At 42.0% G+C, this 142500-nt stretch overlaps 8 protein-coding genes across 12 annotated transcripts; 5 read left to right on the top strand and 3 right to left on the bottom strand.

The window, feature by feature from the left end:
• Positions 1-14682: 14682 nt before the first annotated feature.
• On the top strand, positions 14683-36894 carry LOC121329575 (CD81 antigen-like). The gene is made up of 8 exons (XM_041275222.1): positions 14683-14965; positions 22762-22876; positions 30608-30705; positions 31298-31372; positions 31515-31637; positions 31945-32043; positions 32305-32388; positions 32670-36894. The coding sequence occupies exons 1-8, from the start codon at positions 14900-14902 to the stop codon at positions 32730-32732; spliced, it is 723 nt and encodes a 240-aa protein (XP_041131156.1). The 5' UTR covers positions 14683-14899; the 3' UTR covers positions 32733-36894.
• A 7116-nt stretch (positions 36895-44010) lies between these two features.
• LOC121329888 (plakophilin-3-like) lies at positions 44011-65327 on the top strand. 2 transcript variants are annotated; one of them, XM_041275875.1, is made up of 14 exons: positions 44011-44123; positions 49329-49521; positions 54918-55009; positions 55868-56607; positions 56944-57067; positions 57329-57533; positions 57890-58052; positions 58667-58784; positions 59217-59381; positions 59771-59953; positions 60286-60439; positions 60555-60747; positions 61034-61121; positions 62752-65327. In XM_041275875.1, exons 1-14 carry the CDS (start codon positions 44121-44123, stop codon positions 62791-62793), a joined length of 2463 nt encoding a protein of 820 aa, XP_041131809.1. In that variant the 5' UTR covers positions 44011-44120; the 3' UTR covers positions 62794-65327. The 2 variants fall into 2 exon arrangements, with proteins under 2 accessions (XP_041131809.1, XP_041131808.1); XM_041275874.1 differs by lacking the exon at positions 44011-44123 and having other exon boundaries at positions 48990-49521.
• Positions 65328-67780: 2453 nt separating this feature from the next.
• Positions 67781-78557, bottom strand: LOC121330405 (single Ig IL-1-related receptor-like). Its single transcript, XM_041276904.1, has 10 exons — positions 78294-78557; positions 72886-73215; positions 72287-72494; positions 71590-71720; positions 71273-71413; positions 70742-70885; positions 70378-70480; positions 69869-70019; positions 69256-69430; positions 67781-68641 (listed from the first exon to the last, which is right to left on the bottom strand). Exons 1-10 carry the CDS (start codon positions 78370-78372, stop codon positions 68457-68459), a joined length of 1647 nt encoding a protein of 548 aa, XP_041132838.1. The 5' UTR covers positions 78373-78557; the 3' UTR covers positions 67781-68456.
• Positions 78558-79304: 747 nt separating this feature from the next.
• Positions 79305-93879, bottom strand: LOC121329517 (anoctamin-9-like). The gene is made up of 24 exons (XM_041275110.1): positions 93700-93879; positions 89810-89884; positions 89455-89565; positions 88798-88925; positions 88545-88594; positions 87978-88036; positions 87618-87697; positions 87243-87377; positions 86515-86608; positions 86247-86307; positions 85822-85904; positions 85472-85576; positions 85133-85297; positions 84546-84582; positions 84001-84112; positions 83850-83907; positions 83455-83552; positions 82768-82913; positions 82081-82233; positions 81438-81582; positions 80847-80966; positions 80581-80674; positions 80129-80241; positions 79305-79905 (listed from the first exon to the last, which is right to left on the bottom strand). Exons 1-24 carry the CDS (start codon positions 93718-93720, stop codon positions 79875-79877), a joined length of 2274 nt encoding a protein of 757 aa, XP_041131044.1. The 5' UTR covers positions 93721-93879; the 3' UTR covers positions 79305-79874.
• A 957-nt stretch (positions 93880-94836) lies between these two features.
• Positions 94837-98301, bottom strand: tssc4 (tumor suppressing subtransferable candidate 4). 4 transcript variants are annotated; one of them, XM_041276889.1, is made up of 4 exons: positions 98046-98301; positions 97222-97360; positions 96977-97049; positions 94837-96628 (listed from the first exon to the last, which is right to left on the bottom strand). In XM_041276889.1, the coding sequence occupies exon 4, from the start codon at positions 96550-96552 to the stop codon at positions 95635-95637; it is 918 nt and encodes a 305-aa protein (XP_041132823.1). In that variant the 5' UTR covers positions 96553-96628; positions 96977-97049; positions 97222-97360; positions 98046-98301; the 3' UTR covers positions 94837-95634. The 4 variants fall into 4 exon arrangements, with proteins under 4 accessions (XP_041132823.1, XP_041132820.1, XP_041132821.1 ...); XM_041276886.1 differs by having other exon boundaries at positions 97239-97360; XM_041276887.1 differs by lacking the exon at positions 98046-98301 and adding an exon at positions 97965-97989 and having other exon boundaries at positions 97239-97360.
• A 4754-nt stretch (positions 98302-103055) lies between these two features.
• On the top strand, positions 103056-127346 carry LOC121329606 (anoctamin-5-like). Its single transcript, XM_041275271.1, has 20 exons — positions 103056-103279; positions 108571-108641; positions 114616-114729; positions 115302-115370; positions 115961-116245; positions 116439-116552; positions 116959-117074; positions 118858-118992; positions 119114-119219; positions 119486-119546; positions 119681-119838; positions 121662-121736; positions 122659-122881; positions 123587-123756; positions 124314-124411; positions 124526-124656; positions 125171-125376; positions 125600-125802; positions 126167-126272; positions 126378-127346. The coding sequence occupies exons 1-20, from the start codon at positions 103189-103191 to the stop codon at positions 126576-126578; spliced, it is 2733 nt and encodes a 910-aa protein (XP_041131205.1). The 5' UTR covers positions 103056-103188; the 3' UTR covers positions 126579-127346.
• A 4467-nt stretch (positions 127347-131813) lies between these two features.
• On the top strand, positions 131814-132815 carry LOC121330083 (P2Y purinoceptor 1-like). Its single transcript, XM_041276350.1, has one exon. The coding sequence runs from the start codon at positions 131814-131816 to the stop codon at positions 132813-132815; it is 1002 nt and encodes a 333-aa protein (XP_041132284.1).
• Positions 132816-133925: 1110 nt separating this feature from the next.
• LOC121330427 (transmembrane 7 superfamily member 3-like) lies at positions 133926-141463 on the top strand. Its single transcript, XM_041276952.1, has 12 exons — positions 133926-134104; positions 134487-134644; positions 135295-135439; positions 135734-135854; positions 136352-136523; positions 137255-137435; positions 138020-138106; positions 138217-138297; positions 139159-139311; positions 139985-140082; positions 140217-140379; positions 140883-141463. The coding sequence occupies exons 1-12, from the start codon at positions 133990-133992 to the stop codon at positions 141065-141067; spliced, it is 1659 nt and encodes a 552-aa protein (XP_041132886.1). The 5' UTR covers positions 133926-133989; the 3' UTR covers positions 141068-141463.
• Positions 141464-142500: the final 1037 nt, after the last annotated feature.

Below are 142500 nucleotides of genomic sequence, written 5' to 3'. Positions count from 1 at the left end.
ACTACTACTACTACTACTACTACTACTAACTAATAATAATAATAATAATATATTTGCTTTATCGACCTTATACTGATCTGGTCTCTCGCATCTTCCAAACGAGAGAGGACTACATTCCCATGTACAGGGTCTCCTTCAAGTCGAGACCCCCCCCCCCCCCCCCCCCCCCCCCTCCGGTAGAACACGTAATTGGTGGTATTCTGCAGTGAAAAGAAAGAAACGCAACATGCAACGCCAAGTCTGGATTAGAATGACTGCAATTCCCCTGTTAGGAACAGCCAGTTCGTCATGGTAAACACCGCATTGGACATGCCTCTCTTTATTCACAGTAGATATAAATCTAGCAACATAACGCCGTGACTGGGCAGTACAGACAACCCCTACTACACATCTAAATAACACTGAATTTATTGCGCAATGTAATTCTTAAACACAGTGGAATATTTTGTCATGCGATGTTATTTATGTAATTTCTATTTTCGCGCGTTTTAAGTTGTTGTTGCCATAGCATTTTCCATGTTTGGTTCAATAGGCTTATCTATATGCTTTGTTCTTCAGCCAGCAACAGTAATCTATTTTATTATACGGTTGGATTTACATTTTAAAGGAATAGCTAACAGTTTTATGAAGTGCTTGTATTACTGTCAGTAATGGCAGTTATTTTGGGGAGGTGGGGATAGGGTTAATAAACATTTTGTTGTGTCTAATTAACTTTTTTTTTTTTAAATGTTACTGTTTTTATGACTGCGTTATTTTCAGTAACGGCTCTATAATTCATGTCAGCAGTATGAACACACGGTAAAGCATATAGGCAAGCATTGTAAAGACAGTTCTGGAAAGGTAGGGCCAAGCATATTTAAAACATGGCAGTTTGATAAATGCATAGTATAACCGCTAGAAAAGCACACGAGTCCTCTTCAAGTATTTGTTTTAAAGCAAATGCAGAAACGCAAGCCTGGCAATGTAAGCACAGCTGCCAATAAACCGCGCCTTCGTTGCTTTTGCAGATGCTTGGCGTGGCGGTGACGCTTGCTTCGCTGGGGATAACAACTTCTCTGCGCAGCGTTTCACAGCGCAGCCGAGTGGACGAGCCAAACACTGCAGGAACCTTGAAGGTAGTTATTGAAACAGTAGTAATTTTACTGTCCTCCCCGTCACCCTGCACACTGTGCCCAGCACATCCCAGCTCCCTGCAGTCAGGGTTCAGAAAAGCTACCTTGCTTAAAAACACCATAAGTTATATTGCTACGAATCAAGTAAAGGGATTGACCAGTAAGGACCAGTGATTGATCTGGGCGTAATATTTAGATTTTCTTTTTTTTTCTGCATTCTATTAATAGACACATAGATGCATAATGCATTTTATTGTACTGCCTTTGAATTTAATGAAAACATAATTCCTCAGTTTTCCCCTTAATAGTTCCTTGAGTTTAAAGGTGCTACAGGAAGCGGATTAACATATTTAAGTCACTACCCTGGTTAAGGGAAAATGTAGCCTTAAGTGTTATAGCTAAACTCATTAATTTAGTATTAGGTCCTCTGCTATTCCTAATCTACATTAATGATTTAGATTCTGGTATAGTAAGCAAACTTGTTAAATTTGCAGACGACACAAAAGTAGGAGGAGTGGCAAACACTGTTGCAGCAGCAAAGGTCATTCAAAATGATCTAGACAAGATTCAGAACTGGGCAGACACATGGCAAATGACATTTAATAGAGAAAAGTGTAAGGTACTGCACGCAGGAAATAAAAATGTACATTATAAATATCATATGGGAGATATTGAAATTGGAGAAGGAATCTATGAAAAAGACCTAGGAGTTTTTGTTGACTTAGAAATGTCTTCATCTAGGCAATGTGGGGAAGCTATAAAAAAGGCTAACAAGATGCTCGGATACATTGTGAAAAGTGTTGAATTTAAATCAAGGGAAGTAATGTTAAAACTGTACAATGCACTTGTAAGACCTCATCTTGAATATTGTGTGCAGTTCTGGTCACCTCGCTATAAAAAAGATATTGCTGCTCTAGAAAGAGTGCAAAGAAGAGCGACCAGAATTATTCCGGGCTTAAAAGGCATGTCATATGCAGACAGGCTAAAAGAATTGAATCTGTTCAGTCTTGAACAAAGAAGACTACGTGGCGACCTAATTCAAGCATTCAAAATTCTAAAAGGTATTGACAGTGTCGACCCAAGGGACTTTTTCAGCCTGAAAAAAGAAACAAGGACCAGGGGTCACAAATGGAGTTTAGAAAAAGGGGCATTCAGAACAGAAAATAGGAGACACTTTTTTACACAGAGAATTGTGAGGGTCTGGAATCAACTCCCCAGTAATGTTGTTGAAGCTGACACCCTGGGATCCTTCAAGAAGCTGCTTGATGAGATTTTGGGATCAATAAGCTACTAACAACCAAACGAGCAAAATGGGCCGAATGGCCTCCTCTCGTTTGTAAACTTTCTTATGTTCTTATGTTATAATTAAGGTGCTTCATGCAGCCAGCCACAAACCCATGTATTAGCATTCTAGTACCGACTCACTAGCACGACCTTCAGGTGAGAAAAGGTACTACTAGCAACAGTGTATGCTTCTGAAGAAGCATTGCCCCTGACAGTGTGGCAGTTTATGGTTTTCTGAACGGGGTGTGACGTTGCAGACCTGGTGATCTGGCAGCAATGATAGACCACACAGGCACTGGCTTGTTACCTGAACAGGGAGAAATAGAAGACGCAGGACAGGAAATAGAAGACGCAGGACAACTCATGCTAAGAGGGACACAGAGAGCTGTTTCCTCTAGTGCTGTACACTGCGCCAAGTCTAATTCTTCTCATTGTGTTTAATGTAGTGCTGTACACTGCACTGAGTCTAATTCTTATCATTGTGTTTCCTTCAGTGCTATACACTGTGCTGAGTCTAATTCTTCTCATTGTGTTTCCTTCAGTGCTGTACACTGCGCTGAGTCTAATTCTTCTCATTGTGTTTCCTTCAGTGCTGTACACTGTGCTGAGTCTAATTCTTATCATTTTGTTTCCTTCAGTGCTGTACACTGTGCTGAGTCTAATTCTTCTCATTGTGTTTCCTTCAGTGCTGTACACTGTGCTGAGTCTAACTCTTATCATTGTGTTTCCTTCAGTGCTGTACACTGTGCTGAGTCTAACTCTTCTCATTGTGTTTCCTTCAGTGCTGTACACTGCGCTGAGTCTAATTCTTCTCATTGTGTTTCCTTCAGTGCTGTACACTGCGCTGAGTCTAATTCTTCTCATTGTGTTTCCTTTAGTGCTGTACACTGCGCTGAGTCTAATTCTTCTCATTGTGTTTCCTTCAGTGTACACTGTGCTGAGTCTCTTCTCAGTGCTAGTGCTGTACACTGTGCTGAGTCTAATTCTTCTCATTGTGTTTCCTTCAGTGCTGTACACTGTGCTGAGTCTAATTCTTCTCATTGTGTTTCCTTCAGTGCTGTACACTGTGCTGAGTCTAATTCTTCTCATTGTGTTTCCTTCAGTGCTGTACACTGCGCTGAGTCTAATTCTTCTCATTGTGTTTCCTTTAGTGCTGTACACTGCGCTGAGTCTAATTCTTCTCATTGTGTTTCCTTTAGTGCTGTACACTGCGCTGAGTCTAATTCTTCTCATTGTGTTTCCTTCAGTGCTGTACACTGTGCTGAGTCTAATTCTTCTCATTGTGTTTAATGTAGTGCTATACACTGTGCTGAGTCTAACTCTTCTCATTGTGTTTCCTTCAGTGCTGTACACTGTGCTGAGTCTAACTCTTCTCATTGTGTTTCCTCTTCTCATTGCTGTTTCTTCTCAGTGCTTCAGTGCTGTACACTGCGCTGAGTCTAATTCTTCTCATTGCTGTTTACTGCGCTGAGTCTAATTCTTCTCATTGTGTTTCCTTCACTGCTGTACACTGCGCTGAGTCTGAGTGCTGTACACTGCGCTGAGTCTAATTCTTCTCATTGTGTTTCCTTCAGTGCTGTACACTTGCTGAGTCTAATTCTTCTCATTGTGTTTCCTTCAGTGCTGTACACTGCGCTGAGTCTAATTCTTCTCATTGTGTTTCCTTCAGTGCTGTACACTGCGCTGAGTCTAATTCTTCTCATTGTGTTTCCTTCAGTGCTGTACACTGCGCTGAGTCTAATTCTTCTCATTGTGTTTCCTTCAGTGCTGTATACTGCGCTGAGTCTAATTCTTCTCATTGTGTTTCCTTCATTGCTGTATACTGCGCTGTCTCTCACTGCTTTTCCAGTAGCTGCAGGAGTGCTGTGTGCGTCGGAGCTGATCAGAGAGTCTGAGAAGCTGCTGGCTGCAGCGAGTATCCCCCCCTTACTGTAAGGGTGGTCAAAGCCAGGCTTGACGCAAAAGTGACCCCTTAGCTCTTTGAGCCCCTTGCTCGCCGAGTCGAAATACATCAGGAAGCCAGTCCACAACAACTCAATGTTCTGTAAGAAAATCTAACAAGGGTCCCCTTAACCCCACCCCCAAACACCCATGCGCTGCATTCAGCAATGTTGTATTGGCTTTGTCCTGTTAGATATTCTAGCCTGTCAGATAAGCTGTCCGCTCAGTCCCAGCCCTTTGTGCATTTAAACTGTGTCAGAGAGCTCCCTGTGGTGAAAGTGCATTTCACAGTTACGCCACTAGGTGGGGCTGTGTTATCACTAACTAGACCCTATTCACTGAGCTGTAAAACTCATGAAGAAAAATAAAACGATTCTGTTTTGAATATTTATTTACAGATTGAAAGCACTGAACTATTGTAGATTGTTGTTGGCATTCTTAAGGTTCATACATACAGTGTTTATTTTTCATGAAATCAGACTTGTTTTAATAAGGGTTACCAGTTTGGGGACTAGACTCAATAGGAGCCCTGCTGGGGTTGTGCTGCATTCTCAGGTGGTGTAGCATTGAACCTCATGCAAACTCAGTGGACCCGCGCTGCTTTATCTGGACAAGAGGGCAAAAAAAGTTTAAAGAAAAAGTAAACCAAAATATTGTCTGACACTACATAATATCAAAAAATCTGTCTTCCAGTTTCCCAGACTGTGAGAACCAACGCTCCACCATTTACGAGACGCGCAAGTAAATTTGATTAAATGTTTTTTTTTTTTTAAATAAAACAGCAAATCAACTGGTAAAAATGAAACAGACCACCACGAAACATATGATTACCTGATAACTTTCTGACAATATTGCAGTACAGTATCTGTATGGGATCAGTCACCCATCAATCCGAGCAAGTGGAAGGGCAGAATGAATGGGGTGCTGTATAATTTCACAACGTGACCCGGGTGTAAAGGCTCTCCAGTCGTGAATACTGACTTCCCAGCAGGAGTGGTTGAAGTGCTCTGCACCGTACTTGAGTCTTTTAAATAACCCCTCCTCCCCTGCAGTCCCTGCAGGGCTGTTACTGTGAGAGTGAGTGAGCCAGTCCACAGTGGAACATTAGCTGTAATATGTTCTCTAGTGCTTTCAGCTCTGCTTTATCTATTATTTAGAGAGCAGCCCCAGCTCTGTAATAAGAAATCCATTCTGTATTAATGGAGCCCCCCCCCCCCAGGGTAGAAGTTTGCTGCCCCTGCCAGGCCTCGCATGATGATGCTTATTTGACCCTGTGTGCATTTTCATAATCGTGTGAGAAACCAGGCTTTTCTGGGTTACATCACAACTTTCTTCCTGCGTATTTTTGTGAAATGGTTTCCATGTGTTTTTACCATTATTATCAGGTTCTGTTCTGCAACTTGCTGCTGATAAAAAGGAGCTTGAGAGACCCTAAAAACCTCTACCTCTCCCTCACTCCCCCTCTCTCACCCTCTTCCCTCCCCTTCTCTCTCCCTCTCCCCCTCTCCCCCTTTCTTTCCCCCTCTCCCTCTGTCCCTCACTCTCTCTCTCCCCCTCTTGCTCTCTCTCCCTCCCTTTCTCTCCCCCTCTCTCCCTTCCTCTTTCTCTCCCCCTCTCCCTCTCCCTCACTCCCTCACTCTCTCTCTCCCTCATTCCCTTTCTCTCTCCCTCTCCCCCTTCTCTCTCCCTCCCTCTCTCACTCCCCCGCTCCCTCCTCTTTCTCTCTTTTGCAGGGGTTCCTCATCCTGGCTCTTCTGTTCTGTCCAGCTGGGATACTGGAGGTTCATGCGAGCAGGCAAGGTCAGTACCACACTAAACACCTTTCACCTTTTTGCCTCCTCACTTAAATCCAAGACAAGGACATAACTGTTATGCACGATCATCTTTAGAAGGAACAAAACCACACCTTTTACAATAGCAGTCAGATAGGGATAAGTGAAAGCAGTTACCCTGTCATGATAAACTAACATGGCCTTGCAAATTGCTAGTCTGCGTCCCATCAGTCCAGCATGGAGGCGTGTGCGTCATGGTGTGAGCTTGGCGGGAGTCGGAGGCTATAGCCTTGAGGATCTCCCCTGGATTGAGGAGAGCATGAGGGAAAAGGACTTTTCCATCTGGTTAACAGGCATCCAATTAATCTGGAGTGGAGAATCCGAATAGTGCCCTCTGCTTCACTGCCAATGGCTGCTTGGAATTGAATTAAAAAGTAGGCGGGCAGGTTTGCATAATGTCTCCAGAACACTGACCAGCCACGCCTGTGACCTGGGCTTCAAACAGTGCCTGCCACTTCAGCCACCTGCATCCACCTGGTGGCGCTGTCCGTTACACTTTTATGGCTTCCGATGGATGAATAAAACATATTAGCATGCAATATACTGTATATTAACTATGCCTTAAATGCAGAATGTATTGCGCTTCCGATGGACAGGGCCGTTAGGAAGATATAAAATGTTTCTGAGCAGCCAGATCCCTTCCATGCCAGTGATTTATAGCTCTCAAGCCGTTATGTCACAATGAATATTTCAACAGGCTGAAGTGCAATGCACTGGGGAGCCAGCCTAGCTTTCTGTAATGCAGAACTCAATTACAGAGAGCTGAAGAATGACAGCACTCTAATTTATAGACACGCCACTTTCACTGCTAATGCAGCTTTGTTAGTGTTCATTTCACCACCATTAGAAGAATTAAAAACCTCCTTCGTTTTGGGATTCCAATGCACTGCAGGTTCCCCAAACAACAGGTTAACGTAATCAGCATCTGCTATAGAGGAAGGGGGAACTGAATGGTATAGCGGTGTATCTACAGATATGGATAGGGAGAACGCCAGCACCCCTGCATCTTGGAGAAATAGTGCAATCCAAAATGTCTGCCGCAGTGATAGTGTAGGATAGCGGAGCGTGCCATTTAGTTTACGGGTGCACTCTTTGTGTATCTCTCCTACAGATGTCTCCTTCTAGGGCTGAGCTTTAACCATAGCTGTATAACTATAAAGAAACCGAACGGCTTCATGTGTCAAGTTGAAGTGCCCTGTTGGGATACAGAATGCTATGAGATTCTTAAACAGAGCCCCCAAGCCTATTTATTGCACGCTAATTAGCATCCCTAAATCCAGCAGAAACACAATGGAAATAGCTCTGCAGTAGAATAGGAGTTTGAGCTTTAGGACCACAGCATTAATTTCACTGAAATAAACTCCTGGGTTTTTAAAACTCTTGAGAATTAAGGCTTTGTTTTCAATGTTGTAATCCAAGGGGCTGCAGTGGAAAAGAAGCTGTCACAAGCACTCTCCCTCTCCAGCACAAGATTCACAGCGCCAGCAGAGTCAGACTATTTCTCTGTAAGGTGGAATCCTGAAAAAGGGGTAGATCTCAGAACTTGGCTGATAGATCTCACAACTTTGTCATGTTGGATCTTAAAGGTGATTCTGCCTCAACAATGTGCCTATAGTGATTGGGATTGGGGTGAAACTGAATTACAGGAACGCTAGAGAAAGAGATATGATTGATGTTTAGGACTCTGGGGGAAGGAAGGTGAATTAACACTAAACTCTGGAAGGCTAATGAAGACAGTGTGAGATTATACACAGACCCTACCTCCTCCACTGTGTTACCAGCTCAGCCCATTCCTCAGCTAGCTTGTCATCCCTTCATGTATTCATAGGGCGCTGTCTCGAAATGTTTCTCTGCTTATGTGTTTGGTTTTGGCTCAGATTGGCTGCAGCAGTGTTTTTTTTTTTATATATATTTTAATATACAGTTTATTGTTGTTATTATCTTATTCTACTTCTCTCTCTTTTCAGCTGTTATTAAAAACAGTACCGTTGCTAAGCTTTTGTTTTTATAGTTTCATCTGCATACTTTATTATAGAGGAAGTTAAACTGTTGCATCATTCACAAATGCTTCACAAGCTCTAGGGCATTGTAATAGATTAAATAGGGTTAAAATAAAGAAGGTTTCATTATTTTACTGTTCTACCCTCATTTAAAGCATACCATTGTTGGAAAATGTTGTAAAGCAGAGTGGTAAAAACAATGTTGAGTGTTAAAAGCATTTCAAATACTGTACACATAAAGCTCTTTAAAAGGGAGCTTTTCTGCGTGGATTGATCCTGACTCTCTCCCCTCCCACAGCTAGAGGGCGATGTGATGGTTGTCTATGATTCTCTCAATCTCCTGAAGAATCAGCCAGACTCCGCTGGGCAGCACCTGACAACATTCCGCACTGCGGTGAGCTCCGGCGCTCTGACGCTGCCTGTCCTTGTGTCCGTCTGTCTGTCCGTCTGTCTCTGTGCACCAAAGAGAAAGACAGGCAGGTCAGATTGGAAACAGGTGTGATTGACTCAGATCCAGCTAACAGCACATGTTTAGACAAAATTGACAATTTTTGACCCTGCCTACTTCCGTTATGATCGTGTCGAGTCTTGCGCATCCCTCCTTATTACCTCCATAAGTCTCACTATGAGGGAACTAAATGCGAGGCACTACTGTAGCACAGAGCCCTTTCCCTCCATTGATTAATGAACCAACCAGACTGCCTATCTGATGCCTGTGGGCATTCCAGTGCTTCTCTATAGCCGCTTCACTCCTGGTCTGAGTGTGAGTAACCCCACACTGCGCTCTGTCTTGTGTTTTCCAGTTTTCGTGCTGTGGGAAGTGCTCCCATTCTGCTCGTACTGGCACAGTGGAGAGCATCACATGCCCGGCCAGACTGAGAGTCACAGGGCAGGTAGCTTCTCTTTACACGACAGGAATCAATGCTTACCCACACCCTCTGCTTTCCTCCCCCTAAACCTGGCTGCTACCTATTGGAAAATCATGTGATATGTGATGCACTGTACAGAACGAATTACCTCATGAAAAAAAGACATCCTCTGAAGCATTTTTTGATTTTTGATTTTTTAATTTTTTTTTTGTAGTGCTTCTTCTTACCTTTTGGTTAAGTGTTTATGGATCAGACACTGTACAAAGCAATTTTAATGTGGAGTGGGCTATTTAAACCTCGCTGACACTATTTGAATGCAATGTTGTGCCGCTTTCTCAGTTTCAGCTCTGTCTTTGATATAAAGCTGTAATCCTGTACGTTCCCTCTGGACTCTCGTAAAAAAAAAAAAAAAAAAAAAAAAAAAAAAAACACAGCGAAGTGTAACAAAGCATAGCAAAAGCACGGTAAACTCTAGAAAGGTACGGTAAAGCATGTTAAAAAGGCTTGGCAAACCATGATGAACGAGTATAACCATGGGAAAAGCATGGGGGAAGCTGCAAATTTACTGTGAGCCTTTTGTAAGGCATTGTAAACCCTCTGCTCTGCTCTTGTACCCTGCTCCAATCACTGTGTATCAAAGAGGTGTATACACATTATCCAGGCACTCAGCAATATATCATCTTTGGGAGACCTGATCCCACAGATGGATAGACCTCCCTTCAGTTGAGTGTTGTTGGCTTTAAAGCCTGGTACTCCCCAGGGAAGACTTAGAGAGTTTGAATGGCTTTTATAATCAGTGCAGGGGGGAGGAAAAAACAAGAAGAAAGCTTACTGGCTGATGTTCTAACATGGAAATGTTGTGTTTACTGAAGTGCCCCTAAATCTAAAGCAGCTTACAACTCTACTCTTTCCACTGTATAGCTGATCAATTCTTATTGGTAGTAAAGCAAAATGAATACACAGATTCAGTAGAGGTGTATATGTGTCTACCACTGTTTAGGTAATTCAAATGGTTTGCAGTCACATTGAAACGATCAGATCAGATCATCAATCTGTGGAATAATGTACGTTAACAAACTGAATTACACATCGCTTTGCAGGCTTCCTTATACCGACAACACTTTAAAAAATTAGACTTTTTTTTTCGAAATCTAACATGAAACACTTTACTACTAATGGCTTCTGGTAGACTCCTGCGGTATCATTTTGTAGTTTGTTTGATTACAAGATGTTAAATAAAAGATTTAAATTATGTTCATGTAGGTTTTTTTTTTTTTTTTTTTTTTGTCTTTTAGTCATAGCTGTAATACGCAGAGCTATTGTTGAGGTATACCCTGGGTCAGACATGTTTAACTATCCGAAATCTTTTACAAAGCTGAACTAGAGGAGTTGAAAAGTTTATCAAAGAATTTCTCGGGGTTCTCTGAGGGTGTGCCCGTGAGGTTTCTAGCGGTGGTCTCCTCAGGGCTGCCTGCTTGCAGTGTCTGCTTTCCTGCAGAAGCACGTGGACTGGCTCTGGACTCTGTTTCTTCTCACGATGGCAGCCGTGGTGAGCTTGGGGTTAAACACAGCATTCCTTTGCATGCAGCCTGGAATCCCTCTCCTTTCGGTTCATTGCTGGAGTTTTAAAGGGACACATTTTGTCTCGTTTCCATTGGTCTCTAAAACCAGAATATAACTTGTAAAGCACAGAGAGGTATGGTAAAGCACAGGCAAGCATTGTAAAGCACAGAGAGGTATGGTAAAGCATAAGAAAGCATTGTAAAGCACAGATAGATATGGTAAAGCATAGGGAAGTATTGTAAAGCACAGAGAGGCATGGTAAAGCATAGGGAAGCATTGTAAAACATAGAGGTCTGGCAAAGCATAGGGAAGCATTGTAAAGCACAGAGAGGTCTGGTAAAGCATAGGGAAGCATTGTACAGCACATGGTAAATGCAAAATTACCATGAAAATATATTAAAACCTTTAAGGGTTATAACTTTCTCCTCTACCGCCATGGTAGTACACTTACAGTAACTGACAGTCCTCCATTCTGCCTTCATAAAAAAGCATGAATCCCCAGTGCTGAAAAGGCTCTAATAAAATGCAGGGGCAGCATATAGATTTCTGACAAGTCTCACATTGTGTGTTTGGAGTTATGGATGAATTTAAATAATATGGCTTCAAATTCTAATAAATTATTCGGCACCCAATTTTTTGTGCATTTCCGTTCGCAATTAATGTTCAGGGAGGTGAGTAAAGCATATTAATACCAATAGGAATGATTATAATGAAGTCCAAAATGAATTATGCAGCGAAATAAATGAGTGTTTGAAGTTGGATATGTTTGAACATCAAGGTTTTGCCTGGGTGTTTAAAAAAAAAAAAAAAAAAACGGTTTCATTGTCATTCTCGGCAGGCTTACAGAAGTTGAATGTGGCAGATCTCTCTCTCCTGAACAGAAACACATACATACATTACACCCAGCCTGGTCAAACATATTGCAGTAGAAAATATTTTGGGCGCATGTTGAGTTTAAAGATTTTTTCAAACTACAATTGAAACAGGATGTGAGCTGGGCATGACTCGATGACCTTGCAAACTGCAAGCAGGTGTCTTACCACAGTGCAAAAGAGACTGGCTCCTCTGCATGCATCTTATTAGAACATTGAACCTCCTTCTTGCACAGCACTGCCCACAAGAATATCAAGGTAGTTTTCCCCCCTATTGTCCTGTAGATCACATTCAGATCCCTGTGCGTCTCTCCAGGTGAATGGGATGATCCTGACCTCCTTCTTCTACTTCTCGATCCACCTGGGAGACTCCAGGGAGAGGAATGGGGAAGAACACCCTGGCACGGTGCTAGAGAGGAGATTCCCAGCTTTCTGGGAAGGATCAAATAATGATACTAACCTGGGAACTCTTAATCCCTAAGCATTTGTGTTATTAGTCAACAGATTATCCTTTTTAAAAGTTTTGCACAGTAATAAAACAGAGTGAAAGCATGTGTAAAGAATAGCATGGTAAGGTTAAGCATATTAATAAACATGCCAAAAAGCAATGAGGACAACTGCAAAAATCCTGGGATACTCAAATGTGATCTGAAAGGGCTTTGGGAGCCCTGGAGTGTGACACAGACAAGACGAGTGCATTTTGAACAAGCTAACGTACTGGAAAACACTGGATAATTATACATTTGGTAAATTCCTTAGTTATGTATGAAAGCCTCTGAGTTTTGTTTGCTTCTGCCGGTGTGTTATATTTCTCAACCCGAATGAATTATTCATCTTTTTATATTGGAATTGTTTTCCCATGTTAATTATATAATCAAACAAGACCGGTAGACAGAAAAGATACACAGGTTATTATTTTCTCAAATGGGTTGTTATTGTGTTGCTGAAACGTTGCATTGTTAAAGTCTGCATTCTTCAAACAGAGACTCTATGCTGCAGTTCTGGGATTCGGTTTGCTTTCTAAAGCTGGTATAATTGCACACAGCGGGTTACTGTTTTTTTCTTCTTATGCACAAACCAATGGATTATATCTAATAAACTCAAAAACACCCAAAAGGAAAATAAAAAAAAATACAAAAAAACTCTTATCAAGCTTCCAAGTGCAGTTCTATTTTCAGTCCTTCAAAGACAGTAACCTTTCTTATTTCTGTAACCTTGGTATCTTTAAAACATCAGAAGAATGAAAAATAACAAGTAGTTTATGTTTCTATAGAGATAAGCGTCAGTGTTTCTGTCTGCCAGCTGTTTCTCCTTCCTAACCTCCAGCGCTGTGCTCTCTGCAAGCTGCAGGCATTTAGTGTTGCAGAACATTTGCATGTACTGTCCCTCACCCACGTGCACCACGGTGAAAGCACAGCAAGTGTGTAAAAAGCATAGTGAAAGAAAGTTAAAGCACAGGAAAGCATTGAGAATAGTGAGGTATAGTAAAGCATGTTAATAAACATGGCAAACCAGGGTAAACTGGGAAAACCGAAAAAAAAATTCCATGCAAAAGTACAGTGGTAAACTTTTCTAAGGGCTAAGTTGGATTCCATTTCATTTCATTATGATGGGTGTTCCGTTTATGTATCCCAGCATTCTGAATGCAGTCTTCTGTAACTCATGCCCCCATTAAACCCTATGTAACGTTGCTAAATTGTGTCCTGCCCTTTGTATTTCATTATGTTTAACACATTATATAGTCTATGTAAAAGAAGTTATCCTAAATGTTTTTTTTTTTACAATCAAAAAAAGGACGATCAAAACTGAACTGGGTGTACACACCCGCCAGCACTACTTCAACCTCTACTGAACCATTTCAACCGAAAAAGTTTTTTTTTGTCCTCATCTGTGTTCGATCCTGGATCAACGCATGTAAGACGCATTGATTTTACAGTATGTGGAATAAACTGATTCTATCTCCAGCATGTTACAACAGCAAGATGACTTGCATGAGGGTACTGTAGACAGGTACTTATTAAAGCTGATTAAAGGTACTTACTCTAGGTTCTTGTTTGCATTGAGCACCATGACAAATGACATCAATCTGAGTGTGTCAGGGACCTGTAATCACGATGACTTCATCCTCAACACAACTGAGCTTGTTCTCCCAAACATACAACGTACAGTACAGCTGCTATCTGAACAATGGAACCTCAAGCCTTGTTCTGATGGGGATGCGTTTTATTATAGAGCGATGCAACAAAACAAACAAATCCCAAAAAAAATATCATGTACACACAATGGTTATACGGGGGGGGGGGGGGGGGGGGGGGGGGGGGGGGGGGGGGGGGGGGGTGTTACAAAGAGCCCTGTTTCCCACTGTGTTGTAGTGGTAAAGCACAAGAAATGATGGTGTAATCACACATGCAATAACGCCCCTTCCATCTGCTCCATGTGTCCTTCCGTTAAGTTTATTTTCACATTGCAAGTCCCTTAACCTGGGATGTACCATTTCATTTCGGGGGGGGGGGTTCAGTATAACTTAATAAAGTGGAAAGAACAGGAAACTTCTTTCCATCCCTGCACACGCACAACCCTAACCCTCGCCCTCCCTCCCCTCCCTAATGAAAGGCTTTTTATTAAGATTGGAGAGGGTAGTTCAATCACCATGACCACCCAACCCCCTTCACCAGGCATCTCAACCCCCCAACTCTGATCAGTGGTGAGGGCACCCTGGAAGGCCCTGGAGAGCAGTGCAGCTCAGCAGAGATATCAATTCATTTGAATACACACAATCTCACCCGAGCCTGCTTCGCGAACGACTTAACAAATAATATGCATCAAACATTTCTATTCATGAGCGCTGATCCCTTGTATTAGAGTTACCATCAAAGCAAGCCCGGGGATATTGGGGTTTACAATAGGGTACAAATACAAAACTGAGAAAGTCACTGGCTCCCAGTCCCTCAGCTCTAACCACTAGAACACACAAAGAGCAAAAGTATTTATTAAACTAATTAGGAAAACTTTTTTTTTTTATTATTTTTTTATTTTACGAGGCATATATTTACATCTCGTCTTGAGGGGAGGAGGTGGTGTATTTTCTGCTAAAAATAATTGGATTTGCCATTTTCACATCTGGGTAACTGCATTTCCCGGAAACCATGTGCCTTCCATTGCGAGGGGCGGGGATTTTTCGTAGCCTTCACTGTACATTAAAAAGCCTCTTACTCACATCAACGCCTCGGTTTGAGTTATACTTCTGAAAGAGAGAGAGAGAAATTGGGTTTTGCCTCGCTTTGCCTTCTTCCTCCCGTCTCAGTTCTTGTTTGAGTCTAGCACAGATTGGACAATAGTGTTTCACTTCCCTCGTCTTAGAAGGAGCAGTTAGTTCATCTTTGCATGTTTTCTTCGCAAGCGTAAAATAAAAGAACCGAATAGAAAATGGGAGTGGAAGGTTGCACCAAATGTATCAAATACCTGCTTTTCATCTTTAATTTCATTTTCTGGGTGAGTTTGCCTTTTTTTTAAAAAAAAATCTTCAATCATGTGCTGGGGGGGGGGGACAGACATGTTTTTCCCAACGTGACCTCGTTGGGAAAATCAATGAAAATAGTGCTCCATAATGCGTGTGCTGCGCTGTTATTAAATCGAGTTATACTTCTGAATCGATACGGAAAACATAACGGGAACTTGCTTTAATTCTAATCGGCGGTAGAGCTGCCGGTGCATGGTTGCAAATTAACAGTTTGTCAGATGAAAATGAGAATTTTAGGGAGCGGATAGCGGATATATATATATATTTTTTTTATTCTCGGTTAGTTGTGTTTCTTTGTATTTGCAGCTAATTTGCCTGCTTCAGTAAATAGAAAAAGAAGCGACGTGTTTATTTCCAGGCGAAGTGCTGTGCCCTTGGCTCTCGCACGCCAGTTTGCTCTGTTTTTTGTGTTATTGGATACGCGACGCGATGTGGGGTTTTTGTGTACGTTGTTTTAATAATTGCCATGCAGCGTCCCATGGGCTGAACACGACAGCCTAATTTATAACCACTGCGCTATGAAATAAATTTGTCACGTCACGTGAGTTTTTCTTCGAATGCACTTTTGAGGTTTTCTTTAATCCGAGGTTTCCTTATGCATGGTTAATGCACCACAGTGCCGAAAGAATTACCAAACAGCCAGTGCAAAGAAAAACAGTCTATACTTTTCATTTGCCTATTGCAAAGACCAGAATAACCCATCTAGAATAGCGGCTAATCGTCTCTGCTCAATAAGGGTCATCACTACAGCGGGTTTATGTAGTTTCTGTTAAGGCTCAGAAGATAAGTTTGTTTGCCGTATGATGAAGCAGGGCTGGGTGGGGATATTAATTTTTTCTTGGTGCTTTTTGAAAGCGTGCATATAGGTATTGATTTGAATAAAGGGTTACAGGTACTGTGGTCTTCATGATGTGTCACTGGAAAATTATTAATTCCTCCCTTGTAGTTTTTTGGTCTTGTCTTGGTGGGGGGCAGGACGGGATTTTGTGTGTCGTTTTGTTCTTGTGTTGTTTTTTTGTTTTTTTTTATTAAAACAGAGCCACTTTGATTAATTGATATGTCACTGGGGCGGGACAAAAAATAAATTAAAACACACGTGATACTGTAGCAAACACGTATGTGTAAATAGAAAGCGTCTCGGGGGAATATTTGAGATGTTTAAAACTGGACGCAAGTAATATATAAAGTATGCAGGGCCCTCATGAGTAAGATGGAGTCAGGAGATCAGACGGGCAGGCTGAATTCTCTTGTGTAACAAACTACTTGCAAACTTAAACATTATTTATTTCAGAGGTCGGCACAGGCACCGAAAAGCCTGGTTTTTAAATTACCCGACAATACCCGGGTCTCTTTTTACTACCCGGATTTCAAATGTATTAATTTGAGAAGTTAAAGGAACTGGAAAATATGACAATACAGTTCCTAGCGCGGGTCTATGTCTGGCGTAATAAACAATGTTAAAACAAGCTTTTGCATTACGCCTTTTCTTAACTAACAGGATAGCGATGTTTTAGAGAAAACAGTCCGAACACAGCGAGCGGCTGGTACACCTCAATATTAACTGAGGAGACTAGTCTCAACTAAATCAGAAACAAGCATAACTGGGCTCTACAATGCGAATCCTAAAAATGTGCCACTAGACATTCCTAAAGGTTAACTATGAAAATTAAACGTGATTTTTTTTTTTTTTTTTTAAGCTGACAGTATAAAACTTTTTTTTTTTAAACCACTGATCATAAATCTCATGGCTCACTCGTAATGTACTCTGGGAATGTAGTTTATTGGTGTCCACTGCCCACTGTTAATCCCATATTAAAAACTACAAATCCCATACCCCACCAATTTCACGGATTTATCGGTGCGATGGCATCTCGTTTCTAGACCGTTTGAAAACTTTTCAAACCAAGATGAAGAAAATTAACAAATTACTATTATGTGATTGGAGAAGTGCAAAACAAAACTGCGATTAACGAAATTCAGATATATCGGCGACCAGAAATGGGCAATTGTTATTGTTAAATGTAAACAAAGGTGAAAAAACAAAAAAACATTCTTTAGTATTTCGCCATATGTCTGGAAGCTCTATCATTGTGCTCTGCAAAACTTACTTACAGAGATAATGTTGCAAAATACAGCTTAGGGATCGGGGGAGGGGGTCAGAGTCAGGTTCAACACATTGGAATGTGTCCAGGGCACCACCTCTGTTCTTGAGAACAGAGCACTAGGATCCTCTATTGAGATCCCCAGAACAGGCATCTCTATTTAACAACCTGGTGACGCCACAGTGCCGCAGTATCAGCGATTCTCTCTCCAGTCCTCAAGGGCAATCCCAGCGCATGTCTTTATTCTGATAATGTTGTAAATAGTTGTGTTGATCCTTTTGAAGGACCTGTTAAAATGGCTTGGGATGAAGAGACCTGGACTGGAAATGAGGACCACTGTCCTTTACTGGCTGACATCTTCCCAGTAACCCCGCAACACTCCTTACTGGTGACCTCAAGGGTCCATTACAGGTTATCCATTCTAGTACTGATTGCTCAGGCAAACTCATACTAAATGAGGTGGTATGGCTTGACTCTGGGATATCCCACATTGGTAAAGCTTGCACATGCCTCCTAAATATCTGAGGGCATTGACATGCAGGGACCCAAGCTGCCAGCTATCCCAGCCAGAGTCTGTTTGGGTAGTCCCATGATGGGGACAGGGATCCAGTTCATTAAAAAAAAAAAAAACATTCATAAATGTGCAGTAAATAACTGTGACTCTGAGCTGTGTTCTGATAATTCGTCTCTGGCTTTTGAGACCAAGACATGTTCCAAATATTAGATGCCCAATTGTGCCTGTTCCTGTGGTGGTGTGTGTGTTTTGGAAGGTAACGTGATCCCTAATGCCTATGATCCTGAGCTGCACACTATAGTTCTAAATATAAAATCCTGAAACTGTATAGCAGGCACACACGTTGAGGTTATTTATACATTGCATATATTTAGAAAACGATTTGAGTGTGACCAGCCAATCGGCTTCCAGATCTAGCAGGCTTCTATTTTGCATAGATGCCCTCTGGAACGTTGAAGTGCTTCACTGTAAATTATATTTTAAAATCAATCCGCGCACAAATACCGGCTTTTCCCCTTAAAATTCTAAGATGCAACTAATCTGATAACATAAAAAACTACTTAAACATACTTTCTGATGCTGGTCTAGAGACGAGGGAAATCATGTCTGTGATAGGACATTGTAACGAAGGCTCAATTCGCAGCTACTGGACAGCAAATCAACAGGGAAGACACGATTGGTCCACAATTCTGTCATCGGCTGGATCCAAACAACACCTTCCTCCAAAAATAGCCGGTCAAACTCCCAACCCGGTTTGAGTTCTTTCAGCACCAGCCAGTCCACTCCCTGCCTGCTTGAATGACACCCCGCCTCCAACAACACGTTTCGAGTCTGACTACACGGACTACTCAACAGTTGTACATCTCCAGATAAATTATAAGAAAGAGTAAGACCCCAATAAATATGTTAGTAATAATAATAATAATAATAGTTTTCTCTACATGCATTCTATTTCTAATTATGTTGGACTATTTTCCTCAGCGGAGTGTTAACTGGCAAAATGTCAGAAGTTCAAAGTAAATATAGGTTTTAAAGTTTTTTTTTTTTTTTTTTTTTTTTTTTTAAAAGTTTTTTTTTTTTTTTTTTTTTTTTTTTTTTAAGAGAAAATAAAGAAATCGTTTTCAATGCCCATCCTCTGACGATACATATTTAAGCGATAGAGTGCGTCGATGCAGGCTCTACCATGTGGTAGATGACATTGACTTTCGCTGGAGCCCTCGCCTTCGGCTCGGGACGCATAACTCCAGTCGCGGTCATCTACCACACGGTAGAGGCTGCATCGACACACTCTATCGCTTAAATATATATCTCCAGAGGATGGGCTAGGTGCAGGCTGATCCATCTGAAATTATACTCTGCACTGTTCTGCTTGCTGCAAGTGTATTTTTTACTAAAATAGATTCTGTCATGGGGTCTGCATTTAAAAAAAAAAAAAAAAAAAAAAAAAAACGAAACGAAACGCCAGTGTAACACTTGAGCACGTGAACTGTTGCTCTGGGGGGGGGGGGGGGGGGTGTGGGTGGAGAGCGCAGCGAGCTCTGATGCATTCCAATTATACTCATGCACTGTCCAGCTTGCTGCAGGCTGTATGTTTTTAGCAGCTCACTAAATTAGATCTCTGTCTATGGGTCTGCATTTAAAAAAAAAAAAAAAAAAAAAACGAAACTCCAGTGTAAAGCAGCCGTGAACTGTGCAAGGGGGGGGGGGGGGGGGGGGGGGGGTAGAGAGCGCTGTGCATTCCAGGTGCCATGCATGTACAGCGGAAAGGCTGTGGTGTGGTTAGATTCACCCCTACGTAATAACAGATTTCAAATAAAAGATGAGCTGTTTGCAGTGTTGATGCCGTGGGTACAGAGTCATTTTGGGAGCAGAGTTCATGGATGATGCCGTGGTGGAAATATTGAGTAAGCAATAGGTCAGCAGTGGGGCATAGTTGATTTCTATAGCTGGAAGAGAGTAAGGAACGCCATGGTCTATCTGTACCGGGCATTTCTATTACCCTTTATAACAGGCTGTGACATTTCCCCCAGAGCGTGCGGCTGCAAGTATTTTCTTTGGTTTCTGTGTTTAAGATGCAGCTTGTTTTCGTTCTGGCTGACGGCATCTCGGAAATAATGTGGCTCGGTCGCAAGAACAGAGCTGTGATGAAAATGAACACACCTGTTCAGACAGCACCTGTAAACCTCAACTCTCGACTACACTGGACTATATGGCACACGATTGTTCCAGTACTTGCACTGAAGTGATCCACACTTAGCTGTATTCTATTACTGCTCTCAATTATAACTATTTTCTGTATCTTGTATTTGATTTTACTCTTAAAGGTAACCGTATTCATGTTTTTTATAGTTGCACGTATTTTGAAATCGTTCTTCTCCATTTACTGTACTTACTAATTTCCTTTAAGAGCAAATAGTCTTATGTCCAAATATTTTGGATAAGGGCTTTTACTAAGAAATACATATTAATAAAAAAAAAAAAAAACCACCAAAAGTAATACTAAAAGAACAACTGGCTATATTGAAAGCAATCTGTAACACCAGCGGGCTACAGAGGGGCTGCTTTACATGGTGCAGTGACATTCTGCTTGGGTGTGGTCTGTACGCTGGCCTGCGAGTCTGGGTGACAGCTGAGCTGAGGGAGGGAGAGAGGGGGAGGAGGAGGAGGTGCCAAAATCAGAGAATGTTGGAAGGGTTGATGGCGATACGGCAGGATGGCTTAGTCAGCTGAGGTTTTCATGTTATGGAATTCCAGTGATACCCCCCCCCCCCCCCCCCCCCCCCCCCCCCCCCCTCCCCCCCCCCCCCCCCCCCCCCCCCCCCCCCCCCCCCCCCCCCCCCCCCCCCCCTGGTTTTGCAGTTTAGTGCAGCCTTAATTTTGCCAACAAACAACCATGTTCTAAAGAAAGGCCAATGCTGTATTTCTGGGGTGACAATTGTAACATTATTAAAACTAGCAGGATACAGCTTGCAGTAGCTGCAGGATGGAAAGGTTGGCTAAGGTCTTAAGTCATAAGTGGGTATAAAAAGCGAAGCGTTGGTCAGTGCTGTAGTGTGTGAGAAAGGCTGCACTAGCTTCTGTCTCTGTGCAGTTGCTAAGTGGCATCTCCCTTCAGCAGCAACAATATTTATCTCGTTGCTTAGTAACTGACTACCTCACTGCTGGAATTTCCTAAGTAGACCAATTTGCAGCCGCACACAAGGATAGAATGAGTAACAGGAAAGTTAGCAATGCCGAGGGAACTCTTGGTCTCTCTGGTCTTTTGTGTAAATGGCAAATACAATTCTACGCCCCTCCGCACATTCTTTCTTCCTTTCACTCGCTGCCACACATGCAGGGGTGTTTCACATCCTCTCTCACACAGATCTGATGAGACTTTCTGTAATGGTCGGTGTGTTTTTTTTACTTGCTGCGAATTGGATGATTCACAAGGGGGAGAATGCAGTAAAAGGTGAACTGACCCTGGCAGTCTGCCCTCATGCCATTCTTTGTCTTGGTTTTGAGTGTGGCTCTGGGTGTGATGTTTAGCCTCCAGGGGATATTGGTACATACCGCAAAACAAATACTTCAGTCTCTGGGAGGAGTGAGTCTCTCATGGTGCCTTCATCCAGTGCCATTGTCTGCCCCTCGCCTTTCATTAAAATAAACAACTGCAAACTAGGCCTTCTGGTCCATTCTTATTTTCCTAAGAGCCTCTTAAAATACAGAATGCCTGTCAACAGTGTGCGCACAGTGCCTTTGGGAGGTTTGGCATGTAGGGACTCTGCTACAAACGCACAGAGACAGCTCCTTACTCCCGCGCTGCTATGCAGGTGCTATCACTGTCCATGGGGCCCCCCCCCCCCCCACACTCCTTTGTTGCCGTGGTTTGTTAAACACTAAAGGCTTACAGCAGCATTCCTGTGCACAAGCAGACACTAAAGGAATGCCTGCCCCTCTCAATCACTGTCGCTCTAAAGCCAGCTACTGCGATTGAAGGACAGTCTGTTGCAGAACAATGTAGCTGTTGTATTGATGAGACTGACTTCAGCACTGTCTTTTGTTCCGTTTAGAACCCCAGAGCATTCGTAAGGAAAAAAACAATACAGGCATGTACAGTGCACTGACATAATCTGATCCTAAATTCAGCATTGTCTGTTAGTCGGTCTGTTAGATTGTCGGTCAGCTAGTCACTGGTCTATGACATGCTCTTACGTTTGCTATTAATAATGTATCATAAACGTCTCAGAATTTTACTGGCTACCAGACATAAAGCAGCAACTCTGCCGCTGCCTGTACTTGTTTTAATTACAATAGTAGAGTCTTCAGTTCATGCGAGTGTCTGTACATTTACATCAGAGGTGTCGCATTGCGTTATGCGGCTGTTGTCTTGCCGTTTCTAAATATTAACGGTTTTTATGCTGTGATATTTTTCAAGCTCTCTCTTTACACATCTGTGATTTTTACAAAACTATGAACCACGGGTAGGTTGTTCTAGGTCGTATTTCTTACATTCACTCGTGTTGCAGGGGGGACAGGTTAGTGGTTACACTCTGGTGTACCAGCTGCTCTGAGAGTAGTTTGGGAGGCCACTGGAGACATTTTAAGATTCTTGTAGAAACCTGTGCTGTTGAATTAGAGTTTCTTAACCTAGCACTGTTGAGTGTGTTTTAATCGTTATGGAGACAGCTCCTGATTTTAAAATCCTAGCATACCAGTCGCTGTGATGCGAGGGCTAAAAGAGAAATGCAAAGTGAGTCAACACAAGAGACAAGAATGCATTCGTTAAGAGCACGGAGATGTTTTTTCAGACCTATTGACTGAGTTTCACCACCATGTTGTGATCAGTATACATGCTTGGTTTACCGCTTTCTGGTCTGTGCTGAATCCTGTGGGTTTTAAGGCTGGACTGATCCTATTTTGCTCGCTTAGATTGTGAAACTCAAATAAGCAACAGCTGCGTAAACTGAACACAATTACAATGTGACTTCTATTCATCGCTTATTGCTTAGTTTAAGGCCTAAGGGTCACACCTACATGGATTTCCCTGCAGTTTTGATGCAAAAAAAGGAGGGGGGGAGGGGGGGGGTTGGGAGCTTGTGTAATTCCAATTAAATAGTGTGCACGTTCGGATGTGTGGATACTGACCGTTGTTTTTCCGGATGGTGTTTAGCTGGCTGGAGGAGTGATCCTTGGAGTGTCCCTGTGGCTCCGACATGAGCCCCAGACAAGTGAGCTGATGGGATTACAGCTGGATGGCGAGCAGCCCCCCAGCACCTTCTATGTCTGTAAGTAGTGTCCTTTGCATGCATGGCCTTAGAGAAGTCTACCATAGTGAAAACACAGCAAAGTGTAATGAAGCATAGTGAAGGCATGGCAAAGCATAGGTAAGCATTGTAAAGAATAGCGATGTATGCTAATGCATATTAATAAACATGACAAACCAGGGTAAACTATAGTAAATGGACAATATAACCTTGTGGAAAACTACAAAAATACTTTGCAAACAAATACCATGGTAAACTTTTCTAAGAGTTACTGTTCTGTGCAGAGAGTCAATCAAACCCTATTCATTTTCTTTATGCAAAGCAAATGCCAGAAGGTTTATTGCAGGTATTTTGATCTGCTCACTCGATTCTAAGTGCTTGCAAATGAAGGAAATGATCTGAATCTAAAGGTCAGCATGCAAGCCAGCGCTGGGCTGCAAATGCCAGAGCAATGCAAACCCAATTATAATATATATGTACATGGATATATACATAGATGTATGCAGGCTGCAGGTGATTTGCAGAAGCAACACTGTGCTCTCTGCAGCATTGCACAGGATATGTCTGTTGGAGATCTTCAGTTCAAGTTGCAATTTTTTTTTTTTTTTTTGGCCTGGCTGATTCTTTGCTAAGCAATGGGGAGGTTCAAAACAGTAATGGCTTTACTACCATTTTTAACATGGGATTAGAGGTCAAAATCCCTATAAAATATATTGTGCCTCCTTCAAAGCAGGTAAGTGAAGTTTGCTGTGGTTTACAAGGTGCCTAGCGATGAACCATAGAAAAGGGTGGTGAAGCACAGAGAGGTATTGCATAAACATCACAGATCCACAGCCTGCAAAAAGTAACAGAGTGGCTCTTCTGAGTCTCTCCCTCCCTCTCCATTTTTATTTCCAGTGCTTCTATTGCTCCTTCCTTGGCCACAATCTGCTGAGAAATGTTTTACAGGAAATGGAACAGAAACTGGCCTGTTAAAGCATGCAGAGCCGAACTAGAAACTGTTAGTCAGTTTTCCAAGAATTCAGTTCAAACCACAAGCTGGTGTTTTGAAAGTGTTTTTTTTTTTTATTAGGGTGATTAACAGTGTGGTTCTTGCCTGTGTGTGTGTTTTGTTGTCTCTGCTGTCCTCTGTCCAAACGCTTTGGATTACGAGGGGAACGCTGTCTGAGATGGCTGTTTTGAAGCATCTCTGTTTGGCTCTGCTGGTGTCTCTGTTAAACGCTCACTGCAGCGCTCCGCTGAAATGGAGTCCTGGTATTAACCCTTTTTAGTATGCCTGCCTGTAAAGTAATACATCTCTTCATTGGTCATGCCAGTTTGTGATCGATATTATATCAAACATTTTATATTGAGAAATGACTAACTTGATCACAGATCAATATATTTTTAAATACAGAGCGTCTTACGAATGCTAATTTTGTTTAATGAACTAGTAAACATAATTGCAGTTTGTGAATCCGTCTGATTTCTGCATTCAGTTTCCTACGGCATGCATTATTTTGATGACAGAAACGCTGACATGCTGGCCCAGTACATGTGAGAAGGGTCCCCAGCAATGAGAAACGCAGGGACCCTGCAGAGCTGTGCAGCTGTGTTCAAGGAAGAAAGGTTTTCTTGTTGCAGACAGGGCTGATCCTCGGCAGCAGCTGTGCTTATTTCAGACACTCGGTTTTAGTTCATAGGGGTGAGTTCATGACCTCTGGGCAGTATGGGGGCGTGACTGAGGGGCAGAGTTGTTCAGCAGCGGTGGGGCTGGAACTCTGAGAAACACTATTTCTCAACTCTTTTTTTTTTTTTTTTTTTTTTTTTTTTTTTTTTTTAAAGCAATGACTTTTTGTGGGAGACGAGCCTTTTCAAATTCTTAGATAAGCTTCAAGTGTTTTATGTTTTTATTATAAAAAGTAGTACAAAATAAATAAGGGAACCATTCAAATAAGGGGTACATTCGATGCCAGTTATGTATTCATTCGCACCAGTAGCCTCTTTTATTAGCAGTACTTATATTTGTAAATATAGTGATAGTTCCCAAATGGTCCTGGCTGTGCCCTACAGTCTTTTCCTTCCAGTTCAAATTCATATCTGTAAACTTTCATAGCATTAACATTCTGTCCTCTATGTATGCTCTGGTCCCTGCGGTTTGATAATATATTTTGTCATGCTCAGGGTTCCAGCTGCAACAGAAGGCTGCAGGTTATCTGTTGGGATGAGCTGCTGTCCCAGGGCAAGGCAATGTTGCAAAAACAACAAAAAATAAATAAGTTTTAAAATTGTTTACTGTGCACCTTCCTTTGTTTGCCCGTCATTAACCAATGGTACAGTATGTCTCTCTTGTGGCTTGGTGCTTGGAGGTGCACAGTAAAGAGAATGGTAGCATTATGATAATCATTTTCTCGCAGGACGAGATTAGACAGAATTCAGCTGAATTGGGACAGAACGGGCCAGCTGACGCTGACCAAGTTTGTGAATGGGTTGTAGGCATGTGGCGACAACCAGAATGCGGAAGGAACCCTTATCGGGGATGCTGTCAAGGCTGAAAGAACAATAAATCCTTGTTTGAAAATGACCTCCAGCCTTCCTGTTCAGACCCATTTACACAGTCTTCCCTCTCTATTGTTCCTTCTTCTTTTTTTTTTTTTAGTCCTGACAACGGGTTTCCATTTATTTAAAATCTTTTTTTTCAACCTGCCATCCTCTCTGACCGGGTTTGAGGAAGTAACCGAAAACATCCAAATAGCGGCAAGGGAAGCAGGAAGCAGAATTCATTGGCAGTCTTTCACAGGATTTATATAAATCAAGAGTCGGACTCTCGGTTTTAGTTTTTCTTTGTTTATTTCGGCTAACTTGCTGAACTTGCTGGTCATGCAGCAATGGAAAGTGTGTCGCTTTCTTTTCATTCTGGAAAAGATGAGCAGTGGAAATTGTAGATGCGAGACCACCTCTGAGTGCAAGAGGAGGAGGAGGAGGGGTGGAAATTCACGTCAGCTTACTAAGATGGGTCTTGCATAATAGCTGGAAAAAAAAACTGGCGCATTGCTCATGTAATCATCCCAAAACATGTCTGTCTATTTATTTTCCATGAACATAATGCTTATCAGTATATAATCTGGTCGAGGGAGGGTGAACAGAAATGCAGCAGTAAAACATAAGTTCTGGAACGGAATGAAGTCCAGCAGGAAAAGCATTAATCGATTACGATGGCAACAGACTCCTTAATAGACGGAGGCACACAGGCGTTTAATTACCCTGCTCCAGATTCCTGCCTAAATAGAAGGGCTGATCGAGGTCAATGTGAAAGTGATACACAGTCTACTCAACAGAAGTGGCCTTTTAAAAGAGCATCTTTCTGATTTTTGAAAGACTGATACAAAACAGAATCAATTCCACCAACCGACTTTCCCAGCGCAGATATGAATGGATAAATTCATTTCCCACTGGGACGCCAGCAGTAGAGGAGAACGCTGTAGTGGGATTGTGGGAATGCTTTGGGCTGCTCAACATTCAGTTTACCTGTTGAAGCCTCAGACATGGGCTTTTGGATTGATTTTGTAATTTAATTAAGTGTACCTAACTAGTAAGAATAGTGGAATAATGATTTTAACAATGGTGTTAACAACAAATGCGATTTTTAATTATAACCCAAACGAATTTAGTATCGGTTTTGCATTGACAAATAACTACGTCCTTGCTGGTACAGTGTTCTCTTGCCTGACCTATTGATTTGCCTGCATATTGAGGTTCATTATGTCTCCTTAGTTTATAAAGGCTGTTATGGGAAGTATGTGCTTCCGTTCTGAACTTCAGTTCACTTTAGCTGGCCAGACATGATGATGTGATTTAGGAGTACTAAAAGAAACTAAATTCAGTAAACTCAGTGTTGGTGCCCAGGGATAAAGGAATCGTTTGCTCTGAGAATCTGACCTGCTGTGGCCAGTGCAGAAAGGCACAGCGTTTGATTTTTGTCGAGGTGTTTCTCTGCTCTCTTGACATTACACAGCTGTGTGCAAGGTCTGGCCAAGGGGCGAGGCCAGGAGCCTGGAAACATTGCAAAATAGTTTCCATCTGTAGTAACTTCCTCCCCAAGCTGCGTCTGCTTCCATTTCAAAGACGCAGTGACTCACTTTTTAAACACATAATAAAACTCTGTGTCTTCGTTCTTCCGAACACAGAAATAGATGGGCAGGCTTGCAGGGTTTTACTGCTGTGTAAAAGAGAGAAATGAGCAATTCAATCTGTTGCATTTAACTAACAGGCTTTATTTCCCAGAGCCAGAATCTGTCCAGGCGATTTGAAAATGATGGGTGGGGTTGTGTCTTTCTTATAAATAAATATTTCTTTATTGAGAAAGCAAACATGTTTACCTTCACTGCTGCACTTCATTGCAATATTAAAATGTTTTTTTTTCTTTTGTTGGTAATAACAATTTTGGATTCCTTTGCAGGCGAATGAGAAATATATACAGTTCATTGCACTGTTTGCAACACAGCCTGCAACAGAACATGTGTCTCGTAAACTTGGGTCCAGACACTGATGCTGACTGAGCAAGAGGCTCGATGAAGCAGTGACTGGAAGGAGCCGCCTCCGTCCCTGCCTCGCCCTTTCCCCCTCCCCTGGAGCGTGTGGTTTTCCCATTAGCGCTGCGATGTGCATTGCAGGCCCATCTGTTTCTGTTTAGAGGGCTGTGGTGGGGCTCCTGCCGCCACCACCACATACCTTACAGAGATTTTTGTTGTAGAGTGGGACGGTGGGGGTGTAAACCATTTCCGAAGACAAAAAAACACTGTGTGAAGTTGATAATGCCAAGTGCAAAAAAAAGTCCTTGAACAGGCGTGTAAGTAGACTATGGATAAATATTTCTAATGATGCATGACTTGGTAGGGGTTTTAAAATCAATGTTTTTCTTATAATAATAATAATACCCATGCTATTTTGCTAATGTTTTATTTTCCGGTGCAAAAGGGTCATTGTGGGTACCGTGTTTCTTTTAACTCCTATAGGGAAGTAGTTAAAACTTCAAGACTAGACTTTTTGCTCCACAAGGTAAATAAAAGTTAAAACCAATAGGAAATGTTAGCAAAGCCATTCTGCATTGATCCTCCTTCATTTTCTTGCCCATGGATTCCCCCCCCACACGACAGCATTTGTCCCAGAGACAGCAGATATGACATCATGCCCCACTCTTCAGCCCTTCAGGATTGGCCACGCCCCCGAGCCAATGAGAGACTGGCCCTTCCTTAGAGCGGCACTCCTGTATGCTTCACACGACAGATTAATAAATGTCACACTGATGGATGGCGCCGTGCTGGAAGAAAGGGATCTGCCTCCAAATTGGATTCGTGGTTTCACTGCTGCAGAGCCGCAATTAAGAAAATCGCTCCATGATTCGGTTAACGTCGCCCGATGGATTTTTAAATGAATCGGGTTTTTTTTTGTGACATGAAGGAAATCCATTCTCCCAGTTAATGGAATGAGGCGGGCTTGACCCACACTTGAGTGCTTGAGTGCAGGGTTTAAGAAATCTGTACAGCTACCATATCATTTTTCCTTTTTTTTATTTTTTTATAAATTATTCAAAAACACTACCACCTGAATTAAACATTTGAAATAATTGTTACAAAATTGTTTATTGAAGGGTAGTGATTGTAAGATGACGATTCAGCCCCTCTCCGGGAATCGGTTTTATTTTAGTCTCAGGAGAGTTCTGATTTTCAAGGTTGGTCTGGTCACTAGACATTCCACTCTGTTGGAGAGTCCTCTTCAGTGAGCTGTAGGTGTTTGGGAATTTTCCAGGGAGCAGCCGAGGGCAGACCACAGCGTTCACAGAAGCTCGAGGGGAGTGCCAAGGAATTTCCTGTCCCGGGGGCCCGAAAAGACAAAAAAAAAAAAATGAAAAACTTTGAATCTCAAAGCTAAAAGCATATATATATATATATATATATATATATATATATATATATATATATATATATATATATATATATATATATATACACACACACACACACACTTGGAGAGACTGGAACAACTTTATATAAAATAATTCAGAACCACCTTTCATTAATTAGAAATAAAAAAAAAAAAAAAAAAATTAATGAACCAATAGTACAGCACTTCACCAGTCAAGGACGTGACATAAATGATGTAAAGTTTGTAGTATTAGAACAGCTAAAATTAGACAATGCGGCCGATAGAAGAATAAAAGAAAGTAAATGGATAAATAGACTGAACATGATTATGCCAGCGGGACTCAACAGAAAAGAATTAATTCTAAAAGTTAAATAAACAAAATAAATTCAAAAGTTGTGCATGTTGATGCACTGGGGAGGCAGATCCTCAGAGCCAGCATTGCATAATAATATAAATATGTTTATATAAAGTAATGTTCATTAGAATTAATATAGATTTAAAGATATAAGTAAAAATGATGTCACAATATATAGAACACCATTACAACATGTAAGAATAAATCATGGATTTGAATATAAACAATAACGCCATCAAACACATATAAATAAATACCTCCAATGTTTTGATTCAAACACATGCTCCCTTGAGAGATAGATGTACAATTTATCAAAACGTTGGGCAGCTGGATCTTTGAGCTAATATATATATACAATCTCTCTCTCTCTCTCTCTCATATATATATATATATATATATATATATATATATATATATATATATATAAAAATGTGTGTGTAGCTTGAGATTAAAGGGTTCTCTCATCATGTTGCCATTGTGAGTTTAAGGTGGTGATGCATCTAACTGGTTCTTACACTGAGCCAGTTAGAGTGATCCTAATTCTAAACTCCCACCGACAGACTGCTCGTCTGGGGAGGGTCGCGAGAATGGGACCTTCCGCCTACTTCACTGCCTGGCAACAATTTGTTGCATTAGTAGAACTGAATAAGAAAAGGAAAAAAAAAAAACCACCAACACACAGAGAGAGAGAGAACTCTGTGCTAGAGATTCAGCCCCCCCTTTCTCTTATCCCTTCATCCCACTCCATTTATCACTGTCACGCACACCCCGGTGCTGTGCTGCCATGGTTATCAGAGTGCGCTCGTCAAGAAAAAAGTTTTTTCAGTGTTTTTCTCAAAGGGCAAGTCAAATCTAACTTTTCAGATTGCTTCGTAAGGGCTACAAGGGGGAAAATTTTTAATAGTGCTACCTTTTAAAGTGCACGGTGCCTTTTTTAATCCCGTGCCCTAATAAGGAATATTGATTGGAATCTGCAGAGTGGAATGTTTGCAGTGAGGGAGTGTGGAAACAGAGCAGAACCTTGGCTCATCTTCCTTATGATGACACGCCTCCCCCAAGCCTGCCCCCATCTCTCTGCTCTGGTTTCAAGCCCCTCCCATCTCCCTGTCTCCCAGCTGCTAAAATGGAGGCTAGAGTTTGAGGAATCTCTGATGGTCAGACATGTTGTTACTCCCCTCTGTATTTTTACTGCAGCAAGCTCACTGCAAATGCTGCAAAAGTGTTCTGTGGTAGAATAGTAAACTGCAGAATGAGCTTGTTGAATGAACTGCAGTTTCAGAATGATTTACACAAATGAATGCACTGGCCAAAAGGTTTCTGGTTGTTTTTTCTGTGATTTTGTCTGTGCGGTTTTGGATACATTTATAAAATAGTTTTACTATCCTCTTTCACCTCGAGGTAGATAGTTAACTGCCCCTAAAGCTCTTTATTTAAGTGCACCACGTTGATTCTCTCTCTCTCTCTCTCTCTCAATTTCTCTCTGTCCCCCCCAGGTGTGTATATTCTGATCACTGTGGGTGCTGTAATGATGTTCGTTGGGTTCCTTGGTTGCTATGGCGCCATCCAGGAATCGCAGTGCCTGCTGGGAACGGTAAGAGGCCTCCACTGTGTAACAGACTGGAGTACAGTAGTTGATTGACATTAGGGCTGTGCTGATGCTGTTAAGTATTATTTATTGGCAGATATTCAAGAAATCCTTTCATTTTTAATGTGTTGATTTCAAGAGAGAAGCTGTCCTTCCATCACCTTTTACTTAGAGTACAGTCACTGGCAGTTAACTTCAGCGCAGAGCATTTAACAATGCGGGTGTCTGCCCCCCCCCCCCTTCCTTCCCCTAAGAAAACAACTGTTTACCGTCATTGTGAGAGTTGCAGTTGCAAACCACTTCAAACTGTCATCCACACTGCCTCAGGCTGTGTTGTCAGAGACAGTTTTCAGTCCAGTACCTAGAAACGACTCTGTCACGCTATTGGTACTGCTTTGTCATGTTGGAAACTGTCCCATTGTTTTTTTTTTTTCTTTCACTGAATCTATATTCCTTGTTCTACTTCATATTATCTGTAAACCAAGCTTTTATCTGCAGTGCAATGTTTTTCATGGCATTAATTAGTGCTGTCTCTCTGCTGTGCTTTGTTTGCCATTCCATTTCCGAGAAATAAAGGTTTGTTTCTTGTTGCTTGCAGTTCTTTGCCTGCCTGGTGATCTTGTTTGCCTGTGAGGTGGGTGCTGGAGTCTGGGGCTTCATGCATAAGGACCAGGTAATGTTTTTCTCTCCAAATAGCAGGATGCCAGTGTGTGGCCCTGCAGCATGCACCAACAATATTCACAGCTGTCGCAGGGTAAGTTCACATTGCTGGCTGACTTTTTTTTTTTTTTTTTTTTTTTAAATTGCATTTCTAGGTCACTCAGGAAATGAAGACGTTCTACGACAATGCTTACAGCTCGGCCACTTTGGCATCATTGATACCCAGTAATGAGAGAAAGGAGAAAGCAGAGGGTGTTCTGAAGGTCTTCCACGAAACGGTAACTGAGATTCTGCACTGAAACATACCCTACGAAACAAGGTGTTCCCCCTTCATAAGGCAGCCCTTTAAACGGCTGAACCTGTTACAGTGCAGCTTAGGTGTGGCTCCCATTTTCCCCATAATACCATTCTACCAGCACTCTCCATCTGGTTATCAGGTGGGACACAAAACAGCCCTTGTAGCTCTGGGTCCCTGCTGTAGCATTATAATGGGGAGGTGCTGTATGTACAGATGAAGTCCCAATCAATTTAGAGGGAATGGTACATCCACCACTGTTGTAACTTGTATTTTTTTTTTCCTTCCAGTTGCAATGCTGTGGTACTAATAAAGCGTCGCAACTCGTCTTGATGCCGAGGGGACTGTGTCCCAAGTCGGAATCGTTTCTGGAGAAGATCACACAGACCGTAAGTCTTCTAGAGCAGGGAGACGCTCAACCCTTCTGCCAGTGTGAAATTTCACTGCTTCGATTACGGGCAAATGTAACCTGACCTGGCCTCAAAACAGGAGCAGCAGCAATTCAGTGAAGAAATGTTGATTTAGAATAAATCAAATTACATATATACAGCTTGTGTTCTGTCACAGAAAACTCTATTTGGTATTAATAGGGTTAAACACAAGAATAAGACGTGGCTGATGTTGTTTGTATTCCTCTCTTCATTGTACAGAGCTGTCACGGTCGTATTGATGAGCTCTTCACCACCAAGCTCTACCTAATCGGGACTGTTGCCTTGGCTGTGGCAGTTATCATAGTAAGTATGCATGCTGATAAACTTTTGTAAGGGTGCTGACGACAGGGCAGTAGAGGGATGGAAAGACGACTCCTATTGCATAGCAGTTTCACTCATTCTAGGTTTACTGCGAGCGTGATTACACACGGTTGCTAGACAACAAGCTCAGCTGTGTCTCTTTCAACTCATAGTAATAACCGGGGGTGGATCAAACTGCTATGCAGTGGGAGTCTTCTTTCCATCCCTGCCCTACTGCTTTTCTACTAAAGCTGGGCTCACTGTCTCCATTTTTATGTTTTCAGATCTTCGAGATGATTTTCAGCATGATCCTGTGCTGTGCAGTCCGGAACAGCTCTGTCTACTAAAGCTGGAGAAGACTGGCGGCTGTCCTTCCCTATATGCCATAGAACGACCTAAGAAAAGTCTTTTGTGTGTTTTCGTTTTGTTTTGTTTTGGAAAACAGTTAGCCGCTTGCTCCTTATTTTGCAGTCTTGCTAATTATCCCAAATCCAAAGTGACTTTGTAGCCTCTCTCGTGTCACCAGTTGGGTATTGCTCAATGCAGGAGTCCCAAGAGACCCACAGTATGACCTCTTATATTCATTTATATTTCTTTTATAGTTTTGGTATTTTTTAAAAATCTGTAATTGCTTGTTTTGGGTTTTAAAAGTGATTTGATTTGGGGGTTTAAAACTGGTTTTAAGAATGCATTAGTTTGGCTTACCAGAATGGTTAAGACTGAGTAATGCATCACAAGGTTAGGTAACCCACACTGAATCCATGCTGTGTATCATGGTACATTAATCACATTTCTAAACCCCCATTAAGGGTATCTGTCTGTAGAATGCGCTGCCTGGTCATCTGGGGACTTGGTGAAGTATCCCCACGTCCATTAGGAATGAGGAAACTGAATTTCCCCCCTTGCTGAAGATGGTCCAGGTTGAGCTGATGCAATGCTGCCCTGCTTCTTAGTTCTGGTCCTGGATCCTTGCCTCTGCTTCATGCATTCTATTGTTCTGTATTAAACCTAATCTACAGAACCACTATAGCAATGGTGGGCTTATAGAAGCAGCAATACTGCTGCTGTTAGGCATTCTTAAAGAAATTGAGCAAGGCATGTGGGATTCAAGTGGTCAGCGTGTGTGTGTGTGTGTGTTTGTGAAGGAAATGAGGATGTACAGTCAGGCAAGCTTTTATGGTCACCTGGGGTTTCTGAGGATCCTGCGCCAACAAAACATGGGCTTATAGAAAGCTGCTGTAAGTGTGAAACTTTGTAATAGAAGCATAGCTAATGGATAGTGTTGCTCCCAAAAAAAAGGATGCTTGCTACAGTCATGCTGCCTAGTGTATCTGTGTGCAACTGGCAGAGACTGTGTTTTTAAATACATATTACAGTATCAAAAATAGACACCAGCAGTGTTGTTTTGAACCCCTAGGTGGTGCTATAGTACCGTATCACTTTTATACAGAAGCGCACCCTGGTGGATTGGGACAACATTGCAGCTTTTTGTTGTGTGTGCATCTGAAATACAGAAAAAAAAAAAAAAGCTAAACAAAATAATTGCAAATCTGTTGGTCTTGTGGCTCTTACATTCATTTATGGCAAGCCTGGCTCGTTAACACATAGAATCTATGCATATTAAAAACTGTAACTTCTATAAACCTATATCAAATTGTAATGTAAAAAATGTACGCTGTGGTTTTTTTTTTTTTTTTTTTTTGTAGAAGAACTTTTTCCTGGTATGGTGTTATTACAAAAAATAAAATAAAGGAGCATGGATTTTAGTCGGGTTGGAATGATTCTGAATTCAAATTCCCTTTATTCTTGCCATGACTGCACTGTGGGTGTATCAGTGCTTGAACCCCAGTCTGCACTGCAGCCCTGAACTCTAACCACTGAGCTACTCGCACTCTGCCCTGTATGAAACCGCTGGCTTCCCACTTCAGCTTGATGGTCGCAGTATGTCCAAGACGGAACTTTGCAACCCCACTCTATCTAACCCCTAGTCTACAGAAAGCAGCCCTTTTCTACTATAGCCCTTTCTAGTGAAATATATTGATGGCTTCTTGCAGGTGTCAGGGTTTTACCTTGTTCCAATTCTTTTTACTATTTCTACTCTCGCACAGATATCCAACATGTGCTCTAAAACACAAATGTAAAAAAAATAAATGATTAACTACAGTGATCTTCAGAACAAACCCAATCTGCCATCTAAAAACCAAGTTCCTGGATTTTATCGCTTTTGTTTATTTTCCACATTTAGGATTAAATGTATTTTACAAATAATGCATGCCAGTGATTTGCTTTTTTTTTCAGTTATATTCTATGTACTGTGCACATGGCCTTCTTAATGTTTCGTTACGAATGCAGGGGTTCTTGATAAAGTTTAACACATGTTGCTCTGCCTGCCCGCGCAATCCTTTAAATAGCTAGGAGATATACCTCCAAAATAAATTGGAGTGTTGACTTCAAGCTGTTTTTGCAGCTTGTTCTACTGCCTTTTTGATCGTTATAGACACTCGTTTTAAATGTTTCTAAAACTCCAGTTTTTAATGGACAGAGGCTCTAGAGGCAAAACATCCTGTTAATTTTACAAAACTAGAACCAAACACATTGGCGATATGTCAACTTTTACTGTGTTTTTAACCCATTATTTTGCTTTAGCAAGCAAGCCATGTTCAAAACCCATCTGGGTACACGTGACCTTGTGGTCTTCTTGTGTGCTGTCTTTGCTGCAAACACCCTGGCTGGAGCTGATTTTGTTAATGTAGAAAATAAAATGACTGTTCGTTCTAACTATTTCAAAACAACTGGCATATATTGGAAAAACTTAGATCTGTTCAGTATATGTTGATCTATAGATTTCATATATTTAAAATAGAAGTATGTATTATAAAGCTATATATTTTAAATGTATAGTGTCATTTTTAATATATCATTAGTTGATTATTTTTTACTTTATGTGAAATTGTTATTTTAAACATTTTAGTTCATATTCAGTTGCATTGTTAAGGAACGTAAAATACACTTTCCAGAGAGGTGACCTCCGTTGGGAGCAGATATTTTTGAAAGTGACTTGAGCCCCAGCATTGTGTGAGTAATACGTCTCCGTACTGCAGTGGATAAGGAGGGAGCTGGTCTGGCATCGCAACCAATCGCAGAATGTTTTAGGCGTTTCAGATTTTAAGAAATTGTCAACGTTTCTGTAGTTGTTTTAAAAAATGAATCCATAACATTTTTGGCCATGTTAGCAATGTCCCCTTTTTCCCCAGAAAAAATAAAGGCCACTGCATAGGGTATTCCTTTCATCATTTACCTTGCATAACCTAGAAGAGATGTTTGCACGCAGATTACACCCTGCGTAATTGTAATAATCTGATGAGAAGAGTCAAGACCAAGCGAAAAGTACTTCGCAGTCCAAGCTGCTAATGACATCTGCTTAAGTGTAACACCTAAGAATGGTGTTTAGAGACACAGGTGATCCAGCGGCAAGCACACAGTGAGTAATATGGGAAACGAAAGTTAATGAATTCAGCACTGTGATGTGGAGATCTGAGGAAGGGGGATACTGTGTGTAAATGCAGCACGGTTTTTTTTTTTTTTTTTTTTTTAATCAACCTATTACGGTTTCAAATGTAATGCTCGGCGATCCACTTCGTTTTAGATGGTCATTTTTATTTGTGTTGCTCGCGACGAGATTTTTAGCACCAGTGGGTTACGATCATGTGTAACTGAGTGCAACTCTTTCATGGCTTGCCTGCGTGTCCGATTTTGAGTTGACATGAGAAAATCTGAAACCATCTGACACTGCTCGACGTTGATCATTTCCCAGTGTTATCAGTGATGGTGCCTTTCGTTTTAAAGTGGGTGTCAAATTCCGAATGTGTCTTGGTCTTGAGGAGGGGGACTGGATGGTGGGGAGAATTTGGGATGAGAAATCTACACGGGGAACCCACAGCAACACTCAAAGTAGGAATCTGAAAGGTGCATATTATGCCAGCCCTTGAAACCTGTGTAACAGCAATCAGCCCTGATGCACTGCAATTAAAACCCGATCTTTATAAACGCAGATCATGCCATTCATTTACTGACTGACATGCTCTCTGCAGTTTCTTTAACTTGTACAGCACCAGATAGCATTTCCAAAAAAAAAAAACGCATTTGCTATGTGCTTCTTCAGAACTGCCAAATTATCTTCAAATGCTCTCGTGTCAATGCCAAAGTCCATTCCGAAGGGATTTGTTCAAATATTGGACCTAAAATTCGACACTCCCCCTCCCCAAGGTAGACTGACGTTTGTCGGGCCCCCTGCTGTCCAGTCTGTCTCTCGCACTGGCCCCTTTCTGTCCTGGACTGCCCTGTCAGGGGCTTATCATTTGACAGTCAGTCAGTATCATTCCTGTATAGAGCATGTGCCTGTTGCTGGTGACTGACTATCGTACACATTTGTATACCTTCGTGCTTTTCTTTCTTCAGTGCGAATACAGTATGTAATAAAATAAAGAATAAATAACACTTGGCAAAGAACTGTCATGTATGTATCTTTGTGTCTGGATGAAAAAAACAAGTTTCTCTTTTCTTAGTGTTATTGTCCTTTGTAGTCATGCTGACCCCTGTACAGCATTGTAAAGCTCAGAGAGATACGGTTATAATAATAAAAACCATGGCAAATGCATTATACAACCATGGAAATAACATGAGCGGAAAAATGCTAAATTCTGTTTAAATTTACTATGGACAACGTTTATAAGGGAAATCCCCATAACAGCCTTTAAAAAAGTACAAAACAAAACCAAAAAACAAAGCCAATTGTGATAAAGATATCAGATGTTTTTTTGACATGCACTGCAAACATGAAATAATTGGGACACTGGAAAAATTACAACATTTAGCAATTACAACATTTGGGCACTCGGTGGTGCTGTGTGCTACGTTCCAATCGCACAAGCTCTTCTTGCTGTGAGTTGATTCCTCTCTTCCCAGCTTGCGTGCAGTGAATTATAAACTCCTTCCCCCGCACAGTAACAGAGCTGCTTGTGGTGTCAGGATCTGCACTTGGTGTGGGAGGAATTTGGAAATGTTTGTATAAACTCTGTACTGTGGGAATCTGGTGAGAGAATGAGCTGTCAATCTGTGTCTTTTGTGTACTTCAGAGGAATTAAAAGGGCTGTTACCAAGGCTTTAAAACGAAATGTTTAAGAAAAGCGTTACGTGAAAATGGTTTTACAAGGTCGCGTTCAGAGGCAGGTTCATCTCACTTCTAAACAGTAGAGCATGTGTTAATAGTGAAGGCGGTAAGACTTTTGGAACAGGTGAGGCTCCAGAAATTCATTACCGAGGGGTAACGCTTTCCTGTTTTAAAATCCAGAATTCAGAAAGACAGATAGTTTGCCATGCTCTCAGTGTGCTGTATTACACTTTGTTATACGTGAACTACTGGGATAACTTGTACAAAAGCACAGCAGTCAACAGCCTCCCTCCTTTACTCCTGGATTTCATGTCCCCTACACAGTAGTTCATGTTTGGTTATCACAAAATACCCAGTAATCCACTCCACAGCACCATAGGGCAGTAATATTAAAATGGCAATGCAAATTGTATGTTCTTCCAAATTCCCATAAAGAGTCACTCCAGAATTGTGCTGGCCTTGTCAGATTGCACACCTCGCTGTGATTAAACATTTTAGGAATCCAGGAAGGTTCAGTGAACTTTGCCTGTTTGGGTGTGTGTCTATCTGAGAAGCCATGCCATTACTAGAATCAGGCACACTCCCCCTTTCAGAAACTGAGCTTCGAAAAAGATAGCAAACCTGCACGAAAATGAATCGTGTGGGTGTCCCAGGAACTTGGAAGACACAAATTATTTTGAATACTGTTTAATCATATACAGGTATGGCCAAAAAATGTGCATTACCTAGAATTTTAGGATTATTTCGTCAATGTCCATAATTTCAAACTTGTCATATCGTGCAGTACGCGTTATTGATCAAGCAGTGTCGCTATTGGATGTGCACGTGGTCTTTTGGAAGGATATAAAAAAAGCCCCTTGTAACTCGCTCACTCTCTCTCTCTCTCACCTCTGCACAAGCCGAAGACAGCACAGCTATAGTGTGAAGACCCAAGTGGACTTCAATGTGTAATAGTTAAATCTGATTAACACATACCTTTGTCCGGAGTCCCGTGTTCCGGAGCGGTAGCTGGATTTCCAGAACCTGCAATGGCAAAATGGAGAGCCTACAGAGACCAGACAGAACAAAGATGGCCTGAGCAAACTAACTGGCAGTTTGCCACCAGGTCACAGGACGTGACAAAACCAAAACACATGAAACAGTGCAAAGTGAAGCAGTTAAACACGACAGAATATATGACTCCTTCAATATGTATTATTCAGTGCTAATGAAGCCTATTCAGATTACATTCTGAAATTAAAACAACAGATTTTGAAGCGTTTTGATATATTAAGACTTTTACACTATTTTAGAGGTGTGAAACTGACGTAGCTTCATACAGGTCGGTTTATGGTGCATCTCTCGATTTATATCTGTCCTATCCTTCTAATCCTAGACTTTACCCAATGCCAGTTTCGGATTATATACCGCCACGAATTCGAGGGGAATGGCAGATGTAAAATGGCTTTTAATTCGATAAGTTATTAAATGTACTGTTTTCTTTGAATTCATTGGTAAACATTTTGAAACACTTACTAAACAACGCGGTTTCTTTTGACTCGGATGGCCTTCCATTGTAAAATAACCAGCCATTACATCGGTAGTACTGTAAAATGACCAGCCCCTACGTGGAAAATGTGTAATTAATTCATATTTATTTAGAACATAACGTTTTTTATGTATTTTGATTGGTCCAAATCAATACGCCTACTAAATATTTAATATAATGCGTTTTTGACCTGCCTTCCATAAATGCATTTCAAACCGTAGGATTTGCCTACTTTCCTGAAACAGACGCTGTGTTTAAATACTCTCATATTTCCCCAAAACAAAACGCACCAAAGAAAGATGTACTGTATGCATGAAAGGCAAACACGACAAGCTTTTTTTTTCGCAAAGCACTCCCTGGTCCACCTGTTTATTGGAGCCTGTGTGTGTCTTCTCTGCCCCTGAGGTCTGTTGAAATGTGCAGCATATGTAAATAAAGCAGGGTGTGGAATGCCTTGTTATCGTAACACACCTTAGCTGCCTTCAGCAGAGCAGTGCGAACGGATAGAAACAGCAACACACGCCCACAATTGCGCAATACACGCCACACAAAGGACGCAGTCACAAAGATAAAAAGGCTGAAGGTGCGGATATTAAACCAGAGTGATTAAGAAGGGTTTTTTTTTTTTTGTTTCGTTAATAGTTAGTTAACCTATTTAAAAACTAATTTAAAAAGGGAAAGTGTAAACTGAAGTGTAACTATTCGTTCCCTGCTCTGGGATTACACTGTGTAACACAATTTTTGTTCCTGGGTAGTAAGTGTTATTTCCTAATTGGTTATGCCTCAAAAGTATAGAAAATGGCTATTTTTCCCCACAAACTTTGCTTTTGTGACCAGGACAGTGATATTTCAAAATATCACTATTTCCAATGGGAAAATGGGCAAATGTGTGTCTTTTCGTTCACATAAAGTCAGAAAAAAAGAACATATGAATCCAAATTAACATGTATTTATACAAAAGTAATACAAAGATGACTACAAAAGATTTAGAAGTGAGTAGTTTTTCGAGATTTACAATTATACTGTATAATTTTATTTTATTTTTTTGTTACACAGTGTTATCTATTCCAAGTCAATTCATGTGGTTGCAATTCACTGCTGCCCATTTCTGATTCACCTTGGAATGTGTCCAACTTGAGTCTTGAGGCTTGCTTTAGTTTGCATACCGGTACAGGCCCTGCCTGTGGAACAATGCAACAGCTGAAGTCATTGGACTAGATTCACAACACTATGTGCTCCAAATAGTCAATAGCACTAAAATGCACCCAATGAAGTTTCAAAGTAAAATAAAAAAAAAAAAAAAAACAAAGACCATTTAATTTGGAAGCTGCCTAGCAATAGACTCCAACATTCAATGTGGAGGTGTGATCCTGGCCATGGGATCTAGACTGAGGCTGGCCTGGGTGTGTGCAGAGAGTGACAGGGTGATTAATACACAGGGACACGCGCAGGTCGGAGTGCCTTTGTGTCGGGGTCACACTGACACATTCTCCACAGCGATTTGGTTTCATGCTGTTTTGATTGTGTTTGAACAGCCCCCTGAGACCATTGTGATGAGTTGCTGGGTGTGGTTTTGAGCCCCACTATTTGTATTTTGTTAATTTTTCCATTCCTGTTACTCAGCTAACTGTCGACTCCCAGACTGATCTCAACTTACCTTTACATTCAGCAATAAACTAAAGAGCCCAACAGCCACTGCATGATGCTTTTCATAACCTGCACACTCAACTGATTGTTAGTGCTTGAATATAAAGCATGCCATTTTAACATTGTGAACATTTTAACAAGATGAATAAATGCTTGAGTGACACACCTTGACTGGAAGGAATGTGCTGTGTCCAAGTACCACTGCTAACTGCCAGAAAACGCTCTCTCTCTCTCTCTCTCTCTCTCTCTCTCTCTCTCTCTCTCTCTCTCTCTCTCTCTCTCTCTCTCTCACACACACACACACACACACACACACACACACACACACACACACACACACACACACACACACAAGCACACACTTACCTATGCTGTACAATTTTCTACTCTGCTTTATTACACTTTGCTATGCTTTTACTATGGGAAACATTTCAGCTTTATGGCCTCTTGATGATTTAGAAGCAGATATTATGTCACGTGTCAAGTGCTGACACAGTTGACAACTGCCTATAACAATCTATTACTTATGAGTGAAAACAAAACACATTTTATACTGGAGAGTATACCTGCTACAGTACGCTTTCTGTGCTGAAGACCCTGGAAACTGGTTTGAAGGTAGGGTTGCCAGCTGTCCTCATTTCTCTGAATCGTACTGGTTTTGAGAAAGGTGTCCTGGTATTTCAATAGGATGACATTAATGCAATAGACATACAACTTTGAATTGGTTGTCAGCATTATAATAGTAATACTATTGTTACCTGCTGGATTTCTAGAGAGTTTAAACTTTTAACAACGGCCCTTGTGTTCAGATGTCCTCAGAGGTGGCAGCCCTATTTGAAGGTTGGTCAGTTCCGGAGGGCTCTGAGAGTAATCTGATCCAGTGTTACAGCAAGTGGAAGTGAAACGAAGTCTACAGAGAACTTCACAGCTCCTAGTGGAATGCCCTTGCACCTCCTCACGACAATGCCCACGTTCCCGGGCCCTCATGCAATGTTGCCAAAACAGCGATGTGACTGTTTAGCACCTCACAGTACAAGATTGCATGGAAATATTTTCTTCACTCGAAGCCATGGTTTTGCTATGGGGTTGCCTCTATTATCCCAATATAAACGCCCGCACCCGAGATTCAAAACACAGCCAGTATTATTTTGCATCAGAATATGTGTTAGAATATGTTTTACCATTCATTATGCTTTATTACACTTCCCTATACTTCTATTGGTGGTGCTTTTTGTGAGAGTTATAGCAAAGTTCCAGGTTTTGGTTTTTTTTTTTGTTTGTTTTTTTGTAATACCTTCTATATGTGTACAATGGAAACAATACCTTTTGAAGCTTCAAAGCTAGTGGATATAATGAGGCATATTTTCAAAGTGTCTTGTCTTTAATTAACGCCTAACAGGTAAAATACATGTTCACTTTACAAAAACTAGCTGAGTGATATATTTCCAGTTCTTATAAGCACTGTCTGCCTGTTTTGTTATTCATGTTGATTTGTGTCTCCTTTAAAAAAAAGAAAAAAAAAAAAAAGAAAAAAAAAAATATTTAAGGCATGTAGGAAATGCTTTGAAAATAAGGCCTCGTATATCTAACAATACTGCAGTGTAGACCTGCAGAATTCCTCTTACTTCAACCTGGGACAAACAACACTGATTTTAAATGCCTTTTTTTTGGAAGCAAGAGGGAACACACAGTGCGTGTGGCAACAGCAACACTCATTTCTCTTAAGGTGGTCTGGCTAGTTTAAAAAGTTTTAAGCTGCATGCACAGACACACATACATACAGATAGACACACAGAGACAAACACACAGACACACACACAGGCACCGACACACACACACAGCTTGTGTTTGAGCATGTCGGGAGAACCCTAAGCGCTGGGTATGAGCAACTTTCCTCTTTCCATTCAAATCGTGACGATGTGACCTTTGAACTCTCCCAGCCTCACCCACCCTCCCAGATCAGCTAAAGGTGAGTATCTGTGCTCGAGGCATGAATCCAAAGCACCTGCAAGGTTTCATTCTTTAAAAACACTTCTGAGAAAGAAAGCATGAAGCAGGCCGCTAGCGAGGAAACGTCTTTCTACCTGTTTCACAAAACAAGATGCCAACACAGAGTGAGACAGTTTGGAGAAAACTAGCCAAGCTAGATGATTACAAGATCAAAGTTTTCTTTTTTTTTTCAATTCACTTTCCTCTATAATTCAATTGAATTTAGCAGACTGCTATGCGGTTGGCAAAACTGGCCCCAATATAAGGTAAAAATAGCAACATTTAAAAACGCTAACTGCATACTGATAACTTGATTATCGTTCATAACTATTAATCACTTGAAAGTGCTAAACTGAAGACACTTAAAAAGTCGAGGGAGTCTCTGAGTGGCTCATCCAGTTAAAGCGCAGGATGAGTCACACAGCTTGGACGGTTCATGTCCAGGCTGTGCAAAGAGGCCAAACTCCTCATCAGCGAACTCTACTGGCCAGGCACAGGGCTGATCTCTGTTCTCCAGGATCGGTAGCCCGCCCACCTCTGCTCTACAGCAATTCTGCCTTTAGGCTTGTGAGATCTCAGCGGTGAGTCGCTGTGGTGAAGAAAAAATAAAAATAATTGGAAATTCCAAATAGGGGGAAAAATAATAAGTGGTCACTCTAAATTAATGTCGAAAACGTTTGCCGTGGAATTTATTAAGCTTCTTTTGGTAGGAGTGTCCAAGCTTTTTTTTTTTTTTTTTTCCAATTGGGATTTATAAATAACTTCAAATGAAACATGCCTTTTGTTTTAACTAAACAGTGATTACAAAAAAGAAAAGAAAGGTCTTATTCTTCATATTTGTTACAAACTTGGCCTCAGTGATCACATTTCCCTCAATTATAAAACCCCTTGCTGAATCATCACATTGAGCCAGTGCCCTGTTGACTGTGTATGGTTGCCCTACATGATATGCTTTGTCCATCCTTGTGACTCTTCACATTCAAAATAATGGTTAAACATTTGAAATTCTCTCGAGCAGCGATCCAAACCAGCATGTGACTGTGGTCTTGAAGCACCTACTCCCTCATAATCCCTGACTCCAGTATGTTTCCGAGCTCCAGAGAAACAAGCTACCAAATACAGAATGACAATTAAAAAAACCTTATCTTTTGTCAGAGGGTAACTCCCAAAAAAAGAATGGCTGTGAATATCATCCCCACCCCCAAGGTCTATGGGAACACCTCCTTAGACATCACTTTACCATGGCATTGAAGGTGCTGCTCATGACTGAAGCTGTTTAAGGGTGTGGATCCCAGCGTTTAAATCTGTTCCCACAGCTGTGAAGCTGATCAAACCAGACAAACCAAGGAAGCATAACTAACCGCTCTGCTGGACCTTGTCTTTTGCAGTCAGCTTGCATTTATGGTAATAATAACTTTTATATGTAACTCTTTCTCTCTCTCTCTCTCTCTCTCTCACGCTTATTGTTCCTCGCTATCTTTTTTATGTTCATTTAGGTCATTTTAAAAGGGGAAGCTAATAATAATAGAATAATTGAATATCTTTAAATATATACTGCACAGAATCCTTATCGCTGTAAAAAAAGCAAATAGTATTATATAAAAATAAGTGGTTTTTATAGCTGTAATTCTATCTTATGGATCTGATGGAGATTCATAATTCACTCTGATCTCAGTGTTTCTGGAACCAAGCGTTAAATTATTCTCAGTGTGGCCAAACAAGACAAAGTGAGGGACCATTATTCTGAGTCACCTCGGAGAATGCTGCCTAGCACCCCTGTAGCTTATAGCAGGGACCAGGAGTAGAATCTCGCCATGGGAGTAGAGATAGCTATCCTGTCCACAATCTGTTAGCTGGAAATGCAGCATTGATTTTGTTTGGCGAACGAATGTGGATTTCTGTTTGCCTTTTACGCACATGATAACTCAGTTACAATCCTGCAGGTAAGATGTTTTTTTTTTTTTCTGTATTGCCAAAATAAATTACCTACAATGTTGGTTACAACGAGTGTGCTGTTTACAGTGTGTGGAACATTTGCAGGTATCATTTCTAGTCCCCCATTCATTGCAAAACTCAGCTCACTAGGACACAGTAAATGGCTGGTGTATTAAAATTACTCTGGTATTGCAATGGCTTTGGAGATCGATCGACACAATCAGATTAGGAGAGGTTTCGTTGTGAATGATGGGCGATGCTAATGTGCAAGCACCTCTCCGTACAAATAAGAATGATAACTCTGTTCACTGCCTTAAATAGTTGCATTATTTATTACAAACTTTGTGTTTGTTCCATGTTCAGGTTCAATATATTATTAAATTATTTAGTGTGCTCATTATTGAGAGTGAGACTGCTCTGAATATTTTTTTTCTCTCCTCTGAGTTTGCATGCATTCTGTAAGGCAGTTACAGCACTCTGACCTTCTCCCCTATCAAAACCCACTGCAGTTAAACTGAACTGAAACCGGTGCCCACTAGACTAGCCTGGAGTTCAAACCTAGCGCGACTTCAAAGGAGCTGCTCAGTTAAACAAGTGTAGCAGGAGGATGGGTGTCACATTATGGAAATTGTGATCATTCTTTCTTCAAACTGCTTTTGACGTGTGTGCATTGCAAGCTCTGAAAATCCAAGATCTCACTGTGGGATTCAGTTTAATCTTTTATTTGTACAAACACAGTGTTTGCAAGTCTTCTTCAATACAGTGGCAACACAGGCATAAATAAAAAAATATCAGCAAGTCAATGCTACACATTTACTTTTTTACTAAACTTTATGACTGTATTCCTAGGTGTTCTAACTTACTGTTTTGCTGAGTTCTTTATTTGAACCTCAAAAACAAAACAGCCAGGGAGTCTGTGGGAGCCTGTTTATGCCACTGGGAGATAAGAATATCATTATACTGCTCATTCCGATTAGTTAGATGTAGAACAGGGACTTTAGGATCCCCAAAACTCTATCATTGAGGAAGGCTCCAATTGAAACGCTTGTCTGCTTGGCTTAGTTTGTTATATATTTTATTTTACCCCTTTTAAACATTTTACCATGGTTAATTTGCACAGCATTTCTGTAATTTTTCTTCCTCGTGTTTATACTATGCATTTAAAGTGCTTAACCTTGTTTTTAACAACCCTTTCCCATATTTTATCTGGGATTTCCCAAGCTTTTTGTTTTTGCTTTATGAGTTAGGGCTCATTAGAGTCAGTTTTCTTAAGAAGACCGGTGAAAATGTCACGTTAAACTGAACAGTCAAACACAAAAGCACATTGTGTTCTGTGCACTCTGACTCAAGCTGATTGGACACAAGCCTTTGTGAGGCAGCCAGAAAGCTTATTAGGAGGGTGGGGATTAAAGACCGGTCTTGACATCCACTTCATGATTTTTCGTTTGTTGTTTTGCTTAGGAACAGCCTCTTACGATATTTACAAATCATGCAAATGATGTGCCTGAGGCATTGTGATTTCACAGGTTAAGTAAAAAAAAAAAAAAAACCTGCTCAATCAGTCATTCTCCCAGTAGCTGTCTTGAGTGACAGGATATGAATAATGCTTGCATACTTATGCATCATGCTCTATTGTGCCAAAGAGTCGTTCACAGGTACAACGAATGTTGCAGGACTGCAGGCAGCCAGTCGGTGCAGTGAGTCACTGAGCTTGGTACCAATTGACAAGAGCCCCCGGGTGAATTGCATCGAAGAGCATGAGTGAGGCCTGCTGACCATCACCTGGAGGCGATTCTCTGAACCACCCTTGCTTTACCCTCTCATCTCTTCAGCTCCTGGAAAGATGAAATGTCTCCCATTTGAAATAAATTGCTAGCTGAGCAATGGCACATTCCCGTCTGTAAAACACAATACCATCTCCTTCCAGTATCAAACTGGGGCCAATTCCATGATCATTCTGCAATCCAATCTGCAACCGGACAAAGGTCAAATATAGACTATTTACATCCAAGCTTCTAATGGGTCTGGTCTCAATCTGCTGCAGATGGAAATGGACAGGACTGGTTTCAGATCACTTTTTGTCCAGTGGCAGGTGGTAACAAGGCATTACTAGTCAGTTAGCTGAAGAATTTTTATACCAGATGGTTTGCTGAAATGCAATGTCTCTCACTCAATGGATGCCCTCTCTGAATACTTTGGCATGCAAATAAGAACATAAGAACATAAGAAAGTCTACAAACAAGAGGCCATTTGGCCCATCTTGCTCGTTTGGTTGTTAGTAGCTTATTGATCCCAGAATCTCATCAAGCAGCTTCTTGAAGGATCCCAGGGTGTCAGCTTCAACAACATTACTGGGGAGTTGATTCCAGACCCTCACAATTCTCTGTGTGAAAAAGTGCCTCCTATTTTCTGTTCTGAATGTCCCTTTGTCTAATCTCCTTTTGTGACCCCTGGTCCTTGTTTCTTTTTTCAGGCTGAAAAAGTCCCTTGGATCGACACTGTCATTACCTTTTAGAATTTTGAATGCTTGAATTAGGTCGCCACGTAATCTTCTTTGTTCAAGACTGAACAGATTCAGTTCTTTTAGCCTGTCTGCAAATGACATGCCTTTTAAGCCCGGAATAATTCTGGTCGCTCTTCTTTGCACTCTTTCTAGAGCAGCAATATCTTCTTCATAGCGAGGTGACCAGAACTGCACACAATATTCAAGATGAGGTCTTACTAGTGCATTGTACAGTTTTAACATTACTTCCCTTGATTTAAATTCAACACTTTTCACAATGTATCCGAGCATCTTGTTAGCCTTTTTTATAGCTTCCCCACATTGTCTAGATGAAGACATTTCTGAGTCAACAAAAACTCCTAGGTCTTTTTCATAGATTCCTTCTCCAATTTCAGTATCTCCCATATGATATTTATAATGTACATTTTTATTTCCTGCGTGCAGTGCCTTACACTTTTCTCTATTAAATGTCATTTGCCATGTGTCTGCCCAGTTCTGAATCTTGTCTAGATCATTTTGAATGACCTTTGCTGCTGCAACAGTGTTTGCCACTCCTCCTACTTTTGTGTCATCTGCAAATTTAACAAGTTTGCTTACTATACCAGAATCTAAATCATTAATGTAGATTAGGAATAGCAGAGGACCTAATACTGATCCCTGTGGTACACTGCTGGTTACCACACTCCATTCTGAGGTTTTTCCTCTAATCAGTACTTTTTGTTTTCTACATGTTGACCTCTCCCTAATCCATGTACATGTGTTTCCTTGAATCCCAACTGCGTTCAGTTTGAGAATTAATCTTTTGTTCAAGACTGAACAGATTCAATTCTGAACTGAACAGATTCAATTAATCTTTTGTTCAAGACTGAACAGATTCAATTATTTTATAACAGTACAGGGCAGACAGTAGACAAACAGCAGAGTGGATTTTAAAAAGGCTTGTTTGGAACACAGTGGAATAGATGGGAGAAGTTCCAGAGGGGTGCTAAATAAATGTGGTCTTGGTGTTTACAGATTTGGGGGCTGGCATAAGAGGTAGTTGGGATTGCATTATTGTATTATTTACTGCCCTGTGTCATGGCTAGATTTAGATGATACCTATGCTGAAGTGTGTTTCTTTTGAACCTAAAACTGTGAAAACCCGTAATAATTACAAATAATTAGACTTCCACAAAAATTGGTATTTCTGTTGTTTTATTTCACAGGCCTTCAAAATGCGTCGGGTTTGCATATCCTACACGTCTTATTCCATTACCGTCATTCCCTTCCGAGTACAGGCAGTAGCCCACAACAGGGTATTTATAGCTGCTGTTGGAAACATTACATTCTTAATATTTCCAAAAATATATATTTTATAAACTGACTGCTGTGCTACTGCTTCCAGTCAACCCCGTAAAGCCAGTTCCTTGACATTGCAGTTTGTTGCACTTCTAATGTATGTGGGAGAAGCAAACTTCGTAGCTACTTTTCTTAAATTAAAAAACAGTCCCTAGCTTTGTATAAAATAAAAGATACAGAATACAAACAAAAAAATAATACAATAATGTGCTAAGCGTTTTTGACAGCATGCGTGCGTATTATAATACCAGACTACTCATGTTCAAGTTTTTTTTTTTTTTTTTAATATATTTAAAATGGCTTTATATATTGAAAAAATTCTGTAAGTAACCTGAGCTGTTCACCTTAAGAAACGTGTGTGCAACAGAGCGCTACAGCAGGGGCGGGGGGGGGGGAAGGTTCCTTATCTCCCTGGTGATTCACCTGTTTAAGGTTGTCCAGTAAAATGACATCACCGGAGCTCCGCCTCATTTCAGACCAGTGCTCTCAGTGAATATCAGGGTGTGTTGTTCAGTCAGATCAAGGTGTCCACGAAGTACAGCAATTATTGGACAACAATAGCAACAACAACAAAAAAAGTCTTCAGATCGCAGAAATAGAAACAAACGACAGCTTCTGATGACTATTGACACTGCAGATATAACTTTGTTTAAACTTGAATTGTGCGAGAGAGGTGACGGGTTCGGGACCCTGCTTATGAGCTATTTTTGTGGTTAAGAATTTCTGTCTTTGTTCTTTAAGAATTGGACTTCGGTTTTGGGTTTCTGTTGTACAAACGATATCCAGCTATCATGAGTGCCGTGCATGAAGGCGTATTTTTGTCTGCTCTCCAGCCCAATACTCCTGTATCAAGCTATGCACTGCCCTCTGAGATCCATCTTGGACATGGGGCCAGCGGCTACGACCAGATCTCAAAAAGCCAGCGTGTGCAGGATCAAGTGCGAATGCGGATGATCCAGAACAAAACGGGAGGCTTGGCCACCGTCCCCAGGGCTAATGGCAGTATCCAAAACAGCGCGTCCTCAGGTAAGAGTTTGTGCCTACCATGTGCGTTATTGCTTCACACAATTCCTATTTCTTCTTCTTCTTCGTATCATTATTATTATTATTATTATTATTATTATTATTATTATTATTATTATTATTATTACAGTGAAAAGAAAACTATGTATGCAATCTTATTCGTATACCTTCGTTTGATTCGGAGCTATCTGAATAGTAAACAATAAGTTTTTATTACAGTTTATTACAGTTTTTATGATGATCTGTTATTATGTTCAGCGCTTTGGTATGTGGACATAGTAAAGTAACGAACTGAAAAGTAGTTTCCATTTTTACCAGTGCGGTTCGTATTGAATGTGACTGTTGCCGTTACCTCTGTCCGCAGTTCTAAATCAGAGTAGTTGTGAGAACTCAGTAAGAATGGATCCCTTGAAAGTAAGATTCCCATTACTAGCAGTTTCAAGGGCGCTGTAACTAGGGGTGCGGCAGCACTTTAAAATGTGTTCCAGTGCCACTGAGCAGTTTGTGAGCTTGGTCACACCTGTATTTAAGTGCTTAAACCATGCAGAGAAACCTGGAACAGTTCCTCTTTGCAACGCGGATATTATCAACTTGTAAAAAGTGATGAGTTGGATAAGAGACAGGACTTGAGAGAAAGAGAGCGACAGCGCACAAGATTATCTGTGATGATACAGTGTGAAGCTACACAAACTAGACAGACCCTGCAGGCTCTCGAAAAAGAATCCTCCCCGGAAGCTGCCATATCCTTGACACATCCTACAATCCATTCTGACCGTGTCTACAAAGCTGTTCCAACCTTCAGCGCACAACTAAAAGACGGCTGTATCCGAGCTCTTGTTAATTGCTGGTTTTGCAGGTTGTTAAACTGGATAACTCCAGTAGACCACGCCTCATTGCAATATTTGAAAGTATGCAAGATGCAGAAGATTTTCCAACTAACAGCAGTAACACTCTGCAGTGTACAGTATTTGATTAGCTTGTTCGCTTGCTCCACAAGAGTAAAGCAAGCACAATAATGTAAATTAGCTTAATAAGGGATGCAGGGTAAGATTATTTATTATTCCCTTCTTGGGATGCATGTCCCTGTCGTATGGGGGGGGTTCTGATTTTCATTATGCCACTAGCTATAAGTGGCAGGGAATATGTTATTAACACTTGTTTAGTTTGCTAAAATCAATTTAACAAATATCTAATTTATTCAAATAGAATAGCAAAAGGCTAGTCTATGCTGATCAGTCCATAAGGTACAAATATTTGCCTAGGAAAGTAGATATGAGCAGGTACAATCAGTCTATGCGATGCAGTAGTCTTTAAGGTCACAGCAACAAGGGAACAGAAGTGTAAAGTCAAGCAACACAGCAGTGCCCACAGTCATTAACCAGCTGCTGTGCAGTGCCGTGGCTGCGGTGCCATCCTAGGCATTGCTGTTATTGTCATTGTATTGCCAGCATTACACAGTAAGAGCCTAATTAGCAAGGTTTCCCTGCTTTTGACCCAGCAGTTTCAGAACCACCGCTTGGGTCTCCTGAGTAGCTCAATGTGTGTGGGATCTGGTCTCTGATATCTTGCGTCAGTAGACAATGTTTAGTTTTTCTCAAAGACAACTACATCAGAAGGTGTTGTTGGTGTACATGTTCCAGGGCACTAGGGTGCCTTATCTCTTATTCTCACAGCCTAAATAACAACAAATGCGCGATTGGAAGACGCCATTATGTCATGTGGGCAGGGTATATGTTCTTCATGCCTTCGAGAAAGCAACATCATTAAACTGCCTGGCCCAATGCGGTGACTGTGTTTTAGCTCTTCTTATGCTCATGTGGGCTGTGTTCATTTAACAGCTTCTCTCACTCCCCTATCGTACTGGAAACCATTGCAGCTTCCATGCATTATTGTAAGCACAGTGATTAGCAAGCCCAGTCTCGCTGCACTCATACGCCACAGCCATTTTGCATAAGATTTGTTGAGTTCAGTTTGAGGATGTGAAATGTGAAATAAAAAGCAGAAGATCCCTGGGTTGTCAGTGTGAAGTAAGGCTTTGCGGATGTGAGAGAGAAAAGAGAATTTCCCCACTTGTGGTTGTTGTTATAAAAAAACTCAACCCTGCAGAAAATGACCCACTGTTTCAGATGAGTTCACTACACCTGATTATTTAGCTGTAAACTTGAATGGCTTTCACCTGCAGGGGGGGGGGGGGGGGGGGGGGGGGCTATGCTCTTAATGTTAAGAAACAAGACCTGCCGAGCACATGTGTGAAGGGCTGTTTTACTGTGTTTGCAACTTAGCATAAAGTTACATTCCAAAAGCTGGGACTCACATGAGTTGTGTAAAGAATGGTTTGTTTTTATGAATACAGTAAGGTTTTATAATCATTAAATCATTCTAGACTGGTTTAAAATGGAACACCAGCCTGGGGAAGTGACGTAACTTTTCTTTTATTATTTTGAAAAAATGACTTCCAAGTAAAATAACTCTTAAGCTCTTGCGATTTCCATACAAACTGAGCCAATACCTATGGTTTATTTAACACAGCCTTTGTACACATAATCCTAGTTGTTTTGTTTTCGTTCTAAAGCTCAAGGGTAAAATTCAACAATTATAACAAGATCTGCCTGTTAGTAATACCATGGCACATCAGGCAGGGGGATGAGAGATATACACAAGCCTAGTTACTCAGATGAAAGGCTATGACAGAAGAATAGTAGAGTATCTGTTAACTAGTAAAGGAAATGTTCAGTTTGTGCCTTTACATTGTTAGAATAAGCTGCATTTTAAATAGTCTTTCTTTATTTGTACTCAGTAGTAACTATAAGTCTGTTTTTAGTTCAGTTATTATTGTTATTATTATTATTAAGAAGAATGATCTTAATATAAACATTTCTTTAAAATAAAAACATATAAACAATATGATCACTGTCTGTATATTTTGCAATCTAACCTGCAATCTGCATAAAGAATAATTTTGGAAAGGGTAAATATGATCTCTGCCTACAGATGAATTCATCTGTGGGGTGTGGGGTGGCCCACACCCAGGGTGTAGGGGGGGTGGTCTTCTTGAGGGAGGGGGTGTGGCAGGGTGTAGGGGGGGTGGTCTTCTTGAGGGAGGGGGTGTGGCAGGGTGTAGGGGGGGTGGTTTTCCCTGGGAGTGTCCCTTGCTCCCCCTGTAATACCTGTTTGTCCTCCTGCCCCAGGTGCTGTGCAGTCCCGCTGTAACTTTCCTACCCCTGCATGTTTTAGAACAAATCAAAACCTCACCTTGTACAAAAATCTGCCTGCTTATTTTCTGGGGGCTTACCAGCTGGTTTGGGCGGGACAGGGATGCCAAAGACGGGGGTCCCATTCTGTCAGTAGTAAGGATAGTGTGGCCACATCTTCGTAGCTGTTTAAAAAATAAATCAACAAAATGGCTGTTCTAGTAAGCTTTTGTCTGTTCCCCTGGGACGACACACAAACATACAAAAAAATTCACTTTTTCGCACAACCTTTAAACCATGCTGTCAGTGATGGATTGTGCCTGAAAACAACCTGCTCTGAAAGGCAATGCTGCATCGGTTTAATGACCTCTTATTGCAGAGCGGACCGGGCAGCACATCCTGAAGCAATGGGGTTAGAGAAATTCAGGACTTGCACCAGTCAGCATTGCAAGTGGTTATGGGCTGATTATTAACACACTTCCCAATACTGCTGTCATTATTCTGTCTCTCCAAGGTTTTTCACAGAGCCTCTTATAACCTGTAAGTAAGTTCACTGTCTGCAACTGTCTGTTCAGTGGATGATTGTTGGACAATCTGTAGTTTCAAGTAGATGCAAGTAAAGTCAAAATGCAACAAACTGATGTGGTGTTTCAATCATGCGACACATTTAATGAGCAGAGAACTACTGAGGCTGTCAGCTTTTTTGTAAATGAAATGGCTTATTTTTCATTGTTGATATCAGTGGCTCTATAACTCGCAGGTTTGTGGTTTGGCTTGTCTCTGTGCTATACACTGGTAAAACAATAGCATGGTGGAAGCACAGGCAAGCAGGAAAAATCCTGGACAACTGCAGAATCACTGTGCAAATGTTTTTCACACGCTGTACTCCCTTCTTGTTGCTGGGGGCGGTCTGATCTTTTTCTATCCAGGCAGGAGCAGATTCAACCTGGCAAACAAAGAACGAAATGAACACTCCACAATTCCACACCAAAGGCATCTATATTGAGATCTTCCAATTGGACATTTACTCCCAATTAACATCCCTTCCCCATAGTTCGTTTTTAATGTTGATTAAGAAAAATCTGCTAATCTGTTTTATTGCACAATGGTTTCTCTGCTTGTAAAGGTCTTTATCATAGTTTTCAATGAGCACCTTGTACAGGGTTTATTAATTTCAGAAACAAATCCTTCTGTTGTGGTTTGAAGTCGAAACGCACTGGATTTTATATTCTTGCTTACTGATTTTTGTCAGATATCACAAGCTAAGAAAGCTACATCAGGCCTTGCCTGGTCTGTAGAGAGACAGCAGACCTGTGAGACCTCCATATCCAAGCTACATTCCTATGCAGGTCAAACATTCCTGCCTGGGACATTCACGCATTGATATAGGCAGAGGCCAGCACAGCAGTGTTTATTTATCTTTGTCTGAAGTTGAACTTTAAAAAAAAATGTATAGATCAATGTATTGAACTTAGAAATCTTAGCGATCTGAGTAATATGCAAAACACATAACAAGTACAGTATACGACCGATTGTGTGATTCACACACCTCGCAAGCCAGACCTCGCAGAAGGCAGGAGAAGCCATTCTTTATTTGTGGAGAGATCAGGGGAGCACACTTATAATTGTACTGTAAGTGAAAGACAAAAAAGGAGACTACAGTATGTAACAAAAGATGTAATAGTATTTAATTGCTAGGGGTTCTCCCCATTCTCCCCTGAGGCTGCATGAGAGGCACATTCTCAGTAAAGTTAGATGTCTTCCGAACGTTCACAGGCTAAAATTGATTTGTAGGGATTTGTACATTTTAAAGCAGGGGAAAAGTACATTTAGTGCAGTTGCAAGCTCAACCAACTGAAAACTGAAACCTGCATGGTCTTTTCTCTGCAAAAAAAACAAAACAAAAAAACAAGTTACAACTTTTATGTTTGATTAAATCAGTGAAATGGATTACCAAAAACTGTTCAGTTAGCATTAAGAAGAAACCCTATCAGTTTTTATAATATTATTTTCATTGCTTACTGTAGCTGAATTGCTGCCCCTTAAACACAATGCCAGACGGTCATTTTCACTAACTCTTGGACAGCAGTTGACCAGACACAGAGGTCTCCTTTCTTGTGATGTGGTTTACAGACTGCTGATCTCTGTGAATGCTGACTGTCTCTTTCCAGCTCAATCTGCAACACTCTGCTCTCTCTCTCCACACAGAATACCGAATGTCTTCCGGAATGAAGTACGCCACAGTAAACCCTGGATTCAGCTCCAAGTCTCACATGTACTCCATGGAGAGGAAAGTCGCAGTGAGTATAAAATGAATCTCATTTGTTGTTGTGTGCATGGTTCAACGCCTCTGGAGTTCCAAAATATTTCTAAATGGAAAGATGTTGCCCTTACCTTAAGGTTTTGTTGTTGGCACGGATGTTGCCGTGTTGTATTTAGTGGGGCAGCAGCCATTTCAGTAAGCTTGTCGTACAATAAAAAGGAGCGCTTTTGGCATTGCTTTTATCACGTGCATGCATAATGTAATAATGCAAGTTTATAATAAGAGGACATTCCCAGGTGTTTTATTCAGACATGCACAACTAGTTTACATGTCTGGCCACAGGGCCAGAGTTTGAATAGAAGGGTTTCTAAAACATTAGACGGTTGGTACAGATGGTGTCTATACATAATAATGCACAAACAGTGTAATAAGGCATTTTTAATCCAATTGTTAAAATGTATCCTGCATTATCCATTATCCACTTTAATGCTTGCATTTCAGAACTGTAGTAGAGCAATGCCACCAATATGTGAGAACACTGTAGTTCTAAGTGATGCTTAGTGCTACTGGTTTATTGGTTTATTTTAATTATTGGTGATCTGGACCAACCTTACCTACGTAGAAACTAGATTGTATATAATGCAAAATAGCAAAGAACACAGTAACATTGTAACTTTGTAACTGTATGCTTTTGAGACTTAATATCCTACATATGGTTATTGCACCTTACTGTTTGGAGGGATAGTTACCCTGATCAGTGCCAGTGATGTATATAACATCGTTAAGGTTCAAACTCTTAAGAAACATAGACAAAGAAAGAATGACCAGCTCGCTAGCTGGGGTGTTGGAAGTTGCTGTGTGGATCCTGTTTGAGGATGTGTGATGTGCTTTGCAGGGGCCGCCTGTGTCTCAGTACGGCACAGCCAGGGCTGGTGGCTGGAGCTCACGCTCGGCTGTGGAAATTGGTCCCAACAGGCAGATGAGCCTGGGAGGGAGAGGAGGAGGAGGGGGCAGCAGCGTCTACACTCGAGGGAGGGATGACATGGGCTACAACTACCAGTCCAGCCAGTCCACCATTCGCAGCATGAGCAGGACCCAGCAAGACGTTGACGTCATGTCCATGCGCTCCATGCAAGTGAACAACTCGCCAGCCCAGGCCCAGCCTTGGGTGGACGACGGGGAGGGCAGCATGATCTCCGACCACTACGCGGGAGGAGACGGCTACGATTACTCCCAGGTCCGGATGGTGTCCAGGAACGCCGGGGGCAGCGCAATGGGCACCATGAGGAGGACGCTAAGCGGGAACCTGGCCAGCAGGAGTGGGGACTGGCAGGAGGAGGATCAGCTGTACCTGAACAACGTGAAGCCCCGAGGTCCAGCCATGCGCACACTGAGCCGTCTGAACCAGAGCTCTAGCCGGCAAAACAGAATGAGCATGGGCTCCATTTCCGGGAGCAGCACCATACAGCAGCAGAAAATGGGTGGGGGAAACTACACCCAGTGCTCAAACGGGTCCTATGGCAGTCTGCCGATTACCAGGGCCATGTCCACCGTGAGTCTGAAGAGCATGACAAAGGGAGTGGACACCTTCGATGGGCAGGAGCACATCAGTGTTGGAAGGAAAATAAGTGGTGGGTGAGTGTCACGTTCTTTTTCTTGTTCTTTTTTTTCTTTTTTTTCGTGCTTGAGGATTGGGTTGGCTGAGATCCCTGCCTGTAGACAACGCACCAGATCATGCATTTTCAGGCTTTTCTGCAAAGCTGCAAGGCTGGTAGACAGCTGCTCTGGGGACCCCGTAGCATAATTACCTATTCCTTTCCCAGATTTACTGCACAGAAGGGTAAAGTATGGTGATGTAAGATTGATTATAATATCTCTCCCTCCCTCTCTCTCTCTCTCTCTCTCTCTCTCTCTCTCTCTCTCTCTCTCTCTCTCTCTCTCTCTCTCTCTCTCTCTATCTCTCTCTCTCAGGTTCAGTGATATTGACATGCACTCTGCTGTTGAATACCTCGCTGCTTCTGACCCAGCACTGCAAGTTTTGGGAGCTGCATACATCCAGCATGAATGTTATAACAGCACTGATGCCAAAAATCAGGTATTGGGATGAGTGGGAAATGCTTAGTTCAACTGTTGTGTAATGAAACACTTGTCCCTCCACCCCCTCAAATAAAACCACACAAGTTAGAGACTCTTTTGAAGCATCAGTTATTAGATAGATTATGTTTCTTCTAGATTTAAGCTTCAGTAGAACTGAGAGAGCAGTTTCAGGTTGATGTTTCTCATTTCCATGGTCGTGTTGTCTTGGCACACAGAAATGGCCCCTGTGTGAATGCAGTGTGTGTGTTTATGTGTGCAGGCACGCTCCCTGAAGGCAATCCCACGACTGGTGAGGCTGTTCAACTACCCGAACCAGGAGGTGCAGCGCTACGCCACGGGGGCCATGCGCAACCTCATCTACGACAACATGCAGAACAAGACAGCGCTCATCGAGGAGGGCGGCATCCCACAGCTCATAGAGGCCCTGCGTGAGCCCGACGACGAACTGCGCAAGAACATCACGGGTAACTGGCAAACACAGCCACACCCACACCCGACAGACACCCACACCCCACAGACACTCACACCCACACCCACACCCCATGGACACCCACACCCACACCCCACAGACACCCACATTCACACCCCACAGACACTGAGGCTGTTCGGTTTCCAGTAGCAGTGCAGCTCGGATTGCCTCTGAGTCCTGAGACGGGCATGTGTGCGTTTGCTTATTCAAGGTGCCTCTGTGTGTCTGCTGTGGTGGTGCAGACCTATTGCTGTGTGAGCTGCCTGTGCTGTCACTGCTGCCCTGTTTTCCTTGGCAGTGTGTCCATGGAGCTCTGTTGAGCCACCTGTATTGACCTGTTTGTTTTCACAGGGATCCTCTGGAATCTGTCCTCCAAGGACAATCTGAAGGACAAGCTGGCCAGCGAGACCCTGTCTGAGCTGACAGAACGCATTCTGGTGCCCCTTTCTCAGTCCGACATTCAGCAGAGTGCCTCTGAGTCTGAGATCTTCTACAACACCACCGGCTACCTCAGGTAGTCCCTCGTGCTGCATATCATCTGGAACCTCTCAATGTTTCACTGGTCCCTGATAACAGTGTCCCCTTAGTAAAATCATAGCAAAGTGACATACAGCACAGTGAAAGCATAGTACATTACACTGTGTCTCTAATCAATCAATCAATCTTTCTTTTATATAGAGCCTTTCATAGTGGACCACCATCACAAAGCGCTTTACAAGATGCAGCAAGAAAATCCATAATACTTTAAATACAAAGAAATGCATAATACATGATATACAGTAAAAAACAAAGCATAAGATATTAAATACAGTGGAAAGTGCATAGTACATGATCGTAGCATAATACATGCTAGTAAATACATTACAATGTTATCATGCATAGTTACAATGTACTTAATTTGTACATCTTGTTGCACGATATAACCCTAACCTTAATCCTAATCCTGTTCTTAACCCTAACCTTTTTCTGATATAATTGTGTACTTACATATATTGTGCAAAAAAAATGTCTTTACCTCTTATTTTTTCATAATTATAGCATCAGACGTCATCCTTCTAATGTTCCTGTGGGTCCTCTGGTTTGAAGCGCTGGATGCTAACTGTGGTGTCCCCATCTTTCTCCCCTCAGAAACTTGAGCTCAGTGAACGAGAAGGTTCGCCAGCAGATGCGGGAGTGCAGGGGGCTGGTGGACTCCCTGGTCAGCTACATCCAGCGCTCTGTGGAGACTGGCAAGACAGAGGACAAGGTGAGGTTTGGGGTGGTGGAGTGGGTGTCAGCTCCTTCAAAGAAACTTTAGGAACACGTACAGCGGCACTATTCTCAGAAAAACATTTCTGTGCACTTTTTTGTTCTTTGGTGAATCCTCTTCAGATGTTAATGATTTGCTGTCAGCTGTAATAATAATACACAAAGCTTGAAGTTACAGTACCAAGTTAATCATCTTTTGTTCCTAGAAAAAACATTGATATTAGAAAATAACCAAGAAGCATTTTGAAAGTGAATTATTTGAATGTTGTGCTGCCATAGGCGCTATAATGGTGCTCTTGATGGCTTCACCATTAAATCTTTAGTTTTCCTTGTAACATTAAAACTGCTTTAGTCTGGGTGGTGAAGCTTTACAGTGTTGATCTAGCATGTGATTAGAGGCCCCCCTCTGTCTCTCTCTCTCTCCGGTCAGGGCGTGGAGAATGCGGTGTGCACCCTGCGCAATCTCTCTTTTCAGCTCTACACAGAGATCCCACCCTCTGCGTCCATGCGGCTGGAGGGGCCGCACCGCGGACAGGACAAGGGGCAGGGTGACGTCATCGGCTGTTTCAACCCCCAGAGCAAAAAAACCAAAAAGGTAATCGACACCATGCTGCCTGGCCCCTTAGAACAGTTTACCACTGTGTTTTTTGCACAGGCTATACTGTAGTTTATCCTGGTTTTATAATATGCTTTGCCATACCTATGTGTGCTTTACAATGCTTGCCCATTCTTTACCATGCTTTCACTGTGCTTTATTACACTTTGCTGTGCTTTAACTATGGGAGACTCCTGTATGATGGGGCGTGGGACAGGACTGCAACCACAGGCTGGAAAGGACTGAACTTGGCAACTTTATAAACTATTGGTTTTCTTTTAGCGGTTCCAGGTCATTTTTGATGATGAAGCCGATGCAAAATATCTAAAGGGGTACTGAATGGGTTTTAAACATGTAATCTGACCCCTCTGTGGCTTCTCTCCCTTCAGAAGCAGATCAATGATCAGCTGACGTTCTCCGAGGTGGCCAAGGACCCCAAGGGCATGGAGTGGTTGTGGCACCCCCAAATCGTGGGCGTGTACAACAGAGTCCTGCAGCGCTGTGAGATCAACAGCAGCACGCGCGAGGCAGCTACCGGGGCACTGCAGAACATCACGGCTGGGGACAAGAGGGTATGAGAGCGGGGCGGGGCTGTCCGTGTGTGTCACTGTGCTTGTGTGTCTGTACCTGTGTGTGTGTCACTGTCAGTGTCTGAGTCTGTGTGTGCTTAGGTGTATGGCTGTGTGTGTGTGTGTGTGTCTGTTTTTTATGCATCTGCAACCTATATTGTATGGATCGGTGGTTCCATACAGGATGATGGCTAGTGAGAAACGGACCTTAAAAAAACCCAATGATGGCAAACATAGTAATGCTAAAGAAATGTATGTCGTTATACTGTTATAATAATATTACAGTAATATCAGCTCTAACAATAGAAGTAACACTGTGTGTATTGTTTTGCTAGTGGGCTGCTGTGCTGAGTCGGGTAGCCCTGGAACAGGAAAGGATCTTGCCGACCATCCTGGACAATCTGAGAACGAACAACGACCAGGAGCTGCGCTCGCTGACCGGCTTCTTGCGCAACCTGTCCCGCTACGCCCGCAACAAAGACGACATGGGTGAGTCCGAAACCAGGGGAATGACCAGCTTCGGGATCTACCAACCCCACCCAAAAAAATAGCACATACAACTACATTTTTTTTGTGTTTTAATTTTTTTTTGTCTCCTCCCTAGCAACGAAGGTAGTGAACAACTTGCTGCTCAAGCTGCCTAGCGACAGCAGCCAGACGGAACCCTCCAGTGATGTCATCATCAACATCTGCGCCGTTCTCAATAACCTGGTGATGGGGAGCTCAGTGGCGGCCCGGGACATTGCCTTCTTCGACGGACTTCAGAAACTTGTGCCGATCAAGAACAACCGGAACAGGTGCGACAAAGCAACTTCTGATTCCACAAGCACTCCAGCACACATTGGGCAGAAAGCACAGGGCAGCCTCACTGGGCTAGCTTCATTACAGATACTAGCGCCGCCTTCCGTGCTACTGTCCAAAAGATTTTGGGAATCAGTTCAACCAAATTCAAATACTAGACATGGAACCAAAACAAATGTTTTTGGCTATGTAGACTTTTGGAGACCTGCACTTTTTGAGACAATAGCTCCTGTTGACCGTGTTGAGTTTAAACTCCTTTTATTTTACTCTCTTGTCTCTCAGTGCCTCCAGAGAGAAGGCAGCTAAGGCAGCCGCGACTGTCCTGGGAAACATGTACCACTACAACAAACTGCACCGCAACTACAAATTGGTAAGCAGGCTCCCTCCCTCCTTCTTCCAGTGTCCCTCCCTCCCTCCCTCTTCCACTGTCCCTCCCTCCCTCTTCCGCTGTCGATCTCTTTGTCCATGCTCTCATTTTCAAGTGTCTTCTATTTATCCGGGGACTCAGATGTTTTGTTTGAGCTGGAAAATTTAGGTAAGATTTAAAACCAAGGTTTTGCAGCAGAGAATCATTACTGAATGCACCTAATCAATGTATTTAAATTGGATTTGTAAGCACCCATCATCTACAGGTTGTCAGAAGTCATTGATCTCGCCAAAGAATTTAGGGGAGAATTGGTCACTTGTGCATGTTTGTGCAGAAACAAGCTTTTCGGTTTTGCTTTCCCTCCTTTAACGCTGGTTTCAGCCTTTACTCTTTGCACTTGCTTTTCTTTGTCTGCCTTGATTTTAACTGCTTTCAGTAGTGCAGCAGATCCTTTACATTCCCCTTCTCAAACAGTGTGTGTGTCTCTGTTCCCTCCTCTCTCTCTCTCTCTCTCTCTCTCTCTCTCTCTCTCTCTCTCTCTCTCTCTCTCTCTCTCTCTCTCTCTCTCTCTCTCTCACCGAGTGTTGCTCCTCATTCATCGCTCCACATTCATCATTGGGCACCCCCCCAGGCCTCCCTCTGTCTGTCTGTTTCATGTTTCTGCACTTCTGCCAAAAAACGGCAGACTAAATGGATCTCTAAGATCTTGGAGCCCTGGAAAAGCTGAAAGGTCTCCCGAGTGCAGGTTTTGTGTCACCCTCCCTCGGTATGGGGGGGGGGGGTTTAGATCCTACTTCTTCACCTAGTTGCGTGCATCTATAACTCTGTGTAGAATAGGTCTTACTACCTTCGGGTCAAAACTTGTAAAGGCTTCACTCGGCTTAGTTACTTCCACATTGTTACATCCAGCGTGTCAGTGAGTGTCTAGTCAGTGCGTTTGTGCAGGGGGAGCGCTGTGTAATATCTCATGCACAGTGTGGCCCCGCGGTAAAAGGCTCGGTTGCCGTGGAGATGAGGCCTTGCCCAAGCTTAGGGCTTTGTTTCCAATTGTGTGAATGGAATTTTCAGGAGGCAGGGTGAACCCGGCCCTCAGGGCTCAGTCTCACCAGGGGATTGGAATTAGGAAGGGATTGGAATCGCACCCCTTCTCCCTGCCCCACCTCTCTGTCTCTCCCTCCCTTTCTCCCCTTCTCTCCGTCTTGCTCCCTCCACCCCCCCTCCCTCTCTCTGCCACCTCTGTGTTGCGGTTTCTCTCAGGGCTAAGGCTTGCTGCCAAAGAATCATTTGATTAGCAGAGCGAGTTTCAACAACAACAAAACATGCCTCAGCTGCGTCTCAAAGGGTTTTGTAGATGTTTTGAAATGTTGAAAAAGGAGAGAGGCATTTTTTGGTTGTTAAAATTGACAGGGCGTTTCCCTAAAGCGCATCTGGGAAAATGGTTATCAGTTTGTCGTCTTTCTTTCCCCCCAGACTTCAAAAAGTTTTCTAGATAAGTAATAAAAAAGAGAGCAACAGCATATTTTACTAATAAACCTGGTTCTCTGCTACACAATTCAAGAGCCCGTGTTGCTACATGCACACATGCTACACATCCCTTCCTTTACTTACACTAATGTTTCCTTTTGTTTTACAGAAAGGATTTAGGAAAGAAGATTTTGTCGATACCAGCATCTGAGTTTTTTTTCCTCTTATTTTGTTACTTTTTGTGCTCTGACTACTGGGTGACAAAAGACTTTTTTTTTTTTTTTCATATAAAAAGCTTGCACTCCAATCCTTCTCCTCTTTTATAAGAAAAATAAAATGAAAAGAAAAAAGAAAAACAGAAAACTGCCTCTAACGGTTTCTAATGTATATAGAACGCTTTGTGTGTGATCTGTGGAGAACCAGCACAATGCACTGTACTTCTACATGAGAAACACCAGCGTAGTTTCAACTAAGACTTCTGCAAGCACTGGAAAAACCAGCTTCCGAGACCCCAGCACAGCTCCAAAACAGCCGCTAAAGATTCAGCACCAGCATCTATCGCCCAGTCAAGCCCCAACAAGGTTACGCATTCATAGTTTGTCTGAATTAAGTTTTATTATTGCAGTATGGCTAATATTTCATTCCATTTAACACCTCCTATTCACTTTGTTTTCTTTCGTTGGAATGTTTAAATTTAGACATGGTGCACTGAGTGGCAGAATGTTGTAACTGAGGAGGATCTTAAAGGGGAAGTCAAATAAGAATCTGATAACAATTTGTGAAACTTGATCACTATCAGTTACATGTGTCGCTGTGTTCTATTACACATTAGGTAGGCAGGCAGGTTTTAGAGAATAAAAACCTGTATTCTATAAAAATTGATATAATGCAGATATAATGTATACAAAAGCTTTAATTTAGGTTCAGTGGTACCCATAGACCAGGATGTATAGATCACAAGAACAATGGACAAGAACTTTCAGGACAGACTTTTTGTATGACTGAGTGCTGACCGATCAGGAATAAATTCAAACATCCTTCCCAGATTGTAAAACTATTTCATTGGGGGGTGGGGGTGGGGGTTGTATTCTTTTGTATCGTGTATATTCAAATGTTTTGATTAAGATAATGTATAATATGGTTGGGGTGCCTTATATCACTAGAGAATTAGTACCTTAACACTTAAATCAATTGTCAGGATTTCAAGAGCAATTACAAATAACATTGTATTCAACCCTAGCATTTATTGATTGTGAATAGGCTTTGCAAAGTGTGTGTTGCAAATGTACAGAATCCCCTGAGGGATTTGAGAATCAAACAGGTGCTTCATTTGAATTCCCATTCTCAAAACTTTAAGAATTTTTTTTAATAAATGTTTTTTTGTCAACATTCTCCGAGTGCTTCGAAATTTGAGAATGAACTTCTAACCTTCCCCTAAACAGCTGAAAAGTGTTTAACGAATTGCAAACTTGTTTTGATCGCTTAAAACTGGTCCTTAAAAAAAAAAAAAAGTTCCTTCTCGAGACATTCCTTAAGTGTTTGTGAATTGGTTCAACTAAGTCACATTCACACAGCCTTGTTTTAATTAAATAAATAGTTTGATGTTCATGAGCATGTTCGAGGCTCCTGTTGACTCATTAGCAACAATCTGGGAAAGTTTTATGAAAATCAAATTTGATGTAATCAAAACACTTAAAAGAAAAAGGGGCTGAATTCTCAGAGCTGTTGACTCCAAATCGTCATTCACTATTTTATTTTCAAAGATGAGAAATGCACCCAATAGAGTTACCAAACCAGATCACAAATAAGACTTTTAACTTCAGAACTTGTAAGTTGTTTCTTGTTCATTTTGTGACAATTTGGAGTAAATATCTTCGAGAATCCATCTCAGAGCTCAAAGCTTTGTGAGTTGGGCCCACGAGCACTTAAAATGAAGTCTTGCTTGTGTTCCGCTCAGCAGAATAATTCGTTTGCAATATTAAATTGATTATGTTTTATTCTTGTATATATTGAGCAGGTAGTTGACTGGTTTAGATTGGTCCTTCTCCCTCTCTTGGGTGGGACTCTTCTGGAGGTATGAGAACTTAATCCCGAATTCACTATGCTCTCAGGAGCACTGTGGGTACACCCCAGTGTACTGTTTGGGACAGCTGTAGGTTTGTACTACTGAAACCGGTATTTTACAAGAAGATGATTCTGTCTTAATTAAAACGTTGTTTCTTTTACTGGCACCAATATTGAACATTTTATGAACGTTTGAATGCTTGGTATAATTAACTCCTGCATTTCTAGTGGCATAACCCAATGTACAGTGACTAATAGACGCATTATTACAGTAAAGTCACTATGTAACTCCCTGTATACTGTGTGTGTTATTGGCAAGGCCCTTTGTGATTTCACTGTAATTAATGCCATTTGAAGTGGTGTCACAAAACTGGCTGCTAACACATACATACCTCACAGGTCAAACCAGGAACTCAATGGAAGAGACAATATTTAAACTGAAGTGCCTTTATATTATAATGCCCTTTTTCATGCTGTTATTCGACAGTGTGTGGATTGCATGAATTGCCCTTTAAATGTATTCAGAGAGTCCTCTGTGTGCTGTATAACTCTCATAGCTGTTTGCATTGTTCACATAAAACTGCAGCGTTTCGGCAGTGTGTGTTGAGTACCACGCTAACAATGGAAAGAGTGCTATGTTGCTTGATCTGTACTGCTTTCAATAAATGGGCTTGGAGGAGATCTTTTCTGTTTCGAGTCGAATGTTCATTTATGCAAAAGAGTTTTACGCAGGAGCTGGACAAAAAAATAGAAACAGTTGAGCTGGGGTTTCTGTTAGGGTTTGGGATTGGGCTGGGGTTAGGATTTGGGATGGGGTTAGGGTTTGGGTTTGGGTTAAAGTTTGTGTTTGGGCTGGTGTTTGTGGTAGGGTTTGGACTGGGGTTTGAGTTAAGGTTTGGATTTGGGCTGGGGTTTAGGGTTTGGGTTAGGGTTCTGGATCTGCTTCCTGTCGTGACTGAAAGGCACTTTTAACAGTGAGATGATGCAATAGTTTGTAATTTCTTGTAGTTAACATATCCTTATAGTCTATATTAAACACGAGGAGTCCAGATCTGTAAAGCAGAAGGTAGGGTAATACCTCCTAAAACTAGTTGCAATGCAACAATATTGAGAGAGATCCAGGGTCAGAGTCCAGCTCCCCGGTGAGTCAGGCCTGCGCAGAATAGTTTGCCTCTCTGCAGGAGATGTGCACTGCCTGTTCTGTACACTGACCGTATCATTCCATTCACTCCTGGGTGTGTCTGGCTTGATTGTATTGATAGAGACAGCAGTAAAACTGCCACTATCTAGACTTGGGTTTTATAACCAAGCATATCCCAGAAGCTCCCTTTGGAACATGCAATGTTCACATGCACAGGTGTCTCTAGCTATGCTATTTGTTAAGACTATACTTGCATAACTACAGGACACTAAATGGCACTCCATTTAGACATGCTGGAGGCAGCTTTGGAACTTGAATGACAACCTTTTCAACTAAAGGAAGAAGTGAATGCTTGTCTTTTTTTTTTTTTATTGCATAGTATCAACATGTTCTCCTACTGTGGGATATGCTCAAAACTGGTTCTGTGCACTTTGTGATCGCTGGAGTTCTCCTTGTCGAGACCTTACTTAAAAGGACAACCTCCATCCCGTGAAGTGAGTCTGTAATGCACGGAGCACTTTGTGATGTTGTCTGAAAGCACATTGTGTTATCTCCGTCAATTAATCACAAGTTCTCTGAGGAATGTGAGCAGGATTTTTGACTTGCACTCACAGGCCTGAGTCTGAGGTCTGGTTTCGTGTTAATAATCCATTTGTGTTTTAACAAAGCAAACAAGGCTGAGCAAGGTCAGCTGCCAGACTGCAAACACATCAGCTGTGTTCCCCCTTAACAGGTCTGCCGCTATCTGGAAGAGACAGCTAACTGATCCATTCATTGGAGCTCAGATTAGATGTTAGGCAGTATATACAGTTATATATATATATATATATATATATATATATATATATATTTATTTATTGCTAGAGATTTTATGGTTGGATGTTTGAAGTTATGGATGACATGTTTTTTTTTTTTTATTACCCAATCTTTATTTTGTAGCGCGGGCCTCCGTTGTAGTAGCGTCCCCACATATCTCAGATCAACCGCGAGAACAAACTCTTAGCCCCATGCAAGAACACTTCCAGCCAACACCTGGGATCTTAAACTCCGTACTAATGAATGCAGCTCTTAAATCACATCCACCTGCGCCAGAGCAAGAGAAGCACCTCATTGCAAACCCTTTGACTGTGACACGGCCAACGCAGCCAAAGAACCTGACTTGAGTGACCGCTCCTCCTGGGACAAAAACTGACAGTTACACAGGGGCTTCAATAGCCACAGCCACTGGCATTCACCCCCTTGGCTAGTACCTTTCCTGATGCGTCCTATAGCAAATTGCAAACAACTTCTTTAAAAGGACATTTTCTGTTGCTCAAAAAGTGTCCAAATACAGTATGTAGAAAGACCCTAACCGATTTTATTAGCAATAGCAATACTGTGGTTTGGGATATGCAGATATAATTCAAAGAGCTCCAGTCAGAGGTAGCTGCTGCTTGTGTTATATTTCAAACTCACTGTTATTGGCTGAGTAGGGCCTACAGCAGCACTACCAGGATGCAGGATATTTACAGACATAAAACAAGCAAACAAAAGACAAGCAATGAATTGAATACGATCAGAGGGGTGCCTGTGACAATATTACTAAAGCAAATGAAATCAAAGGTGGTGGGTGAGAGCTTGCTGTTTGGTGTTGTGTTTTTATTTCCCAGAACACAGAGCAACATTGAATCCTGAGTGCATTCTCACATCGCCATCTGCTGGCTGATTAGAGCCATTACTACTACTAATAATCTAATCTATTCCTGCAAGAGGCAAAATTATATTAAGGACAATAATAACTTTTTACAATTCTAATGTGGTGTTTGCATCTGTATCTTTTACAGCCGAGACCAAGATAAGATGATATAAATGCCTAATAGAATACATAGGGATCCAATGTCTGGTTGCCCACACATTAACCTTTTGCCCACATACAACACCACCTCCCCAAATACCACCCTAATGAACAAAACCAAACTGGTGTTTAAACAAAAGGATGGCAACTCGCACACTCTTAATTATAAAGATGATTTTATTTTATAAACTAGGCTTTTATTTTTGTTGTTGTTGTGTACATGGTTTACATAAGTGTAGGCACTTTTCATGGAAGTTTTAAGAAAAACAAACATAAAATATAATGGAAATAAAAAGAGAAAGTAGATTGGAATGTTTATGCCATGTTAGGTCTATTAATAAGTGTACTGATTTTAGGATGCAATTAACTGGTTTAAAATAAAGATAATTTTTCAATTTCATCAACATATTACAAGAGGTTACTATTATTATTATTATTATTATTATTATTATTATTAATAATTTGTTCTAGTAGTATTTAACAGTAATCCCTTAAGTCTCCTCAAATATTTAAAAGTTTTACACACATTCATGATTAGAAGCTTCGCTCAATCCTCTGCAGATTTGTGCCCTGCTTGCTGTATTATGACTACCATCTCTTGTGTCATAGGAAAGCAGGAATGCTGCATCAGATACTTGTGGGGGTGTGGGGAAAAAGTTTTTGTGCAAAGCCTAGCGTAACAATCCTTCCTTTCCAAGAACAAATCTGGCTGCAAATTCGGCCACAGGAATAAACACAGGAGCCTCTGGGCTGCTAAGAAGAGAAGGGCAGGTGTAGACCCCTGACATGCCAGCGTGAGGGTTCAGTAGAGCCTTCTCTCTCTCAGAAACACATGCTAGACGTCCTCATCGGTCACCAGGCAGTAGAAGTCTGTGCGCGCCGCGTAGCTGCGGGAGCCCAGGTCGGAGATGTCGATTTCACTGGGTTTCAGCTCAGCCGTCGGGGTGGCAGAGGGGAGGTCGGTACAGGGGAGGGCAGATACTCTAGGCGGGGGTCCTTTATAAATAGGCACTCGAATGCCTGGAGACCAAGACAAAAACAATCACAGTTATTACAGCTTCCTTAAAGGCATTGTTCTCAAACAGGTTGGTGTAAAAATCACTCACATCCAGCGCATCAAGTCTTCTTTCAGCATTGCTCGTGCTATTATTGTTAACAATGAGAAAGACACGCCTGTGTTGTACATAAACAGAGGCTTAACAAAGCACGTATGGCCCTGTAAGCACAGGCCATGAGTATGTAACACAGAGCACTGGTTAACTTGCTGTTAATGAGTGATCCATTGCACTGGTATGCAGGCAATGTTTAACTGAATGTTTGTGAAAAGGGCTTTCAGAAATTGGTCTGGGCTCTTATAAATGTTTATCAAAGTATATTATCAAGCTTCCCATTCTTACAGTGTATATTTACTAAGATTTTTAGAATACTTTACCATTCATATCTGTGATTTAGTGTACCCATGTGTAACAGAGTGGAGGCTGGGCATGAACACAGCACTGCCCGCTGCACAAGCCTGTCCATTGATTTTACGCTGTGTTTCTGGTGCGCTTTCCTATGCTTTGCTATACTGATCCCTTGATTAGGGGAGCCGTGTCTCAAGGCTGCACTCCCGGACCGCTGGTGCCCTCACTCACCCAGGTCTCCCTCTGGGTCAGGGTCCGCCCTACAGTCCAGGTAATCGGGGTCCAGGGTCAGCATGGGGTCCTTGTCGTCCTGCAGCAGGGTCTGGGGGTCGGCCATGGTGCTGCTGTAGGTCACACTGCGGGGCATCACCAGGACCAGCTCCTTCCAGAACTCCGAGGAGGGGGTCTGCGGGAGGCAGGGTTTGGGATGACATGCTAGACAGCGGCAGGGGTGTAGTCAAGCTGGAACGCCGTTTCGTTACTATTTTCTATGGGAAGCAATGGTGTAGTCGAACCCGCATAATAGGCAAGCAAAGTTACATGACCCACATCTCCCATTCAGTCAGTAGTTCTCTTGATGCAATAAACTACTTCTTTAAATAAGCTAAAAATGCTGATGAGGACGACAGCAACAGTGCATCGATTATGACTGTGGACACAAACACAAACAAAGCCACTGACACACAGACACGTAAATTAAGTAACACACCTCTCTGGGCTTTACAGTGCTTACCAATGCTTTACCATCATTTCACAGCACTTATACTACACTTTGCTATGCTCTGACTGTGTACGAGTATCACAGGAGCCCTGTGATTGAGAGCGAGCCCCTGGCTCTTCCTACCATGGACTTGGAGTTCCACAGCAGCAGAGTGACGTCTCTCTTGTGCTCCTTCAGCAGCAGGGCGGCAGGGTGACTCATCTCTCTGTACTGACTCTCATACATGATGAAAATGGGCTTGTGACTCAGCTCCAAGAGACGCCAAAAGCCTTCCCTAGGATTGAGGGAAGAAAAACATTTCATGAAATTATCCACTTTTCACCACTGAAAGGGTAAGTATTGATAGAGATGGAAGGGCGATCACTAGGTTAAACACCAGCCCAGGGTTAAAACTGAACAGCATTCCTAAAAGCAGAAACATCTTTAGGGCCATTCCACACATGATATTGTTAATTAATTAACGCTTAAGGCCTGGCTGGTAAGCAGTTGAATTAATCCAGTCAAGTCATTTAAGGCATGGCATGCTTTTACTATGCTTTACTACACTTTGCAATGCTCTGCCCCACGGCATGCAGCAGTATACCCTTGCAGTGGCAGTATTGATGACCTTCTCTCCGGTTCCCCTCTCTTACCTGAAGTTGTTTGCGCACCAGTCCTGCTCCAGGTAAGACTTGGACAGAACCACAATCAGGCGCCGGCAGCGGCTCACGTTCATCAGGAGCTCGGCGGAGGGTTCTGTGAAGGGAGAGGAAGACACGGCGTGTCAGCTGAGCGTCTCCAAAATGTTCTGTCTTTGGGACTAAATATATTAATATCATAGCATCTTGATTAGATTTTTCAGATAAAGCTTATATAAATTAGCTAATCCTATAACTGGTTAACACCATTTCAGTAGCATGGTTAACTAAAGACTGTGTAAATATATTGTGGTCAACTGTTATAAGGGTAATCGGTCCCGCGTCGTCCCGCCCCCCGTCCCCCAGTGACAGCGGTTACCTGAGGCAGGCAGAATGTCTGTATCGTTCAGGTGCAGCTTGTAGCTGTACCTGTTCTCCAGGTGAGGCTTTAGGATGAAGTTCACAAACTTCCTGTCATGAGCCGTGTTCACGTAGGAGACATAGGCATCATAGAGCTTTCCATCTAAAGAAAAAGGGGATGAAAACAGCAAGAATCGTGACATTATGAAATGAAAGAAGGCAGCATTTGCATTGTTATACTGTGAGTCAACAACAGCACAGCACACAAAGTGTGATGGAACAGAGCTCCAATACATTCAATGTTCGTTTGTTTTAATGGTTTTTATATGATATACTGCTTAAGAGGAGGCTGAAAATGTGTCGAAAGCTTTAGTGAACATGTTTTCAGTTGAAATGGTTATAGATTCATTTGCATTACACTTCCCCTTTAACAATGGTAGAAAAAAACAGAAGCGACAATAAAGAGAAAAAGCTACCAGGTGGCATAAAAACCCCTTCTTACTAATAAAACAATTGCATTTAGTTTTTTCTTTCAGAGAACTGTTCTTACCATACATTTCATAGTCTCCATATGTGTTTCTGTACCAGAGCTTCACATCCAGCCTGCACTTCACCCACAACAGCACTGCCAGCACAAGGATCAGCACCACAACGAAGGCAGCTATCACTCCAGCAATGTGGCTTGCGATCCCTATTGGCAGACACAAAGAGTTAGCCTTAGCCTTCGTACATAGAGATCAATAAAGGAGAACAGAATAGTCCAAATAAACTGGAACACTAGAAATCTAACAGGACCTAAAGGGGTGAGAATGAGACAGGTGCAGCGATGGGATCAATATTTCCAAAAAGGAGCCTCCCTCCCCCTACCTGGTCTGTGCAGGGTGAAGCCAGCTGTGGCATTTCTCACCAGGCAGGAGTAGTGCCCGTAGTTGCTGTACTGAGTGACGTTCACCTGAAGCAGGCTGCTCAGAAACTTCTCGGAGGCGTCATTGTTGAACCTGTGGATCAAACCAAACCATACGGGTGGTACCGAAACCTGGCCTCTAATAAGTTTATACCCCTCCCCTGCCATGGTCTTATCTCAGCCCTTAACTGCAGCTGCTTACAACTCACTGTGTCAATCACCACCTGCAGCACCAGAGCAGTCAGGAGTTAATCATACTCTATCAGCAACAGCTGGTTTCCGAGGCAACCGCACTGCTGTGCAGCTGGTCTCTCAATGCTTACCTGAAACCTAATAGGACCTGCCTTTAATTACTTACACACAGAGCTCATCTGTAAAGCAGTCAGTTCTGTGTCTGGCAAATAACCCAGTGCCTCAAATAACTGGTTTGTGGTTTAGTTTGAGCATTTTTTTTTTCTTGTTGACTTAAAAACCAGTACGTAAATCCTATTGTCTAGGTTATACTGTGCATTTACCATGGTTACCGTGGTTACCATTATTAATGTGCTTGGCTATACCTCTATGGGCTTTACCATGCTTTCACTTCGCTTTATTACACTTTGCTTTGTTGATATTAGATTTTATAAGGGAAAGAATACTAGTTGCCCCCCACAAACGTACCAGTCCAGTTCGCTGCTTGTGTCCTGGCTGCCTCTGGGGATCTGCTGGCCATCCTTTAGCCACTGAACGATGGAGGCACAAGCGTTGTATCTCTGGTCATAGGAGATCCGAACCGTACAGTTCAGGAGGAGCTGATCTCCCAGCTGGGGCTCCAGAACCTGTTCTCCTGCAGGAGACAGAAACTCAGGGGCCCGTCTGCAAGGGCTGTCTGTGTGGGAGACACGGGGAACACTAAAGATGTAAACTGCAGTTTCACCAAACCCATATACGAAATTTCAGGGATGCAAAGAGAATTCTCATACATATCAGCACTGACTCAAGGGTTCTGATAAACATGCATGCATGCAAACACACACACACACACACACAAACACACACACACACACACACACACACACACACACACACACACACACACACACACACACACACACACACACACACACACACACACACACACACACACACACACACACACACACACACACACACACACACACACCATGAGAGCCAGCATCTCACACCCACACACACACACACACACACACACACACACACACACACACACAATCTTGTGCAATCCGAGCCTAAGCTCTTACCTGCCATGCTGAGCCTCACAGTGAAAGATGCATTCTGCTCCCCGCTCAGGTACAGAGTGCAGGTGTAGTTTCCGGTGTCGCCTGCCTCCAGGGTCTGGAACGTCAGGAATGCTGTGCCGTCGGGCTGCACAGTGCTGCTGACACGGGCGCTCTTGTCAGAGGTTAGCGCTTGGCAGTTCTTCCTCCACAGCAGCTGGGAGCTGTGGGCCTCCTGAAGAAGGAGAAGCCGGCTGGCCTTGTCTAGAGGGCAGAAGAGCTGGCGAGGGGCAGGCTGCTGTTCCACCCAGGAGACGTGGTCAAAGAAGCGGTCTGGGTCCACGCAAGATGCAGCTGTAAAAAGTTACACATATGTAAATCAAGGATTAATTAAGGATGGATTCTATTGATGATAAAAACACCCCTCAGATGTTTAAAAAATTGACATTAGTGATTAATGGCTGCTATGTCTTTGTTTTTTCTGTGCTGTACCGTGTAGTGTATAGCATGTAACACCTAATCCAATTTTGAGTTTCCTGAGAAACCCTGTAAAAGGATAACACAGACATAAAGGGCTTTAACTCTTTCAGTCCTGGAGTTCTTAAAGTACTGACGGGACTTTAAAGTCTCAGCTACCAAAATATTTTGTCCTGTTCTCAGCCACATGCAATAAAGGAGTTTCCTTTTTAATTGTCTAACTTCATTTTGAATTTTTCAGCTCAGCAAAAATAATTCAGGACTGAAAGGGTTAAAGACTATTCACTTTCAATTTGCATTACCCACTGTGGCTTATAGCCTATAACCGGGTTAGAGTTTTTACACAGGCAGGCAAAAGATACACCTGCTGCCACCAGAATTTAAAAAGGACTTCTATTCAGCAAACTTGTAATCATTATTATAAACCAAACTTGGAGAAATCCCACAAGATCTTTATCATCCAAAAAAAAGTAAAACAGCCTTTTCTATCATGGAAGACTTTATGCTCGTAACAACAGTCAGCTAAGACAGTAATGCAATGCAAAGGGCGTGTAAGCAAAGGAAATCCCTATTTTAAAATAACAATGCTGTGCACAAGGAAATCTCTACATGCATCCCTTGATCCCTGCATGTTTTAAACTGTTGTTTTAAAGTGGGTTGGAAACACAAAGCCAAACCCGTTTTCTCAAAGAATGCTGCCACTATGCAGAGAGAAAGGTCACAGAAGGGAGGCCTATAAAGAATAATTCATTTCAAGTCTGATCTCTCGCTCGTGGCTGATCAAGCCCACTTGTATATAAACGCGTCCCACACCCACTGCTGCTGCAATGCAGTCCCATCTCACTTTGGTCCGTTTCAATCACTGCCCTCCAATGAAAGCCAACTGTGTCTGTTTACCCAGCAAATGAGATAGCTCTGTTACATAAATATGAAAGCGCAAGCTATAGATATCTATAAAGCCATTTACAAATGAGGGTTCATTCTGTTTATTAGCAGACTTTAGAAAGCATTAATAATAACATTTATAATGCACTTGAATAATTTGTCCTTAATAACCTCATTTATAAATGGCTTTATAGATATCTACAGCTTGCTCTTTTATATGTATGTAGCATCTATTAATCAGTAATAAATGATTAATAAAATGTTTATTAGTGGACTTTGTAAAGCATTAATAATGGCACTAACAAGGTGCTTTATAAACATGGATAACCTGTTTGTTCATAGTTTATATTCATCATCTATAAAGGGTTTATTATTGGACCTTATTATACAGTGCTACTGATGTAATAAGCCTTAGCGACCCTACTGTAGTTAGTCAATGTGATTTCCAACAATACAGTTCAACACACTTACCAACTGCAATGGGAATGTTAGTGGGCGTACATTGTTACAAATAATGATTTACCAAAACACAAACCAATAGTTTACTGAACACCCTGCTCGTATTGGGAATAGAGTATTATTATTGCAGGCTGGTTAAGCTTATGTGTTCTCTTCAGAGGAGCTGGCGGGGTTCATGAAGTATTAGCTGCACAGAACAAAACACAGCAGCAGCTAATCATGTTTGCTGTATTAATTCTAACAACTAATAACATTAATAAAATAATCTAAACCGTGCAAACTCTGCAACCTGGTCAAAACAATAGAAAGTACAGTCCACCATTACAGTGTTATTTTTTTACACTGCTCATCTGTTGTGCTTAATCTCCTGATTCTCTTCCTTAAATGTCTGCAGTTTAACACAAAATCAAAATGCAAAAATGAACACTAATTACAAGTGAGTGGGGGTTGAACCTGCTACTTCGATTCTGCCTCAGGGGTGCTGACGTGCTGTTCTGAAGATTAAATACTACTAAATCGCATTGGATTGCACTTGGTTAAAATATTCGATTGAAACTTAAAAATACACAAACCACACATTGCGCTCACCTTTTTAACTAGACGCTATTAGAATATAAGAACATAAGAAAGTTTACAAACGAGAGGAGGCCATTCAGCCCATCTTGCTCGTTTGGTTGCTAGTAGCTTATTGATCCCAGAATCTCATAAAGCAGCTTCTTGAAGGATCCCTGGGTGTCAGCTTCATCAATATTACTGGGGAGTTGATTCCAGACCCTCACAATTCTCTGTGTGAAAAAGTGCCTCCTATTTTCTGTTCTGAATGCCCCTTTGTCTAATCTCCATTTGTGACCCCTGGTCCTTGTTTCTTTTTTCAGGCTGAAAAAGTCCCTTGGGTCGACATTGTCAATACCTTTTAGAATTTTGAATGCTTGAATTAGGTCGCCACGTAGTCTTCTTTGTTCAAGACTGAACAGATTCAATTATTTTAGCCTGTCTGCATATGACATGCCTTTTAAGCCCGGAATAATTCTGGTCACTCTTCTTTGCACTCTTTCTAGAGCAGCAATATCTTCTTCATAGCGAGGTGACCAGAACTGCACACAATATTCATGACGAGGTCTTACTAGTGCATTGTACTGTTTTAACATTACTTCCCTTGATTTAAATTCAACACTTTTCACAATGCATCTGAGTATCTTGTTAGCCTTTTTTATAGCTTCCCCACATTGTCTAGATGAAGACATTTCTGAGTCAACAAAAACTCCTAGGTCTTTTTCATAGATTCCTTCTCCAATTTCAGTATCTCCCATATGATATTTATAATGTACATTTTTATTTCCTGTGTGCAGTACCTTACACTTTTCTCTATTAAATGTAATTTGCCATGTGTCTGCCCAGTTTTGAATCTTGACTAGATCATTTTGAATGACCTTTGCTGCTGCAACAGTGTTTGCCACTCTGCAAATTTAACAAGTTTGCTTACTATACCAGAATCTAAATCATTAATGTAGATTAGGAATAGCAGAGGACCTAATACTGATCCCTGTGGTACACTGCTGGTTACCACACTCCATTCTGAGGTTTTTCCTCTAATCAGTACTTTCTGTTTTCTACATGTTAACCACTCCCTAATCCATGTACATGTGTTTCCGTGAATCCCAACTGCGTTCAGTTTGAGAATTAATCTTTTGTGCGGGACTTTGTCAAAAACTTTCTGGAAATCTAAATAAACCATGTCATATGCTTTGCAATTATCCATTATCGATGTTGCATCCTCAAAAAAAATCAATATTCTAAAGCAACATCTAATTTCACAGACTGTTGCCAAGGAAATGACGTGAGGTTTACTGGGAGCAGTCTATATGATGAACAATATGGAATTCCAATAAACTGTTTTTCTGTACCTCAATTCCAGACTTGTGCTCACTCTGGTGTCAACTGCAAGACAATGCCGCAACTTTTGCATGCGTTCATGCACGCAGCATTTGTTTGCAGTGTAAACATTCAAAACCCTTGCACTGCCTAGCACCTACACTACCCTGCAGTCACACTGTGGAAAAATGGAAGCTCTGTGCTGTATCATTCTCCCCAGATGTAATACTGTAGTTCCCTTTCTTGATAAAATTCAAGAGCTGAGATAGTCTCACCAGACTGCAGCAAAGAGAAGTAAATTTAGAGCTGGGGAGTAGGTTTTTAAACTTCTTTGTTAAAATGTTCTGCAAATCAGAACTCGCCCTCCCACCTCCAGAACACGGAATTCGAATAAAAACATCACAATGGCGTCTAACAGCTATTGAGAAAAAAACAAGCAGTGTTTGTAGCTTGTGAGACGGTGGGTTTTTTTTGTTGAAGATTTCAAAGGAGAAAAAAAAAAAAAAAAACAACAACCAATCCCAGAACTGTATTCGAGAATTGTTATCACACGTTCTGTGGAATTCCTAAGTAAAGTTTACGTCTGGGCTCGATCAGTGTAATAAACTGCAATCGCGATTAAATGGTTGATTTATTAAAAAGACATCCTGCAGAGCCAAATGCAAGGTGTAAGGTGCAAGGTGCAAGGTGTAAGGTGGAACTGGGTCTGAGTGCAGCTTGGTAGAATACAAGAGGGTTGGGCAACAAATCTTTCACTAACTTTGCTATCTGGTTACAAAATAGAGGATTGGCTTGAGATACAACATTGAAATGCTGTCGACTTCAGCCAGTATACCACAGAGCTGGGCATCACATTAGTGTTGTAGTGTGTTTACAGTTGTTCAACATGTAGATGCAAGACTGGTGGCGCTGCTGAAATACAATAAAACGCATTCATGTAAGAGAAGCTTGGAACAGGAATCGAGCAGCTTGTAGGAAATGCTGAAAAAGCAAGTGTTACAGTGTTTTGAATTCCAACGTTCACCATAGAGGTATGGTAAAGCATATTAAAAGAAAATGGCAAAGCATGGTAAACGATGGTAAATGCACAGTATAGTATAACCATGGGAATATCATTGCAAGATTCCTGTGCATTACTGTGAAGTAAACTTTTATAAAAGGAATCTTTTGAAAGCGATACTCCCCGGTGCTCAGCATTCTCATACCATGTGCTGGCAGAGCAGAGCCCCGGGGTGAGGTTATATACTGGAGGACTGCTGGCAAAGGTCACACATAGCAATGCTGAACTATGTGTCCACCCCCGCCCGGCCCTCCATTACTGCTGATTCCGCTCTAGATGTTCAGAAATGACAACACGGCAGTCGTTTTAGAACTAATAATAATAATAATAACTTGCTTGTTTATTTGAGTACCTCCTGTTGTGTCTGTACTAAGTCTGGGTTTATACTGTACAGTATTACTAAGGGTTTTTCTTGAATACCAGATGTAGTTCATCTAGATTTAAATCGGCAACGATGAAAAAATAAGATCTTACTTTAATTGTATCTGTATTAATGAGAATAATATAACTGTAGTCCACGACTCGAGATTTACAGTGCTGTACCTACTCCAGACATGCTGTTGGCAAGCAACGAACACTTGTACAACAGTCGAGAAGTTTCTGAATAGTATTTCAAAAGCAGTGAACAACAGAATCAAATCCAGAATTTCCATACCCCAGCGCTTCCGGGGAAACCTACCTGCTGATATTTTGACAGTCACCGCGACCCAAGCAGCCACTGCGAGAAGCACCAGGGAAGTCGTGTGGTTCGGTCCCATTCTAGAGTTCGGCGAAACCACGTTTGCTGTTTATTCATATTATCGCGCTAGACCTCGCATTGAGTTTTCAGCGGATTCGATTTAACCTGGACTCGAACCCAGCCTGTACTCGCTACAACACGACGAGCTCCATTTGTTGTAAACCTGCAGCCTCGGTTTTATTTGCTTGTCGGGTTATGAAGCGCACTGTTGCGTGTGTGTTCAGCGTCACGTGACTTCGCAGAAGCACCTGGCCGTACAGCGCTCTGCTCACCTGTACTGCTATTGCACTGTCTAAACACCTTTTGAATGGGAAATAACTCTTTTTTTTTGCATTCACTTTCGTTGCTCCGAAAATCCCAGTAGCACAGTAGGGCCTACAACCAGTTTCTATACATGCACGTAGCCAATGCTGCATTTTCACGCTGTTATTTACAGGTAGGAGACAGGTGTCTGCTTACGTTACTGTTACATTACAGCACAGGAAACAGGTAGCTCTCACACGCATTAAGTTTGCTACTGTAAGTTTTGCACATGATGAAATATAAGAACCAATGTAATTGGCAGCGCCCTGTAATATTCGAATGCAGTCGAGTTTTACTGCAAGCGGAATCTCGCTCACCTAATCGTACCGACTTGTTTTAATCACACAGCAGGCACAGTGTCTTTGTTCTTCTAAATTACGCGACATTGTTTTCAATGCTGTTGGCTATAAATTAAAATGTCTGCATCGCTGAAAAACCCTTTGGATTACGGTTTAATTAGCTGAACACGTACCGGCAATGGCACATATTCACCTCGAAGTGTTTGATTTCTTTGATTCTATTTTTTCCCCCCAAACCAATATTACAAATTATTGAAATATGGAAATTACACTAGAGATAGGTTAACAATCTACAATAGAAAAACACATAAATAAATAAAACAAACATACTGTACACACACACACCGAGTTAGTTCATAAATATATATAAAACATATTTAATGTCATCTTACATTAAAACTTCAGATTCATGGCATTTGTACCACAGCACAAGCACCTGCCTTTTCTACAGTAATCACTTAACTTCATGCGTGCCATTCTGGTTTGCTAGGGTATTTATTTGTGGTTAATTGAAATATACTGGTATTGTATATAATTTAAGTGGATGGCTGGTTTGTGAATCCAGGTAACCCTCTATCTGTATAGGGAACAAAACAAAGATTCTTAACCCTTCTTCAACCAATCAATTAATACAAACCACTATCCTCAATTGTTTTAAAATCAATACATTACACAATACAATATGTAATAGAATTAAGTTGTGTCTACTATATTGTAATTACACAATACAATATGCTGTACATTTACTTTTTTTTTTACACATCCACACAATGGATTCCAGAAGTATTAATACAATTACATACATTTGTATGCATGCTTTACAGTTTGAAAAATGTGTAAAATATTAATAATAAAAAAGGTAAAATGATCAAGTTCACAGTTTTCTGTCTGCGAAAGTACAGTTTTTTTTGTTCATTCTTCATATTTCTGCGGTTTGATTCTCCATTTTCCTGAAAGAGATGAAGGTAAAGATGAATCCCCATGGTATGAAATACACTGCAGTGGGTGCGGACTGTAGGGTTAATTTCCTAAATGCTGAACCTTTAAACATGGGAACGTGTATCACAATGTGAAGACACATGTACGACATTCATTTCTGAACTAGACTCTTCTGCATAGCAATTAAGACACTTGCAAGCAGTTCGCACCCAGCCTCTGCCCTGTTACACGTACATGAGCTCGCTCTTCAATCTTTCAAATTTCCGATCCAGATTCTCATTTTTCACTGCCAGCGGGACATCTGGTACAAACCAGGCAGCGATGAACTTGATCACGACTGCGACGTGCTGCGAGGGAGACAGGAGAGCACAGAGTCAACTCAGCAGAGCATAACCTTCAAGCTAAAAGTAGAGTCGTCAATCTAGAGGAATAAATTTAACATTCTACCAGATTCCTAAGGAAACTGAGGTTATTATTATTATTATTATTATTATTATTATTATTATTATTATTATTGCTGCATGCAAACTTTTTTTTTCCCCCTAAAATGTGTTACCAGTTTTATAATGAATCAGTAAAGATCCGACACCAGAACAGTAGTTTAAATCATCATATTTTCAAATAAATCAATAAATAAATGGATAATATAATTTATAATTGAAGACTGTGAACGCTGGGCACTTTACCTCAAACAGTAAAACAAAGGCAAAGCGCACAGCAAATATGAGCCAGAACTGAGACGTGTAGGCATAGTCATCATCATTGCGGTAATCCTTGTACCTGGAAACCAAACACAGTCAATCAATCAAAGACACTGAGATCAGCTTGCCTCGGTGACCATGACAATTCACTGTAACTTAGAGCTCCCACAATATCTACATGGTAACTTTAAGTACTCTGCTCAGAACTCTATTTTTTCACACAACGGCAGTGAATTTCCTGCCCTGCTTACTTGCACTGGGTCACATTGTTGCCGTTGAAGATGAGCTGGCCTGGCTCAAAGTCCCTCCGGATGTTGTGATCCTTCATATAGACGGTGGACAGGCTGTTGTTAATGTACCCTGACATGCAGCTGCAGAGAGGAAGGGAAAGACATGGTCCTGGGTTACTGGGGAGGGGACGGGGGATGGGGGCACACATTGCATGGCAATTCTACTCTGAAGTTTTAAACATCACTGTGCCATGTTTAAAATACAGGTTCTGCCCAGAAGGTGTTACATGGAGGGTGCTGCTATGCACTTGCTGAACTGCTTTCAAGTCACATACAAGAGTATCGGATTATAATGCTTTCAGTTCTCAGGGTGCACCAACCCTCTGCATGAAGATTTATCTTTGCAATTCCTGACAAAGAACCTTCCTAAGAACCTGCTAATATAAAGAAGCATCTCTGTTAGTCACACAAGTTATCAAACTGCATCCTTCTCCATAGCACTTAACAGTACTTAAGTGGAACCTTATACAAAACACATACTGTACTAATCTTCTTACTTTACCCAGCCATGACTACTGAAAGAAGCAGGGATGCCGTGCACAGCTGCCTTACTCAATGTCCACGGCTCCTTTAGCACATGGCCCATAGAAGTACTTGTAGACCAGGCGGGGGATGAAATCCGACGTGACTCCGATCACCAGCCCGTTGGCGATCACTGCCAGCACCCCAATCCCTTGCAGCACCTGCAGCCAAATCCCTGCAACAACCCACCCCCACGAGACAGGCTTAGCCAGGACTGCGCTAGAGAAGGGCAACCATTCATGTGCAACTAATGTTGGTGTGCAAGAAAATAAATGCACACAGTATGTAAACTATATGCATTATTTTTAAATTATTTAATTTTGTCAGTCTACAGCTCGTCTATCCCCTTATGTCATGTTATAAATTTATATATTTATAATATATATATATATATATATATATATATATATATATATTTTTTTTTTTTTTTTTTAAAGGCTTTGTGTGACTTCTATGGAGTTTGAAAAACTGCCCTGCCACAACTTTAGCAAATAAATCAATAATAATAATAATAATAAAAAACACTTTTACATTATAAAATAGATAACATGTGTAACATGGTGCAATTTTGCATGGAGTGACTGAAGGGGATATTGTGCAGGGGAGCCATGTGACAATGCTGTTATACTGATTGTAAAAAATGTGGGCGCTACTCAAACCCTGCTGCCCTCACCAATGTCGTTGGTCTTCTTGCAAAACATCCTTCTCTCCAGGCTGACCATTTTGATGGCGTCCAGTCTGATCTCAAAGAAGTTGTTGATCAGAGCCAGCAAAGGGGCCAGAGGGAAGGCAGCCACAAATATAGTGGTAAAGCTGTACTGGATCACTGCAATACAAACAGCCCAGTGGCAAAATTTACATTGCAGTCTGGCGAATAGGACCGTTGAGAATATCAATGCAAAATAAACTGGAATTCACAAGCCTGTACGATGAATAATAATACTGCTGGTGCCCAACAGATGTAAAGATGAGCAAAAGTACTGTTTTCATGTCACACAGCAATTCATTTTTGTCATTTTCTGTTTATAAATGACACTAATCAATGTCCTAATACCATATCTAGCCGAAGTTATTATACAATAATACTGTATCTGCTGGTGCATGTATTTCAGATATTTGGCAAATTCCCCCAGACAAAATACAATAACAACACAGCAATAATACAGCACCTTCCAGGACAAGCACCTGACAAATCGTGGATCAATACGCACATGAAATGTTGGCAGGGAGTTCCCAAGGCTAGGGGCTGCATAATAATAATAATCATAATAATAATAATAATAATAATCAGGGAGATATGGAGAGACATGGAGACTTTGGCGTCTTCCCTTCCTGTTCTGTGCTCTGATGAAGAACCTACTCATTTCCAGGAACTCATTGAACAGGCTGAAGGAGTTGACTTCGTTCATGTTGTAGTTATGCACCCAGCAGTCCCGGATGCAGTTCGACTCGTTGTCCCCCTTGTGACTCTTGTCCTGCAGATTGTGTATTTTGTAACTCACCCAGCTGCAGAGCGAGAGAGGAGAGCAGACAGGGATACAGCTTCCACAGTAACAATGTCAACAATCAACTGACCTTTAATACCTGGATGCCATCCAGTGCTTGCAGTGCTTGTGTGTGTGCGTGTGTGTGTGTGTGTGTGGTGTGTCGGCTGGGCAAGAGAACTGCAATATGAAGCTGAACGGTTCAAATTGTGTAAAATCTCTTGAGCAATAAGAGACACCTAAATTACTATATTAGAAATTAATACTGCTACATAAATGAAACATGAAAATAGTGTTCATTTTTTATGTATTATGTTATAGTGTCCCTTGTAGAGAGTGACATTTTTTGTGACAAATCCGTCATTGTAACTGGCTGGTTTCTTCTACATGATTTACTGTATAATGGGTTGAATATCCATTAATCATTAACAAACAAAATAAAAAACAAATGCACTTTCAACTCATATCAGTACCACCTAGTGGTCAGGATACCAAACTACAGAATCAAAAGCCTTGTAAGTGACCACAGTAAAGTTTTAGATGGGAAAACCACACTGACTTACGGGGACATGAACTCGACCACGTTGCTGAGAGTCTGCTTGAGAATCATGATGACGGCCATTTGGATGAACAGGTCTGTGATGCAGCCGCTGGGGTGGCACTGCCAGGAGCGAAACAGAAAGAAACAACGCGTTTCAACATGTATTCCAGCATGGCGCAGTGGGTAAAAACAAAACCAGCCATTCAAGATGTTCTGGACCTACTGGATTACAACATGTGCACAAAAAACTGCAGCACTAAAAGCATACTGTGCATTCGTACAGTACTTAAAAAGCTTGTTTTTTCATCATCACCATCGTTAGGACTCATTTTTACATTGTTTCTTGTGCTCAGGTGTGTGTGATGGAAACCATTGTAAGCTTCAAGCTGTTAATCTGATTGGATGAAAACTACTCACCTCCTCCAGTCTCCACATCCCGGCTATTCTGACGTAGCCCCCTGGACGCCCATTAATCCTGACAAAGAAAAGGACATGAAGCCATTACTAGAATTATTGGTAATGACTGTGTATATCTGTATAAAACCACAGTCGTCTGCAGCAGTCTTGCCTCCCCAGGAAGAAGGCCACGTAGATGAGTGAGGAGAAGAGGGTGAGGAACTGGAAGGTGAACATCTTGACAGTGAAGTTCCTCTCCCTGCCTGTGTCCGACCGCACGTTTTCTGCAAACACAGACCAGGGAATTATACAAGCATTCAGCTTCTGGCTTATCAAGCCCAACCCAGCAAGGGTATTCTGCACAGCCCTGCATGTCGTTTTCTAGTTTAATCAAGATTGTAGAGTTTCTTGCTCCCATGCAAAAAGCACTGAGTAGTACTACATTTAAAAAGTTCCCGTGTCCAGTAATAAGGAAATATCTATTATTATATATGACAAACATGGTTATGCAAACAAAATCTGCTTGTCAGTGAAATAAAATCTACCGTGGCTGAGCTCTTTGCTGGTGCTTCATTCATGATTACCATGGATTACCAGTTATACTGAGCTATACTAGGGAATGCTATTCCAGCTTCTAACCAGCAGGGGGTGTTGTTGTATACATCAGAATTCCAAAACAAGACATATTACTAGAGCTATGTGTTAAAAATAACATACCTAAATCACAGAGAAATAAGGCCACTTTTCTATTGACCTAGAAAAAAAATTAGAAATGCATGTTATTCAGTTAATTTTTGTCTTGCACTTGAATTCATATATATTGAAGCTGACATCCTTCAAGAAGCTGCTTGATGAGATTCTGGGATCAGTAACCTATTAACAACCAGACACAGGACTACACCCCAGTCCATTTTAGAAGTGAGTAGTTTTTCGAGATTTACAATTATACTGTAAAATACAGAAATACTACTCACTTCTAAATCTTATGTAGTCATCTTTGTATTACTTTAGTATAAATACATGTTAATTTGGATTCATATGTTGTTTTTTTCTGACTTTATGTGAACGAAAAGACACACATTTGCCCATTTTCCCATTGGAAATAGTGATATTTTGAAATATCACTGTCCTGGTCACAAAAGCAAAGTTTGTGGGGAATAATAGCCATTTTCTATACTTTTGAGGCATAAGCAATTAGGAAATAACACTTACTACCCAGGAACAAAAATTGTGTTACATAGTGTAATAATAGCTCAAGTTATAAAAGTGAGTGAGTGTGTTTTTGTTGCCCTTTGGCGGCTCACCTTGTTCATGATAGTGATGGTCAGGTAGTGCAGCACTGCTCCCATCATGACTGCTATGGTGTTGGCGTGGTCGCTCAGCAGCTGCCACGTACTCTCAGACAGGAACACCGTCGCAATGACCCGGAACACCACGAGCGCCTGGGCCAGCCCGATGATCAGTGCGATCTGCGGGCAGCACAGACAACGCTGCAGCAAGAACACTTACATACGCTCTCTGACCTATTACCCCAGTTTTTAAGGTCACTACAGCCAGCATTAAGATTAGATTGTGGATTCATGATGTGTAATTATTAGAGGGCTGATCTGCACTGCACCCCAAGGACCCTAGCACTCACTCACCATGAAACACACCAGAACCATGACCAGGATGCTGCGCAGGTACGAGTGCTGGTACCGATCTTGAGTGCAGTCTGGGTCATTGATCAGATCCAGAGCAAGCTCCTCCTAGGGCAGGGAGAGAGAGGGGGAGAGGGAGAGATGGTGAGCTATACTGCAAAGTGCAGTAAAGCACTGGGGAAGCACAGGCGAGCTTGATAAAGACAGCGGTGGTACGTTATGGCAAATGCACTCTGTAGTACAAGTGTGGGACAATCACTATAAGCTAAAATACTGTGTGTAAGATTACAATGGCGAGCTTGATAAGCTTCACGGCTTCTGAAGCACATCTGAAAAGGCCACCGAGCCGCTACCTCGTTCTCGTCCCAGTTGTTCAGCTTCCACCTGCAGACCTCCCGAGCGCGATGCCTCTTCCAGATCTCCAGGAACCACGTGGCTGGAAACGATAAAAGCCAGCTGGACATGAGCCTCCCCCTGCCTCGAACCCACAGCCCTGCCCCTGGGAGACAGCCGCTCCAGAGCACGCCACCCTAGCTCAGCTCTCAGTATTTCAGGGGACCTCCCTCAGTGTGACACTCTGAACCCACACAGAACGGTTTCATCTTTTGAGACAGCCCAGTAAATACAGCAGTAGTCTTGCTGGCTGGAGACCAGTTGGCAACAACCCATTGAAAGCCGAACCTAACGCCTGTTGCTGGTTCTCTGTGAAGTGAGCAGCTCTGACACTGGGTCTCTAAACTGCACAGTATTAAAGAGCTCCAAGCATAGGGATACTCACCCCACAAGGCCATGAACATAGAGAAGAACACTGTGCCCTCATTGTCAAACAAATGGGTGACCTGCAAGGAGACAAGAAACAAGAAGAGCAACAGCAAGTTAGCCAGCTTTTCTTGAAGGCAAGTGTGACACATCAGTAAATTCCAAGGAATGGGAATTGAAATTTGAATTGGAATTGATTTTAAAAATGAATTAGAATTTAACTTGCAGGAATGCTGCAATGCAAATGAGAGGCGAGAAAATGACGCTGATTTTAACGACGGGTTTACCTTGGCGTAGGTGCAGGTTTCAGAAAGCTGCCACATGGGACACTTGTCACACAGCGGGCACATTATAGTGGAGTTCCCTTCACAGACCTCTTTACTGTAAGCAGACAGAGAAACACCCGTATTCAAATTCCTGTGATCGCTGGTTGATGTATGCAGTTTAAAAAGTGCCCTGCATGCTTTTTAAAAGAGGCTCCTGAAAACTTTATGGTATTATGTGTTTTATATACTTGACATTTCCCCTAAATATTGAAAGACAAGGTTATCATCTGACTCCATGTACACTAGGACAGTACAAGACAGTTCGGGCTTTTCAACTCACACCCCTTTGCATTCTGGTAAGTGTAGTCCTGCTGTGACGTACCAGAATGCATTGTGACATGCGCTGAAAAGTTCCTAACTGTCCTACTGTACATGGAGTCCTATAGTAACCCTACTGTAAGGGTAATTCTAATACACGTGCATGCTCTGCTCCCATTGCTTTATATAACTTAGAATTGCATTGCAGGGCTGAATTAACAATACGCATTTGGCAGCATGTAAACCCAAGTTATTTCAGTTTACAACAAGCAGGCTCAAAAGAAACTATGGCAGGAAAAAATGACAATTTGCATGTGTGTCAACTCGTCTGTAGTAGGAATTATGACTTTGTAAAGCAGCATTTCTTAATTAAGGCTTTGTTTTTTTGCAATAACAGTCCATTTCATTTCTTATATAGTTAATTCACATACATAAGTGGGTTGCTTTCAAAGAATGCCAGTCCGTAGAGGAATACTATGACCCCGATGACAGCCGCTGGTACGAGCATGTAAGTGTACCAGCCCAGCCACAGGAAATACAGGGCCACCTTCTCCCCAAAATACATCCTGAAAAACCAAACAAGACATTGGTTATTAATCACATAGCCAAGAGATTCGTATCCCCAGTCTTCTTGTTCTTGCTGTCACATTTTGCTCAAATGGTTTTTGGATGACCCTGGTGAAAAAAGGCACAATGCAGCGATGGAAAGCTGCCACCATTTAAAAAACACTAATTGTCTCTATTCTTGTGACTGTTCTCCCCGTTTTGTTCGGAGTTGTATCTAACGTTCTGTATTGCAGTCTTACCTGACTTCGTTAATGGGCTGTTCTTTGAAGACGGCTGTCCAGCGAGCCCACTTCTTGATAAGGTTCTTCTGTTCCCTCTCCTGCAATAAACAAAACATGCAGTTCTAGAACAGGAAGGGACCCGGGTCACAATCCCACGTAGTGTGCAACCACGTACCTGGGTCATACCTGGGTTAACCCAGGTCCTGACCTGGGTAGAGAATGCCAGTGTGAAAGGGGCTTTAGTGAAAGGTCTTTGACAAACGTTCTCACTAGGAGTCTTTCTCTAAATCTTCAAAGACATACAAATTGTGTAGAAAATGGTAAAACTGACAAAACAAAACAAGAACAGACATCAGTGGAGTAGCAGTAATGCTTTACCTCATGCAGAGGAAACACGGCTTCAAAGACTTTCTCCTTCAGTAATGCATGCAGTTTCTCTAAGGGAATGAAAGGAGAGGGGTGCTTAGTAGGTATTATTGTAAAGCACTCAGTCATACTCAATCAATATTGAATGCCAGCGTGTATTAATTTAGAAGGTTTCTTCTCCTGCACCGAAAACAAGCAACTGATGCAGGTTTTACAGCAGCAAGGACAATGTGTTGCAAGAAAGCAGCTGTCCAACTGGTAATACCCTCATAAAAGCTTACCATAGCAAAAACAACGTTTAATAAAAGCACAGTGAAAGCACGGTAAAGCAAACAAAGGGAAAGCATGGTAAAGCAATACAAAACTATGGTAAATGCATAGTACAGCCATGGGAAAAGTATAGGAAAGGTGCAAAATCACTGAGCTAATTTATTGCGGTAAACTTTTGTAAGGGATAAAAAAAAAAAAACACTCATCTGTGGCATGGCAATGTGAATGGCTCTTACTGTAAGGTTCACAGCCAATTGCAAACCCGTGTAGACTTCCAGTAGCCAATCAGACTGCAGAGCAATTACTCACCTCCGTTTCTGATGAAAGTGTTGTCCAGCATAAACTTGACGATCCGAATTCTGGAATACAAGATTGGTTGGGAAGATTAGCGCAGCGCAAAGCTGCAGTGGCACTATACTAAACTCAACTCAACTTAACCACAGTGCAAAAGAGCCTGGCTCGTGGTTCTAAAGCTTTTAACCTCCTCTCATCTCGTGACAGGGGACAGACTCTGTAACGGGAGTGCATCAAACAGCACCGCCCGTCATGCACACTGTCTTACTTGGTGGGTGTTGATACCATCCCTTCCTCGGAACAGTTGTCAGGATTCTTCAAGAGATGGGCATACTTTGAAAATATCTCCTGTGGGGCAAGGATGCCAAAATACACTTTATTCTTCTCCCTGAGTTTCTAAAAAATCACAAACACAAAGACATTTAAAACCATTTCGACCACAATTGGAAAATCTAACAGCAAACACATAATATTTTTTGTTGTTACAAAACTGTAGCTTTCATCTGGGCCTGGAGCAGTTACTGACAGTACTTTTTGCTGAAGAGGTTTGCTAGAGCCATGTACAACCGTACATTTTAGAGGCATGTTTTCCTTTCAGATATGTGGTGCCATCGTTATCCTTGAGCAAACCCCATAGGTCTCCACTCCAGATTTAAAAGGTAAAATGAGATCATTTACTACTGGAGGTTTAATTGGGTTCAAGTGAATACTTTAGAACAGGGCTGAAACAAAGCCCAAGAGTGGAAGGGCCACTCCTGCCGCAGGAAATGGGCAGAGCAGTGGAAAACTGGGCAAAGCAGAGGAGCCAGGGTGCGTCAGGGCAACATGTGCTGAGGGATAACGAAACACAGAACCTTTCATAACAGCCAGCTCTGCAATATAAAACACAGCATGAAGCAGCCAGGCCAGGGCCACAGCAGCTCACCTGGGTCCGATAGCCTTTATTCTCCAGAGCTTTGATAAAAGCCTTCTGTTTCCGGTCTTGCTCTGTGCCATCCGCCCACTCTTTACCCACCAGCACGTAGTCATATTTACTCTAGGATTGAAGAAATAAAATGAACGCACTTTCCTTAGTCTTGTGTTGCTGGAGGGCTTGATGAAGAGGTTTTGAGTCCAAAATCTATATTTATTTATTAATATAAAACCAGTTTTATACGTTATGTCAAATGATCTGGTAATATGTTGCTTGTCAGTAATTTTAATCTATGACTTTTGAGCCCCTCGGTCAAATCAATCAATAATCAATCAATCATCAGTAAATCAATAAATAATGCTCATACACATGGAATCAAAGGATTGTGGTCTGTCTCTGTGGTGTGGTCTGGATCTATTTTTGGCACCAGCTCAATGTTTTCCTGAAAATAAAAAACAAAACACAATAAATAATAAATCTCATAAAACAAAAATGAGTTCAAAACCACAAGGATACTAGAGCACACAAACCAATAGCTTTCAACCTGTTATTAATGTTCAACAACTAAAAATAAACCACTTCACAGTATCTGACGTAGAAATGACTTGTTAGTTTGGTGGTTAAGTAAAGGTGCAAAAGGATTGGGTTAGCATGCAAGACAATGGGAATTGTTTTTTTTAATCTCTTTTGGAATACTTCCAATTGAAACCTGCCCGAGGAATGAGACTCTGCATGCCCGATGGTGAAGCCATTATTATCCCACAGACACACACAGTGCACTCACAGCAGAAGATCAAGTGGAATTCATTGTGCATTACAGGCTGGGCCGTCATAGAGAATCTTTTTACAGAGAGTATTGCTTTTGGTTTCTAGTAGCATTGCTTCTGCTTATTGCAGAGTAGGTGAGAAGGATTCCCTTGTCCTGCCCTGCCCTAAATCCATAATGAAATAAAAGCTCATAGCTATACTTTTATAATGACAATGGGAGCCACTGTAATTATTAAAACTAGTACCTTGTTTAAATGTGTTACTAGAATGAGAAGACTCCAACTTTATATTTTTCTATTTACATCCCAGGTGAACTGAAGAGCCCTTTTTTTTTTAAAGCTCATTCTCTTGTGTAAAGTCAGCATCACTAGCCAGTTAAGAAAAATGTGTCACTACACATGTCACACACACACACACACACACACACAGACACACACACACACACACACACACACACACACACAGGCACACACACACACCATTTCGATTGAATGTATTCAGGGCTGTATCATCAAGACCTGAAACTCAAAGCATTTTACAGCAAGACATTACAATACGCAACACATTAAAATAGAAAAATATCCCAGGAGTAAAGAATACATTGCGTAGGACTTACTTTACCCGAGTGAATTACAGTTTTTTACAATCGCTTTGGCACATTTTTCAAAACACAGTTGCAAAGTGCAAAACTCCTAACAAAAAATCCGAACAGAGTTCTAAAATTCTGATCTTAAGACACACTATCATGTTTACAAAATGCAAAACTCTCAATCACTTACTCAAGTCTAAGTACTACTGTCTTTCCTAACAACCGATTTCAACTGCTAATTGATAATCTGGCAAAATACTTCATTATTAGAACATGTGGCAACAATTAGGGCTCATTGTTGCAAATGACCTCATCCATGTGAGAATGCAAGGAAGCTTAATTGATAATCATCACATCACTACATAAAAACTCTGAGGAAACAGCAGCAGTTTGTGACAAAATGGAACAATTGGATGAAGCTGCTGGACGTGGACGTGGACGTGGACGTGGACGTATGATGTTCCTGCCACCATATTCCCCATTTCTCAACCCTATGGAGGATTTTTTTTTCAGCCTGGAGGTGGAAGGTGTTTGACCGCTGCCGTTACGAGCAAGCCACCCTCGTCCAGGTCAGGGGTGAGGCGTGTGGTGACATCACAGCGCAACAGTGCTAGGGGTGGATAAGGCACGCCAAGAGATATTACTCAGTGCCTGGCTAATGAAGACATAAGATGTGATGTGGATTAATATCTGTAGCCTCATGCTGAAGAGAGTGTAGACAACAGATGGAATGGGGTGGAATATCATATCAAATGCATATTGTATCTTATTCTGGATATTTACAACACTGTAGGTTACCATTTGGTTCTCTGTGATTTAGATCAACTTTTTATTTGATTTAAAAGATGCATGTTTTATGTCTGTTTACATTGGTATTATTTTGTGTTCAATAATATGAGTTGTTAAGGATTATTTTAATTTATTAAACTCAAATGATGAAAATGTTGAACTATTTGTCTTGGTGCTATGAATTGCTTTTGCATGATGCCTTTATCACATGTGACTCAGACTTTCATTTTGCCCTGTTTACAGGATTTGGATACTAGACTAAGTAGCATGGGGTTTGTGTTGATCCTGCTTTTTAATTTTTTTAATATATTAATTTCACATCACACGGAGCTCTTTTTCATTTGTCATTTTTTAAACTGTCGCGCAAGTTCCGGCGAGGCGGTAAATGAGTGGAAGTTATATTTGTCACGTCTAGCGAATACAAACATCTGATTTTTGAATCCGAATACATGGCAAAAAATATTCGTTGAAATGCTCAGATATTTGTCCCAGTGCTAGTCATTAAGGCCCTTTGATTCTGCTTGTCGGCAGCGTGTTACGAGTTTGAAATATGGGCTATTGGTGTGATTTGTTGGATGTGAACCATGAGACCCAGCACACCGCAACCGAGCGCTTGACCACTAATATGCAAAAGCGCAAGATTTGTTTGCTTATGTGGTCTATAGCTCTCATAGTCACACAACGCTGCCTGTCACATTAGTCCCCGCAGGATTATGACACACGACTTTACAGGCTGATGATGTCCCCCTGCGATGAGAGCTTGTGGATTCCCACACTCGCGATGGTAAGACTCAGATACAGACTGCTGAAGCCGAGTCCATCTGCACAGACCTCCCGGGGGACTAGATGCAGGGGACCTGTTACTGTGTGAGCAGGCTTGGGATGAAGCCACCGAACCGACCAAAATAACAGCTTCTACCCTCCCTTTGTTTCAGAATAAGCCGGTCAATGTAAACAAACCCCAAACAACATGTTCTACGTTTTGCCTACAGGGTAAGTTTGATCACTAGTTAAAACTCAGCAGTCTCTTAGAAAAGTTAACCACAGTATTTCATCCATGCTGTTCCCAAGGTTACACTGTGCATTTACCACAGTTTACCCTGGTGTGCCATTTGTATTAATACGCTTTACCATACCCCACTATTCTTTACTATGTTTTCACTATGCGTTATTACACTTCGCTGTGATTTTACTGCGGGAGACTTTCATAAGGGAGGACTGTACCTGAAAAGAGTTTCAGTTCTGATCTCATTCGAATAACCGTTTATAATTCTGAACAACTGTTCAATTGTAAACCCAGGCATGGAAATAGGATTCCTATTGCTTAGCACTTTCCTTCATTCCAGCTTTTAAAATGAACCCGATATGCTAATAGTAGATCCAGGAGTGGATCAACCCGCTATGCAATGGAAGTCTTAGTTCCATCCCTGAAACGGCAATATAATTTAGTGTCTGTTTACCAAGTCCTACGTTTAGGATTCTGTCCAGTATGAAGCAGCTTACTCGAGATTCCATTATTGACACCTGCATCGCTCTGTCAATAATTCTAATGCGATGTACTGTGCTTGCTTAAGTATGCTATAGCTCTCAAAACAAAGTAAATATGTAAAAAATTAGAACTATTTACAATGATTATTAATACATATATGTCTTATTTTAGTTTACCTATAAAACAAATACACTTTTTCCCCCCCATATTTTTTAAACAAATTGGAACAACGTGAAAACAAACAAACAAAATAGTTTGTGAAACTAGACCGGCGTCAGTTGAAAAAGAATAAACGTGTTTTTTCAAAAGGTTACCCTGGAAACAAAGACATAATATTTAACACCTGCAGCTCAATACAAATACTCCCACTTCCACAGATACAGTGTATAGAGAAGGAATACACACAAGCAGTACAAAACAGGCTGAATTTATAAATAACAAGAGATAAATACATATTTATAGAAACACATATTACTGCTTTGCAATTACACACCAATCCAAACACCCTGAGCATGTAATCCCCAACATCTGCCACGGAGATGAACGCAAAAAAGAAAAACTGAACTTGAGACGCCTCTAAGGAAAAAAAGAAGAAAAAAAAAACGTTCTTAAAGCAACTTACCTGGCTTCTGTGGTTGTCCATGTCGAGTGTCTTTCCCAATTAATAAATGTAAACTTTGCTGGAAGAACACGAAACTAGAGTCATTTTGTTTCGTTACTGAGTTTCAGTCGACTCACACCCTTTCTTGTCGAGTGCGGGGAGTTTGTTAGCAGCAGGCACTTCCGCGTTGTGATAGCTTCAGTCGTGATTAAACATTCCTCACCCCCGGCGCACAGGTGCAGTCGCAGGTAGATCTTGATATCGACAGCTGCTAGCCGACCGGCTGCAAAGTGCTTCCCCGCCTTCCAACACCCGTTCCCGAGTATCATTTCTAAAGTTTATTGTTTTGTTTTTTTTAAACAGAAAATGGTCACCAGCTTACAGTCTCAGTCAATATTGAGCCGGAGTACAATAAACACTACGGTACTTACTGCACATATAACAAGTTATCAGCGGTATGTCTTGAAAGGTGCCCTTGATTGAGTGTATGCGTTTTGTTCTGGTGAACTTAAATGAAAGTAATTTGCCTCTTGCACAAACATCAGATCCAGGTCCAATGTGACAACACATCTCGTCAAACCGAAACCAGTGCAAACACCATAAAGCGATTTTACAATATAACGAGTCTATGTAACATTTCCCAACTTCTACTTTATTATTGAACATCCTTGTCATTGTGCAATAACTTGATCTGGTGTTTCGTTTTTTTTTTTTTCCAAGTTTTTATATTTTCAGTTCCGTTAAATGAAGTCAATTTAACTTGCAACCAGATCCCCGTGCAACAGCCACAACGACCACAATATAACTACTACTGTTTTTTTTTTAATTCAGTTGAATCCTTACAACGGTCTTTCTGTTCGCAGCCCCGAAGCGAGTCGCCACCTTCTTTTCAGTTACAAAACTACATTGTGTTAAAGCACACGGTCAGACTAGGAAGGTAAACGTTTTGGCCCTCTTAAAAAAAGCTATAGAAACAATTTAAATAAAGCAAATTAACATTTTGTGATTCCAGCCTGGCTTTTTCTTATTTTCTCTCGGTTTTTTTTCTTACATCACTGGGAGTTTTTATTTCATTGTAGTTCCACAGAAATAACCAGGTCCAAATGCAGCAGTATGTTTTAGTATGCAGTCAGGTTAGACATTAAACCAGATGAAACATAGTCTTCTAAAATCTATTTATTGTTAAACAATACTGTACTAATCCAATGCATTTTTTTATTCAATCATCTATCAAAAAATATTACTAATAGCAAACAACCAAAACAGTTTCACGTTTCTGCAGCATTGTAAAAGTATGACCACCTTCGTATACAGGATCTGAATACAGTGCAATTTATTTCTAATACAGTGTTTCAAGCTGCAGGAAACCTCTCCGTGCATGATCGGCAAAATTAAAGAAATGACAGAATAGCTTTGAAACACAAAGACGACAGCTAGCAGACATATATTCTATGGTAGGGGCCACATAGGTACTATTACCCTGCATCACCTTGTTCTAAAGGAAGATTTTTAGCTACTGATAACCAGGCTGTGTGTGTACATATCCCCTTCAGTCACTATGCACAATTGTACCATGTAAAGTTAATTACATTATCTATTGTATAATGTATATCTGTTTGTTTTTTTTTTTTCAAACTGGGCAACTTTTCAAATTCCATACAGTTAACATAAAAAGATGTCTTAAAAGATTTAATTCGAACTGTGTGAGCAAAGGGGATATGCATGTTGCTTGTGACTCGTGAGAACTGATGATACATTTTAAATACTGTCCTGAACAGACTGTTGCAATGATGAAATGAACAAGAATCTTTGGAGGGCAACAGAAACATGTAATCCAAAACAAAACATTTGGACAGTCATTCCTTGCGATTGAAAAAAAAAAAGGAAGCTATTAAAAGACCTCTCCCTCATCCCTCTCCAATCCCTATTCGTAGCTGACAGAAGACTCGTGGGTATCTAGTCATCTTCCTTCTGGTTCTCCACTGTCTTTCGGATGTTCTTCCTGTTGATCGTCCGGCTGCTGTGAAATCCCACTGCTGCCACCAACCCTGCCGCTCCCTCCCCCTCATCGGCCCTCTTCCTCTTCAGGTCTGCTTTCACTTCATCCTCCAGCTCCTTCAGGTGTAGCAAACCCACCTTCTTTACCTCCTCCTCCTCTCGGCCCCTTTCCCTCCCCTTGCACTCCTCTTCCTCCTTCTCTTGTTTCTCTGCGACAGCCCTGCTGGGCTTGGAGAAGACGATCCTGCAGCCTGACATGTTGCTGGAGTTATCTTGGTTGAAGGCTGGAGAGAAGGACTCCTGAGTGTCCATCGACTCTCCTTTCCTCTTCTGCAGGCTGCTCATGAACTCCTGGGCCACCGCGGTGTTCTTCTGGTTGCTGGTTTCCGGCACGTCTTCCAAGCTGTACTTGGTCCAGCGCTCTGGGTGGGCCAGGTAGTCTGGCACAGCCCTGGAGAGGGGCTTGGGAGCCCCGTGTTCCGCATCCTTCTTCTTGGCCAGCGGGGGTAGGGGGCGCACGAAGGGGCCGTCGCTGAGGTCATCGTCCCCCAGGGAAGGCGCTGTGTGTTGGCTGGCGGTTCCCAGGCTGTCAAATATGCTCTGGCTGCGGAAGGAGAACCCTGAGTTGATACCTTTCAGCTGGAAAGGCTTCTTCATACCTGCGGATGCAGATCCAAGGGGTCTCGCAGGCTCAGCAGAGCTGCAGTCCCCATCCGAGGACTCGTCCGAGGATAAGTCTTCCACTTCGGGGGCCGTGGAGTCCTCGGGGTCGGAGTCGCTCAGGGAGATGGTGTCTGAAAGCACCGTGCTGTCGCAGTCTGTGGCCTTGCCGGGCACTGCCCGCCTGGCATCGCCGCTGTCGTCTTTGTCGCTCATTGCAATGGTGTCTCTATTCTGTATCTGGTGCAGCTGCTGCAAACATGGACTTCCAGACCTCCAAAGAACTCAGGGCCTGGAGAGAAAAAAAACAGCAATCACATTACAAACCAGGGATGAGAATAAGACTCCCATTGCATCCATTTTACTGTTCAAACACTGTAATGGTTTAATAAAAAAAAAGATCAAATTATAGGTTTTTCAAGTATGCATGTTATTACAGCACTTCACCTATACACAGAACTATGCTGAACTGCAATGTGACTTCTCCACTGTCAAGTTAACTGTGTGACCTAAATCTTGCTCTTGCAGAAGGCAACAAGAAACCAACATGGATTTTTAGGTTTGCAGTAGGACGGTTTAGTGACTACATACCGTAAAATAAAAATACTGGAGAAACCGAGAAACGTAAGTGTCGACTCACTTTATCTTGAGACTGGATTAACTTGCCTCCCTCTGGGTCAGTCAGGGCTACCAATGCCTGCAGGTCCTTCACTCTGAAAAAAACACAATAGAAACGGCATGTTTGAAAATGCTAATAAAATAACCAAGGCTTTAAAACAACATGTCTTACATATTAGCAATGTGTAGAATCATATTAGCTAGTGTAGAATCCAGTTTTACACTTTCCACTCTCTCTGGTGCTCTGGTAGGAGGTATCGGTCTTACTGGGCAGGGTGACTCACAGGTTCTGGGTGGTGGTTTGGATGTTATTTAGCTCGGATATGATTGCTGATCTGTGTGCGCTGAGGTCTGATCCAGCGTCTTCCATGGTGTTTCAATCGCTATCAAGGTATCAGTCAGCACCCTGCGCACAAGCACACACGAGTTAACTGATGCGCTGCGTGGAAACGCAAGGCAAAGTCATATAGGTCAAGGATTAACAACAAATAACAGAACTGCTTGTTGTTTGTAGCTTCAGATTCCGGCTGCTGTCCAGTGAAAAATTGCTTTCAATCACTGATGACTGTATGGAGTGTGTCCGAATACTTTTCTTTGTTTACCCCATATATCATTGCCTTCACGGTATAAACGTACACAGATGTTGGCGATCGTGTTGAAAACAGTGTCGCTGTCACGTCAATAAACTACAGTAATCAAACAGTAAGGCTCGGTACGTCGTTGTTTCTGGAAGATACGTGCGAACTAATTATCGATCCACTAACACTACAACTGATACGTTACAGACTCAATTAAAGTCAATATCGATATATAATAAGCCGCAGACGTTTACCAGGGATAAAACTAGACTAATCCATGTTCGTTTTGACTATCGAAATCAGCCCAGAGCTAAAATAATTCTTATAATAAAATAATACTGGACGAGACTATAATCAGAGCTGTGTTTCTCGTTTTTATGAATGCATTTGCATATTTGCTGCATAATAAAACAACTTAAAACACTCGAGAACCTTGCAATCACTCGTTCCGGTCGAACTAATTTATCAAAAACCACAAACATAATAGATAAGCAGAAACATCTTCCATCTTACCCTTCTTCCCGCGGAGAAGCGTTTGCTCTCCGCCCGCTGCATGTTGGGAATCGTAGTTCTAATTGACCAGGACGCAGGCGATTTTCAACGGAGAGTCGAGCTTAAGAATTACAACATCCAAACTGCAATATAAACCGGGACACGGCGATGCCTAACTCTGCTTATTCTCTGCACTCAGGTGAGAAGCCGAGGGATCTGACGAGACATATCGGTCCATCACATTTAAGAAATACCGAAGATCTCCTTTGCAAATTATTATTTTTTTTAGTTTTTGTTTTAGAACAAATGTGTTAGTGTCAGAACGCAGTGCTTTGGTGTTGCCCTAACGACTACAGTCCCCACAATGCACCTCGCTGTAGCGTAACACTCACGAACACACGCCACACAAAAATACAAATAGTGATATACAATCGCGGGTAGTGTACTATAGCACTGGCATAGAAACACATTGTATATACAAATTAGTAACAACAAAACAAGACAGTAACTTGTGAAGGGAGCAGAAAGCACGTGTTATTATAATAATTCTCTAACATTGACTCCATTTAACGTTCCTCTACGGAGGCTGAAGCATTTTCAAAGGACTGGTTAAACAAACCGCGCTTAGCACCAATTACTACAATAAATGAGTCATTTAGCATTTAACAACCATCAACAACTCTTATGCAGAGTCAGTTACAATAGGACCTCGGTTTTACGTCTCATCCGAAGGACGGAGCACAAGGAGGGTTGGCTGTTAGCGGCTGAGCGGGGATTATAACCAGGGACCGTATCAAACCATTTTCGTTAACGCTAACAGCATTATGGGTTAGTGTAATCGAATGGAGTAATCTAATTTAACTAAAAGTGAAAACAAACCCCGCAAAAAAATCCAATATAAATGTAAAAGCTAACATTTTTTTTCCATAACACAAACCATTACTTGTAACATAAGACAAATAGCATCCTTATCAACCCAACAGGAATTTATTTAGGAGAAACGACAACCAAAAAAAAATAAACACACACACATATATATATATATATATATATATATATATATATATATATATATATAAATCTGAACGGGTCTAGTCTTAATGTTTCTTGCACGCTTTCAGAATTCGTGCACCTGGAACCTTTTCAAACAAATGAAGTTCCATTGCGTGTTCCTGCCACTAGATGGCGCATGCACCACACACAGAGCATGCTGCTTTCAAGTGCAGTTCAGTGATTCATAGCATTTGTGTAAGTATCGAATGGATTCACTTCAAAGATACATGTGCCCAAGTACTGTCTAATTGCCCCAAAATGTATTAATTGCATCCACTTATGTTTATTTATTACCTAAAGCAAAATTAGAATCCTGGCAGAAGAATCGAAATGTTTGTCTGTAATGCATAGCAGTATTTGAGAAAGACCGACTGATGGACAAAGACAGACCCAGCCATTTGCTTAAATAGGTTTTGTGAAAAATAAAATATGACTGTGGATCTCTCTCATCTCTGTATTTTGTAATTTCTACACAGTGTATACAGTTTTTCGGGTGTGTTCTATACAGTGTATACAGTTTTTCGGGTGTGTTCTATACAGTGTATACAGTTTTTCAGGTGTGTTGTACAAAGTGTATACAGTTTTTCTCAATCAGATGTGCTGTTTTCAGAACAAAATGCTCAGCATATACATTGTGTAATGACAGAACAAACACGTGGAACAAAAGTAGCAATGCAAATTCTCCATAGCAAATTTACATGAATGCATACAGCGTTATTTGTAAGTGTTTTGTTTCCCCCCGGGATTTGATTATTTTCCCATTTCCTATATTTTCCTGTAGAAACACATGTGTTAAAGTTTAGCACATCACCTCCTCCTCCTCCTCTCCGGCGTGCATTAGACACCGGTGAGCAGCTTTGTGTGGCTGCGTTATCACCGACAGCAACCACAATGTTTATTTAAGCAGCTGTAACAGCTGCTGAACCTGATGCACAAGGTTAACCCTTTATATAGGGAGGGGAGTCCTGCATCTCCTTCAGTCACATCAGAATAGACTGGACGTCATTTCAATGTGACTGTAGGGGGGCAGTGGCTCCCCAGTAAGAAGAAAGAACCCCCTTTTTAAGAGCTAGTAGCTCCAATTACAAGTCTTTCTTTCTTTCTTTCTTTCTTTCTTTCTTGTGCAAGCATTCCGAGTCGTTCCTGACTGCAGTGGTTGAACTGCAGTGTTTCTGTCTCTGTTAAGTCTGTGTTGGGGTGTGTGTGTGTGTAAACTGTGCTCAATCAGTCCAGTTGTCTTTATTGAAGTATAAGCCAGCCCTAGCTAAGTTTCTGTGATACAGGAACCCAGCTTAGCTTTGCTGTCGTTACAAAACTTTTGCAGTAATTGAAATCGAACAGGGAGAAGTGGTATCCTGAGTGATTGAATAGCGAATAGGACCGTTTATAATTAAAGTGTCAGTTTCAGGGTGTTTGTTAAACTGCATAAAGGACTATACTGTATATAATAAATAAATTTATATAGCGCCTTTCATAGTGGACCACCATCACAAAGCGCTTTATAAGATACGAGACTAGGGTGTGTGAACTATGCATCAGCTGCAGAGTCACTTACAACAACATCTCACCAGAAAGACAGAGCACAAGGAGGTGAAGTGACTTGCTCAGGGCCACACAATGAGTCAGTGGCTGAGCTGGGATTTGAACCGGCACCCTCCTGGTTATAAGCCTGTTTCTTTAACCACTGGGAGCAGCTATCAAGTATGCAAACCATATGACATGGCTTATTTAGATTTCCAGAAAGCTTTTGACAAAGTGTCGCACAAAAGATTAATTCTAAAACTGAACGCAGTTGGGATTCAAGGAAATGTGCATGGATTAGGGAGTGGTTAACATGTAGAAAACAGAAAGTACTGATTAGTAGAGAAACCTCAGAATGGAGTGAGGTAACCAGTGGAGTACCACAGGGATCAGTATTAGGTCCTCTGCTACTCCTAATCTACATTAATGATTTAGATTCTGGTATAGTAAGCAAACTTGTTAAATTTGCAGACGACACAAAAGTAGGAGGAGTGGCAAACACTGTTGCAGCAGCAAAGGTCATTCAAAATGATCTAGACAAGATTCAGAACTGGGCAGACACATGGCAAATGACATTTAATAGAGAAAAGTGTAAGGTACTGCACTCAGAAAAAAAATTATAAATATCATATGGGAGATACTGAAATTGGAGAAGGAATCTATGAAAAAGACCTAGGAGTTTTTGTTGACTCAGAAATGTCTTCATCTAGACAATGTGGGGAAGCTATAAAAAAGGCTAACAAGATGCTCGGATACGTTGTGAAAAGTGTTGAATTTAAATCAAGGGAAGTAATGTTAAAACTGTACAATGCACTAGTAAGACCTCGTCTTGAATATTGTGTACAGTTCTGGTCACCTCGCTATAAAAAAGATATTGCTGCTCTAGAAAGAGTGCAAAGAAGAGCGATCAGAATTATTCCGGGTTTAAAAGGCATGCCATATGCAGACAGGCTAAAAGAATTTAATCTGTTCAGTCTTGAACAAAGAAGACTACACGGCGACCTGATTCAAGAATTCAAAATTCTAAAAGGTATTGACAATGTCGACCCAAGGGACTTTTTCGACCTGAAAAAAGAAACAAGGACCAGGGGTCACAAATGGAGATTAGACAAAGGGGCATTCAGAACAGAAAATAGGAGGCACTTTTTCACACAGAGAATCGTGAGGGTCTGGAATCAACTTCCCAGTAATGTTGATGAAGCTGACACCCTGGGATCCTTCAAGAAGCTGCTTGATGAGATTCTGGGATCAATAAGCTACTAACAACCAAATGAGCAAGATGGGCCGAATGGCCTCCTCTCGTTTGTAAACTTTCTTATGTTCTTATGTGTTAATAAATGGGCACATGTTGAACATACCAATTTAATATTCTATGCACTGGGTTGTCAGTTTCATGTGCAGTTCCAAATCCTTTCCCCAGAAGATACAACTGTGCACATTAAATATCAAAGTCCAGCTTTCCACCCTGCCCTGTCTGTACTTTAAAGACGCATTCAAAGAACAGCCTCTAAAAACAGCAGTGGCAGCCAGATGTTTGATGCCACTCCCTGGGCGGAGCTGTTTAATTAGTAAGCGTGCCTGGCTTTGCGACCGCTGCATGGCTTCAGTGAGGCCACTGCTGCTAAATGCGTCAGGCTGGGCGCTGTGTGATTACAGGGCTGTGGGCTAGGGGCTGCATAACTATAGAGGAGCCCCAATGCTTCCATGATCTACGCTTTCAGCATTTATATCTGACTCTGTAAATAGTTTTTTTTTTGTCTTTGTCTGAGGTTGCTGGAGCTTTTCATGTGTGTGTGTGTGTGTGTGTATCTTAACTTATCAGTCAAAAGGCTCACTTTTTTTGGTTATAATGTAAAGTTTAGGAGGACTACAAACTGCCCTTCTAAAGTTTCCCGTAGTTAAAGCATAGCAAAGTGTAATAAAGCACAGTGAAGCGCCTTGAACAGTACAGAGGTAGTGGTAAAGCATATTAATAGTCATGACAAACCAGGGTAAGGTACATGCATTGTGTAACCCTGGGGGAAGCATGGTAAAACTGCAAACATACCGTGGTGTTGTGGTGCCACGTGCTTTGATTTAAGTTCTTCGATTACATTTTATACTTTGAGTAGAATTTTTTTTTAAATCAGCTTCATTCAAAATTTGAAAGAGATCGTGCCATCAAGCTAAGTGATCTATCTTCAGTAAATGTAATATTTACATATACAGCGCACACAGTGTGCAATAATACAGCTAATAGGATACCTTTTCAAATAGTAAAAAAAAATAAAATTAAAAAAAAACAAAAAACTATTGGCTGCATTGGTAAAGTTGCAAAAGACAAAAACAGTCACAATAATGAAACAAGTGTTTCACGTGGCGTTCAGCGGAAAGTACGATCCTGGCCACGCCCCTGTAAGAGAGCTCACGTCAGAATGCCTAGAAAGAAGATGAGCAGTCTGGAGAAGAGTCGGTGGCACTCATTGTAGAACAAGCCTGCAGCGGACCGGCTTGTGGAAACCCAACAAGCAGCAGGCTGGCATCAGCACTGGTACCGATACCGGACTGGTTCGATTATTAATAGTATTCTTGTGTTTTTTTTTTTTTTTGCATGACAGAGACAGGCAGTATGAAAAAATTAAGGGAGAACCAGAAAGAACCAACTTTAATAGAAATGTCCAAGACGGACGAATCAAGTGGAGGTAAGTTTGAACACACAAACATACAGGTTATTAACCTATTTATTTAATGCATACGGGAATAGTTACACACACACACACACACACACACACACACATATATAATGTATATATATAGATAATATATATATATATATAATATATATAATATATATATATATATATATATATATATCAAAAAAAAAAAGTCATTATTAACACTAATGTGCCCTGCGCTATGAGTTCATTAATTTACCGTCAGATGCTACATCATTTCTTCCTCGTCTACCCGCACACACAAGTACGTACGTAATCGAGAATTTAGCCAAGAGATTCGTGATTATGGTATATATAACAGAAAGACAAATGTATCTTCTAGTCGTGACTGTGTCAGTCATCACTCTGCTGTACAATTTAAGAACTCGCAGAATTGTCGTGTGGATTCTAGACTTGGCACTCGGAATGCTTTGTATTATTGCACGCAAGTCTATATTTCTATTTCATTTCGATCAATAATGAAAATAGTTTTAATCTACTGGTTGATTTCAACGAGGTGTTTTTAAAAAAATGCATCCACGGAGTTCTGTTGTAATGTTGACAAAAGTCCGGCTGACAATTCAATGAGGAGAGCTTGTAATATTAATTATAAACAAGCATGGCCCTCAAGGCGTTAATCAAAAGCAAATGTCTTTTAAACGACTGCTTAGGTGTAGGTCTGCGCACAAACTGCTTGACTTTGACCCGTGGTGTGGTTTTAGTACTATGTTTTACAATGGTTTTATTACCAGTTTTATGGTTTCGGTACTGGCACCGGTGTGGCGTTGTTGTCTTAATCACCTTGAATTGTACATCAATTTCACCTAGGTTATGGAAACAAACATTTCAAAGCCAGAGTTATCAAAGAGCAAGCGCTATCGCAGTGAAGCTACAAAACACACAACAGATAAGCAGTTTGGGAGGGTTAGAGAAAACTGACAATGAAAGTTAAAACAACCTATGATTTATTTTAAGTTTGAAAAACATATTTTGTAGTCAATTGCATGATTGACCCGTTTTTCTTTTTGTTTAATAGTTGAATGTAGCCTGTATTTGTAAAATAATAATACACCATTGTTCTCCAATATATTTCCCACACAACACACGGGCTTAGCAGCTTTTTAGTACAGCCTCTGTTTGGTACTCTTAAAAATGGCACCATTTTCAGGATACAGTGTGAATGTCCTGGACAAGAGAAACATGTGAACTGGTTCAAAAATACACAATAGTTTCCCTTATGCCCTTAAAAGTGGTTTCAGGAACTAAGTAACTTCTGTCTGTCTGGGGTTTAACTGCAAGTTAAGTACAGCCACTCAGATCCTGTACAGTTTGCCTGGTGGATTTGCCTGTATGCTGTACTGTTTGCCTGGTGGGCTAGCCTGTGCTCTATACTGAACATTTTCATCCTCCGAATCTGACTAAAACTGCTACAATACAAACATACCAACACTACCACTGTTGTTTTCTGTAGCCTTTATCCTGGTATACTGACGTTTGTGCCTCCTAGGGTGATGCTACCCGTAGTAACCCTAGTTGGCAGTGCTTTTTTATGAGTGCACTGTAATTGCAGTTAGAGAGATACTGGATGAACACTGCATGCGTGTTCTGGTGGTCTGTGTGTGTCACTGCATCCTGAGTCCTGCAGTGTTTCAGCACTTATTGAAAAAGCTACAACTGGAAATTCCAGAGTATAAACTGTTAACTGAAAATATAATACCGAACACTACATTATCCCCACTAAAAGTGTACCATCGTAAAAGCATTGCAAAGTGTACTAGGTGATTGTAAAGAATAGCAAGGTATTCTTCTAGACACACTTTCATAAGGGAATAGCTCAGAATGTTGGGGCAGGCTGTGCTGCCCCTTTAAGAATCCTGTCCGTGTGGTCAGAATTCTTTTTAGCTAAGCATCCACAGTCTCCTTACTCAGAATGACCCACAGTTTTGTAAACTCACACATACACACACACAGGCTAAAGAGTTTCACGGTGGCACATTTCTGCATCTTAAAGGATGGCAATGCAGATTTCTCACCATTGTTCATGTTCATGTTTAGTTTTGCACCCCTGCTCGAGCAGTATTCTAATGATCAGCGCTGCGTGCTAAAGGCTGATTGCTATTATGGGACTGTGACATGCAGGCTCCCTGCTTTACTCATCAGCGGATTCAACCAAAACACAGGCTTCCTAGAGGAGAAGGCGTAATGAAGTGAATCAAATACCAAGTGGCACTAGAAAGCAGTCTTGTGGTGGCAATGACTCCTGATTGCTAGGAACGCTGCTGAGCTGTTTGTGTTTGTGTTTTTATGGCGATGGTGCTCTGGTAACGACTGCAAACAGCAGACCATGCTGAGAAGTCAACGTTCAGCTCTTTGCTCGCTGATACAGTAGAGTTTTACTGTAGCTACAGAGGACAAGTATTCCAATAAACATACATGCTGTTGCAAACATTTACACAATAATAGAGATAGATAGATAGCTATATAATTTCTGTGGAAGTTTACAGTGCCATTTGAGGTCATTTTTGTGCATGTTTTTTGTTTTATGAGTTTACTATTCCTAGTAAACATGGGAAATAAATTTAATGTCAGCAAGCAAACAAGAGGCACATCACTTTACAGCAATTACTGAGATGAGTTGGGCTTCAGTAAAAGAGGACAGCTTTACAGCTTCTTATCTTTGCTTTACTTCCATGAAATGAACTCCGGTCTGGAGTGCGATCAAGCCCAGGGTCACTGTGCTGTTTGCTCTGAAGCAGCGAGGCAGCCAGCAGCACATGAGGAGGGATTGGGTGTGCAAGGCCGTTCCCATGGAAACCAGGGCTGGAGGCTGTTTATGAAGATGTAATTATTTATATTATTTCTGGAGTTTCTAGAGACGAGACAGCTGGTGAACATACTGTATATATCCACCCCACAAAAAGTACAGCGTTAGTCTTTAGCTTCTGCTTGTGTTTCACGCTGAAGATAGTTCTAAAAAGAAACTTTGATTCGATAGAAAGTAGCATAAGACAAACGTGTTGACGAGAAGTCAAGCTGTTTGTGCTCCAGTGAAAAAGTTACAAAAGGTTTTGGACTAAAGTACAAAACCCTCAAAAGATAAAGCCTGAGGTTTTCTCCTACTGTGCGTTGATTCTCTGTACATTCTTCTGATCTATGACTGACCTTTTTGGTGAATATCCTGGAGCTCGGAGGTAAAATATTTGCATGACCCTAAAATTGTTTATAAATTGTAACTCTTGTTTGCATATGTACTGCCTTACTTGAAATGCATTGTTTGCATTTGGAATTTGCATTTGGTTCTGAGGTGTAGCGTGTACTGTACTGCAGTATATGAAATGCATGCGTTTGCCTGCGGTGTGTTGTGCAGTGCGCTAGGGTGGAGTGCATCCCTCAGTTGGTTAGGATTACCTCCCAGTTCAGAAAATAAAAAATAAATCATTACTGCGTCCCTGAAGGAATTCCTTTGGGCAAATTCTTACTTCTGCAAGAAGATGGTATTTTATAAAATGGAGCTTTATAATAGTCCACTTACTGTACAGTACAATGTGATCTTCTTTGATGAAAATGTAGGTGCTAACAAGCCTGGAGCACACTGACAGTGTATAGAGTATATCATGGGGCAGTTGACAAGGTTTTAAAGCCCAGTTTTGTCAGTCCTGTACCTTTCGCAAACATGAATTGCTGAGGGCAGCAGGTTTGTGCGATCGTTACTGATTTGCAGGAACAGGAACATGTAGACGCTGGATAGTTCTGTAAATCATACCTGTATGCACAACTAAATAACACTGACAGTTCTGCAGTAGGATTTATGGCATGCTTTGCGATATTGTTCTTATTAGTATGATATTTGATTTTCGAAAACCCTCCACCACAGCATCTCCAGGTCTCCTGAGCTTTTTAACCTGCTCTTTTCTTCCCTTTAAAGATGGGGTAGCAGTGCTGACGGGGTACAGGAAGAAATGTCCGACAGGTATCGGTTCAAGTGGTTTTGAAGTCTTTGTGTTTGTGGCGTCCGGGTCGGGTGTTCGTTCCTCGGTGTCTTTGCATTTCGCTCCAGTGTCGCTCGCATTCCCTCCCCCAGGATCTCCGCTCCTTCTCTCTCTTGCTATCACTCTCGCTATCTCTCAGCAGCGTCTCTATAGCATTGTGGTTGTCCAGCAATGTTTTCATTCTCTTACATGTGTTATTTTATGTATACATTTTATGTTCATGTCCAGGATCCGCTCTTTCCATAGCCAACCTTGGCTGTTTTGACTGAAAGTCATTTATCACAAAAGAAATAACCCTCATTTATATCTGCCCCTTTCCCCTCCAAAGTCTGTACCAATTAACGAGTGGCTCTGGGGGACTGATAAATATTGTACGTTTAGGGATTGAGTCCGGAGTTTCTTTGTTTTTTTTTTTTTTACTTTCTTCTGCATTAATACACAGATGTCAAGCCAGTCTTTCAACGACAACTGCCGCTATTTTGCCCATGCCTCAAAGTCCTTTTTTTTCCCCCAAAGTGTTTGTAGAAACTGTAAGATATAAAATGAGGGGAAAGAAATGCAAAATTAGCTCAAGGTCATAAAGAAGTTGTTCCTTTTCCCATCCTGTTTATTTCATGACCTTTTTATTAACCATATTGGTTCTCTTGTTCAATCCTGTTTCAAATGACTTGCCTGCTGAACTGGGAATAGTAATGTCTTTGGCCTTGTTAAAAACACATGTACAGTAGGAGCCTACTTTTAACCCTCGTTGTCAATTGCTTATAAGGTTAAATGAGGATTATCCATTCAAAACACTTTTTATACAGTCTGCGTCAAGTGGCACCAGAAGGCTTGTCAGTACATTTTTAACATTTTCTGGTGACCTGGAAAAAATAAGTTAAAAGCACTACACTGGATAAAAAAGCACAGTGAACCTCAACCGCTAATCTAGCCTTGCCTGTACAGCGTGCTTTATTGTCAAACAGTGCCAGTGATTGTGCAAGACAGGGGAAGCCTCAGTAAGCCTTTGTGGACGTCTGGTTAGTGTCCAGTTCCATCTTCCATCTTCAAATGGGTGTGGGTTCACATGTGTTCGTAGAAATGCACTGGTCTTTTTCCATATCATCATTGTTGTGTTCCACAGCCTGCATGGGAAGAAATAATATCAACCTACAGTTGTATAACGGGGAGCTTCTACCAACTTGAACAACCATTGTCATTAGTGAGGCCTTAATGTGGGTGTGTTTTTTTTGTTTCTGTTTTATAAAGACCACTTTTTTTTTTGTTCATTTATTTTTTTCTTTCTTCCAGTAGAAGACAATAATGGACACGACTGTCTACCCAACTCTGCCACAGCCTCTCCCCTTCCTGGTGTTCCCGAGGTAAACTAGATGCAATGGTCACACTAGGGCGGTACATTGATGCCAACTTAAGTCTAGCATGACCTAACGCAAACGCTATGCAATTTACCATTTCACAGCCTTCCTGCAGTTTCGTGTCTTGGTCCTCTGGAAATGTTCCTTCAGCACTAGGGTATTTGTTTTGGCTGCAGAGTTACTACGCTTGGTCTGTCAATTGTATTCTTGGTTTTTCCCCCCCTAACATTCCCCCCCTTGAACTTGCTTCTACTTTTTGGTTTTACCTTTTGGTTTTGACGTGATTTCCTGGTGCCTTTGTTCTCAGCAGATATGTGGGATGTTCTGTTATTCTCATTAAGCAATTCAAAGAAAGTATTTCCAAATAGACCGAAAATGAAAATGTAGACCTTATTAAACAACTCAGCTAGGTGAAAAGTAACCTTCCCTAGATCTCCCTACTCTCCTTTCAGCTTGTGAGATGCTGCACCTATTGCATTGCTGAAGTGATACTATAGATTCGATATTGATATCACAACAGAGCATTTATAACGATTCACTTCAGGGATAACTAAGATTACTATGTATTTCATGCACCTGCCTTTATCTTGAACAGTGGTTCCCAAACCATCCTGAGGACCCACTGTATCATCTGGTTTTCATTCCAACTCGGCTCTTAATTACTTAACTAGACCCTTAATTGAATTGCTTAATTAGACCTTTTTAATTGTTAACAATTGCGTATTTTTCAGATTAGCTATAACATTTTAAGAGCTGAAAATAATCAAAAAGGTCTAATTAAGCAAGCTGTCAGTTCATTTAAGGGTCTAGTTAAGTAATGGAGAGCTCAGTTGAAATGAAAAGTCTTGTCGGGTCCTCAGGACCGGGGTTGAGAAACACTGACCTAGAGCAACACACAACAAATTTAAAAACACCCCGTGGGAAAACATTTCTTATTACAGTCCGTAACGTTTTGTCAATGGTGTTTCAGGCTGGTGCACGGAGATCAGCAGTAGCATACCGCTGAGTTCTGCAGTGTAAGACGGAAAAGTAGAACACAACACAGGAAGGAAGGATGGTGTCTATTTTAGTTTTATTTCCGGTAGGGGTGGGTGAGGTGTTGTTTGGAGGATACGGTGACAGCATAAGAAAACTGGCAGTCATCCCTTAGTCATCAGATGAAGATGTTTTTATTTTTAGGAAAGGGAAGGTAACAGTTTTTAGAAACAGGAAAACGGCAAGGTGGTAATTCAGGAGAGGGTCACAGTGGCCTGTTTATCTGATTTCATATTGACCCTTTCCAAACTCCAGACCGAAACATCTAGCAGTGTGCAGTGCACTGTAAACCCTAGTCTAGCAGTGGCTGATATCCCTCGCCAGCTTTTATTAGACAACCAAAAACATGTAAAACTTGTATTTGTTTTAGAGGCGCTCCTGCCTTTATCTGAAAGACATGCAAAGAAGGGTTTGATCTGCATTCCAGCATCTGCTTCTTTTTTTTTTACCCTGCGCTTTGAGAAGCGATTCAGTTTGAATCTCGTTCATTTTAAAGACAAAGCACCATTGCAAATGAAGGTGCCAGAATGTAAATTGCATAGAGTTTGTGCCGTGCATAATGTGTCCCTGTGTCCGTGTCTTCTCCTATTATTGTTGTTACATTTTATTATTCAAATTAAGTTTGATATGTTACTGCATGGCTTGCAGTCATCATTTGCGATTGCTATGCCTCAGCCTAGGTCATGGTCACCCACTGGGTCTTCACTGTCTCTTCCTGACCCTGGTTTAGTAATATGGTTCAACAACAATGAAGTCTGCAGACCGAAATCATAACTGTGTCCATTATCTGTAGAGCCCCGTGTGTTTCGCCAGTACGAAATAGCACAAAATAAAAGGAAATGCAACGTAGAAAACGAAATGAAAATATAAAATGAAATAAAACGAAAAATCATTATAAAGCAAACCTAGAATGACATTTTTAAATTGGGAGGATTATACAATTATTATTATTATTATTATTATTATTATTATTATTATTATTATTATTATTATTATTTTATTATTTTAAATACATACTTGCAATCGTAGTTGTCAAGGCTCAGCCGTTACCATGAGTGAGTCGTTAGGGAATTCAAATTGTGATGGAAGAGACGTTTGTTTCTAAAATGCCTAAACCGCGCATAACAATTAAACAACGCTGCAAATAATTTGAGCATGAGGGGATGTATGCAGCAGAAGGTGACAAAATAATTGTATATAGATTTTGCAACTGTCGGCTGGAGACTGAAGATACCCTCGTTAAGCATTCACTGTTTATTCCTTTTGGGAAGATATGGCTTGTTTGCTTATATTTTGTATCGGTATGCTAATTCTTTGTTTTTGTTCAAGTGGTGCAAACTTTGCACTGGAGCAAATGCTGTTTTGGTTTTGAATGATTTTTGATGTGCAAATCTGCTTTGCTCAGTGTTTAGATAGTGAGAAACCCCAGGCTTGCTGTATTGCTGTATACTGGAGCCCTGCTTCAGTGCAGTGAGATTTAAATACTATTCCTGTGGGATTTTTTATTTATTTTTTAATTTGTGCAATTATTATGACAGCCTCACAATAGTAGGACAATATATTTAATTAATCTTATTGTGTTTTTATGGAGGGCAGGGGAGTATGTACTATAAATAGGCAATTAAGTAAAGATTTTATGTTTCTGTTACTAACGCTAATGAGAAGTTTTGGTAACTAAATGATTTTTTAGCGAGAGGTCTGCTCTGTCAAAAGCGGATAATGTTTTCTAAAAAATATGTATGTAGTTAATACATGATGTATACTATACCATTATTGATATACATCTATTCAAGCTGTTTTATCTGTAATAAAACAACATTTAAAAACTTATAAAAAATAATTCACGGGGCTCTAATTAGCTGCAATGAATATATATGGAGCTGCAAAGTGTCTGGAGATTGAAAGAGGGCCAGGGAGGAGACTACCCATTGGAAACCTCTTAACCCACCACATCCCATCACTCAACCGCTCCTCCACTAACCTCCCTGTCTCTTCCCCTCCCTCCCGCCATGCTTAATGACAGAGCCCTATCACCAGAGAGTCCAGCTGCCTCCTCTCCAGTATGCAAGGGGTAAGCAGGGAATGACCACCATGCTTGACTGCATGTGCGTCAGTGTGTGTGCGTGTGTGTGTGTGGGGGGTGGGGAGGGCAGGGGGGGGGGGGGGGGGGGGTGTCATTAAACACATATATATATATATATATATATATAGATGGCATTAACACCTGGGAGGGCATGAATCTAGTGGACTGGAAGGATAGTCATAAATGTATTCTATTATGTTCGTTAACCAGGGGAGCCTGACTGAGACGCGGTGTCTTGTTTACAATGGAGACCCGTTATTGAAAGACCACCTGTCTGTAATGACCAGTCTGATGAATCCACAGGTATCATTTATTTGCCAAGCTAATCTGCCTGTACTGTATGTCAAGATCACTTCTATTAAACGGTCCCCCTGAGTGGTCCAGTTCGTCCAGAATAACTCAAACACCGCAGTCTGAAGATCTGCTATTGCCTGTACGGAAAACATTTCCATTGTGGACTGCTGAGTACCGGCCTGGCCCAGCCTAGGTCTCTGTCCATCAGTGTCTCACACCTGGGTAAGGAATCTGAGGAGATCAGTCTCTCACACCTTGATCCATGCTTCCCCAGACCCACATCATATTTCAGTTCCAGATTCTAAGCAGTGCTGGGTTGTCCAATCCAGTAGACTTGTTACTGCTTTGTTAATTGCATGGTCAGTACTGTCAGGCTGTTTAATTTTGTCAGTGATCACGTCTGATTAATGTCTCATGCTGTTTGGGGTGGACTCCTGTTTCAAAGTGGTGCTCGCAGATTATCTGATGTGAGTATAATTTAGCGCTGTGAGATGTTATCCATGTTAACAGTTCGCTTGCCTGTGTTCAAGAGAAAGATATAGACAACAATCCATACTTTAGAAATGCTGGTTGACGTGTAATCTCAGTGTGCAGGTCTCCTGGATGTTAATCGGGGAGCTTGGGTTTGCTATCAAAGCTTCTTCTCCTATGCTTGTATTGATAGTGCAAGTCTCTCTGCCACGCCTTATAAAAGTTTATCATAGTAAAATCATAGCAAAGTGCACAGTAATAATGCATAGCTCAAAGCATGGTAAAGCAGAGGTGGGTAAACTATAGTAAATGCATGGTGTAACCATAGTAAATGCATGGTGTAACCATGGGATAGCTTGGAAATAACTGTGATAATGTTCATGGTAAACTGTTAAAGGGATTACACTCTCCTGTGTGTTTTTTTTCTTTTTGCTTTGTGCTGTGAATCGGGATATTTGAGAATCAAAATTTGTCCGTAACAAATCCTGCAATGTTTCCACCCCCTACAGATTCTCTATACTCTCTACCCCCTTGATAATATAACTGGGTTACTCTGTACTAAAGCTGATCTCTGTGAACGGAAGGAATTTCTGATCTCTCAGGCAAAGAACCATTCCTTAATTAGATGGGTCATTAAGTTCCCCTCAGCCAATTGGAGCGACCGATTCACTGTATATCTCCCCTTGTGTAGAAAACAATCATGCTGTCTACTTCTGGCACAAACCATTACAAGGAGGGGTGACAATAAAAGCCTTGTGGAATGTATTTTAAATTATTATTAAGCTAAATATGTGCAGTAAGTGCTGCTTTTCTAACTGAACAGATTGACCCTGGTGGGGGTAGGGGGGTCTATTTTAATGATCTAAGCAGTGGGGGATCTTGGTACCGCCCCTAAACTGTGGTGGTTGTTTCACAGATCTGGAGGACAAGGGCACTGGTCCTGAAATGCCGCTCCAGGGTACTGTATGGTAAATGGGGGTGAGCTGGGCAGTGGCGCTTCAGTCCAGGATTTTGTTTCAGTCAAGTCCTTAATTGGTTGATTGATCCTTAGCCGGATCAGTTAACTGATTTAGAACCTGGTTGGAAACGAAATCTGGACTGGAATTAGGAGCCACGGAGCCAGTGCTTTCCGAACATTCTAATACCTCTAAATCAAGGTGCTTCAATTTTTAGTGTAAAACAAAAATACCAGCTGAGGAGCCTCCCTATCACCCCCCCTTGATCCTTGGGTGACCATGCACACTTGGCCCTAACAGCCGGACGTAGGTAAATGTTTACTTGTACAGCAAGCGCTGTTTTTGAGGAAGCTCACTATCCTGGTCTCCACGGGAGCTGTGTGCTTCTGTGTAGGAGAGCAGGTTTCCATGGCTAGCTGTGCTGCTTTGTGCTCAGTGATTTGGATGTAACTATCCAGGGTTAGAGCATGCCTGCTTGTATGCAGATGGTTGATGTTATCAGGTCAAAGCACCTCCCCTCTCCACTCCCCTTCTCCCTTTTGTAAAAGTGACAGCACATCCAAGACTATTAACGTATGTTCAGCCAAGGAAAACTGCGGTGGCTGCCATGTGATATTGCACAGCTGCGGAGTAAAAGAAATGCCAGTGCAATCGGGCTGTACGCCAGAGCTTGCATGCGTTTACTGGACGCTGGGCATGAGTGCAGACCTGGGGGTCAGTTACAATGTGAATTGTGCAACACCTAATTCATTGCAATTTAGAATGGAGTTGGAATTGGAGTTGAACCTTGGCACCCCTGTGTAATTGTAATTGTAATTGAGCACATGTTTGGTACAAATTGATTTTGAAGCGCTTTACCTGAGTGCTGGTGTGTGAATAACAGAGCAGGGCTGCAGAATCAGGTAAGGAAACGTCCTGCATTCTGCTGTGAAGAGAAGCACAAGTCCTGAAGTTCCAGCTGTGAAAGTGTGCTCTCTGGTCCGTTTCTACTAGACCTCAGTGATTACATTTGAACCCCTAAGTGATGGCCAGGTTCACCGATGCAAGGTTATCTGGGCTGCCCACGACTCCCTGAATCCAATCCCATTGCCCTAATACTGTCTATGCCTGTGTTTTTGTTTTATTTATTTATTTTTTGCAGCTAGAGAAACGGCCTCAGAGCAAAGACTCAATTTTCTTCAGGGATGGCGTCCGGAGGATTGACTTTGTCCTCTCGTACGTCGACGAACCCACGAAGGAGGGAGAGAAGAAAGCGGTAAAACTCATTTATTGTTTCATTTCAGTCACCTTCCCCCTTGTATACCTTTCATTTGGGGGGGGGGGGGGGGGAGGTTCTCATCAACGATGCTGTTACATACGCTATGGTTCTGCGTAGTCATGTGTTCCATTAACAGCGCTGCCTTCCTCTCAGATTGTTTTGAGGCATTAAGATAATTCTTGTAATACTGTGGTTTTAAAGGGCTGAGGGGAGAAGAGAAGTCGGCTATGCTACCAAATTAATGTCCAAGTATGTCTTCCTGGCAGATTGCTGCAGTAAATGTTGCCCATGCAATACTGATATAGTCTTTCATCAAGAACAGTTTATTTTAAGATGATGTAATGATGATCACTATAATGATTAATCTGAACTGGTAACTTGCAGTCTTTCAGCGTTTTGTGTTTTCTAATCCTGCAGGAAAATGAAAGGCTAACGTGGTCTGGGTTTAAGGGGAGTTTTGAACCAAAACATTATTGTCTTTATTGTCTTTACAGAGATGTACTTGGGAGTTCCTGCTGTAAACTTGTGTTTCTTCTCTTCTCTCTCTTTTTTTATTTATTTTTTCCAAGGAAAGGAGAAAGGAATTTGAAATTAATTTGCAGAAGGCCGGTCTGGAACTGGAAACAGAGGATAAAAGTGTAAGTGTGGCAGTGCAGTGCGGCCGGCTTTGAAAAACTGCAAGGGGTGAGGCTCCCTTTAGGGGCTCCTGTTGTTGGATACTGGACAGTGAATCAGATTTTACACTGATGAATTTGTATCTTGTTTTATCGTCGTCAGATTTTTCAGTATGCTGGAAAGGTACTGTACATGTGGCTTTATTACAGTGGTGACCTTTTAAAAGTTTACCTCGGTACTGTAATCTTGCAGTTTTACTGCACATTCCCTATGCAAATAGTGTTCATTTATCATCGCTAACCGTATGCTTTATTGTATCAATCAGTGCTTTTTTTCTGCTTGACCGTGCTGTCTGGAAACCCACAACTGTGTCTTTAACATATTTGTAAATTCGCGTATTACTGTGTCAGAAGACAGACCTTACTGGCATAAAAGCAGGCTTGGATGGATGGGTTCAGCTGGGGAGTCTGTGCCGTTTTCGTTTCTGAGTGTAAATGCAGTGATGAACCAGGGATGGAAATAAGGCTTCCATTGCATAGCAGTTTGATCCATTCCCGGTTTGAGTTTTTTTTCCCCCTGGTAACCCTGTGTCTTCCTATGTCTCCCATCCCAGGAGTCTGAGGACAGGCAGACGTACTTCCTGAAGATCCACTGTTCATGGGATGTGCTGACCGCTTACGCGGAGATCCTGAAGATCAAAGTGCCCTTCAAAGAGAGCGACATCCCCAGCAACAACGAGACGCCCCTGAACTGGCTGTTGAAGCCCTTCAGACTCCCCTATGAGGTGATGTACCCCGAGCCAGACTACTTCACTTCGCCCTTCGAAAATAAGAAGCCGGACTTCTTCCTCATCAAGGACAAGGATGCCATCTTCACCCCCTCCACCCGCAACAGGATTGTGAGTACAGCAGGTTCTGCCTTTGCTCTTGTATCTTGTAATCCGTACATAGCATAATCTGTACACGGCATTGAACTAAATGTGACACACCCTTGTCCGAAACTAGTTAAATATCTTATAAGACCACCCAACCAGCTTTTTTATTTTTTAGATTGCTGATCTCTTGTCCTCCCTCTCTCTCTCTCTTCTCCAGGTGTACTACATTCTCTCACGGTGCCCCTACGCGACAGAGGAGGGAAAGAAAAAGCTGGGAATCAACCAGCTTCTGAGCAACGGCTCCTACACGGCAGCCTTCCCGCTTCACGACGTACGGATCCCACCTTCCAGACTGCGAAATCTTTAAAGCATGCCAAACTTTCAGCAGCCATGAATGAAGATGATTCATTTCACCTGGCCAGATTTATCAAAGAACTTCCACCAGCATGCAACTGAATGGGAATTTTTAAACTGAATGAATGTTCAGAAAAAAAAACAAGTAACAAGCAGCTTGGGAGGGTTATTTGTGGGTTTGGAAGTGTTGTTTTGCTATAAGTTTTATTTTCTTTTAGGTGTAAAAGTCTGGATAAATCTGGGCCCTTGTATTAAGCACACTATGAATTAGGTTATGCAAATTCCTGCATTTTTTTTTATTTACTGTCTGCTCTCTCTAGAGTGTGTTTATCGAAACCTGTGTATATACTGAAAGCATTTTTTTTTCTTTTTGATTTTTAAAGTGCCAGTACTGGAAGAAAGCAAAGGTCCAGAACTGTAAGAGTGAGAGGTTCACCCTGTACAGGTCATGGGCCAGGTTCATGTGCTTTTACAAGGAGCAGCCCCTGAATCTCATCAGGTGAGGAGCGGAGAGGCTGGAGCTGAGGGACTGGGAGTGTTCTCTAGTGGTTAGAGCTGAGGGACTGGGAAGCAGTGTTCTCTAGTGGTTAGAGCTGAGGGACTGGGAGGCAGTGTTCTCTAGTGGTTAGAGCTGAGGGACTGGAGTGTTCTCTAGTGGTTAGAGCTGAGGGACTGGGAAGCAGTGTTCTCTAGTGGTTAGAGCTGAGGGACTGGGAGGCAGTGTTCTCTAGTGGTTAGAGCTGAGGGACTGGGAGTGTTCTCTAGTGGTTAGAGCTGAGGGACTGGGAAGCAGTGTTCTCTAGTGGTTAGAGCTGAGGGACTGGGAGGGAGTGTTCTCTAGTGGTTAGAGCTGAGGGACTGGGAGTGTTCTCTAGTGGTTAGAGCTGAGGGACTGGAGTGTTCTCTAGTGGTTAGAGTTCTCTAGTGGTTAGAGCTGAGGGACTGGGAGGCAGTGTTCTCTAGTGGTTAGAGCTGAGGGACTGGGAGGCAGTGTTCTCTAGTGGTTAGAGCTGAGGGACTGGGAGTGTTCTCTAGTGGTTAGAGCTGAGGGACTGGGAGGCAGTGTTCTCTAGTGGTTAGAGCTGAGGGACTGGGAGGCAGTGTTCTCTAGTGGTTAGAGCTGAGGGACTGGGAGGCAGTGTTCTCTAGTGGTTAGAGCTGAGGGACTGGGAGGCAGTGTTCTCTAGTGGTTAGAGCTGAGGGACTGGGGCAGTGTTCTGGTTAGTGGTTAGAGCTGAGGGACTGGGAGGCAGTGTGGTCTAGTGGTTAGAGCTGAGGGACTGGGAGGCAGTGTTCTCTAGTGGTTAGAGCTGAGGGACTGGGGCAGTGTTCTCTAGTGGTTAGAGCTGAGGGACTGGGAGGCAGTGTTCTCTAGTGGTTAGAGCTGAGGGACTGGGAAGCAGTGTTCTCTAGTGGTTAGAGCTGAGGGACTGGGAGTGTTCTCTAGTGGTTAGAGCTGAGGGACTGGGAAGCAGTGTTCTCTAGTGGTTAGAGCTGAGAGACTGGGAGGCAGTGTTCTCTAGTGGTTAGAGCTGAGGGACTGGGAGGCAGTGTTCTCTAGTGGTTAGAGCTGAGGGACTGGGAGTGTTCTCTAGTGGTTAGAGCTGAGGGACTGGGAGGCAGTGTTCTCTAGTGGTTAGAGCTGAGGGACTGGGAGGCAGTGTTCTCTAGTGGTTAGAGCTGAGGGACTGGGAGGCAGTGTTCTCTAGTGGTTAGAGCTGAGGGACTGGCGTGTTCTCTAGTGGTTAGAGCTGAAGGACTGGGAAGCAGTGTTCTCTAGTGGTTAGAGCTGAGGGACTGGGAAGCAGTGTTCTCTAGTGGTTAGAGCTGAGGGACTGGGAGGCAGTGTTCTCTAGTGGTTAGAGCTGAGGGACTAGGAGTGTTCTCTAGTGGTTAGAGCTGAGGGACTGGGAGGCAGTGTTCTCTAGTGGTTAGAGCTGAGGGACTGGAGTGTGGCTCTAGTGGTTAGAGCTGAAGGACTGGGAGGCAGTGTTCTCTAGTGGTTAGAGCTGAGGGACTGGGAAGCAGTGTTCTCTAGTGGTTAGAGCTGATGGACTGGGAAGCAGTGTTCTCTAGTGGTTAGAGCTGAGGGACTGGGCGGCAGTGTTCTCTAGTGGTAAGCTGAGAGACTGGGAGGCAGTGTTCTCTAGTGGTTAGAGCTGAGGGACTGGGAGGCAGTGTTCTCTAGTGGTTAGAGCTGAGGGACTGGGAGTGTTCTCTAGTGGTTAGAGCTGAGGGACTTTGTAAGTAAAATGTTTCTCTGTTCTCTTTGCTTGGGACAGGAAGTACTATGGAGAGAAGATTGGGATCTACTTTGCCTGGCTGGGTTTCTACACAGAGATGCTTTTCTATGCGGCGGTCGTTGGTTTAATCTGTTTTTGCTACGGTGCTTTCACCTACAGTGGTAATGTGTGGAGGTGGGTATCTTCTCTGTCTGTGTGCTCTTGACCTTGTTTCTGTGCTGTTTGCAGTGCTTGAAAAAGGGTTAACGGATTACTTTGTGACTTCACCAGTGTATTCTACAACTCTCTCTCACAGCCAGGAAATCTGCAGTGTGGATATTGGAGGAGAGATTGTCATGTGTCCTCTGTGTGACCGGAGGTGTGGTTATTGGAAACTGAACATAACCTGCGACTCCTCCTTTGTGAGTACTGAAAACAATCCTGACATTAACGATGATTGAATAAAAACACCAGAGTTCAGAGTCTGAACGATAAAGTTTGACGGGGCATGTGATCGTATAACCCCCCTTGTATCTGTGCAATCTGGCCTTGACAGCGTGTCTTATTATGTTTGTCGTACTTGGCAGATGAGATACAGATAATGTAAAGCACATTGGACTGTAGCATGAGATGCTATGTAATGTGTGTGTGTGTATATATAGTCAATGGAATTTTTTTTTTTTTTTAGCAATCCCATCTGTTTGACAATGTTGGCACATTATTCTTTGCCATGTTCATGGGCATATGGGGTGAGTTGCAGTACAATGTATGCATGCACGCAGTATTATTGTTATTATTATTATTATTATTATTATTATTATTATTATTATTATAATAATAATAACCAGAGCCCCTAACCTGCGTCTCCGGTGCCCCTACTCAGTTACCATGTTCCTGGAGTTCTGGAAGCGCCGGCAGGCCCAGCTGGAGTACGAGTGGGACCTAGTGGACTTTGAGGAGGAGGAGGAGCAGCAGCATCTCCAGCTTCGGCCCGAGTACGAGACCGTGTGCACCAGGCGCAGGATGAACCCGGTCACTCAGGTACAGAGGGGAGGAGGGAGCTGGGCATGAACCACATCACCCAGGTACAGGGGGAGGAGGGAGCTGGGCATGAACCACATCACCCAGGTACAGGGGGGAGGAGGGAGCTGGGCATGAACCACGTCACAGGGGGGAGGAGGGAGCTGGGCAGAACCACATCACAGGTACAGGGGGGAGGAGGGAGCTGGGCATGAACCACGTCACTCAGGTACAGGGGGGAGGAGGGAGCTGGGCATGAACCACGTCACTCAGGTACAGGAGGGAGGAAGGAGCTGGGCATGAACCACGTCACCCAGGTACAGGGGGGAGGAGCCGCTTACCTTCAAATTGTCGGTGTTGCGTAGGGTTTGTGATGATTGCTGCTTTTCTTAGATTCTACAGAGAACAGCAATCCACCCAAACCCAAGCAGCCGCTTCTTCAGGTGTTTCATTCGGATTGTGACCCTCAGCTGTGGAGAGCTCTGTTCGAATAGTCAGTATGTGCAGCTCTAGTGATCGTGGTTTACAGGTGACCTAACACTTTGAGATACTGGCTTCATACTCACTGCAGAGCTCTAGTTCATGATCCTCTAGGTCAAGGGTTATCGTACAGGAGAACATAACCCTTTTGTGGCTGTAATTTTACAAAGCTGCTGCTGTCACAATCTCAAAGCCCCTCACATACCAGTATATGTATTGGCTTTGTACATACGATCAAAGTTTTTGACTTCGCATTCGGTACAGCGCTCTATTCCATTACCAGTGTTGTGCAGTGCTGTATGTGTGAAACTTTTCATTGCCCACAGCTTTAAACTGTACCGGTATCAGTGACACAGACCCCTCGGCTGTATTCTATGATTCTCTCAATAATAAGTTCCATTACAGGTGGTGTCCAGGTCATATTTAATTCAAGTAACACACATTTTATTTCATAATTAAAAACCATTCAGCTACAGATGCTGTTATTACAGAATTACTGCAGAACTACAGAATTCCAGAAGCAACGCTCGAGAATACATTACACCGTGTAACAATTTTTATTATACTGTAAATTTACAGTATAATCGTAAATCTCGAAAAACTACTCACTTCAAAATCTTTTGTAGTCATTTTTGTATCACTTTAGTATAAATATATGTTAACTTGGATTCATATGTTGTTTTTTTCTGACTATGTGAACGAAAATTTGCCCGTTTTCCCATTGGAAATAGGTAGATTTCAAAATATCACTGTCCTGGTCACAAAAGCAAAGTTTATGGGGAATAATAGACATTTTCTGTACTTTTGAGGCATAAGCAATTAGGAAATAACACTTACTACCCAGGAACAAAAATTGTGTTACATAGTGTTATTAAAGAAACCCTAGCAGGCTTAGAAATAAGACTCCTATTGCATAGCTGTTTCTCACATTCCAGGTTTTACTACAAGCTTGATTAGCCACAGTGTATAGGTAACAAGGTCAGGTGTGTTTGGTTAAACTCCTTGTAAAACCTGGAAAGGATCAAACTGCTATGCAATGGGAGTCTTATTTCCAACCCTCCTGTATAGATCTATTTGAATGATCTCAACAGCGGCTGGATTGTAATACTGTATGGCAGCCCTGTAGCTCCTGCTGGTCCCTCAACGTTGCTGTTAACTGGAGATCATTCAAATTCATCCTTCTGTAGCAAAGGGGCCACAGTTAGAAAATAGTGCAGCTGGGTACAGTTTCTGCTACTATTTCCAGTGTTTTTAATGCTGATAATATGTAATGAAATGGTGTTTCCCCAGTCTAATGAATTCTCACAGCTTTGGAACTCACTCTGTTTGTTCCCACTTAACTCTTCCTCTGCTTGCTCACTCAGGAAATGGAGCCCATCCTGCCCTTCACAAGCAAGTGTGCACGTTTCTGTTTGTCTGGAGCCACCGTCGTGTTTTGGGTGAGCATCTTCATTCTCATCGACCTCCAGCTGCAGAGCCATGGTTCTTGGGCTTATCCTGGTGAACTGGCCAATTGACAGCAGAACCAGCAGTTTAGACAGAAACAGTCAGCTAACCAAATTCTGCAGACGTATACCCTGTTCACACTGCCTGCCCTGTGTTGTGAATGAATGGCATGCATGGTTTCAAGTGTGCTGCTTGTGCATTATTTCGGTAGTATGGCTAGGCTATTGGACACTAAAAATCTGCTGGTAGTGTAGGAATGGCCCCAGAATTACCTCCACAGTGATGTGCTTTGTGTGAATTGCAGTGTGCACAGCATCAATAAAAACAGGGTACGAGGCATGAGCTTTAAAGGTGCAGCTTCTTCTAAATTCCAGATAAAGTACCTTTCCCTTTAAGACGGTAATCATCACTTGTGTCTGCTTCACTCCATTCCAGTCCCAGGCTTTGTTCCATACCATGCCCTTAATTGAACTGAATTATTGAATTGAGCTGTCCTGAGAGCTTGGCTTCTTTCAGGTCTTTAATAGATCACTTGCAGCTCGTTGTTTAAGCAATGAAGGTCCTGATTGCACGTGTACAGTATTACAAATGAAATGTACCTGTGATGCCTTTTGTTTAAATATTGACCATTGGGGAGAGCATTCTCCTAATTAAAACTTCTGTGCATGTTACAGCTTGCTGTTTCATTGGGACGGTGTGATTGTTAATCTCATGTGCTGCACAGCGCTCCTTCATAATGCTGTAGTCGGGAGCCATCGCTACAAACCCATGCTATTTGTGTCCATTGACAGTTATGGGGCAAGTGGGAGCCACAGCCACCCTGCTGCCAGGCATAAAGAGCACTGTAATTACAATTTTGCCTTGCAAACCCTCTGGTAGCTGTGCACGATGTGACGGGGGCATGTTGTCTGACAGATCGCCCTCATCATCGCCTCCATCGTTGGCGTGATTGCGTACCGCCTCGCTGTTTACGCCGCTCTCGCCAGCATAATGAAGGATAACCAGGACCTGCAGCTGGTGGGCTCCCTGATCACTCCGCAGCTCGCCACCTCCGTCACAGCCTCCTGCCTCAACTTTGTGGTGATCATGATCCTGAACACCCTGTACGAGCGAGTGGCCATCTGGATCACTGATCTGGGTAAGCACGGGGCATGGCCAGAATATTACTATAACAGGGTGCACTATTTTAAGATTATTATTTTATGCTATATCATACATGTGTGTGTGTGTGTGTGTGTGTGTAGATAGACAAATAGAGAATCAAAAGAAACTTTTACTATTATGACATAATTATAAAAAAAAAAAAAAAAAAGGTATATAAATGATGGACATTGACGAAATGTTTTTGGTTTGTTTTTAATCACTTGATCATTCATCCTTGACCATGACACGCTTGAGTGACTGTGACTGAAGCACATGCACTTAATCACCTAATTAGTGAGACTAATAAACTAGTGAGACTGAATAAAAGCAATAAAGAAAATCACAGAAATAAAACAATATGCCACGTCTATCAAGAGAGCAGCGCCTTTGTGCAATCGGCATGTTGGAGGCTGGACTAGGGCAGCGTACTGTAGCTCTGCATCTTGGGTGCTCACAGCCAGCAATTTCAAACCTCGCGAGACGGTATAACCAGACACACTCCGTCAATGACAGGTCACAAACTGGGAGACCAAGAGTCCAAGGTCGACAGATCTTGTCAGTTATTAATAGGCATTATAAAGTGGGTCGTGATATAAGCCGGGTTTCACGTTTGCCTATAACAGCGGTAGCTGACTTTAGTTTTGAAACGCTAGTTAGTGCTGCACACACGATCTGTTGATTTTTCTGCAATTTCCCTCAGAAATCCCCAGGACTCACATACAGTATGAGAACCGTCTGACCACGAAGATGTTCCTTTTCCAGTTCGTCAACTACTACTCCTCCTGCTTCTATGTGGCCTTCTTCAAGGGCAAGTTCGTGGGCTACCCTGGCAGCTACACCTACATGTTTGGAGTGCTGAGAAATGAGGAGGTACAGCGCCCTCACTGTCAGCCATTTGGAGCTGAAGTAGCATCCCTGCAAAACAGAACTGTCACAATTCTGGGTAGCTCATGTTGCTTCTTCACATTGGTTCAGGGTTGGAAGACTCCTATTGCACAGCAGTTTCACCATTCCAGGTTTTAATAGAAGCTTGACTAGCCACAGTGTGTGTGGTTGACAAGCTGTGGTGCGTCCTGATTAAACATATGGTGAAACAAGGAATGGATCAAACCACTATGCAATGGGAGCCTTATTTCCATCCCTGCAATAGACGTTTGCCATGCAGCCCCACTGGTGAAAATGCTACCTCATATGGAGTCAACAATGCAATGGGAACCAATTTCCAAGAATAAGTTTGAATGCATTCATTCATATAATAATTTGGGGTGATTGCTCACTGGTTTGATATAATGGGTCTGCGTGAGTATCCAAAATACAGTCAGACAACCAACATTAACCATTGTAACTGCCATATGATGCCTGATACCTTGCAGAATCGCCACAGATTCCACAGTCTGCTCATGCTCTCTCGCTCTCGCTCTCTGCAGTGTGACCCCGGCGGCTGTCTCATTGAACTCACCACTCAGCTAATCATTGTCATGGCCGGCAAGCAAATCTGGGGCAACATTCAGGAAGCCCTTGTGCCGTAAGTGGAGCTTTTCAGAGCCCCGTTCACCGGAGAGATCCTGCATTTCAGTCTCTTACTGGATCGTCTCCCCTGTTGACGCCGTCCTCCCCCCTTCACTGTTTCCCCATTCAGGTGGTTGCAAAACTGGTGGAGAAGCCGCAAGGCACGCAATCAACCTGAGAGCTTGTACACCCGCTGGGAGCAGGACTACGACCTGCAGTGCCTCGGACAGCTGGGGCTGTTCTACGAGTACCTGGAGATGGGTGAGAACCACACAGGTCCCCTTCCTCAACTGCATGTAGTGGGGACCTGCACCAGAAGCAGCCAGGTGTCAAATGATCCAGAGTCAAATCCCTTAGAAAAGTTTAACACAATGTGCGTGTGCTGTTTCTAATAGTTTTCCATATTGATCTGGCTTAGAGTTAAATAACATTAAAATCAATGTTTGTATAGACGGTTCAAGCCATTTCAGTCTCTGCTGTAGCCGATGAGTTGTATCTGTAGGGACATGAAATTAAGATCAGGTGTGCCTAGTTTTTGTAGTGGAAATGCAGTGTTAGTCTTTTGTTACTTTCATTGATCAGTTGCTTAATTACGTTATCAGTTACATTTTTAATTGAAAGCCTGTCTGTGTCAGTGCTGACACCTGGTGGCTGTAGGACAAGCACAGCGCAGCAGGACCTTGACACACTGTGCAGAGCTCATCGACCTGTCGAGGTGTTGTTTTGGGTGCCCTGCTTGTCCGCCCCCTCTCCTGACCTGAGTGTCTCTCTGCAGTGATCCAGTTTGGATTCATCACCCTGTTCGTGGCCTCCTTCCCTCTGGCCCCTCTCCTCGCTCTCTGCAATAACATCGTGGAAGTGCGTGTGGACGCCTGGAAGTTCACCACCCAGTTCCGCAGACCTGTGGCGTCCAAGGCCCACAGCATCGGAGCGTGGCAGGAGATCCTCCACGGAGTAGCCGTCCTTTCTGTCGTCACCAACGTGAGGACTATGAAACACTCAGTTTATCATTTTAATGTCAAGCATTTAGAACAGAAGTCTTTTCAATGTTTGTGATGTTGAAATGAGTCTTGATTTTTATACACCCCTACTGTATCTGTGTGATGCGGATGATGTGGAAAACATATATTTGCAGATTAGAAATCCTTTACAACCCATTTGAATGAGCTGTGCCAAACCCTGTCCCCTCTCTCCCGCCCTGCAGGCCTTTATCGTGGCGTTCACCTCGGACATGATCCCCCGTCTGGTCTATTACTATGCCTACCACCCTGGCACGGAGAACTCCATGGAGGGGTACATCAATAACAGCCTGTCTATCTTCAACATCTCCCAGTTTAAGCCCCACAACATGCCGGATGACGGAGAGAGCCCCAGCTGGTTCAACAGCTCCATCATCACCACCTGCAGGTAAGGAGACGAGACAGCAAGGCTTCCCTCCTTCAGGGCCAGGCCTGTGAAACTGCGCTTCATTCCCGGTATCAAACCGGGGGCGGTCTGCTCACTGCCCTGTCCGTCTGCAGTCCGGAATCTAGAATAAAATCCGCAGTCATTTAAAAGTCCCACTGCACAATCTGCTGCTGTTTGGAAACGAAGGGGACCATTTTCAAACCACTTTCAGCTCGGTCCCGGCATACAAGCACTGCTGCAGGAAGGGAATGGCTGAAACTGTGGATCCCAAACGAGTGTCGGAAATGCACTTGAACTCCTGAGTTCTCAGCATTACCCCTGGATTGCATTGCATGATTTTCTTGATGTCCTTCCTGTCTTGCAGGTACAGCGATTACCGCTATCCTCCGGGGCACGAGAAGGAGTACCAGCACACCATGCAGTTCTGGCACGTCCTGGCGGCTAAAATGGTCTTCATTATCATCATGGAGGTAATGTATACGGTTACCGAGTTATAAAGCACACAGCACGTACAGCATAGCTGAAGATACCTGTGTCCTCTCACTGAAGCTAACCCCGCTCTCCTGTTTGGGCAGCACGTGGTGTTCATGGTGAAGTTCTTCGTGGCCTGGATGATCCCGGACATCCCGAAAGACGTGAAGGCGCGGGTGAAGAGGGAGAAGTACCTCACCCAGGAGTACCTGCACAACTACGAGAGAGAGATGATGAAGAAGCAGCTGGAAGAGAATTGCTCTGCCTCCACGGACCGTCATGAGTTGGTGTCCGAGGGCATGTAGCCCCCCCGAGCACTTCCAGGACAGCTGGGGAGGGAGGAATGCTTTCACCAGCACACAAGCAAACCTCCCTCCACTGTATCAGTGAGACTACGACTGAAAGCCCTGCTCCACTTGTGCTGAGTGACTTACATTCCTTACCCCACCCCACCCCCCACCCCCCTCCCCCCGATGAGCAGCACTCCTCCTCATAGTCCTGGCTGTCTCTCTGCAGTGACAGCGTTAATAGGAACTAGAACATTCAGTCTGGTATGCAAGAGAAAGACCTGAAGTACTTCTGTTGGCATTTTCACAAGGCTGCTTACTGACCCTCAGCTCAGCCTGTGTTCAGCACTGTGATGCACACCCACACAGCCTGCCAGAGTTGTCTTAGAAGTCATATCTAAAGATGGAACGTAGCCAGTGCTGGGCACAAATGCAGGGAGTACTAAAGTGTTGCTTTTGTAGCTGATTGACCAAAAGATCTGCAGCTGTTGAAACTCTATATACAGGAATGTACAGAATATACAGGAATATGCACTGTATGCATGTATGTTCAGGTATTTAGGTATTTCATTACAGCTTTATGATGTTATATATATACATACACACACACACACACACACACACAGAGCTATGGCCAAAAGTTTTATATCACCCTACAGAATTAACACATTTTGCTTCAAGTTGAATGAAACCTTCTGAACAAAGTTACATTAACATAGTACTTAACAAAAAACTGTGACATTTCGAAATCTAACATTAAACACTGTACTACTGTTACAGGTTCCGATAAACTTTTGCGATATAATTTAGTTTCCTTGATTACATTATTATTAGTTAAGTTTTGTTTCAAGTTATGTTTCAATCCTAAAATTCGAGGTGATGCAAAACCTTTGTCCAGAGCTGTAAATAATAATAATAAAAAAATTAATCCTTGTAGGTGAACAAATAAATAAATAAATAAAATAACATGACAATCAATCTGAAATCTGCAGGAGAGACACATTGTGATCAGATAGTTAAAGTTGCAAAGAAAGCTAGTGCTGTATGCTGGATACTAGATCCACTGAAAAGCCATGAAAGAAGCACCTTGTAATGCTCAACGCTTCCATATGTTTAATGTCATGTTGACCCTTTCTGTGTCAGGTTATGTTCATTTATTTTATTTCATTCTAATTTTGTGCCAAGATACAAGTTCAGCAGCCAGGCCGTCCAGGATAGCAGTGTCTGAAAAAGCCAATGGAAGAGTCAGTGACATTTCTCGGTGGCATTATGATAATGGGGTTGCAGGGAAGCCAGTATTGAATTGTGTTTGATATATGCATTGGAGTCATTTCAATTTGGGTACAGCGTCTTTATCAGCCTATTGTATGCCAATTATAAAGATGCTACATTAATGTGCCTGTGTTTGTAAGAGTTAATTAAACTGCAGATATTGTTGTGTTCAGGGAATCTCCACGCCTCGGATGAAAGGGGACGTAGAAATTTGTCTTTGATTTTAACCTACGGGTAAAAAATAAATCAGCTTTTTAATGAAGAGAGCACATATTTACACTGCAAATAATTATGATGTCATTATACAAACAACGGTGCATGCCTCCATCTCTGGCGGTTTTTTCTCAACAGGTATATAAACAATGCCAGAATTTTGACCGTACACATGTTCCAGTAAGGATTCTATTCAGAGATTCCAGGTATCTAGTAATATTAGCCCAGGTTTTTAAAAACTATATGCTTTTTGGTTTATACTTTTTTTACATATACAAAATAAATTTTCACTGCTGTGATCCATACCCTACAGCTGAAAAGCCATTTCTCTCTGTTTATTTTTATGTTTTGGGTTTAAGGTGAGATGAAGGATTTTACAGGTGAAAGCACCTGAGTACACACTAAAAAACTCAACAAAATGAAGAACATGTCATTTAAATCTACTTGCAATAGACATTGTTGCTTTGGAAATATCACAAGCAACTGAACAGAAAATAGTTTTCATGACGTTTTCTCACGGATACCTTAGTGTTACTGATAGGGTTTTTGTAATTCGCTAAGCATATCCACTGTGTTAACCTTTTAAATGCCTTTAAATATGTCTGGTTTGTTTAAATTTACAATGTGGGTGGGTGAATGAAACCTTTTTTTATTCCTTTTATTTCTGTAATATTTCAATGGCTGGTAGTTTTATACATTTTTGTATGAAAAAATTATTTTAGTTTTTTTTAAATGATTTATACTATAGATGTTGTCTTCGCAGACAGCCAAATGTTTTTGTTTTGAGAAAAACTGAAGTTAACATGGATTCACAATTCTTTATTGTTTACTTGAATGCACCAGAATACTTTCTACCTGATTATTATAAAAAATATAATTCAAAAACATGTTACAGTATGTTTTTCATTTGAACTGGAGTTACTAATGCGATTGTATTAAAGAGCTGCATGACATAAATGCTACATTTTGTTGTAACTTCTAGTCCAGGGTTGTCAAATAACGGTCCTGTAGAGCAATTCCACTCCAGGTTTAATTGGTAGAATTAGATAATTAACTATTTCAGGGTCTGGGTGGAGATTTAATTGGTTCAATTAAACAAGCAAGGTTTGAACAAAGACCAGGACTGGAAAAAACCAGGACTGGAAGAGCCACCCCTGGTATAATCAAATAAGGTTGCATTTTTTTTTTATAAGCCAATGCTGATAATATTGAACCACTCGTTAGACACCCAAATACATCTCTTTTGATTTACAGGTTAAGTTAAATTATAATAGTTGTCTTTTTATGGAAGACAATTTCAATCTGGTAAAACCACTGTATAAGCAGCTTGATCTGTTTAATCTAAAACCAAAGCTATGTAGGGTTACTCCGACATATTTAATCAATTTGGGTTTGATTTTTTTAAGAAGAGCCCCCTGGACATCAGCAGTCTCTTTCAGCCAGAGAGGTAGAAGCTTATTTAGCCTTTTTCACTCTGTATTCCCCTCTATGCTCCCCACAGCTTTGCTAATTAATGATTCCTACTCTCTTTCCCTTCTGAATCTTGCACATACCATATCAGATGAGGCTCTCTATCAGGGATTGGCACAGTTCATTTCTGTTGTTCTCTCAAAGCGTCTTTGCAAATCTTCTGGATGGTTTTTCCAGGGGTTCAGACAGAAGCCACGTGAAACACATGCCTGGCAACAGAGACCTGGAGCGGGAATGAGGAGCTGCAATGCATTTCCATTAGCTCCACTGCTTCACCTCTCACAGCTGATAATACGCTGAGAAAAACAAACACTGAATGATGCTGCAGGAAATTACATTTCTGTAAGGTTTGCGCCCGTTTTCAGCGGTTCAGGGATGGTAATAAGACTCCTATTGCATAGCAGTTCCACCCAGTCCAGGTTTTAATACAAGCTTGGTGAGCCACAGTGTGTAGGTAACAAGCTCAGGTGTGTCCTGAATAAACCTATTCCCTTCGGTCATGGATTTTCTTCACTTGTTAAAGTACCACACCTTTTATAATAAGAAGCTGCAGCAAAAGCTAGACTGCTGCTGATGATCACTTCTGCAGCCTGTTTTAATTAAACAGCATCAGCCATCGTGGATACAAACACCTTTGCATGTTTGACAGTGTATTTTTAGAAATAAACCTGATTATAGAATAATACGCTAATCACAAATATGCATAACCACAATGTGTTATGTATACTGTTATTGCTTGATGGTCATCTCTCTCTCTCTCTCTGAAAGTGCAGACAATGGATAACAGTAACTGAGGAAATGAGGAGAGTGCTTTGCCATGTATTTACACAGGCTTGTATTTGTGTACTGTGAAGCTGGCTGGTTGCTTTGGGAAGCAAGTACTTGAAGGGAGAGACACCCTCCCAAACGCAATCACACACAGGTGGGATCGACCGCTGAGATGAGGAAGGTACAGGGGCAACAGGTAAGGTGTGTTTAAGATAATTTCCCTACTGTATACCAAGGACTCAACATTGGAGATGTCATGTTGACTATAGCTAGAAAATAAAGTCTGGAGATAAAACAGTTAAAACATTAACATGTACAGCTGACCCGGGCTCTAATGGTGCAAAAGTGTCATTTGTTTTTCATCAGGGAAGTGTAGTTGGTATATTTCCTGACTCCCCTCACGAGTCGTCGAAATCAAATGACCCTCCTTCTTGACCTTTTCAAGATCCTTCTCTTCATGATGTCAAATCAACATGTTTACTAACCCGCTGAATTTCACTGCAGCCCAAAACACCTCTACAATATTTCCATTACAAGCATTCATTATATGTACCATAAAGACAAAGACAGTATCAGGTGTAAGGATTATTGTAATTGTTCAAGAGTATAGTGCTACTATTGATGCATGGAACGCGTAACAAAAAAGGAACAATATAAAGAATATTAAAATGTTGGCACAATTACAGTTACCTATGATAAAAAACAAACAAACAAAGAAACTCGTGTGGACTCCACTTGAAGAATTGCTGGGAACGACGCGAAAATGTGTGTTTGCAAGAAATTGGCTTAGGGAGTCTCCTCATCGGAATAAAAACAGAATGCCATGAATAGATACAAGTAATTACCACTATTTAAAATGAAAAATAAATACAAAAATAGTTATATTTTCGGCAGATCTTGACTTTAGTTTTTTTTTTTTGGTTTTCCCTGGATGTGACTTTTGTTTAGACAACGTTTGCTTCAATACATTGTAAAATGCTGTTATTTTTCAGTATAATAAGTTGTTCATACACCCAAGACATGCAGGGGCAAAGAACAGTCAAGAAAAATGACATGGAAAGCATTTATTGACTAACACAGGGCTGTAGATCTGCAAAAACTAACAAGGTGGGAAGGACTATAAGGAGATTACCGTACCAAGAAATCATATACATTTGTGTAAAATATGGCAGAATGCCAGGCACATATTACATTAAAACCCAGCTTCAAACTGCATTAAAACCAAATATTCAATTTCCAGAGCTGTCAAACCTTTCTGAATTAATGGCAACAGAATTATTTTAACTGTACTGCACACTAGCTTCAGTTACTCTGTGTAAACATTATTTGTTTTTGCACTTTTTACTTGCTGCTACCAAAACCTACAGAAAGTCCAGTCTCTAAATCAACAGAGCCATATTGTGGAGCTCAAAGAGTTGTGTTGTACAGCTTAAGCCCTTCCATATAGCGAGTTGTTTACTTTGATCAATTAAAACAGAGCAACTCAGAGAATGTGCGCCACAATTTTGTTTCTCTTAGCAGCCAACGGAGATGATGTACTGTGACATGGCCCAGGAGTGGCTGCTCCTGGTGCAGACGGTCTTTATCCCGACTGTGTTCCTGGGTGTGCTGGTGGTGGGGCTCATCCTGAACCTGTTGTCCCTCTGGATCTTCTTCACTCGGGTCAAGCCATGGAACCGGAGCACCCTCTTCCTCTGCAACCTGGCACTGGCCGACGTCACCTGGCTCCTCATGTTGCCCTTCCTCATCCAGTACCATCTGGGGCAGCTCGACTGGATCTTTGGAGAGGCCGTGTGCAAGCTGAATCGGACTGTGTACCACTCCTGCTTCTACTGCAGCATCTACTTCATCACCTGCGTCAGCGTGGACCGCTACCTGGCCATCGTGCACCCACTTAAGTCCATCTCCCTGCTCACCAGGCGTCAGTCCCTGCTGGTCTGCCTGGCTGTGTGGGTGATCACCTCTGTGGTCAGCTACCCTGTCGCCCAGATGGCCACTACCCAGACCTGCCCCAACAACAGAACCATCTGCTCTCTTTATGTCTTCCTCAACAACACCCACGAAAGCCTGCCCTTCTCCTTGACCTGCACTGTCACCGGCTGCCTGGGGCCCTTCTGTGCCATCTGCTACTGCTACTGCAGCAGCGTGCGTCAGCTCCGGAGGCAGCCTCACCTAAGCCGATGGTCCCAGAAGAGGCGCAAGCTGGCCAATGTCATGTACTCGACCCTGCTCATCTTTGGCGTGCTCTACCTGCCTTACCACCTGATCAGGAACACGGCCATCGCACTGCAGGCCGCCTACCCAGGCGTTCTCTCTCCCCCTATTCTCAGTGCGGAGACGGCGTTCGCCTTTGAGATGGCCTTCTGCAGCCTCAACACTTGCATCAACCCGCTCTTCTACTTCCTGACCGGGGGAGACTTTCGCCACCACTTCTTTGAGATGTTCCCTTGCTTGAGCGGCCGGCTGATGCTGAGACAGCGACCACCGGGGCAGAATGTTCAGCTGCACGTAGGGATCATTGGTCCTGTGTGAGTGGGCGCACGGAGAGAGCAGTGCGCGTCTGAACTGCCAAAAACAGACACGAGGGTCTAGGATAAGATGTTTCTTCAGAACAGGGATGGAAATAAGACTCATATTGCATAGCAGTTTCCCCATTCCAGGTTTTACTAGGAGCTTGATTAGCCACACTGTATGAGCGTCTTATTATGATATTCCCATTCCTGCAGAACCTTTTTTTCTGTTGTGTTTGTCAAGGGTGAATTGAATAAACTTGTGCTTGGATGTCATATAGATGATCTCTTACATGCTTTCTTTTGTTTTATAAATACATGTTTTATTCAAAATGTTTTTTCTGCAGTATAAGATGTTTTTGTTTTTTTTAATAAAGGGTCAAAGTCGATTCATCCTGGTCTTGTTCAAAAAGCCAGATATCTTTATTGATTTTCTTTTTCTTAAATAAACACATTTAAAGTAAAGTCTGTCTTATATATTCCCATACAAGCGAAGACATCATATCAAATTGGAGCAAAATAATTACACAGTGCACACAGTGAAACCAGGCACCCTTCACACAAGTGACTCTAATCCAGGTATAAACTACACCCTACACTACCCATGTGTGAGTGATCCCATTTTCACACCACACGTTAAATGCTCAACTCCTGCGATAACAGTACAGACTCTACAGCATTCCAAAAGTGAAATTAACCCTTGCATACATGGCAGCCTCACATGGGAACGGATTTAAAAAAAAAAAAAAAAACTTTATCTTCTAGTCTTTAATATGGTGGCATATGGAATGTATCTCCATATAAAGCAATGGAAAAAAAAAAAAAAACTCTGAAAATATTTTTAATGAAAAATGTATTTATTATGTGTCGAGAAGCACTTTTTTTTTACAGCTGTTTTCAAAATGTCATGCATGAAACGGTGACTACCTCATTTTCAGTATGTATTCTACCACATACACGTGAAATATATACCACGGCAAGTGAACTAACATCTACAATGTATGTCACGGTGAGAAAGAGAAAGAAATGCACTTTCAAATGTAGGGAGAAAATACAAGTGAAGAACTACAATAGATACTTATATATAACGGTAGAGGGCGCGCATCATCTCCATGCAGATGGCATGCGCCAAATAACCCTAAAAGAAGAGGAGGAGGAGGAGGAGGTTATGCGGACTTTGTTGTTTGTTAAACACTATGAGGCACCAGAAGGCCCTGATATCAGCGTTTGCGGTGCTTCTGTTGAATCTCAAGCGGAGCAATGTTGTTACCAATGGATTCGAGACCGACCCAGGAGTCGGAGCGGATCTTGGTAAGAGAGGGTTGCTGGCTCGGCCAGCATTTTCTAAACAAAACAAAACAAAAAAAAAGTTGTGTGCAACCGTAGTTTTGTTCCATTTGATTTTACCGTCGATGTTAGTTTGTGTTGCTGGCACTATGCAATTAAAACGGTTTGTAGCAGCGTGTTGGTTATACACAGTATACTGTAGCAGCTTTACGCAACAGAACTTTGCAGTGCAAGTTAGCAGAACCACCTTGCATAGGCAGTGATTACGTGTGTGCCTAAAGGTAGTATTTTGTTTTCAGTGAAGTTTAGTGGGAGCCGTAGCTACCATGCAGTGCACAGTAAAGCACACAGACCATTGTAAAATGCGTGGGTGTTTTAAATAAAACCTGCTTGTGTGTCTTTTTAGAAAGCGTCCTGAATATCCCCGTTTCAAAGCCGATTTTGGTCCACCTGCTTTCAAACACTACAAAGAAGATCGTGGTAAACATCAGTGATTCCGCCACTGTGGGTGTCACTGCGCAGGCGCAAACCCAGTTCCAGAACGTCACCATCTCCCTGTTGAAGGTGAAAACGCCTTGCTGTTGAGGTCTCTTTCTGAATCGTTTAATATCGGCAATACTACCCAGCATATGGCCTACCCTCCGTACAGTGTATATAGACACAGTATATCCTATTTGGATGGAATTACTTGCATGCAGAATAGAGTTTTCCATCTCCCATTTAAGCTTTCTGTTAATGTTAGAACCGATTATCTAATAATGTTCCAGTAACCATACAGCTAATAGATGTTTTAAATATAAGGTACTATGTGTTATATCAAATGTTCTGTATACTTGTATTATGTGAATACAGAAAATACTCCTATTTCATAGCATTTGCACCCATTCCAGCTTTTACTACAAGCTTGCCCAGCCACAGTGTACAGGTAACAAGCTCAGGTGTGGCTTATTAAAACCATAACAAAACCAGGAATGGATGAAACTGCTATGCAATAGGAGTCTTATTGGAATTGCAAAGATAACGCATTTTTTTTTATTAGAATAGAAGCCAATTGAACTCTGTGGCAAACTTGGACATTTCGTACCAGTTGCTGTAGTTTAATTTAGTATACAGTGGTTGTCCGTGTCAAACATTCTTTTGTAAATGTATCGGTACTGTATGCTTTCTCAGCTGGTACAACACTGACCTCTAGTGTTGTGTTGTTTATATTGCAGGTATTGCAGCTCAGTTCATCATACACAGGTTCCAGTGCTGGGCTAGTGGTGCCGCTCAGGCGAGGCGCAGTGCAGGCTCACTTCTATATCACATCTGCAGAAAACGTCACTGCGTGCGTGACAGCTGTCCCTTACAGCGCACATGGTATATGGAAGTTAAATGTACCAGATCGATTACTGGTGTTGCAACTCTGATTTGTCAACTTCCGAATCACTATCACATGCTCAGTTTTGCTTTGTGCTGTTGAAGAATTGGTAACAGCCAAATGAACTGCAGCAAAACCAGAAATTACACTTCCAGCTTCCATGTAACCAAATATTGTGTATGCTATACAGTTATCTCTGTGTTCAGAATTGCAGCCCCTGCTAAAGTCTTTCATAGTCTTTCAAGGTGTTTTATTGTTGTGTCAGACCTGAATACGGTTGCTGTGTGTTTCAGATCCCGTTCCAGGGGCTTGCAACCTGGAATTTCATTTGGAAAACGACCCCAACCTTCACCTCAGGGATACTTTCTTTGAAACTGTGACCCAGTTTGCTCCAGCTAACCTTGGAGCGGGGAGGTGCGCACGCCAAAGGCAGAGCCCTTTAATTACCTTTCACGTCTTACACCACTTTCTCATGTTTGTTTGTATGGGGTGTCGTCTTAACCCTTTCAGTGCTGAATTAGTTGGGTTGAGCTGTAGAAGAAAGTCCTTTATTGAGTTGACACAAGAACAGGACAAAACTGTTTTTATTTTACATATATTTCTACACTATCTCAGACTGGTACCTTGGAGTCCCGTGTGCTGACATTCGGCGCCAAGATAAAGCGGGACTGAAAGGGTTAAAGTCGTGCCTTTCCTTTTGAATCTGGGTATGCAAATATTTCAAACGGAAAGCTATAGGTGAACTGCTGCAGTTTGGTCCCTTTGCTGTAGGTCACATGGTCTGTCAACTGCTATACCATTGGAGCTGCACAGCAACACAAAGGGACTGTGTACCAGAAAGCAGCAGCATCTTATTCTTCCACTGCACTGGCTTTGTTTTCACTGCTGTCTGTTATTGGTCGTTGTCATAGAGATGCAGATCCACCCGCCTGTGATGTCGAAATGGGGAGTAAGTCCAGATGGAGGCTGACCTATGACTTCTACCAGTATTTCCTGCCTGAGAATGACCTCTCTGAGCGGAGCCTGTTCGAGGGTGTGATGAGAATGACCTCTGTGCAGGACGTGGAGAAGCACGGGACCAAGGTACAGACCTGATGTCACGGCACCAGCCAGTCTGGTTTGTCATTTGGTGTAGTCTGTTCAGCTTGTGCAGGACTGCAGGTCAGTCTATCCATTGTGACTCAGTAAGACTCCTGTTGCACAGCAGCATGAAATTGCAGGGTGTGCTTGGCGCTTGGTCAGTGCAGGTCATAAGCTTGGGTGTGATTTGATTTAGCTCAGTGTGTGACCTGGAATGTTTCAAGTTGCTACAGAATGAGAATCTGCTTTCCATCCCTAAATATACATAGCTTTGAGGGGAGTTATTTAAAACTAGATCAAAAGTAGTTGATCTGATCTGGTATTAACAGAAGTTGGTTGCGGTAAATTCTGATACACTTTTTATATTTTCACTGAGAGTTTAGGTCTTGCACTCAGAATGTCAATGACAAAGCATTCCAAACGTTTAAAAAACAAAACAGGCTCTCTGTATCAACAGATTAAACCCGTTTAATGTCAGCGTTTTCATCACAACATTGTTTAAGAATGAGAGGAGGCTGTTTAGCCTGTTGGTGCTCATTTCCAGTAGCTGAGCGATCCCAGGACTTTACCCTTTGGGTTCGTGATGTCGTATCTCTCCCCAACTTTTGAATTGGACGTACCCTACATGCGCAGGTGGAACATGACATGAGTATTATTTTTAAAAGGTTAATATCTGCTGAAAGCTTGTGAGAGGCAGCACATAGAGTATAAGGTGACGGTGGGTGTGATTTCAGGTAGCCGTGCTAAGCTCAGGGGAGAAGACTCTGCTTTTTGGAAACTCTTACACTGATATTGGTGGGATCTACAGTCTAATCGTCCGGGACCCCCTGCTCAATACTTCAGCAGCCTACATCCCTGTCTCTACTTACAGCTGCAGCCAGTCTTCAGCATCCCCTCATTACTGCTACAGATATGGTAAGGGTTGGCATTACATTAGTGCACTGCTTCAGTCAGGATTCCCATACTGTTGTGACAGCCAGTGGCTATTTAAACATAGGGGAATCTATGCAGAAGCTCAAAGGCTTATTATCTGGGAGGAACTGAAACGATTTGAACAGTGATACTGTAAATTAGACAAGGGCTTGTTTGCATGAAGGAGCGGTTCAGTGATTCCTCAAGACCAGCTGCCCTGTCACAAATAACTCAGCATGTTTATGTTGTAGTTTTAAAAGTAAATGAATCCTATACAGCTATTTAACCAAAGTCGAATGTTTAAATGTGAAATTTGCATGTGACAGTAATTTGAGTAATCGGGATGTATTTTAATACAGAGATGGAAATGCGACTCCCTATTGCATAGCAGCTTGATCCATTCAGTTCAGTAAGACCCACATGAGTGTGCTACTATACATTAGCTAATCAAGCTCATGGTAAAACCTGGAATGGGTGAAACTGCTCTGCAATAGGAGTCTTAATTCTATCCCTGTGATGTGTGTAAGTACCCTGCATTGGAAACAAGGTTGGTTTACCTCATCGTTCTGCACTTGTTTTTCGTTCAGGACAAGTTTCTACACAGATTTTCTTCTCGCTGCTTGGGATCTACGGCTTGTTTATCTGCTTTGCTGGGCACAGGTTTCTGGAAGCAGGTATGCTTGATCCTTGATGGCAAGGTTGTACAGTAAATTGCATGTTTTGTTTTTGTATTAGTTCAGTATTCATTTGTAGAGCGGTGCCTCATTGCAGTGTCTGTTTCCAGAGTTCCTCTTCATTGGTTTCCTGCTGTTTGGGTTTCTGTCCTTTGTGTTGCTGAAGCGGTTCTCTCAGATCAGCGCCCACAGTAAGTTGTCATGCCTCCTTCGCTCATGAATTAGGTTATTTAATATTGGTTTAATATGAAGTGGGCTCACAGGACAAAGGGTCATAACCAGTGCACAAGTGTTTTCTCCCTTCCCAAAACCCTGCATTAAAAATGCTAGACCATCAACTCGTACTGTTAGGCTATGCTGCCATCTATTGGCAGTACTCAGTCCCCCCCCCCCCCCCCCCCCCCCCCCCCCCCCCCCCCCCCCCCCCCCCCCCCCCCCCCCCCCCCCCCCCCCCCCCCCCCCCCCCCCCCCCCCCCCCCCCCCCCCCCCCCCCCCCCCAAAGACTAAAAGTATTTAAAGAGACAGCATACATGCTTTTTTCAAAAGGGGTGTGTTGCAGAGGAACATTTTCTGACTCACCTTTCTAGATATTGCGGGACAGTTCCTTTAACTTTAGGGTTGTTTCAAATTTCAATTAAGTTTATTTTATTTATATAGCCACTGTTGTGCGACAGTATCTCAGTCGGGTGTCTCGTTACTTATTGTAAATGTGCTACTGAGACTTGCTATTAAAAATCCTGGAATAATTATTAAATTGCATGCAGGTTAAGCGAATAAGGTCTGTACTTGACAAGGAGCTGGCATTGACACACATACAAGATATCTGCAAAATCGAAACATTCCTCCTGATTTCCCATTCAGAAGTTATTATAGATACAGTTCAATACACACTTCTATAGTGCCTTGCATCACAAAGTGCTTAAACCATTAAACAAAAACCAGTATAATACAACATTTTCTAAAATTGAAATGAATAGAAAAAATATATACAGTTTAATTGTAAAATTTGTAAAAACTAAAAGCTTTGTGCCCCCCACTTCTCCTCTGTGCAGTGTGCTTGGTCCTCACGGCTGTGATGGGGCTCCTGGGAGGAGTCATGCTCGCTCTGTGCCGATGCAGATTTGGAGCGCCGATACTCCTCGTGTTACTCGCTGGCCTTGCGTTTGGCTTCCTGCTGTCTGCAATTATTTTCTTCACTCCTCTTGGTAAGTAATATCCAGAGGTGTTTAAGAAAATGTGAAACCGTGCGGCAGGTCTTATCGTTCGATAAAGACGGCAGTGCCTGGCAAACCCTGTGAAAGCATTGCATGTGGCAGCGTGTCGTCGCTTTCCTTACCATTCTTAGTACTTGATTTGGTAGAAATACTTCTATGTAGTACACAGTTGTAACAGGGTGGGGGCTGGGCACGACCCTGCATACAGTGAGCAAGTGCTTTAACCGCTGTGCAAAAATGCATCTGCATCCCTGGTTTTAGAGCATCTAACCTCATGTCATCTCACCGATGGGACAGAATCCTGAACAGCAGCGTATCGCACAGCACTGCCTCTTGCACACTGCTGCACTGATAAGTCACTATACCATCAGTTGGTTAATTCACAGGAAGGCCATGTTGACAGTAAATTGCACTAGTAATATATTTTACCGTATAAGGGTGCTTCACATAGTTACTGTTTTAGGATGTGTAGGTAAGATAGCAAAATAAAGAAGGCGCACTTTTTTAAAATTGTTTACTCATAACCACTGTGTTTGCACAGTGCATGTTTCCATTGCTGATGGCTTATTGTTGGCACTTTATGGAGAAGGGTTTGTGTTGAGGTTGTGTGCAGCACATCTGGACGGCCCCTTCAGTCACCTCTGTGTGTGTTTCTGAATTGCAGTGAACATGAAGGTTTTTCGCTCTGAGCCCCTGTACTGGGTGTGCTTTGTCAGTATGGCTCTGGTGCTGCCTGTGATTCTGCTGTCCTTCACCAAAGCTGTAAGTACCAACCCAATACCGATCACACTAAGGTAACATTAGGCAGTCCAAGATGAGTGCCAATCAGGGTGTGCAAATGTGCATTGGAGAGGGGAAGCGTGCTTATTCACAGGGACTCTGTTCTTGTCCCGTAGCTCAACATCCTGTCCTGCGCTGTGCTCGGCTCGTACGCAGGGATCTGTCTTGTGGGAGCGTTCCTGCCCACCAGCCTTGTCTACATCCTCCTGGACGTTGTGAGAAGAGCAGTGGAACCCTCCTACTCCCATGCCATCATCCCTGTGCCTTTCCAGACCACGGGTAAGCATTACCTGCCAAGCATTGGAAATGGAGTAGTACAATCCTGGTGCTACCCGGGACTTCCAAATATCTTCAAGACATCTTGGTTGCTCCTCTCATTCTAGTTTATAATTTGAATGTGTTGCATACATGGTGCCCCACACATAGGTAGATAGTAAGTGGGTATGTTATATTCCTTTTGTAAACTCCTCATTTCCCAAGTAATCGCCAAGCCTTGCCCCACGATTGACTGCCCGCTGGTCTGCTTCATGACAATGACACGTATTACTCATGGAGAAATGCACACACACTTCACTGGTAAGACTGTAAAAAATACCCAGTCACGCTGACACACGTTTGTGCTTGTGCCCTCTTCAGCGGTCTCCTCCTTCTGCGCCAGCTTCCATACAGAGTAATGGTGGATATGCATGAGTTACAGCCCTTTTTATTGGAAAAGGACTGTCCCAGATGGATGGATATCTAGATATAAGTTGAGGAGTTTATTCTGTGCTTGTCTCTTTCAGACTACGTGCTGGTGGCTTCCTGGGCTGTCCTGGCGGCAGGGGGGGTGGCGTCTCAGTGTTTCTTGACGAGGAACAAACCACCCTTCCCTCGGTGCCCCTACGAGAGCTGGAGAGAGAAGAGAGACGCCTGCAGTGAGAGGTCCCCTCTACTTGGACCCGGGGAACATACGGACATCCTCTCCTGATTGCTGGGTCCCTGTGACTCCTGTTGCATAGCAGTGTTGCTCATTCCAGGTTTTACTATGAGTGTATAGGCAACAAGCTCAGGTGTGTCATCTTAAACCAGGAGTGGATCACACTGCTCTGCAAGGGTGTCACATTTTAATCCCTGTACTCCCACTACACTGTATGTGGGTCATACACATTCCTCCACCTTTCTTAGCTGCTTAGTTGATGCTCACTATTCTTATTAGAATAAAAAGAGCAGATTTGTGTTTGAACTCCTGAGTCCTCTGGTCGTTGATCAGTTTTTCGACAGTGACATTGCCGTAAGTTTTTTTTTTTTTTTTTTTTATGAATGTGTTTTCTGCTGTATTGTTTCTTCTGAGCTTTTTGTAAATAAATAATTTTGTAGAACTGTATTTAGTGCCTGACTTAAGTACCTTCACCTCTGACAAGTGACCACCAGATGGCGCAGTGGTTTTTTTTTTTTTTTTTTTTTTTTTATGCCACTGCAGTGGGCGGAATGTGAAAAGGTCAGCAGCTTTTTTCCAACAAAAAGCGTCAAGATGCAGACGTGTCAAGACATTTATGTTTCATTTGTGTGGAAGATAAATGTACACGCAGTACTGCAAAGTGCAAACAATCTCCGGGTTAGCTGGTCTGCTTGATAGAGTTCCTTTAAAAAGATATCAAAGTGAAACATGCATTCACAAATCCTTAGGGGATTTGCTGTGTGCCTGGACAAGGCTGTGGAAACGGTTCTCTTTATTGGTTTGAATGGGCAGCACTCTAATGTCTGCATTGCTAGAGATGTGTATACTATCTGCATACCCTGTTACCGTCTCTTTCATTTGTCTTACTTTTACCCCTATAAGGACTTGGACGAGCATGTGCATATGCTATGTTGCAGAGTTTAGGGCTGTCTGTAACCTGTTTGTGATGCAATGGAGGTGCTTAATCTATGCATTTTATAATGATTAAAAACATTTAATGGTGAGTGTATATAAAATATTGGGGAAAAAACCCATCTTGAACTGTAATCTATAGCAAGTATTTTACGCCTTTAAAGGCAAACTCGCTTTCATATAAAGCAAAAAGGGCACATAAACAATTAACACTATAAATGGCTTTCTAGAGCGCCTTGGTGAACAGAGCAGCGGGTTGCAATATATTAGCTAAATTAAGGCACTTACACATCTGTTCTGAAATGGGTAAAAATCACTATAATTTAAAATAACAACAAGTATTTAGTATCCCCTAATTAATGATTACAAGTACAAATTCGTGTTCTAATGTTAGTAAACCCATTTAACATAACAATATATAGTGTATAAAAAGGGATCAAGACGAGAGGCAGGGAGCAAAAGAACCACGTGGTTCTGTATAGAGCGCCCAGAAACCCCAATTTAAGCCAGTCCAATATAATTATCAATTCAGAATTGATATTTAAAACAAA

The sequence above is a fragment of the Polyodon spathula genome, chromosome 17 (assembly GCF_017654505.1).
Source record: "Polyodon spathula isolate WHYD16114869_AA chromosome 17, ASM1765450v1, whole genome shotgun sequence".
In the NCBI taxonomy this organism is placed as follows: Eukaryota; Metazoa; Chordata; class Actinopteri; order Acipenseriformes; family Polyodontidae; genus Polyodon; species Polyodon spathula.
This window is presented reverse-complemented; position numbering and strand designations above follow the sequence as displayed.

Bases quoted from the DNA above. Each gene is read 5' to 3' on its own strand.
- LOC121329575 (XM_041275222.1), top strand. From the start codon at position 14,900: ATGGGAGTGGAAGGTTGCACCAAATGTATCAAATACCTGCTTTTCATC. The intron at 14,966-22,761 runs GTGAGTTTGCCT...GATGGTGTTTAG, and splicing joins TCTTTAATTTCATTTTCTGG to CTGGCTGGAGGAGTGATCCT. The intron at 30,706-31,297 runs GTAAGAGGCCTC...TGTTGCTTGCAG, and splicing joins CGCAGTGCCTGCTGGGAACG to TTCTTTGCCTGCCTGGTGAT.
- LOC121329888 (XM_041275874.1), top strand. From the start codon at position 49,287: ATGAGTGCCGTGCATGAAGGCGTATTTTTGTCTGCTCTCCAGCCCAAT. The intron at 59,382-59,770 runs GTAATCGACACC...CTCTCCCTTCAG, and splicing joins AGAGCAAAAAAACCAAAAAG to AAGCAGATCAATGATCAGCT. The intron at 61,122-62,751 runs GTAAGCAGGCTC...TTTGTTTTACAG, and splicing joins TGCACCGCAACTACAAATTG to AAAGGATTTAGGAAAGAAGA.
- LOC121330405 (XM_041276904.1), bottom strand. From the start codon at position 78,372: ATGGGACCGAACCACACGACTTCCCTGGTGCTTCTCGCAGTGGCTGCT. The intron at 73,216-78,293 runs GTAGGTTTCCCC...AACTTTTTACAG, and splicing joins GACTGTCAAAATATCAGCAG to CTGCATCTTGCGTGGACCCA. The intron at 71,414-71,589 runs GTAGGGGGAGGG...GTCTGCCAATAG, and splicing joins CTTCACCCTGCACAGACCAG to GGATCGCAAGCCACATTGCT.
- LOC121329517 (XM_041275110.1), bottom strand. From the start codon at position 93,720: ATGGACAACCACAGAAGCCAG. The intron at 87,698-87,977 runs GTAAAGCATTAC...TGTTTATTGCAG, and splicing joins CCGTGTTTCCTCTGCATGAG to GAGAGGGAACAGAAGAACCT. The intron at 85,298-85,471 runs GTGAGTGAGTGC...TGCTGCCCGCAG, and splicing joins TGGTTCTGGTGTGTTTCATG to ATCGCACTGATCATCGGGCT.
- tssc4 (XM_041276889.1), bottom strand. From the start codon at position 96,552: ATGAGCGACAAAGACGACAGCGGCGATGCCAGGCGGGCAGTGCCCGGC.
- LOC121329606 (XM_041275271.1), top strand. From the start codon at position 103,189: ATGACAGAGACAGGCAGTATGAAAAAATTAAGGGAGAACCAGAAAGAA. The intron at 116,246-116,438 runs GTGAGTACAGCA...TCTCTTCTCCAG, and splicing joins CCTCCACCCGCAACAGGATT to GTGTACTACATTCTCTCACG. The intron at 117,075-118,857 runs GTGAGGAGCGGA...TGCTTGGGACAG, and splicing joins CAGCCCCTGAATCTCATCAG to GAAGTACTATGGAGAGAAGA.
- LOC121330083 (XM_041276350.1), top strand. From the start codon at position 131,814: ATGATGTACTGTGACATGGCCCAGGAGTGGCTGCTCCTGGTGCAGACG.
- LOC121330427 (XM_041276952.1), top strand. From the start codon at position 133,990: ATGAGGCACCAGAAGGCCCTGATATCAGCGTTTGCGGTGCTTCTGTTG. The intron at 134,645-135,294 runs GTGAAAACGCCT...TTTATATTGCAG, and splicing joins TCACCATCTCCCTGTTGAAG to GTATTGCAGCTCAGTTCATC. The intron at 139,312-139,984 runs GTAAGTAATATC...TCTGAATTGCAG, and splicing joins TATTTTCTTCACTCCTCTTG to TGAACATGAAGGTTTTTCGC.